This window comes from Amphiura filiformis, chromosome 12, assembly GCF_039555335.1.
Source record: "Amphiura filiformis chromosome 12, Afil_fr2py, whole genome shotgun sequence".
Classification (NCBI taxonomy): domain Eukaryota; kingdom Metazoa; phylum Echinodermata; class Ophiuroidea; order Amphilepidida; family Amphiuridae; genus Amphiura; species Amphiura filiformis.
The window spans coordinates 53,747,092-53,891,270 of record NC_092639.1 but is presented as its reverse complement, the minus strand read 5'-3'; the positions used below and the strand labels follow the sequence as shown (position 1 = coordinate 53,891,270).

The following is a 144,179-nucleotide window of genomic DNA, read 5'->3' as shown; positions in this document are numbered from 1 at the left end:
GTGACGAGGCGCAACATCTACAATGATTTGTTGTCTGCATACCGCAAACATCCGAAGCTGCACTTCTATAATCTTGATAAGCGAATAAAAGGTGAAATCACCGCAGACCTGGGTGGTGACTGTTAGCAAGGAAGTATTTTCAATCTTTTTTTTCTGAAATATTCAAGAAACACTTCATTTGTAATGATATGAGTATAAGACTAGCAGCATCTTGCTCTCTCTATGCTTGAAACAAAAAATTTTATAATGGACAATTTCGGATAAAGGGGCACTGTGCAGTGCATGAATTGAATGTTCTTTTACCTTATTCAAACGGCACTGAAAATGCTAAACTCATAGGCCTAAGAAGCAAAATATTAAAATTGTTTGCCTTGCTCAATCTCATTTTTTTTTTTCAGATTCTGTTGACTATGCCAACCATGCTCTAGTAATGGTAACATTGCCGCTATCACAAGATGGACGGTGGAAAGATTTAAAGGTGAGTATGCTTTAAACAGCTATCACATACAAATTAAGTGAAACTGGAATTCCAGAAATTGATACATTCTAAGAAATTGTTAATAGTAAGGGTTGTCTGAGGTAAAAGATTGTCTGACTTTGTTACAATTGGCCAGACTTGTCCTGAATGCAAGTGTTATAGACCAAATTTAAGGTCGATGATCAGTGAAAAAAAAACCCTGAAAAGCTGATGAACTGGACAACACATCTGCAGCGAGCAGTGTATCATTTACTTCTCTTAGCAGAAGTGCACTACAAGAGAGATACAGAAATCTTGCCAAGGCTAAGAAAACTCTGCAACAGAGAGTGCGTCGCCTAAGAGGACAACTCAAAAAAGCAACAGAAAAAGATGGAATTGATTTGGGAAGCACAACTAGCCTTTGCTTTGAGTCCATCATGGAAGAAGAAAATATAAATGTGGAAGCAATGTATCCGGAAGGCTCCTTTGGGAGGCTGTTTCGGGAGCAGCAGAAAGACGCATCTAAATGGTGGAGCTCTAAAGGACACATGAGCTTATCTTTGTTTTGTGGCTCCATATTTCACCTCATGAAAATATTCTTTCCATTACATTCATACACATTCAATATTTGTATACTATTCAGAAAAAAATGGTACAAAATTGTAAGTATTTGTATTTTTTTCTTCTTAATTCCTTTCACACATATTGCTAACTGGTGCACATATATGGCATCAAGTGGTAGAATACAAAACATACCTTTGACAGATCAAAATACATAAATTCATCATATGTGTCCGGAGCAGAGTCAACCCCAGAAATCTGGTCACAACTCTTCTTCAAATGTCTACAATCTCAGCATGTAAGATATCAATATTTTGGAACACGAGTATAGTATGAACAAAGACATTTGTACAGATATCATCCAGACACTGGCAGAAAAATACATTACAGTAGTGTTAATCTTGGAAGGAGGTAGAAGCCTAAAAGCACACATCAAATGTCATTTCATTTATGATTGAAGTATGCCAAGATTTGGTAAAATAAACTATATATTTATGATTGGGCAATGGTAGCAGTTTACCCCAACCCAATTATTGATAAAGCTAGTTAAATATGGATTTCCGATCATGAAGTTCAACCAGATCCAGAAGGGAATGATCTTCAAAGATTGTGTAAGGCAGAATGTCGTTTGTGCCGTAACATGCCACATGAAATAGAGAAGAGATGATGCAGACGAAGGAGAGAGTAGAGATACATCACAACAACAGTACCTTTTGCCAGACTCTGCTTGGATCATTTGGTATTGGAAATTACCATGCATGTGAATGAAGATCTTTGGGTAGAAGATATTGGACGCTTGAATGCAAGCTATATGCATCAAGCGTACTGCACATTAGTTTATTGGCAACAGGAGGGTAATCCTTTCATGTGCTATATGGGCCATCCGCGATCGATGGCCTGAAGCAAGCGGCATATATAAAGGATTTATAGAGGGATCAGATCCAGGGATAAATTATGGAATCCATCTGATGAACTCAAACAGTAAAGGTGTCTTGAATAGGGACTCGAATAAGGCTCAAGCACAACCACAGATGCTACAAGCAACACAGTAAAGAACACCAGATCCATTCGACGTTGGAAATCCGGCACTCTAGAAAAAATGGTGCCAAGACTTTGATATCTATCAAAAAGCAATAGAACTGAACAAAAAGAACAATTTGCTCGGTATGGAATTCCCAACGAGGTTATTAGATTTTACCTTCTTCACATAGAATGATTCTTTCCAACTAGCGTGTTGGCTAGCCTGTTTTAATCCCAGTTCTTTTAGTAAATGTTTCATTTGTTGTTGGCATTGTGCTCAGCCTTTTTTACTAGCAGGCCATTGCCATGAACATACTTTCCCCGATGCATCCAAGGCATCTTTTCCCTGAAGCGAATAACTTTGTCAAAACACCAATAGTTGTTGCATGGGGACAATTTTTTTTGTTTTGTTTTTCATCCCCCTCTTCTTCTTTCAAATTGATGTGATATTACAATAAATGTATTCATGTTTACTGTACATTTTACCTCCCCATCTACTTTCATGTAGTCCTTTTTTGTATCACATATCTTTTTAAGAATTTCACTTACACAAGTATTTCAGTATGGTTTAACTAAACAGGCTCAATGAAAAAGTCATATTAGTATTCCAATGTATTTTGAAACAAATAACTTGTCACAAAGAATGGCAAGTATTAATGTGTTAGTGTTTCACTATGTTTAAATGTGAGTAAATTCATCTTATAAGAATTCCAAAGTGTGGAATTTATGCTGTTTCCAAATCCTTTAAATAAAAGGCTGTTCAGAAATAATGAGTTCACACGCCACCACCACCATCAACACAGGCAGATGCTTTAATTTCAACTTCAACAGGACAATTCACCGAAATTATATCATGATGAATTTAGACTGACTGGTTGCAACATAAGGGAGAGTTTCCAAAATGTCCTGAAAAGTGTTTGGATTACATGCTGGAGAAAATCCCAGGCCCAGTGTGGGTCGAACCTGAACCCAAAATACACTGGACAGAAATGTGATTGCATTTCAAGTGCAGCTTCCAAATAGACTTTCATGGCAATCAGTCGGATATGTTTCTGTTAAAAAAATCCCTTAAGTGAAGTCTGCATTAGAAAATGATGAAATCGCAAATGATTAGGGTCCTCAATGAGACATAAAGGCAAGGTTACCATTAACTTACTTGGTGACAAGCATGACATGACATCACCTTTAAGAGACTAGATAGGCGGAAGCTTAATACTTTGCAAGTGTATGTGGTTAAAAAGCATGTACCGGTAGGCAATTTGCAGAAGGGTAACATTCACTTTTCAAAGGGCATCAGAGATTGAAAGATTGAAGTGATGAGGGACAACATCTACAATGATTTGTTGTCTGCATACCGCAAACATCCGAAGCTGCACTTCTATAATCTTGATATGTGAATTAAAGGTGAATTCGCTGCAGACCTGGTGGTGTTAGCAAGGAAGTATTTTCAATCTTTTTTTCTGAAATATTCAAAAAACACTTCAGTGGGAGGTGCCAAAATACCTTGTCTACCCTAACTGTTAAAATAGATGTGGTGTTTGAAATTAAATGTGTGTTAGAAATATTAACTTGCGTATTCTGTTATGAAAATTTCATTTGTAGGTGTGATCAGACTCTATCAAAGGGCATTTGAGATACAAAGCTTTTTGGGCCCTGAACGGAAGATTGAAGTGAAGAGAGATAATATATACAAAGACTTACTTTGTAACTGATACATATTACCCTGCCATCAGTATTAAGGTTGGTCTGAACCCTGGAATTATGAAAACTTTCGGGCCTCATAACTGCTAAATTATTAGTCTAAAGAATATAAAAGTATACATTTTTTGGGTGAAGTTGGTCAAAATTCAAAAAAACGGTCCCTAGATATTTTTATCTAGTTTTAAAAATTAATAAAATTTTTTTTTGGCCAAACAATTTTTTTATTACGTTACTTACGAAAAAATTTGGGCCAAAAACCTGTTTTTTGGATTTTCTCCAAAATGAGCATTTTGGCCCAAATTGGACCCTCAGATGAATTCATCAAGTCATTTCCATTCTAAAATGTATACTTTTATATTCTTTAGACTAATAATCTAGCAGTTATGAGGCCCGAAAGTTTTCATAATTCCAGGGTTCAGACCACCCTTAAGAATGCAGAGCGAGGCAGACGATCAGTCGCGTTGTAGATCAAGTGAAAATATATGGTTCAGAACAATATATTCCAAGGCAATGGAAAAATTACTTTCATATGAGACAAGCAATCTGAATTGCACACTATTGGCTTTCCAAGTCGCACTGTCAAGCAAATAAGGGGAAAAATGAATACACATAAAAAAAAACAATATAAGGCGGCACATGATGCCCTGACACGGTCAGGGGCTGGGATGAACATCTTAGATATCTGCCCCAACATTTAGGAGTTGGGGTCGATACATGGCAACAAACCAGACATCAAACCACCCACTGGCACTGTGGGTTAAAGTTATAGGTTTTCCTTGACAAGTACACAGAAGCCATGCATATACTAGCAGCAATGGACTTCATTGGAATGAAGTCACAAGAGGATGCACCAAGCTAAAACTTGAAAGAGAGGGAGGAGTAAGAAGAAGACTATGCAAAGCGTGTCCTTCAGGAGGACAGAAAGTCACCGATAAGTCACCTGCAGAAGATGCATGCAGAGACGGCACATCAGTTGACAGTGTTTTGGATTATACCAGTCAAGTATTGACCATGTGCATGATCGTATATGAGTTCACAGATGCAAGGAAGCTTGGAGATGGTGAGCGAATCATGTGCCTGGTCAAATACATGATGCTATATTAAAGGGCACTGGGCAAACCAAAGTATGCCTACCAGTGCCTTCGTCTACTTACACAGGTGAAGGGTAAGACACTTTCTGACACCAAGAGAGGCTGCTAATGTCACATGGAACAGGTTCAGCAACACAAAGGGAGGCCTTGACCGCAATGTTGAACTTGACCGGGAGTGCGAGCATAGCAACTTGAATTTCAAGAAATTTGCTAGAGGACTTCATGGTCAAGTCAGTCAGGACACAGTAGATCGTATAAGCCAGTCATGTCAATCAACTGCAAGAGCTTTTTATTTTGTTGATAAACAGTCAGCACATCTTTATTCCAGCAAGAACAAACCAGTAGACCAGAGTGATGATGTGAAAAAGTTGATAGATCAACTAATGCATGAGCAGCTATTCAGCTTCCAGAGAGGGAGACACCACAAGTGTTTTTCTGGTTTCACCAATGGCTTTAAGGTAAACCATTTGTACGTATTGATGAACAAATACACATAATGGCCCTACCCCATAGATGTGCCTTTTGGCCCCAAAAGGTGAAGGTCACAGGCCCCAGGGGCCAAAATGTAAAAATACAATTTGAATTTCTTTGATTTGAACTTTGATTTGAATTTCAATTTTGAAATTGTAACCAAAACCAGGACCTACGTATACCAGCTTTATTCTTTTAAAGCAATGAATAATTAATTGAATTCTTCAAAATGTCGCAATATCTTGGTTCCCTATGGATGACTTTTATTCATCTTTTTATCAATTGTAAATAGAGTGCAATCGCCCAGCAAGTTCGAAGACAATATGAAATACATCTCTATTGAGCTTGAACATTGGACTGCTCCAGTAACATTCACTGATAATCTTTCATTAAGTGAAATATGCCAACTAATTTATTTTATGAATAATAATGTGGCGTATGAACAAAGACATTTAAACATATATCATCCAGACACTGGCAGAAAAATACATTACAGTAGTATTGAACTTGGAAGGAAGTAGACGGCTAAAGCACATGTCATTTCATTTATGATTGAAGGTATACCAAGATTGTGACTATATATATATAACTTCTTTGGAATGACATCATGCAAGAGGATACACCAAGCCATAACTTGAAAGAGAGGGAGGAGTCAGAAGAAGACTATGCAAAGTGTGTCCTTCAGAAGTTCATCAACAAATTCCTTATTCCCCCAGATATATCTAGTAAAGAATAACTGCAAGAAATGTTTTGTTTAAGCACATGGGGATGGTATCAAAATCTTGACATATTTGGAGCAAACCGGAGGGGGGGGGGAGGTGAAGAAGACTGCTAAAATGTGCATGTGTGATACATCTTGGTTTTTAAAATTCACTTGGCATCTTTTCTTCTGAAATATCATGAACTTTGGTTGAAATACTCTGTGTCACGGTCTGCAATGCCATACATGTACACTGAATGATGGGAGTCTCTGCTGCCAGTCTTTGCTGTCTGTGTGTCATACACAACTACTGAACTCTTTGCCAGAATTAATTCCATCAGTTCTACCATCATGTGAGTGTCACCTGTGTTGAGTGAAGAGAAGGAGGACAACTTCACACCTATCAGTACAGGAGTATACCATGTATACGTATACGCAGCTCAGGAAACTATCAATGTTCGTTTCGGACCACATGTGCCTCGACTTGTATAATTATAATAAACAATGTTTGGTTCCTCAGCAAAGAAAAAGTGCATTTATCCGATGCTCCAAATTAAAAAAAAATAATGGCATTTACCAGACACAATAATTAAATGTTTATCAGTAAATTTACATGTCTCGTTCAAAACTTTAGGTGTATGATATAAAAAGAGTGGTTTTAGTTGCTGGCTAAGAGAAAAATTAAATTTCTGCTCCAATACTTAAATTCATACAAGATCGTGGACAGCCTTGACCACACGGTGATATTACCTAGAGTTTTGAGCGAATTTTTTCACTTCACAGGATGTTAATTATCCACACGTGTCGGTTAGTATGGTAGAATAGAAAGATTCTTATTTCAAGAATTAAAGTTATGCTGCATGTTTATAGTTTTCATATTTTTCAATGTTAAAGAAATTGTTATGCACGCATAAAAAAGATATGCTGGTGTGACAATTATAACATGACAACATTCATGATCACAGAAGCCCCATGAGTGCAGATATCATACATGTACACTGAATGATGGGAGTCTCTGCTGCCCGTCTTTGCTGTCTGTGTGTCATACACAACTACTGAACTCTTTGCCAGAATTAATTCCATCAGTTCTACCATCATGTGAGTGTCATCTGTGTTGAGTGAAGAGAAGGAGGACAACTTCACACCTATACAGTACAGGAGTATACCATGTATACGCAGCTCGGGAAACTACCAATGTTCGTTTCGGACACATGTGCCTCGACTCGATCGAATAATTCTAATAAACAATGTTTGGTTCCTCAGCAAAGAAAAAGTGCATTTATCCGATGCTCAAAATTAAGAAAAAGAAAATATAATACCACAATACCTATAACACAATACCTAAATTTACATGTCTCGTTCAAAACTTTAGGTGTGTTAGTTGCTGGCTAACAGAAAATTTTAATATCTGCTCCAATACTTAAGTTCATACGAGATCGTGGACAGCCTTGACCACACAGTGATATTACCTAGTTTTAAGCGAATTTTTTCAATTCACAGGATGTTAATTATCCACATGTGTCGGTTTAGAAGAGGAAGATTCTTCTTTCAAGAATTAATGTTACGCTGCATGTGGATAGTTTTCATATTTTTACACATGTGAAAGAAATTGTTATGCACGGATCAAGCATGCTGGCCACCGGGAAAAAAGTTGAATTGTATTGGCCATCAACTCTTTTGTATTTTTTCAATCATTTGAGACTCTGATGATGCGTGCATTCAGTAAAATTTGTGCAGTTACAATGCTACTTCACACTTTTTCTGTTGTCTCTGCACCAATTACCTAGAATAGGTGTCCAGTAACTTAGACACGAAGTGTCAGCTCACTACAACTATAGCGACAGAGAGATAACAGGCACAACAAGAACCTCCACAACAGGCTCTGGCACAACAAGAACCTCCACAACAGTCTCTGGCACAACAAGAACCTCCACAACAGGCTCCGTCACAACAAGAACCTCCACAACAGTCTCTGGCACAATAAGAACCTCCACAACAGGCTCCGCACAACAAGAACCTCCACAACAGTCTCTGGCACAACAAGAACCTCCACAACAGTCTCCGTCACAACAAGAACCTCCACAACAGTCTCTGGCACAACAAGAACCTCCACAACATGTTCCGTCACAACAAGAACCTCCACAACAGTCTCTGGCACAATAAGAACCTCCACAACAGGCTCCCGCACAACAAGAACCTCCACAACAGGCTCCGGCACAACAATAACCTCCACAACAGACTCCGGCACAACAAGAACCTCCACAACAGTCTCCGGCACAACAAGAACCTCCACAACAGTCTCCGGCACAACAAGAACCTCCACAACAGTCTCCGGCACAACAAGAACCTCCACAACAGTCTCCGGCACAACAAGAAACTCCACAACAGTCTCCGGCACAACAAGAACCTCCACAACAGTCTCCGGCACAACAGGCTCCAGCACAACAAGAACCTCCACAACAGTCTCCGGCACAACAAGAACCTCCACAACAGACTCCAGCACAACAAGAACCTCCCATTACCTCTGTACAGGTGATGTTCATATCCGATCTAGACTCCTCGTCCTTGTCTGGCTGTGATGCGTTTAGCATTTTCTTTACTCCATGTATGCTACTTGCAATTATTGCATTCCTACTTCCTCCGTGTTCCGTGTAACTGCATCGATTCGCTGTTATGATTATTTATGTTGTTTGGATTACGTTCAGAAACATCACACCAATGAATGTTTGGGAAGAATCTCCCCTCCTCATAGAAAAACAACTTTGATTTGTTTTTACCAAAAGAAATGTGGTATACGCCTATTTTGCATGCAATCTTGTTTGTGGATCGATCCTTGTTAAAATGTTGTAAAAAATTGTTGACCGTTTCTTATTTCGTTGACATTGTTAATACCCAATCATCAAGGATGTATTCTTCTATATTGTTCCGTTAAACTCTTTTCTCCCTCCAATTCAATTTTTCTGCTGATATTAGATTGGAATTAGTGAGCTGACTGTCTCATTATCATGGGGTTTATGATCAAGGCAATCTTGTTTTGGCAAGTTTATCAGTCTTTTCTGTTTGGCTGAGTTCTTGCTTTGTTGAGTCTTAAAAGATGCAAGTTGTCCAGTCAAATGACATTATCTGATAATCATGGCTTAGAAAATAATAAGAGTGCGGACAGGGCACCGCTTACTATAAGAGGATTGAGAATCTAAATAAAGAAGAGTACCTCCTACATTGTATGCCAGACAGAAGAGGCAAATCCCGTCTGTGGTATGGAAGGACAGCAGTGGTACAATTTCTCTCTACTGTCCACCAGCTGTATGGGCTGCCATCGGACACCTTAACAAGGAAGGTTAAAGAAGTTGGCCAGCTTAGGCATGTGGAGAAGCAAGTCCCTGCACCTCCGCAGGCCTTCAGCTACACTACCAACATGGGTGGCGTTGATCACCATGATCAACTAAGGGCCTACCATACCTGTGCCCAAAAATCTCAACATTGGTGGAATAAAATGCTATTCTTCTTGCGGATATAGCTCGGGTGAATGGCTATATCTGCTTCAAGCAAATCAGAAGCAGCCGCTGGAAGGAAGGGCATCTACCATCACAAAAAATGCTGGGACCAAGGAAAGGAAGTTGAACTATGACAGCGATGACAGTGAGAGTAACATCAGCATCGACTCTTCGGATGATTCCGCATACAGCGATTTGGATGATCTTGATGGTCCTGATGATGACTTAGGGAGGATGAGTCATGCAGATTTTACATTGGATGCGGCTGTTGGGCTTATTGCGGGATTTGCTGAAAGACGTCCACAAAAACAGCAGTTGTATGTATCAAGATATGCATTAGAGGTAAATACATCAACATATACGTAAGAATGCTTTTTGGAATACTTGTCGATTACCAATAGCAGATTCCATGCTATTTATATGGGAATATCTGATGGGTGGCTGAACCGTCAAACAAAATACCTTAATCGCTAAAATTACAGCCACAAGAGAAATGAAAAGTGCTATGAAATTAGAAGGAATAGTGGAAGTTGATGAAAGTGCGTTTGGACAGACCGTGAAATATCACAAGGGCTCTCAGGTTGGATCTGAAACTAAATGGGTTGAAGGCATTATAGAATGTGGAACTGGCTGATTCATATGCTACTTTGTAGAAGACCGAAACTAGGAGACACTCAAGTCCATCATCACCTGTCACGTCAAACCAGGTGCTACGGTATACATTGATGGATGGCGGGGGTACGGCTGTACGGGAGACCATATCATGTAAATAACATTAAGAAATGACACTGCAAAACTGAGACATGACACAGCAAAACTAATAATCGTATGTTACATCAGTACAGTGGTTCCCACACCAGCATCAACAGTTGGCCACCAGAATATTCCATCCAAGTTCTATAGGTCTACAACTTCCATCTCTACAGACTATAACACCATCGTGCTTGTCTCCATTTGTATAATTGTCAACATGTTTATTGCTGCAATAACATTTTACACATGCCTATCGATCTGCTAGAATTGCAGATCAAGGCCAGTCTCATTCATGGTTCCAGTCAACAGATAAAGACTTTGCATAGCAAAAGGGCATTTTGACTGTTGAAGATAGAAAAAAGAGAGTTCACTATTGCAAACACATTCAATGCAACCATCCAAGAAATGTATGGACACAAGTCGTTGCTTTTTATTTAGATGGAGTTAACTTTGTCTATAAGACTAAACCGAATCAACAAAATGCGCCCACGAAAAGGGTGTGGCAAGGGTGTGACGCAAAAAACAAGGATTACAGCACAAAAACAGAAGGAACATGGGCAAACATATTGTGATTGATGGCGGCAAATGCATACGGAAAAGGAGTAATTATTTGCGAGGAATATGAGAAGTTGATTGACACTTACTTTGCGGACTTTGTAAATGGAAACTTTAGAGACATGTTTGGTGCAGCTGATAAAGACGATGCTATATTTCGTTCAGGATGGAGATCCATCGCAAAACTCGGAAATAGCCCTACATGCGATTATGAAAACAAAGGCACAGATCTTCCCAATACCATGTAGAAGTCCAGATTTAAATCCGATAGAAAATAGGTTTCATCTAGTGAGCAAATCATTACAAAAACATCCAAAACTATACAACATGAAAGTTGTGACAAGTTTGTCAAGGGATCAAAGCAAAGCTACCATTCTATAAGGATTCATTCCACAGTCCTCCCCATAATGTGCAATACTAACGCAAGATCAGCAGAATATTGACAATGTAAATATTCTAATATGTATGAAGATATATGTGTTAATTTGTTAGATAATTTGGAATTAGTCCGCTATGACTCTAAACTGAAAATTGAACAATCCAAAATCAGTGAAATAGAAAGAGACGAAAAAATCAACATTTCAAGGTTCTATACCAGGAGTCTAAAAAATAACACCGTACAATTAAGATCAAAATTATTTAATATGCAATATCTTATAATACAAAGCATTGGGAGAGAAATGTCCATAATTGATATGCAAAAGCGATTCATTATATCAAAAAGAATATGTAAAAATAAGGATAGCTTAGATCTCAGCCAAAAAACCCAAACACTCGTTCAGAGGTTGCAAACAGCCGAACAGGAATGTGATGGAGAAGGCGAAGGCAGCCAATTACATGGAAAAGATGGCTACAACCCATGAAAAGGCAAGCTTCATGTTACTATGTCCAGTTGGGTCTACCAACAGACACATGAGTTTGACTGCAGATATATATGAGGAGTATATCCCGCGATTGCAGAAGACAATATTGCAAATGACAGATCCTATCATAATTAGACAACTGCTGTAAATGGAAAAGAGGGTTGCAAGCAATATCCCAATCTTCAATTGGATTCTCCTGAAGAGAATCTACAGGCAATTGAGACGGAGCTGCTGCAGTATGAAGATTACTACAGGCCATTCATGAAGGCTGAGGAGTGGTCAAGTATCAAGCAACAGCTGCAGACTTTAGAAAACGAAGAGATTTTAACCAGGATGTAATAGATCTTTTTATCCTTGCAATAGCGAATTGCACAAAATCAAACATCAATGTTTTATGTTGATGATGAAGGTAATATTGCAGCACACCTTGTTGCTCCAGAGCGAGCAGGCAGCATGGCCATACACTTCACAACCTTGCTGAGTAACTACAAGACCTTCTTGGGTATCAAAGATGAAGAAGAGATCAACTTTGCCACAGCTGGATGCATAGGAGCAGGGGCCGATGGTGCAGCTGTGAATTTTGGAGTGAAGAAGGGTATGATGCAGGGGTGCTGCTAAAGGAACATATGCCCTGGTTGGTAGCAGTCCATTGTGTAGCACACCGCTTGGAATTGGCAATCAAAGATGCCTTCGCCAACTCATACTTTGATGCCTAGGTAGGCCACCAGTCCTACACTGCAGTATTTTATCTTGAGTCTTGACCATTTTTCCTGGTTATACCAATCTCTTATCATAACTAGTTTGTAGTAAGACCAATCTCCAGTTTCAGTGTTTCAATCACAAGAAAAAGAAAAGCAGTGGCACTCTCAGTGAGGTCATTATGATCGCAAACAAGCTTGTAACATTTTTCAACTGCATTAAATGTAATCAGTTTTGTTTTAACTTTCAATGTATTTACAGATTTAACCAGGCTGCTCAGAGTCTATGCGTTCTACTCAAGATCCCAAAAGCGAGTAAAAGCGCATCCCTTTTTTTTGAGGAGCTATAAACTACAGCAGGTCTCAAAATGGAAACATATGAATCATACAAAACAAAGAATCTCTTGAAATATATATTCACATATTACCTAAACTACAATGATACTGAAGAACTTCTGATATATATTCAAAAACCGGACTTATCTTGTGGATAATTTGAAGGAATTTTACTATAATCAGCTACTCGTTAACTGCAGGGAACAACCTCATCGATTTTACTTCCACTTATTCATATGTTGTAATCTTTACAGTTTGAATGTCATCTGATGGAGAATGTTCTAGAGATATACGATAACTGTGCATGGGATATGCTCCGCACAAATAGATGCATTGACCAGTTTCTACATACAGTGGAAACTCATTATAAAGAAGTTGTCAGGGACAGAGAAATTAGTTCTTTATATCCAAATTTCGTTATATCAGGGTTGTAAAAACAATAAATAACAAAAGAATTTTGTATCTTGGTTCTGGAAATATACTTCTTTATAAGAGGGTTTTTCTTGTATCCGATTTCGTTATAATGAGGTTTTACTGTATATACATTTGGTCCACTCCTCACACTTATCAGGAGGAATTAGTCCACTCCCAGACTCCCCCAGCCTAAACCAGCAAAGGCACAGCAAAGTAACAATATCACCAGAAAATCAAGGACATGGCAAAAGCCCCACATGGCACTTTCTACATTCGCCAAAACAATCAATTAACATGCAGTGTCTGGCAAGATTCAAAGACAGTCATGTTCCTCTCATCTGCCCATCAAGCCCACAGAGTTGGGCACACTGTCATCAGAAAAATCAAAGACGATGGCATGACAAGAAGAGAAGAGACAAGAATCTCGGTACCACCTCATACAGTAGAATAAACATAGTACATCATCAGCATCTGTATCAATGCTAATAACTGGTTTGCTGTTGCCATCTTCATTAAAAGTGACGGAGGACATAACGTGGAAGGTCATAACCTTGAACGACCCTGAGGAGACTGATGGCACCTCCGACTCGACGACAGATAAGACTGAGGATTTTGACTCCCTCCTACAGGCATTCCTAGCTTCCCACGGTAATCAGGATTACCTCAAGAAACCCCCCCTCCTATGAGGAGATCAATATGGAAATATATGAATCACACAAAACAAAGAATCTCTTGAATATATATACACATATTACCTGAACTACAATAATACTGAAGAACTTCTGACATATATTCAAAAAGCGTTACTCGGTAAGTGCAGGGAACAACCTCATAGATTTTACTTCCACTTATTCATATGTTGTAATCTTTATAGTTTGAATGTCATCTGATGGAGAATATTCTAGAGATATATGATAACTGTGCATGGGATATGCTCCACACAAACAGATGCATTGACCAGTTTTTACATAGATACATTTGGTCCATCCTCACGCTCATCAGGAGGCATGCATTCATTCAAGAAATTTTGATATTGCAAACACTCATAGCCTATGTGGATGCACTGGATGAAGGCAATAAACAAGCAGCAATGGATGAGATAGCTACAATCATGAAGAGCGACAGACTTTGCAAAAATACTGGCTCAGGTTCTAAACAATAATATCTGGTTAGTCCAACCGCAAAGCTACCATGCTATAAAGGTTCATTCCACAGAAATTATTTTATGTCCTTTGATCCCATATGTGCAATACCAAGATACCACTTTCAAGTCTACCGTCTAATATGGACGAAAAGAGTGACACTGGTGAAGAGGAAAGCATGGAACCTGTGGAACAATGGTCTCTAACTCCCAAACTTGGTGCAATAAAATCTTCATCAGATGGACGACCATGGCCCGGTACCCCAGGTCAACATAAAAAGTGGTAACCATGTGTGTTCTAAATTTCGCGGAAAAGGGGTATTTTGTTGGCTGAAATCGCGGACCGCGAAATCGCAAAAAAAGGGGGTATTCTGAGCATTGTCTCCATGAAATTTAAAAAAAAAGGGTATTTCACAGGTTCGATTCGATCGATGTCTTCAGCCCGAGTCTTCAGCCTCCATCCTCTGGCATTTCATTGATTCCGCCCTCAATCGTCACAGCGAGAGCGTCAGAAGGCAGCTTTTTTACTATTGGCACGGCGGCTTCCCGATATAGTTGTCTAGTGGGTGCTGCACGTATGCTCCTGCACGTTTTGAAGAGAGCTGAATGAGCGACGCGAACATCGATGGTGTCAGATGTAACCGTTTTGGCTGCCGTATACACTTTTCCATGTGGTGAATTGAAAACATTGCGGGAAACATTGGCAGTGATTGGAGCGAATTCTACGACCGACCGAGTGATATTTTTCCTTGGTTTTTAATTCTGTTCAAATTCTGATGCATGTAAGTTTTATTTTGTATCGTTGTTTCTCTTCCCTGTTGCACTTGAAGTTTGGCGTCGCCGGTTCGTTAAATGAAGTAAATAAATCAAAGTAAGCTTACCGGGGCATTTGACATGTGTCAAACTAACAAAGCTGCGAATTTGGAACCTATCATGCAATCCGTGAGTTTTTTTCGAAAATTTCAAGCTCAGTTTTAAAGAAACACTCCACCCACGACACTCGATCAGTCGGGCGATCAGTCATACTCGGTAATGTTCGTTTGGATGTTCATAAAACATGTATAATGAATAAATTAAAGGGGTATTCCATGATCCACAACATCATCCCCCCAACTTATACCAAACTTTTCAAGATTTTGATAATGGGACCCCTACATACATACTGTGTAATTGCCAAAGGAATCTTGTAAATTCATTCCCTTTCCAGAGATATCGGCAAATATATTCGATTTGTATTTTTTTGTCCGGGTTTTTTGTCTGTCGACAGACAGAAAATATACAATCCTATGGCTATGGACCATTGAAAATATACGTTTTGGTCCATATCTCGCCAATGGTAAGTCCCGGTGATAAGTCCGATTTGCGTGAAATTTTGGATTCACGATTCTTTCATGAATATCTTATCTACAGAATGAAGTGATAAAAACATATTGGTAGGAAGAAATTTGGATCATGGAATACCCTTTAATGCCCAAGACAAGAGCCAAGAAAAAATTGAGGACAGCCCCGGGGGTAAAGCTTATTATAAATATATGATTTTTTAAAATGAAAAACCGATGTTGTACGGGAAACGGGAATACAGGATGACAGCCAGTCATTTATTTCAAAAAATATTTATTTATTTATTTATTTATTTATTCAAATAATTGTACTTACAGATTACCTGTTCACCATGTCTGCAGCAGAGTTTTCGGAGTGGGCAACCAAGGCTGGTGTATCCAAAACAACCATAAGTAAACTACAACAAGAGGGATTCAAAACCTCTGTACACAAAACTTCGAGGGATTGTTCCTCTTTGGTTCATTTTCAATTAAAATCAGTATACAGGCATTGTAATTACCCCAGTTAATAACACAGGATCATCTGGGAGTACAACAGACACAAAGTAATGTTCATACTTGCACATTTTGTACTTAATATATTAAAATATTTGGAGTCATTGAAAAGGGGTGTCTGGAAATCTTCTCATTGAAAACCTTGAAAAAGGGGTATTTTTACCCTGATTTTGTCAGTGATTTGGCAAAAAAAGGGGGTAAAATCAATGAAAAATCAGTGAAAAGGGGGGTTTTGAAAAAAGGAAGAACACACATGGTTACCACTTTTTATGTTGACCTGGGGTACCGGGGACCATGGGGTAGATATGTCATAACTAGAAAGGGCTTAAAGGAATCAGAAGATATGCTGATTGCAAAGGTGCCTATAGATGTCATTTCACTAAGTGGTAAGTGCTCATTTTCACTGAATTTAAGGAACAAAATAAGACTAAGAGTGAATTTGAAAATGAAAATGGGAAACCAAGATGCAGACATTGTGGAAAAGAGTGTATCCATATAGAATGTTCAGCCAGGAAAATATGGGAAATTAATCAAAAAAAGTGGGCATAGTTTTGATGCTATAGCAAAACTGAAAACATCCACAGATCATGACCTGTTATACAGTAAGCCAAAAAATTAAGGTACCAGTTATGTTCACCCCTGTATATCCTAAATAAAGACAGATATGTCATAATTGGAACCAACAGCCAATAGCTGCATCTTTTAGCTCGAATTTAAGACCTCATTCGTTGACATTGTTTAAAAAATAAAGACACAACGATCCAAAAACCCAAGGAAGATGCTCATTTAAAAGTTGCAGTTTGCCACATTGCATGCCCTATAGATTTGTACACAAAGCGTTCGCGAACAAGATAACTAGCGCTGTCCCTTCATTGATTAGCACGAAAAACTAGCGTCAAGCTTTCATTGATTAGAACACAAAATGTGGAACTTTTTATTTCGTATCTTCATCAGGTTTTGGACTACAGTTTCTTTAATTCTCAACCAATTTCAACAAATAAGGTCTTAAACCAGAGCTAACGAGTACAGGCATTGGCTGCTTGTTTTAATTTTGACACATTTCTGTTTATTTAGGATATACAGGGGTGAACACGAAGTGGTACCTTAATTTTTTGGCTTACTGTATTTATATTCAAATATAATAATGGTGATCTAAATAACAGTGCAGTATATATTTAAAAAAAAAAAAAGAACTCAAAATAAAAATCGCTATGAGTATGAATGGTAAAAGTGACATATTCATGAGCAATGAATACTGTCACTTCGATGCAAAGGCCGACCGGTGCAAGGGGTACATAACTTTTACATTGAGTGTGTACCATCCTGTCTTACATCACATGGTAAAGCTAGCTAAAATGGAATGTTTGAAAGAAAATACTGAAACAGTCAAATTGTTCTTTCAATTATTCAATGAGGCCATAAAGCAATTCATATGGGTTCATTACAGATGAAGGGGAATTTGAAAGATTAGAATATCTGTGTATGGGCAAGAAGTAAAAATATAATGAAAGGTTGTGAATTTCATTATGAACAAAGTGTAAATAGGCAAGCTGGCCATTTGCAAAGTGAAAAGTCAAAAACATTGTTCAAATCCATTGTACATGACCTCAGATGTGCAGCAACAAGTATTTCATATGATAAAGCCAGAGAGACACATAACGTGGAAGGTCATAACCTTGAACGACCCTGAGGAGACTGATGGCACCTCCGACTCGACGACAGATAAGACTGAGGATTTTGACTCCCTCCTACAGGCATTCCTAGCTTCCCACGGTAAACAGGATTACCTCAAGAAACCGCCCCTCCCTCCTGACTCCACCAGACATCAGCAACACAGTTCAGCATGTGGTGATGTCATCGCAACACAGAAGGATTAAGCCCTTCTCAGGTAAGGCCTTGTGGTGAATAGGACTCTTGAAACCTGGGACCAGCTAGGTGGTAACACAAACCATTCTGGGAGTTGGCATGTCTGAACAGCAACAACGCTCAGTAATTGTCGGCAGTTTGTTACCTCCAGCCCTAGATGTCACCTGTGACCCATGCATCACTACACCTAAGGAGATCATGGATGCACTAAGGAAGGCATACGGCATGGTTAAAGATGGGGACAACCTGTACTCAGAATTCAGGGATACATACCAGAAGGCAGATGAGAAGCCATCTGAGTTCCTGGTCAGACTGAATGCTATCCTTCAAAAGGTCGTCCAGCGAGGTGGTCTCCCCTCAGAAAAACTTAACCGGGCAAGACTAGATCAATTCCTGAGAGGCTGGAGCTCATCTTGGATCTCAACCTGAGGCAATTGAAAGAAACCCCACCCACATACGTGGACTTACTTCAGAGCATCAGGAAAGAGAAGATCAGAGGAGATGAAGGAGGTAAAAGGCGAGAACAACGTGAAGGGCAGACCAAGGCGAGTACACCAAAGCCTGCAAGAATAAATGGGTTTGGGAATCTTGTCTAACATTTTATAGTAACCGAAATGTACACAGCAAACATGAGAGTCCTGCTTGGATACACCTGCAGTGGAATGTTGAATGTGCAGTTTGACAAGTTTTGCAAGTTCAGCAAACTTGGTCAAATTAGTGACTGCAACAAACATAAAATGGTTGACAAGCTGAGGCCTGTTGTAAAGTCACTTGCAGAACAATCCATCATAGATACCAGGACAACAGAAATGGAGATGGCAACAGAAAAGGAATGTCAATTATGACTGATGCAAGGCACAATTGCCGTAAAAATACTGATAAAGTAGGACTTGGCCAATGAAGCCACAAGATTATCAAGTATCAAGCAACAGCTGCAGAAGTTTAGAAAAAGAAGAGATTTTAACCAGGTTGTAATAGTATACAAATATTTTATTGTCTATGAGCGTGATGGTCGAAATATAATCACGAGGTGAAAGATGGATTGTTCCATTCCATGAGCGGAACGGCGAGTGGAATGGAACAATACATCTTTCACCAGTGATTATATTTCACCATATATGAATTTAAGACAGTTAATATTTAAGAAACGGGAAATCACAAGCAGAAAAAAAAAAAAAAGAAGCTAAAAGGGAAATGTAAGAAAGAACACATTTAGAAAATAATGGGAACGGGATTAAATAAATAACATGGAAATGGAAAATCACAAGCTAAGCAGAAGAAACTAAAAAAGAAAATGTAAGAAGAGACAGATTTAGATAAATAAAATGTACCTTTTCAATGATTCTACCTGTTTAGAAATTCTTCCTGTTATAGTGAACACTCCCATTTACTCATCTAGTACTACAATAAAACAAATAACTGTAATGTAGATTAAAATATATTTATCATCCATTTATACAGGGGCCCGACGGCACCATCACCTTTAATGACCTATATCCAGACTGGGATGGTTATTGTACCTCAATGGCCAAAAATGGCGAATGGACCGACCATCTGGTTCTCGTGGCTACGGCTTATATGCTTAAGCGTGATATAAGAGTTTTGACGAGCTCTTTGGGGGCCACGGGACCAGGTTGTTTGTTGGATAAAGGGTGATCAGAGTTTCAGCGCGGGTAAACCAATCACGTTAGGCCATTTGTATGAAATGCACTACCAGAGTTTGAAAACAGCAAGTAAGCATGGCAAGTGAGCTGGATGTGGTTGACATTTGTGATGCGATCAAGCAAAATCAGTCGGAACTCAGAAATATTAAATTTTCAGTTTCTTACAGGATAGTAAAAGCTTTTACAAAGCTGCATTTTATGGAAATATCCACCCCAGTTTTGGACACATGATGTTGAATTTTTTTTAGATGGTGCAACATTTGCGTTCAAAACGAATCCTACTGATACAGCTCGTTCCCCAGGTAGTCGTATTTGGCGAAAGAGATCGCAAGGACTGAAAAGAGGTTGTACAGTAGGAAGGAAGGAACAGGAGGAGTTATGTAAGACTTCTTGTAGCGATTTCACACGGGAAAGGGATTGTTATATATGAACCCTATGAAAAGATGACGGGAGAGTAACTTATTCATATGTTGGAATCTTTACAGTTTGAATGTCATCTGATGGAGAATGTTCTAGAGATATATGATAACTGTGCATGGGATATGCTCCACACAAACAGATGCATTAACCAGTTTCTACATAGATACATTTGATCCACTCCTCACGCTTATCAGTCCCAGAGGCATGCGTCCATTCCAGAAATTACATTATTGGTGGGATTGGAATTAGGCAAGTCACGACTCAACAGCATTGGCACGCCAGTCTCTTTTATAACATGGAAATTTTGTACATGATTTCCAGGCATTGCTGCAGTATGCATGTACATTTCAGCTACATTGATTTGGACTTCTTCACTAAAAAATGTCAGCCTATAAAAATCATCGAACATGAACACCACATACTTGAATTGCAAAATCCTTATATTTTCTATTGTTTGTTTGTCTCTCCAGTCTCACAGTCCCTATCACGCTTATGTGCCATCTACGGGGGTGGGATGATGACCAGATTGGTGACAGATTAAAGAGAAAGACTATCTACAGGAAACTTTACAATACTCTGAGGGTAAGTTAAAATAAAATTTAACAAATAGAAGCAGTAGTAGCAGCAGCATGAGCCATGCATGCATGTTTCCCCCAAATTATAACCTTTTACCCATAAAAACAAACCCAAATGAAGATTTCATTATCAGGGTGGGGGGAGGAGGAATTGTCAAATTTTTATAAACTTGGCACAATTTTGAGCACAGATTTTGGCACAGATTTGAGGATTTGGAATTCCAAATTAATTCCAAATTTACTTCACCACCCCACCACACTCTAGTGCGGTGTAATTTGAATGATTTTACAAGTAAAAAAATGTTGCTATCATCACTAATTTGTTTTCCATCTTTCTTTTATTGCTATTGCAGTCCCAGCTAGGCATTACAGGGACAGTAGTGTTTCCACCGGAGCTTGTAGATATGATCAGGATGAGATTTTCGGCAGACCAATGCCAACATGATGAGCAGCACAGTGAAGCAGTAAGTTTTGTTTTCATCATTTCAATGTGAACATTGAACATGGCATAAAATGGAATTTTGAAATGTAAATTAGTTCGATTCAATCATTGTAGACCTTCTCCATTGTACACTGCAAGCCATGTCGTGCACTGCCAAGAAATTAAAAAAAAAACCTATTCTATGGGTGGACGAACAAAAAATAATTTGTAGAAGCTAAATGATCTAAAATATTCATCAAAGCTTGAAAAAGAACACCCTAGATTCATAGCCACCTAACAGCGGTTTGTAAACTCACATTTTATTGCAAATATGACATCATCAGTCTGGACAGCTATCAGTGCAGGGGGGATCAGATCAGATACAGATACACTCCAATTGCTGGTCATGTAGCCCGGCAAATAATGGATGACATTTTTGGATACATCGAAGGTACAACAAAACATTGTGGAATTGTTGATGCCCACGGAAGTACAAAGTTTGAAATGTTAGTTCTTAATTGCCAGGAAAAGTGGGATGCACTTGAAAAAGAAACAACACAAATTAGAAACCAAAGTTTTTAAACTACTTTGTGCAACACAAGTCCCAGTCATCTTAGAGAAAATGTTGGCTCCTGTTCGCCAGTCACCTGGGTTAGGTTGTCCTCCTAAGCCCTATACACAAAATGCAGTCGAGGCAGTTAACCATGCGTGCAAAGTTCAAGCACAGTTAAAAAAACAGACTGGGCTGCAGTAAATGATGATTTGAAAAACATTACACTCAGTCAAAGAACTGAAAGCACCAAAGCATTATTTGGATCAGGGACATTTGAATTAAGTCCAGCATTTTCGGAACTGACTGTTACACCAAATATTTGGAGAACTACCAACACAAAACAGAAGTTGAAATTGGTGAATGAATTTGGCAAATTTCGAGGTAAAACAGCCGGGCAGGGGAAAAAACAAGCAGTTGGAAAAGGCAACAAAGCTAAGAGCAATTAAGGGGTCCATTCAGGATGCACCAAGAGGTGGGAAAAAGTTTTATCAAACCATATCCCAGAAACAGCCCCTGCTAGAGGCGGAAGAAAGCATGTGCTTGTGAAAACGGGAAAAAACAAGTGGGTGTGTGAATGTGCAACATTCCATCTCTGTGCCCACCTGGTAGCAGCTGCAGTAGATGAAGACAGACTAGACAAGTGCCTTGCTTTTGTTTTGTAGTTTTTATAAATGCTGCATTATTTTCATTATTATGTATTCAGCGCCTAGAGGCCGCTTTGTGTGCAATAGTGTGCTTTTAATAAATTTCTTCTTATTATTATTATTGTTGCACAACACAAGCAACCAAACCTAATGATAACAGGGAAAAAATACCAGGCTGCATGAAGAAAATCAGTATCAAGAAAAAGCCACCAAAGTAGCTACTGTGGTAAAGAAGGAAATTCCTAGAATTGCACTGATGCCAGTTACTATTCACTACTATGCGTAATTAATTTCATTGATACAAATTGCAGAAATAAAGTAGCATCGTACAAGTAAAGTATCAAAAATGGGCAGAAAAAAATTGATCTATCCAGTTATAGTAAATGCTATGAGTAAGATTCCGACTGCATACATTTTACTTCCTCAACTCTATTACTGTGGCCTTTGCGTATCATAGTGTTCTACATCAAAATTGTGATTCATGTCACTCATACCACCATACTTGATGGTGAACCTTGGACTGCCTTGGAGTATTGAGTACCCTCTAATACATGTACCAAATCATACGACAATCTGCAGAGCTCCCCTTTCCAAAGCCTTCTAAAGTAAACCTGAACTTACGGACCATCATGGCATCCATACCAGGAGTCTTCTTTTACCAGATCATCACAGCTAATTTCACATCATCGGGTGCACACTCGTGAAACACCTTATGCCAAAAATCGTATAGATGGAAGTCAAGTGTAAAAATCATTCATGTACATGGTAAGTGAAACTAACATAGTACATGATACTTTTATACAAATATTCTATAGCTTAGTAGGCAAGTCTTTCATTTATTGTCATCTACAGTTTACGTTTGTCATGTGCAAGCTATGGAGCCCATTTTGACGCTATTAATGATCAAACAAGTTTGATCAAGATTTAAGTTTAAGCCTGGGTGTCTTATACAAGGAATAGGGTGTTCAGCAGTCTGTGGTTGTCTTGTTCAAGGAACAGGGTGTTGAGCAGCCTGTGGTTCTCTTGTTCAATGAACAAGGTGTTGAGCAGCCTGTGGTTCTCTTGTTCAAGGAACAGGGTGTTCAGCAGTCTGTGGTTGTCTTATACAAGGAATAGGGTGTTGAGCAGCCTGAAGACATGAACAATGTAGGAAAGCATGATTTTGTCATCGGCATTATGACAGTTCACATGCAAAATATGCTGCAGAAGTTTGGTGAGGTAAAGGTGGTCTGCGTTGATGCAATTCATGGCACAAACAAAACAGTATACATTTCAATTGATAACAGGTGTTGGGAGGAACTGGATATCATCCAATCCTTATGCATCCAATAGAGCTCAGATATTCTAGAAAGTGTGGGTATTATGCTGCCCCACTGATGCTGAATTTTGGATATTGCAAAGGGCCATACTGAAGCTTATTAATACACAAGGCTAATTTTGTTGGCAGTTCTGATTTTTGATGAGTTCAGGGAGAGAATGCCTGTAGCCTGTCAAAGTGCTGTGAAGAGAACTTTTTACCAGCCAGGCCCTTTAAACAACAATTGATTTTTGTTTTGATAATAAAAATATTTTTACTGGATTAGTACCAATGAAATACTGCAAATATTTGTTTTAGTTATAGAAAGAAATTAGTTACATGCAGTGCAAGCGATAACATAGTTATTAAGGCATATAAATGTAGCTGGGTATCAAGTGAATAACACAATTATTCTGTCCATCCCTGGGGTTGGGTATGAGGTTAACAACACCATTTTACTTCCATGGATTGCCCAATCATGACATGTTTTTATAACTACCTCTTCAATGGAACAAATCATCATTACTTTGCCCATTCCTGGGCTTGGGTACCAGGAAAATAACACCATTAATAGAGCTCAATCAAGATATGTGTTTATATTTGTCCATTCCTGGGCTTGGGTACCAGGAAAATAACACCATTAATAGAGCTCAATCAAGATATGTATTTATATTTGTCCATTCCTGGGCTTGGGTACCAGGTAAATAACACCATTAATAGAGCTCAATCAAGATATGTGTTTATATTTGTCCATTCCTGGGCTTGGGTACCAGGTTAATAACACCATTAATAGAGCTCAATCAAGATATGTGTTTATATTTGTCCATTCCTGGGCTTGGGTACCAGGTAAATAACACCATTAATAGAGCTCAATCAAGATATGTATTTATATTTGTCCATTCCTGGGCTTGGGTACCAGGTAAATAACACCATTAATACAGCTCAATCAAGATATGTGTTTATATTTGTCCATTCCTGGGCTTGGGTACCAGGTTAATAACACCATTAATACAGCTCAATCAAGATATGTGTTTATATTTGTCCATTCCTGGGCTTGGGTACCAGGTAAATAACACCATTAATAGAGCCCAATCAAGATATGTGTTTATATTTGTCCATTCCTGGGCTTGGGTACCAGGTTAATAACACCATTAATACAGCTCAATCAAGATATGTGTTTATATTTGTCCATTCCTGGGCTTGGGTACCAGGTAAATAACACCATTAATAGAGCCCAATCAAGATATGTGTTTATATTTGTCCATTCCTGGGCTTGGGTACCAGGTTAATAACACCATTAATACAGCTCAATCAAGATATGTGTTTATATTTGTCCATTCCTGGGCTTGGGTACCAGGTAAATAACACCATTAATAGAGCCCAATCAAGATATTTGTTTATATTTGTCCATTCCTGGGCTTGGGTACCAGGTAAATAACACCATTAATAGAGCTCAATCAAGATATGTGTTTATATTTGTCCATTCCTGGGCTTGGGTACCAGGTAAATAACACCATTAATAGAGCTCAATCAAGATATGTATTTATATTTGTCCATTCCTGGGCTTGTGTACCAGGTAAATAACACCATTAATAGAGCTCAATCAAGATATGTGTTTATATTTGTCCATTCCTGGGCTTGGGTACCAGGTTAATAACACCATTAATAGAGCTCAATCAAGATATGTGTTTATATTTGTCCATTCCTGGGCTTGGGTACCAGGTAAATAACACCATTAATAGAGCTCAATCAAGATATGTGTTTATATTTGTCCATTCCTGGGCTTGGGTACCAGGTAAATAACACCATTAATAGAGCTCAATCAAGATATGTGTTTATATTTGTCCATTCCTGGGCTTGGGTACCAGGTTAATAACACCATTAATAGAGCTCAATCAAGATATGTGTTTATATTTGTCCATTCCTGGGCTTGGGTACCAGGTAAATAACACCATTAATAGAGCTCAATCAAGATATGTGTTTATATTTGTCCATTCCTGGGCTTGGGTACCAGGTAAATAACACCATTAATAGAGCTCAATCAAGATATGTGTTTATATTTGTCCATTCCTGGGCTTGGGTACCAGGTAAATAACACCATTAATAGAGCTCAATCAAGATATGTGTTTATATTTGTCCATTCCTGGGCTTGGGTACCAGGTAAATAACACCATTAATAGAGCTCAATCAAGATATGTGTTTATATTTGTCCATTCCTGGGCTTGGGTACCAGGTAAATAACATCATTAATAGAGCCCTAATAAAAGTTATGTATTTATATTTGTCCATTCCTGGGGTTGGGTACCAGGTTAATAACATCATTAATACAGCCCAATCAAGATATGTATTTATATTTGTCCATTCCTGGGCTTGGGTACCAGGTTAATAACATCATTAATACAGCCCAATCAAGATATGTATTTATATTTGTCCATTCCTGGGCTTGGGTACCAGGTTAATAACATCATTAATACAGCCCAATCAAGATATGTATTTATATTTGTCCATTCCTGGGCTTGGGTACCAGGTTAATAACATCATTAATAGAGCCCAATCAAGATATGTGTTTATATTTGTCCATTCCTGGGGTTGGGTACCAGGTTAATAACATCATTAATACAGCCCAATCAAGATATGTATTTATATTTGTCCATTCCTGGGCTTGGGTACCAGGTTAATAACATCATTAATAGAGCCCAATCAAGATATGTGTTTATATTTGTCCATTCCTGGGCTTGGGTACCAGGTTAATAACATCATTAATAGAGCCCAATCAAGATAGATATGTGTTTATATTTGTCCATTCCTGGGCTTGGGTACCAGGTAAATTACACCATTAATAGAGTCCATGTGTGTTTATATTTGTCCATTCCTGGGCTTGGGTACCAGGTAAATAACACCATTAATAGAGCCCAATCAAGATATGTATTTATATTTGTCCATTCCTGGGCTTGGGTACCAGGTAAATAACACCATTAATACAGCCCAATCAAGATATGTATTTATATTTGTCCATTCCTGGGCTTGGGTACCAGGTTAATAACATCATTAATAGAGCCCAATCAAGATATGTGTTTATATTTGTCCATTTTTGGGCTTGGGTACCAGGTTAATAACATCATTAATAGAGCCCAATCAAGATATGTGTTTATATTTGTCCATTCCTGGGCTTGGGTACCAGGTTAATAACATCATTAATAGAGCCCAATCAAGATAGATATGTGTTTATATTTGTCCATTCCTGGGCTTGGGTACCAGGTAAATTACACCATTAATAGAGTCCATGTGTGTTTATATTTGTCCATTCCTGGGCTTGGGTACCAGGTAAATAACACCATTAATAGAGCCCAATATGTGTTTATATTTGTCCATTCCTGGGCTTGTGTACCAGGTAAATAACACCATTAATAGAGCCCAATCAAGATATGTGTTTATATTTGTCCATTCCTGGGCTTGGGTACCAGGTTAATAACATCATTATTAGAGCCCAATCAAGATATGTGTTTATATTTGTCTATTCCTAGGGTTGGGTACCAGGTAAATAACACCATTAATAGAGCCCAATCAAGATATGTGTTTATATTTGTCCATTCCTGGGCTTGGGTACCAGGTAAATAACACCATTAATACAGCCCAATCAAGATATGTATTTATATTTGTCCATTCCTGGGCTTGGGTACCAGGTTAATAACACCATTAATAGAGCCCAATCAAGATATGTATTTATATTTGTCCATTCCTGGGCTTGGGTACCAGGTTAATAACATCATTATTAGAGCCCAATCAAGATATGTGTTTATATTTGTCCATTCCTGGGCTTGGGTACCAGGTAAATAACACCATTAATAGAGCCCAATCAAGATATGTATTTATATTTGTCCATTCCTGGGCTTGGGTACCAGGTTAATAACATCATTATTAGAGCCCAATCAAGATATGTGTTTATATTTGTCCATTCCTGGGCTTGGGTACCAGGTAAATAACACTATTAATAGAGCCCAATCAAGATATGTGTTTATATTTGTCCATTCCTGGGCTTGGGTACCAGGTTAATAACATCATTAATAGAGCCCAATCAAGATATGTGTTTATATTTGTCCATTCCTGGGCTTGGGTACCAGGTAAATAACACCATTAATAGAGCCCAATCAAGATATGTGTTTATATTTGTCCATTCCTGGGCTTGGGTACCAGGTAAATAACACCATTAATACAGCCCAATCAAGATATGTGTTTATATTTGTCCATTCTTGGGCTTGGGTACCAGGTAAATAACACCATTAATACAGTCCAATCAAGATATGTATTTATATTTGTCCATTCCTGGGCTTGGGTACCAGGTAAATAACGCCATTAATACAGCCCAATCAAGATATGTGTTTATATTTGTCCATTCCTGGGCTTGGGTACCAGGTTAATAACACCATTAATAGAGCCCAATCAAGATACATGTTTATACCAACCTATTCAATGTACCTATATATCATCAATACTCTGTCCATCAGGAGTTAAAAAGTTTACCTTCAACTACTTTTTTGCACGTCTACAGAAAGTACAAGGAACAAGAAGGTAGCATGCAATCAGCCGAATTGCACGCAGAGCTTCAAAGATTCATGGTACATTGATAGGCACTGCAACCAGGTCCACTGGCCATGGTATGTCAACCCACTTGTTTGCAGATATTGCAACGAAGGATTTCAGATGTACGTAACTTTTGAAAAAACAGTACATGTTAAGACGGATAAGCACTTGAAATGCTACCAATATGTGCAACAAGGTGCTGCAGTTACAAAATTTGAAGATGATCGAGAAGATTGGCTACTCCGTAGCCACAACTTAGGATTGAGAAATGCTAGGCAATACAACATGTTGAACAAAATACAGATAAATGCCAAAATCCTGATGGTGCATTAAAGCAGTAGTGGAAGCAATCGTACCAATGAGCGCCTCAACGAGATGGAAAGGAATATGAAGCTCAAGATTGTTGATACAAATCAAGAACATGCCAAGCACATGAGTCAAACTTTAGCTATAGACACTTTCAAAACAAGAAAATATCTGTTTGAGGTGCCTGAACCAACCAATATTGTTGATCCTGTAGTCTTGGACACAGGCGATCAATTTGGAGAAGTATACACTGCTGAATCACTTTTTACAGAACTTTTGTGCATTGTATATTTTGCAGAAAATGCTGGTCAATGACCCAAAAGAACCAAGCAAATATGCCACTGTTTTGGTGTCGCGGAGTGCCTATGGCACTTTGATTATAAAAGCGACAAGGGCGAAGAATAAAAGTGCCAAACTTCTTAATGAGGCTGTGGACCTCATGTGGAGCAAGCAGGAGTTGCCGGAGTCTACGGGCATGGGGATCAGAAAAGAGAAAGAGGTGAATCATAAGCCACTGGAGCCCCATAAAATTGAGGCAGTATTAGGTAGGATACATTGATTTTAAGATCATTATTAATATAATTTATTTCTAGTGAGTCTCACGACCCCTTTGAAAGAGATCCCGACCCCCAAAAGGGTCCGACCCACAGTTTGGGAACCACTGCATTGTTCCTTGTGTTTCATGTTGAATTTGGTATTGACATATGTGTATTTCATCTGCAAGCTGCATAGAGTATCGGCTTTAAAACTCGTCCACCGGTTGAACTACATTCCATTGTCTATGGCTGACCTCCTCTCTGCGGAGCTCCATGCCAGTCAACTCAGCCATAGAAACTAGCTCTAATCAGGCGGAATCAGCTGGCAACGGTGGTTGAGTTTTGAAGCTATCCATTATATTTCTCATTGAATTTGGTAGTGACTTATGTGTATTTCATTTGCAGGCTGCATAGAGAATTTGGGGCGGCTTCAAAATTTGAACGCCAGTTGAACCACATTCCATTCCAAGCATTATGCTCCAAACATCCCAGAATTTCTGCACAATAGACCAAGAGAATTTGTCAACAGAGGAATGGTTAGACTACAGAGCAGTGTCAGTGACTTTGAAGAAGGGGATATCATGGAATTAAGGAAGGAAACATATCAAGTGAAGAGTAAAACTCCTGACAGCCCCATAAGGTTTACAGTCAAATTAGGATCTGATGTGGAGCTGTCTTCATGTGACTGCTATGATTTTTGTATGAAATTTTTACATTTTGATGGACTCTCATAGAATTCCTTGTTACCACTGTACCGAATAAGTGCTTTCATCAACTTAAATGTGTCCAGAGCAACAGTTTTCGTCTAGGACTTATAAAAAGATTACAGACTGACAACCCACCACACGTGTTTATGACTACATCATCAATGGAACAAATCGTCACTCCTTAAATAATACCAGGGCATGGATATGAAGTGAACACCATCTAAGCTTTTGTTTCCAGTTTCTTAGTGTGATATTTTGTATGAACTTTGGTTCATTTAAGCAAATTTTTACTAGATGGAATCTTATGGATTCCTTGTCACCATTGCACCGAGAAAGTGCTTTCATCAACTTAAATGTGTCCAGAGCAACAGTTTGTGTCTAGGACTTATAACAAGATTACAGACTGACAATCCACCACACGTATTTATGACTACATCATCAATGGAACAAATCGTCACTACTTTAATAATACCAGGGCATGGATATGATGTGAACACCATCTTCCCTTTTGTTTCCAGTTTCTTAGTGTGATATTTTGTATGAACTTTGGTTCATTTAAGCAAATTTTTACTAGATGGAATCTTATGGATTCCTTGTCACCATTGCACCGAGAAAGTGCTTTCATCAACTTAGATACATCCAGAGCAACATTTTGCGACTAGGACTTACAAAAAGATTACAGACTGACAACCCGGTAACTACATCATCAATGGAACAAATCGTCACTCTTTAGTTTTGTCTCATTTCATTTAGTTCACAGCTAGAGTGAGATAACCCCCTCTTTTGATCCAGCATCAGATCTTCTGATGATAGCAGTATTATCTATAATGCAAAGGGATGATATTTGACATTGAACAAAATCCATGTCCCAAACCAGTCTTGTTACCCTCTGTTAATTATTTGAAAAAGTAGTAATTTTTCATGCCATAGTTGGTTTTGAGTTTGTTAGACAAAGTAATTACAAAAGATGTATTTGGCCGAAAGCAACACCAGGAAGATCACGAAGAACCAACTTGCATGCTCTAACCCACATGCAGGCAATACTGGAGGAAGCTGCTAAAGCTTTTGCGGGTTGCCTAAATTTCAGCACAATTCATCCAGACAATGGAGAAAAGGGAAACGATAAGTGCATGAGCATATTGTTATGAATTCGGCAGACGGCCAAATCCGGCTTTTGGTAAATTCATGTTACACATGCATTATTTTTGAATTAGAGAACAAGAGGTCAATTTTAACAATTACCGTCGTTGACCGTACTGCGATGCACCGCTAACTAGCCCTGTATACCGCTCTCTTTTGATTAAATATGATGCTGTTATCCTCTGATCTCCGTTCAAAATTGATATGCTGCCCTCCATTATGTACAGCATTGATCCCTTGTTCTTTAATTCAAAAGTAATGCATGCGTAAAATGAATTTAACAAACGTCTAATCCGGATTTGGCAGCCTGCTGAATTCATAACAATATGAAACAGCCGTGCCGAAAGTGACCAGGAAAGGAATAATTGAGGGAAACACAACTCATGTGAATGACAGTAAGCCTATATTTCATTTAACAAGCAAAGTGTAGGCATAATTACTATTTTGGAATTTGCACATGTTCTCTGTCATCATCACAAAATTGAAAACATCTGGCGCAGAATATTAATTCACATACATTATATCGCAGGAAATCTTCCTTTATCAAGTTTTGTCAAATATTCAAATACCATGTAAATAACTCAATTCTGACCTTTCTCAAGTTGACTTTAGAAATTGAGGGGCAAGATCAAAAACTTAATCCTGAGAAGAGTCCACCATGATAAAGACAATCATAAAAATTTCATTAATTTTCATTCTTCATCACAAAGGTTATGGGCAAAGCAAATATGAATACCATTACCATTCAAGCGATCATTGAAGAAAAGTAAGTAAATTTGTGTCACTTGAAAAATTAATTAACCATTCAATCTTGCTTTCCAGACACATGTTCAATATCTTGAACACAGAAGATAAGGTGAACACATATGATGATAATGATGATCACACATTTGCACTCATAGGCCTAGAAGGCGCAACAATCAAAGTAGAACTCAACAAAAACCAAATACTGAGCTGGGAAGGTATGTAAAGAACCCACCATTATTTTGATTTTCAGGATGGAATGGAAGAGAGTGCGCAGGTGCAGCAACTTCCTTGTTATTAAAATGGACTCGCCTTATAGAGACCTTGACACAAATGAAGTTATTGATAGTGAGCAAAAGCCCTATGAGCTGTATGAAGAGTTGATACTAACGGTGACCACAAAACAACAGTGGGTCAGAGACATATGTTGTCTTGTCTGAGCTATGTTTATCCTTTACCCAAAGACAATTACACATGCAAAACTGGTTTGGACCATTTTACTGAAACTTTTTCCAACTTGCATGTGTTGAGATTCAAGACTATGTATGTCCATCAGGTCCTACACCTTCCTAGAACAGTTCGGTTTACTGGCCCACTATTTGCAAACAATTACTTCATTTTTTAGAATTCGTTATATAGTGTGAGGCAAAATGTGGAGGCATACTATTGTGATCAGAAGAGAACTTTTCAACACTTAAACCACCAGAGCCGCTAAAGTTTGACACTACAAATAAAGCGGAAACATCTGTCGCTGCTATCGTGTGGAGTGATGCAAGTTGCGAGTCTGCTAGGACTTCAAACTCAAGTGAGTTATACTCGTACACCATTGCATCTGAAGGAACTTATGTTAACTTAACTCTTGACCCAACATGGCTTCAGGTAATACAGGTCACATTGAGTGGGCCAAGGAAAAGGGTGTTGACCCTGAACTTGCCATTGTAATTATAGGTATTGATAAAGACGCCCTGACTGAAACTATTGAATCAGAGTTGAAAAGTACCGGGCCCGGGAAGGTTTTTGACAGCCCGAACGTGGTGGAGGATGAGAAGACAACGCACGACTCTACCAGTTCAAGGGCAAGGTAAGTTCCTCCACTTGCATGCAACTCTCACTATAACAGGGGGCGCTACTTGGGACATTATTCGTTTGAAAGAGCAACAAGCCGAAGAGGACTTCGCACACCTCCAGGAGAGCATCCCTGGGGTTGTGCACAATCATGACCATCGGCAAGCACCTGACAAAACCGCAGTATCGCTGCCTGCGGATGTTCTCCGGGAAGTCCCCTGTACCCAGTGGTGAACTTCCTTTCGAGACCTGGGTCCAACATGCGGACAAGATGGCACAGAACCCAAGCCTGGCTGATGAAGAAAAACGGTGTACTAGAAGGCCATGCTGGCATCCGGCTCCTCGCTGACCACCCCTAAGCTGATTATACAGCTCAGGAAAGCATTTGGGGTCCTCGTATTCCGAGAAACGTACCAGAAGTCAGGCAAGACCCCATCTGCCTACCTGACCAGGTTGGAGGAGGCCCTAGATAGAACCATTGCAGCTTGCTGCAGACCATGCTCCGGGATTGCTGGAGGGTTGCGGGAAAGAAGTTTACACAGAAGTTACAGGTAAGCATGGGTTGGTTGACTGCCTATGCAGAGGCTGCCACCCTTGAAAAGTGTGGCCAAGATGGTCAGGTAAACCTTCTCAACCCAACGGTAGTTCAGGGTAGAAGCACAGTGGACTTAGTGTATGGTGTCAGGAATCTGTGTAATACAGAGCATCACATTAACCTCAACAATGACACACCCTTCTGCCAGAGGAGTCATAGGATAGCTCCAGCAGACTTTGGGGATGCAAGGAAGCATATCCAGGACCTTTTGGCTAAGGGCATAATTCATGAGTCAGAAAGCCCTTATGCTTCTGCAAATGTCCTGGTCCGCAAGAAGAACAGCCATCTTAGGCTGACAGTTGATTATAGATTGTTGAACTCTACGATTATACGCGACCAATACAATATTACTAAGATTGAGAAACTCTTCATTCTCTAACTGGAATCAGATTTTGGCTACAAAACCATCCGCAATTTCTTTGAGACATCACACGCTAAAGGTGAACAGGAGGACATTGCAAAACACGAGAGCAGATAACGCCATTATACGTGAAGGGGCCCAGTTTAGAAGTGCTAAGGATTTCCATGACTTATAGAAACAAATTTCACCATGCCTGCATCAGTTCTTCTATGTGCACTTAAGAGAAGAGTTTTCTTTCATGTTCCAAAATCTGGGGAGGGGTCAGTGTGCAGAAAAAGAACCTCCTATCAGCCAATTGAGGGGGAGGGATTCGTTCATGGCACAGTGTAATGTCAATGGGTCAATTGAGTAATCTAAAGATTAGGAAACGCTCGTGCTACTGTGATGCATGTCTATACGAGGAGTATGATAGTTGTGAAAATAAAGAATATGTTGATGCATGGGAATTAAAGAAATTAGACCACTGTCAAGTACACATGTTTCTACTAGAGAACAACACACAGAAATGGAAGTATACATTGACATGAATTGTGTAGATTTAGTACAGAAAAACAGTGTTATTGTAATTGCGGCAGATGAGAGCGACACTCGTAATGACTTTTATTTGTTTGCTGTCACCAGCGAATGAGCAGAAGTTCTGCCTTCATATATCTTAGGCTGATGGTTGATTATAGATTGTTGAACTCTAGGACTATACGCGACCAATACAATATTCCTAAGATCGAGGAAACTCTTCATTCTCTAACTGGGGCAGAGTTGTTCTCATGCCTGGACCTCAGATCTGGGTATTACCAGATAGAGATGGAAGAGGACATGCATAAGACTGCCTTCTGGTGCCCCCTGGGGTTCTACGACTTTTAACCAAGTTGCAAAATTGGTGCAGAAAGCAGAGAAACACCATGAGAGAAACCCGGAAATTTTTTTCCGGCCCCATGACTTGCGAGTTGTCATCACTGTCACCATATTTCACCACCAGAATTCCCCAATTGATTACAGTTATCAAGGTTATAAGCATAGGTTAATAAATCTGAACTCAAGAATTTACCATTGGCATTGCACCAGCCTTTACTCACTACCCCATACTAATGTGCAGGTCAATCCTGGTTCAAGTTTAAATTTAAAACCACATGTCAGTGTCCTGTGGTCCCATATGTGTTGTTCACTTGTTTAAATGTCTTCACACGTACATTGTATATATACCAACTGGAATTTAATAAAACCCTGGAATAAAACAACATGGAATCACAGACATTTGCTATAGGAGATGCTTGTGAAGCAGTAGATTCTGAAAAGAGATGGGCAAGAGCTACGGTTAAGGAAGTATTAGATGGGGACACAGTTTGTGTGAGTTTTGATGGCTGGGGAAGCAAGTGGGATAAAGTTTCATCTGATGGAGAAATTTGTCTTAGAACCGTTGGTAAGTAAAATATATTTTTAGTTGCAATAAGATTCTTGTGTTTTTACAATCATTTAAAGTAATTTTGTCAATTTCGATTTCAGCATCAAAACTGATATTCAAACCCTAAATCAGTGGAATTTATGCTTTGCTTCTCTTTGAGAAAACTGAATGAAAATAACACAAAAAACCATGGCTGAAGAAGGGATCACCAGCTCATAAAGCATAGATTTCAGTGGTTCAGGAGAAAAGGTTTCTCCATATATTTCACTACTCTTGCCACTTCAAACACACAGGAAATTTGGAATCATTTCACAATCACATTTTGATGTACGCTCCCGAATACCATTCTTACACCATGACTTGAAACAAAACCAGGAACATATTGGCAGCCATAGACCACAATGAACATGTCGGTCAAAAAGTCCAAAATACTAAGGATGGGGAAGACAAAATTTGCTACATCTTCAATCGCAGGACCAAGTCATGGGTACCACAGAAAGTCAGAGAACCAAAGCAATACACTTACATACCGAAACTTCAAATTACACCATGACTTGCAACAAAACCAGGAACATATTGACAGCCATAGACCACAATGACCATGTCGGTCAGAAAGTCCAAAAGACTAAAGATGGGGAAGACAAAATTTGCTACATCTTCAATCGCAGGACCAAGTCATGGTTACCACAGAAAGTCAGAGAACCAAAGCAATACACTTACATATCGAAACTTCAAATTCAAATCTTGATGCAGCGTTTTTAAAGACACCATAAGACTGAATCAGAAGGTGGCGTGTGAACCCACTGATCCTCGCAACATATATTTCCAAATAGATTTATTGTCGCACAGCACTCAATATATCTGGACCAGCAAATGCCAACAGATGCCCATTCATAGATTCTACCACTGATGAGGAGGAATAATTCCAACCACATCAATTACCAAATTGATATATGGCATGGTGGGAAGAGCCTTGTAAAGCAACTCACCAAGGTAGCAAGTCCTGCTTCTAAATCAAATATTCCTCCACGAAAAAAAAAAACTAAAAAAACAAACCCTGACCCTACTTGATAGGTCCGTCCGCCAGTAGAACAGGTGTTTTTTTTGTCGCCTTAAATTAAATTTATAAATTGCATACTGTTTATTTTGTTCATGCAGTCTGGGTAGTAGTCCAGTTTGAAGATGACAATGTAGTAAGCGTACTTAAAGGTACCAGGGTGATTTTGGAGGATGGGTCAACAGTACAAACCGGGTCACCGGTATGTGGCCAGCAATGCCTGGCCCGTGGGGCCGACTGAAATACATGGCGTGTTGTGTTGCATTTGGTGGTAAGTTTTGGTTCAGTTGTTAAAAAGTGTATAAGTACCATATTAGTTCCATTAACTAGGAAAAAAAAAGGAAATTACACTGCGTGGCCTGCACCGCATCATCACAAATGCCTACATTGGATGTACGGAAAACATTTTTTTGAATCAAGAGAGATAATTGTATTTGTTGAATGCTCAATAGATTATTCAACCTACGCATTTGTCACAAACTTATCAAATAACACTATATAAATTACTATTTATTTTGTTTTTGATAGACAAATCCAGAAAATAAAACTCACGTTTCTTAGCTTTCGATAGCAGGGTATGCCATCTTGATCACAGGTGCTTTCCAGGCTCACTGCATCTCCCATGGGAACAGGTAGTCTCGTTCCTACGATGTGATGTATGCTTAATCAGTGAGTCATATTCGTGGTCAAGAGAATAAGCATACATCATATTGTAGTAACCGACGATGACTGGATGGCTTGTGCCTCAGAAGAAATACAACGGCTCAACGAACCTCTCTACGCTGCCGTCAAGAAGACAGTGGACACCGTACAAGCGCTGGTAGCGACAATGGGCCTAATTGTTCAGATGTCACCTAAAATTAGTTATACAAACTTAAAACACGGTTCTTATCAACCTTTACATAATGCATTAGTGGTGTATGTAAATGAACTGGTATGTCCATAGAATTTGAGAGATACGGTGGAGAGCACGCATTACTAATTGTTTTACATCTGAAATAGTAATTGTTAAAAGAAAGTATTGCAATTTTTACGCAGCCACAGAATCAACAATGACAGCCACAGCCACCACCACAAGAACATCAACATCAATAGCCTCCACAAGTACCAGCACAGCCACAGCAACGAGACAGGCAGCAAGGTCAACAGCAAAATGACCTTAACTTCCAAGTAAGAAACATGCAAATCAGTTTGGGGTTTATTTTCCCATGTCCTTTAACACTTACAGTAGATGCCTGATTGACATAAATGAAATAGTGTATGAGCCTGACCCCATCAGATGGGGTGTTTGGTACAAGTGGTGGGGGAGGGGGAACTGACGATGACTGGATGGCTCATGCCTCAGAAGAAATACAACGGCTCAACGAACCTCTCTACGCTGCCGTCAAGAAGACAGTGGACACCGTACAATCTGGGCAGTTTGAAGATGACAATGTAGTAAGCGTACTTAAAGGTACCAGGGTGATTTTGATTAATTTAGTTGTAATGATGAAAAGCTGCCCAATAAAACTAGATATGTAGATCTATATGATCCAGGGGCCTAATTATAGGTCAAAATGTCACAAATCTGATCTAACCATGCCAAAAAAATTAAAGGAGCCAATTTTGACAATTGAGTTTCTAAGATCATCAACTTGTAGAGTATAAGCAAGTGTGATAAAGCATATTTGGTTGCAAACATACCTGCTTTTACAAGTTTTCTGAGGTATTTTAGTGGACTTTTTGTTACTCAATTTCACAAAATGGACTATTCCATTTGATAATCCATACATCCCCAATGGAAGATGTGACCATAAACAGGAAGTCCTGCTTGGCCAGTTCTTCACAGAAGAACTGGCTTAGGGCTCATATTGAAATACCCTACAACGTTTTCACAGAAAGAAGGCAGGATTCCCTCGCTAAGCGCTGGCGCCTCAGGAAAGCTTGGTCATAAAGCGGATGGATTATATGCATCAGTGATACACCCTGCCCAGGATTTTAACAAAAGAAGGCTAGCACAGGAAAGCTGCAGGATGGCGCACACCTTCCTGTGTAAGGGAATTTCAATATGAGCCCTTACACCTGTTACTTTGATGACAGACAGAACAGAATTTACATGGATACATTTTAACCTTGACTAATTCCCTAAGGAACTTAGACCAAAAGTGGGGCTTCATCTTTAATCTTCCACAGGGAGTGTACATTGGGTGACTACTCGACACCCCCTGTGTGGGAGATTAAGGTCATGCCCACCACAGGGGGTGAATGGATTTCAACTGGAATAGCCAAATGCCACCTTCAGCATGGTTGTATCAGAGCATGCTGCGTATCACATTATGCAGTACTCATACTTAACACATGATACAAGACACCAATTACATTTACCTTACAAGCTTCTATTATTTTGTTAAATTGGACTCTTCAATTTGAAATCCACACTCCCTGTGAAAAACAACACACAATTCCAGTTTATAAATATAAGGTCAATCTGGGCCGGGTGGAATTTGATGTGTGGTTCATGTTAAAATTCAGCTGAATGTGGAAAACATTGAAATCCAGTTGGATTTTACACATCTTTGCCACTATTTTTGGAATTTTGTTTGGAATTTCAAATTCCCCACACATTTTCCTGTTTTTAGATGCAAATTGTTAGATCTGGATTGCCTAAAAGCTGTTCAATTTGGTTGGAATGCCAAAATCTTCCTCGAAGAGAGTATGGTTTTCAAATAAAATTGCCCAATACCACTTTGAAGCCCTTGTCAACCAACTCCCATCTTTTGAACAAGCCTTGGCTGTTTTGATGGTAGATGTACAACATCACAGCACAAGACACCAATGTGGCCAGCCAATTCATTACAAGCTTCCGTTCATCATCGAGTTGGTTGATACACTCACCACCTTTCAAAACTTGGTTAGCATCTACCGAACGATTCATCCGACTTGTGATCTTCCGTTCATCGTCACACTTAGTTGAAACACTCACTCGTCAAATCTTGGTCAGCACCCATGACCTCCCGAATCTTGACCTCCAACTTGCAAGGGATCCTTGGCTATTCTGATAGCAGCCCTCATCACAGAATGCATGTTGCAAGGCGCCAGTGTGGTTGGCTCATCTGACCGATAGACGTCCATTTATCTGCATCTTTGTTGTAACATTCACTCCCTTGTAGTACAAGACGAGCCCCTGCGTCCTGTGAGTAGGACTTGCCTGTAGAAGTAGTCAGCAAAGATTTAAAAGAAAGAAAAAAGATAAGCGATATTAGTCATCTTGAGGGCTCAATGTAACGCTGCCTTATCTCTACTTTTACCATTTTAAGATTCAAGTTGGCTGCACTCATATATTGGAATATTCCATGCCTGTGCTCGCTAAGCGTACTTGAATTCAGCTGACCTGGCAACATCGCTCATCTAACTCTCAAAGTCTCTTTTGTATACACTCGCCTTACTTAGCATCGACCCCCATAGGCAACATGCCAACATTCCACGGTATGGCTGCACTCAAGTTAATATTGTACTGGTGGCTTGTGCCTGATTGGGATGGGGTTGTTTTTCACTGGTCTGTGGCTTTGTTGGGATTGGAGATGTAAATGAGTCTTATAGTTGTCACTTGAGTGGTCTATTTGTTTCTGCGGATACTGGAATCTCATTTTCTCCAAATTTCATCTCAAAAAAGATCATCGACTATGCAAATTTGCTGATTTACACCAGAGCATACACTTTCAAATTGATACCAGCTTATTATATTTTTTAAGTATAGAAACTTCAATGCTTACTGAGCTGCAACATTATAAATGCTTAACCAATCACGGCAGCTGTAAGAAAGGTTGTAGTGCCCATGGGATTAAAGTGGACAAAGGCATCACAACCAAACAAAATTGGCTATTCTAGTTATAATCCATATACCCCCTATGGAAAACATGACCTTAATCTCTCACACAGGGAGTGTGAATTTCAAATGGGGTTACCTGAATGGGTGGCGGCCTTTGAAATTTACACTCCCAAAAGGAATAGATCAATGATCTCCCTTTCCTTCAAAAAGAGCAATACACCTGAGCTATACCTTAGCGTCTCCTACAAAATCACGGACAACAAGCGATAAACGTGCAGCGCAATTCATGCATGTTATTCCTGCTTTCCCATTGGTTGTTCTTTGGGTCGTAAACCACTACAGTGCGTGTGACTATACGAGCGCCCCCGTCCATGTCAGGCTTGGAATATGACTTACCTGAAATAGAATGAGATGAAGAGATGTAGAACATTTAATATTTTGATGCCATGATTATACTGTCAATAATCAATGTTTTTACATAATATTAACAAATGTGGAGGTACTTTGGCCTAGCAGAACAGGTTCTGATGACTCATAGTCAGAGGGTTGCGGGTTCAAGCCCTGGTGGTGTCATTGTAATGTGCTCTTAGACAAGGCACTTGTATAAATGAGTACCGGCTTATGCAGTGGTGAACCGCCACAATAACATTATTCACAGAGGAGTCTGGCCTAATGTAGTTTCTAAAGAGTGATGGGGACTCCGGCATGTAAAATACCGACATGAACTGTTACTTTTAACAAATGTGGACAATAGAATTATGATGCCTTTACTTTCCTTCAGTCAATGACGTAAGTGAAATTCAGAGGTTGCAGCATTAAATCGTGTGTTGAATAAAAGCATTGGCATACAGACACACACATTCAAAGGTGGGGTGTAAAGTGTGCTGAGGCTTGTGGATCAACGTTTAGGGCATTATGCCTGTGCGTAGCGCACTATACATCACTGCGCTTTTTTTTTTTTGTGAGGAGATCCACATGCAAAACAATGAAATGCACATGCTGACGTCACATACTCAAGGAAGGTAATAGACTTTATCATAGCAGCCATTAGTTCATATACATCTGAGACTTTCTTTGAAATGAGGTAAAGAAAAAGTTTTCACATATATGTTTAGAAGAGCTTCAGTCAAATCGGAGCAAGTTACAATTTGACGTGTCACCCCAGTCGGCCAATTACCAGTAGCTCACCTCCAAAGGCATAGATTTTTCCTCCAGCCGATGCCATACCATGGAAAGCTCTAGGTACAACCATGTTGGCAATAGATGTCCACTGGTCAGTCACTGGATCATAGCGTTCAGCTGACCGTTGTCTGGCCATCATGTTGGTACCACCCACTGCATAAATATGACCATCTGGAAAAGAATTTGTGATCCCAAAATGAGCTGTTTGCAGTGCTGCAACCAATGGGGTGGGGTGGGGGTAGGGGTAGGACAGGGGGAAAATGCCACGAGTGCCACTTTAGGAGAGAACAAGTTTTAAAATTGGCAGAAAGAGCAAGTTAATTTTTCAGCAGGTCACTAATGTAAAGCCATTTTTTTTAAATTTTTGCCTCTCAGTTTTTCAAAGCTCATAATTACATTTTTCTTTGCAGATAATCTTTGCAAAAAATTTACTCCTTAGCCCTGAGGGACAAAGACACCTTGCTACTTCAATAAGTGTCCACACAAAACTTGAGGTGCAGATTCAATGATTTGCTATTTAAATTTGCCAACTATGCAAGATGTCAATTCAAAAAAGGATAATTACAATAAAATACAATGTGATTACCGATTACTGCCAGTCCAACCCCTACTCGTGGTATATTCATTGGCCTCTTAGTCAGCCAAGACTCTGCGCCAGGGTCTAGGACATAGGTAGTATCCTTGGCACTGTTTTCCCAGTCATTTCCACCGATGACGTAGAGTTTATCATTAAATACTATTGCACCATGATGAAACCTGCCATATCAAATGAAATGTACATGTATTAGTAATTTATTAGGGGTGTGCCAATATAACCAGAACCCATGTACAGTCCAAATCTCCCTTATCCGGACCAGTTTTATATGGATCTCTCTGTTATCCGGCTGTGTGAAGTTTTCATTTATCTGGCCAATGCTTGGGCCCATCATTGCCAGGTAAAAGATTTTGGACTGTACAAAGATTATGCTTCGAAATTTTTTTAAGTTTGTTCGGCTTATAAGGCAGAAAAAAATAAAAGACTCATAACACTGTGTATTGATATAGAATGGCGTGCACGCTGTTGTGCGCAATGCTTACGCTAGGTGTGTGTTGCATAATGTGTGATGACTAGCGCATGCTTATGTGAATTTACGCAAGCGTGAATTGGGACTTTATTGATGTGTGCAGTTACAAAAGCCAAATAATTTCCGCCTTATAAACCGAACAAACTTTAACAGGATTCAAGTGTAACTGACAATTGTGTGTTACCCTACTGCACTTTTTCCAGATGAGCCACTGGGAGAGTGGATTTGATTTTTTTCTTCCTTTTTTCTTTGGTCCTGAAGAGATTTTGAACATTAGCCCTCTTGCATCAAAGGCAAAGCCCACTGTGCCACACTGCTCCCTTGGACTGAAGTTGGGCTGAATTGGTTAAATTTATTGAAAAAAAAAGTTTTTTTTCACGGTTTTATAAATACCTTGATTCTGGTAGACTAGGCAGTTCCTTGACAACTTTGTTCTTCAAGTCATACCTAAACACCCTCCTACATGGCGCTCCAACTCTCTGGAACAAACTCCCACAAAAGTACAACAACTTATTCTTCTGATCAAAAGCTTTCACGAAACTTTTCAATTCAATCCCAGACTGTTGCCATGACAACCAGGAGGTCAACCCTTGCAGGTCATGTTCTATTTTCCAAATGTTGGTGACCGAGTTATAAGAGCACAGCTCCCACTTCTCACCCTGGTCTTTGTTCTTATTGAGTTTACTCATGAGTAGTTTGCCATTGAGGGTGAGTAATGTTTCGGGTTCAAGGCACTTTGGGAGAGGTCCGCAGTACTGCCAGTCTTTGGTGTACGTGTTGAGTACTTCGATGGATTTGGCTTGTGGAGTTTGGCCGCTGTATGGATGATAAAATGTGTAAAATGTTAATAATGGTCTCAAGTGCATGAAAGAGTTTTGCTACAGGGTGTCACAAAAGTCATGTGCGTCCTGGGATATTGTGCGCTCGGTATGCGATAAATATCAAAGAGGAGTATGCAGGTAATACAGATTTTTATCCAATAGGTGTTTGACCAAATAAGACTACAGAATTCATTTGAATTAGAGGACAAAATAGTATATTTTACTTACCCTGTACGAGACTGTCTGTATCCTCCAATTGCATATATATGATGTGAAAATGACCTTGGTTCCTGAGATGGGTTATTACTATTAAGAAGTTCTGTGATGTCTGTAATAATACATGGAATTAATCATAAAGTAATTCAATAGAAATTGTACAATTAAAATGTCTGAATATTCAATTATCCTGCTCTTAAAGTCATATTGTAACATTTACTGAGGAAGATGCCTCAATATTGTTCATTGTAATGTACTTCATTAAAATAACATGCCCCTGCAAAAATCAAGATCCTAGGTGCTGCAGTTTTGTCAAAATCCGAGAATTTGAATAAAACACAGGAACCGTCATTTAATTATTACGATGGAAATATTAGTCGAACTCGTACGCGATGTTCATAACACAGTAAGTACATCGCATGCGGGACGGTGGTACACACATCAAAGGACCAAGCAGTAGCACGACAGACAGAGTGATAAACATTGCCGAGATTTGAGCTGGTAGTAAATTCTAATTTCTTTGCTTTACCTTGCTTGTTCGGCTCAAAATTAAAAGCAGACATATCTGACAGTAAAAGCTAACATTTTATGGAAAAGAAATACTTATCTATGGAAACGTTACAATATGGCTTTAATAAATAAGTTGGATTTCAAGTGCCCTATGCTAGACATCATCATGATTGTGTTACACTGGTGTAGTATATAATTTATCTGAGTATTGCAACTATTTAATAGAAGTTATACAAGACAAGGCAAGTCAAGTCATCTCAAGACAAGACAATATGTGACATGATTTGGTCCATGAGGGCAAGGGAGCATTTTGAAAATTGAGTTACTATAAATTATTACCTTACACAAACATCAGGCTATCACATACAGTACAAACCCCAAATGAAGGTCTTGCATACTCAAAGTTTTGTGATGTCTATTTTCTTATGTATTTAAAAAAATTTTTACTCCATATTTTTGCCTTATCTCAATTTCATATTTGCCGCTAAAGCAGATCATATTATAATATGCCTACCTTTATTATGCGATAAATCGGTGTCATTTTTCAGTTGAGATAGCACGCTATCAGACACCTGTTGAAGTCTTAATTGCTTGAACACAGAGATAACATCTGCCATCCTCTCTCTAAGGTTGTGTTTATACCACCTGACAACCGCTTGGACAACGTCATCCTCAGTGGCAGTAGCACCTGATACAAGAAAGAGTCAATCAGTCAGTTTCATTAATGATGCAACATGGGTTTGCTTATTCTTTCAAAATTGTCTTTGTAAACTTCCTTGAACATGATGAAGACATTCCCAGTGGCGTGCCCAAAGGGGGGGGGGGGACGCACATGTATTATAGAAATCCGCGACCAAGTAGCAAATTATCGCCAAAATGGTTGGGTCCAAATGGTGATTAAACATAACGAGACTGGTCATACTTATACAATTAAGAGTTTGGCAATGCAAAATGCAAGTTTGGCATGAACAAAAACATGGTAGTTTGGTGGTACACCACCCCAGAAGTCAAACTGGAAGTCAAAATGCTGGGTCAGTTTATACTCAAAACTTGAAGCATATGTTTAGGTGCTGTGCTTCAATGTGAGATACAAAACACTACATTTCACCATCTAGGAAAACATCAAGAGCTCAAAAACACAAGGTCTCATGTCAAATCTTTTTCAAATAGGAGATTTTGGAATCAATATTTTCAGAATAAAATCCTCTTTCCAGTAACGCAAAGCTTCATCTCCTCCATTGTTTTTTATGTTATAAGCAGGATCAAGCTCTCATCATACATATGGTTGTCACAACCCAGCTGAATGACCGCAACATTGATTGCTCCAAGGTGTGTTGGAAAATCTGGTTGACTAAACTCCTCAACAAAAGTTTGGAAAGTTTTTTCAAGCATCTGTATCTCAAATTATTTGTGACATATTCATATTGTGTTGCATATCAATGGATAGCTACAATACTCCCCTTTACAATGACACCCCATTTGAAACAATAACATATTTCATGGCTGAGTACACGCCTTGTGAATGTAGTGGGGTGTCAAACAGAATTTGCCAAATTGACCATTATTCTGTGCTCAAACAACGCCAGTCACTAACCTCAATAGGCAGCCACAATAGTCATGCACCTTCTCCTCATGCTGCTCACCGACATGGTTACACGTTACTGTGGCATGGCATCCCATTCTTCAACAAGGATTCGTTGCAGGTCAACCAATGTGGTAGCATATAGGGCTTCTCTGGCACGCACAGCACGATCAAGTTGGTCTCACAAGTGTTCAATCTGGTTGAGGTCTGGCCTGATGGCAGGCCATTTTGGCTCTACTCCCATATTCTGTAGGTAATCGTCGACTACCGTGGCTCTGTGGGGCGAGCGGTGTCATCTTGGAGGATTGCATTAGCTCCCAGATTGTGAAGATATGGATTGTAGCTTGCTGCACAGAATAATGCTCAATTTGGCAAATTCTGTTTGAGACCCCACTACATTCACAAGGCGTGTACTCAGCCGTGAAAAATGTTATTGTTTCAAATGGGGTGTCATTGTAAAGGGGAGTATTGTAGCTACCCATTGATATGCAACACGATATAAATATGTCACAAATAATTTGAGGTACAGATGCTTGAAAAAACTTTCCAAATTTTTGTTGAGGAGTTTACATTGAATTTAATCTCGCCTCTCATTATAATGGTTAAATACAACCAAATCTTCAAAGATCTTTTTCTGGAAATGGTCAAAATGTATACAAGGCTTTGTGTTTTCTGAGCCCTTGACATGTCAAAGTTCTTACCTAGATTCAGCCCATCCCAGCTCACAATCTTCGCTAGCAATGCAGCATCCAGCTCAACAAACTCCTCTTCTTTCACTACAGAATAGAAACACCTTTTAATCAGATCTTCTGCCTTGTCTTGTAGCTGGGCCAAGCTGAATATCTCCGCAAACTTGTACATTCCTATAAAAAAAGGTAATGCATAATATTGATCAGTTTGGTACTCTGAGTGAAAACCTTACTCACTCAAAACTGGTAATGTACATTCCTATAAAAAAAAAAGGTAATGCATAATATTGATCAGTTTGGTACCCTGAGTGAAAACCTTACTCGCTCAAAACTGGTCAAGAGTGGAATTGTCAAAAATATTTGAGATATTTGAAATAAAAGTATAGCAATGCAATGTGTAAATAAAAAAAGACAATCATGACAATTAACTTCCTTAAACCAACTAGATTTTTGACCTAGATGACCTCTTGAAAATCAAAAGTCAGTATACAATGCTTGTTTTGGCTTAAAAATGTCATTTTTCATTATTTTTATAGTTTGGTTGCTTCAACTACAATTGATGTTCTTGATATTAAAATATACTACAATTTCAGGATAGTTGCAGAAGTCACATGTTGGTCAGTTACCATAGCAACCATGTTTCCCCTGCCATTTTTAGTTGATTATAAGTACGGTAATATAAATTTCAATAAAATCTTTTGTTGTATAGCAAACAAACCATAATTAGGATGACAAAGTGCTTATTTTGAACCAAAAATGGTCATAGGTCAAAACCTTTGGTTTCAGGAAGTTGTCTTGTAGATTTTTTGATGTAGGCCTACACATTATTTACAATGTGTTGGCCAGTAGGCCTATATATTTTATTTCAAATAAAAATCTTTTAAAATTCCACTTTTTAAAATGTATAATTTCCTTTTTTTGGTCAAATTTGAAAAATAATGTATTTCCCCCCAAAATATTGCATTTGATATTTAAAGATGCAATTTTATCAAACGAATATTGAATACGCATGTGAAGTGTATTCTCCACAGCAAGTATGAATACTCGATTTACTTTCAAAGTTATAGCAAATTTAATACTGATATTTTTGGTAAAAAAGGTTTTAAAAAATCACAAAAACTGCATATTCAACAAAAATATCTCATGTCACTTTTCAGAAATGACACCTAACCTGGGTAAAATGATAAGGTCAGAGTGTGTAGACATGTAAAACACAATAAGCAGCTTTGTCCAAAAATGCTGCATGAAAATGTCATTATGGTCCATTGCATTTGACAGTCATGGCAAATTTGACCTGAAGGCGGACACATTCAAATTTCAGGGTAAAAACAACTTTGAGAAAACAGTAGCTTTATAATTATCCAGAAGCATGGGAAAATAAAATGGAAAGTAGTAGACATTGATGAAGTGGCATATTCCTCTCATGTGTGGAAATCTAATTAGTAGGTATTATTAGGGTAAGCTGCACAAAATGCAACTCATGGCCAAATTTGGCCAGCCTGCAAAAAGGAACCTTCATAATTAATATAGATGTTACTTCCTTTAGGGAGTGTTCATTAATACTTTGGTAGGGGGGGCTGGTCTTCCTCAAATTTTTCACTCGAAAACTTTTTTGACCCCCCCTCGATGGACCGCTAAACTTTTTTGACCCCCCTCTTTTGACAGACAAAACTTTTTGACCCCCCCCCCATTATCGTATAACAAACATTTTGTTGTTTCCAGTGGTGTGGTATCTGGGTCACATGTCATTAAGGGAGGCAAATGTCAGGGTGTTTATCTGATTCTACAGGGATAAATGAAATAGAGGATTTATTTGGAGGTTCATAGACACATCAGCATAATTTGGATCCGTGGCTATTAATATGATAGTACAAATGCGCGCAAACCGGGCAAACAAATTGGCCATATTGAAGCTTGAATGGTCAAATATTGTTAAAATTGGAACTAATTTATGCAAAAAGCTAAAATGGTCAAATATGAGATTCGTTTGGTCACGCAAATGTACACAGCTATCAGTTTTGGCCCCCAAAGACCGTGGTGCCTGGGCCTGTGTCCACTCTGTCCTATGTTATGGTAAATCTACCCATGGGCCTATGTGTACAAAATAATTTTGCAATGAGAAATAGTAAACTGAAGTGTGCAGTTTAAATGCAAAAAAAAATCCAATTTATTTGCAATATTTTCTTGATTAGTTGTATTTTGATCAGCTTGGTACATAATCATATTTGTAGCCTACTTTGAAGAGATATAAAATTCTACGATAAAAAGTGCCAGTATTTCTTAGACCAACCCAGATGTTGCATGTTGCTAATCATCTTTAATGTTATGTTAATTAATGGATATGTGTACACTAAGTGCCATCATTTTTTCAAACAAAAGCACTGAAAACCCAAAGTTGCCCATGTTAAAAGTGATATAGAGGGTCTCAATGCGCGCGAAGCGCGCAAAATTTTGGGTTTTGAAGAGGAAAACTTTTTTGGCCCCCCCTTTCCTACCACCTAAAACTTTTTGGTCCCCCCTCTTTTAAGGTCCAAAACTTTTTTGGCCCCCCCTCCCTTTTACCAGCCCCCCCACCAAAGTATTTCTGAACACTCCCTTAGTTCTTTCCATGGTTTGTCAGCCATGCTGGTTTTCCCCTAGGTTTTGTAATATGCAGGCCTATGTCAATATCATATTTTTTAAGTTCATGGAAATATTATGCAGTGGAATCATTATTTAGAATTTTCTAGTATCTGACAGACAAGATTCCTATATTGTTGCCAACCCCAGATGTACACGTCTGCCCAGCTACTTGGTGGCTATCCGCCCAATGAATGTTTCATAAAGAAATAATGACAATTTTAATGACTTGTCCTTCGCATTTAAATAATTTATACACAATATTTATACTTTTACTGGGATCACTGAAAGGACCTTTAAGTTTTTAAACTATATTTTCTTAATGTTGATCTTATTCATGATCTTTTAGAGGAGGGGTTGGTGATTGAAAAGCAGGGCTTCCCATGTAGTAAAATGTATGTGGACCCATTTTGGTGTGGAACCTCTCCTGGACCCAAAGGTTCTGTGACCTGGCTGGGCTAAATCGAACTAAGCAATCATAATTAACCACAATTACCTCATAAAATTCCATTAATTTGATTATTAAATGAAATGACCAAACTCTTAAATAAATCCAAACATCCCTTTAAAACCAAGTTTACCTGAATAACAAAAATTTTCAATTGTTACACTTGTTCCAGTTGAGTTAACTTTTTGCGTTCAAATTCAATGTCACCGATCTAAGCAAACAATCCATCCATGGCACCTATTGTAACCCTTGGCTAACTCTCCAAGCAAGCCACGCTCACGCTATGTGCCAAGATAAATCTAATATCCAATGGCACAGTTCAGTGATCGCCATCCAACCACCATAGCTCAATACTTGACCTCAAGTTGTAAAGTATGAGTTTTTGTTCCCAATAAATTCAGAGGTCCATTTACATGTATACTTGCATATTGTGGTTAATGAACCGTGTCCTTACAGATAGGGCTGTTTGAGATGTCAGGATCTAGTCAACATTGCAGTGGGTGTAACAAATTGGTACAGCCACAAATATTTATGTAGTCTTGATTAAAAATATTGATTTTTGCAAAATTTGTGATATTTTAGAAATTTTTAATATGAACTAGATTTAAAATCCAATATTTTTAAACTGCTGTTATTGTAACATGCGGAACACAGTCCACTCTTTCATGAAGTCAAACTTTTAATACGGGCATGAATTGTAAAACACAGGTAGAACTAAGTAAAAATTTTCACTTCGTAAATAATCAATAGAAATAGTTAGTGAAGATTTTTTACACTTCCCACAATGCATTGCTTCCATTTCAATTTTCTGTACTGATTTGCTGTTCAGTAGCAACATGAGGTGATAGTGACAAAAAGTACCTCAATGAACAAAGCACATCCAGATCTTGCAAAATATATTTATTTCTTGACTATCAACCCATGCTTAGCCAGTCTGTTTTCTCAATGTGAAAACAAAGGGATCTGCACAAATAGGTGTGTCATTTGCTGTAATGAGGCAATGTGTCATGTTGCAAAGGATTCTGGGAAGGGTTGGATATCTTCTCTGAGAAATAGCCTGTGTGCAATCAGCTGTAGCAATTTGAAGGGCAGCAACTTCGCGTGACTATTTTTCATTAACTTTTGTGTCGGCTGCAAAGCAATAAGGGAACCTGTATCGTTCCATACTTGGTCGCCCAGTTCACAAACTGCTACTAAACATGGCAGAAACTCAAGGTTTGAGCATTACAGAGAGAGCTAAACTTTTCTCTAAATCCGGGGAAGCAGGTACAGTAAAAGATGAACCGACTACACCCACTGCAGAAACTAAAAAGTTGAGTATTACCGAGAAAGCTAGACTTTTTTCTAACACAGGGGAAACAGATACAGATAAAGATGACTTGACAGATGCTAAAAGTTTGCACATTACCGAGAAAGGCAGACTTTTCTCCCTGATGCTGGAAAAGAAACTGAGTTGTCCAGTATGCTCTAAGCAAATCAACCCGCAGCACCAACCGCAGAAGTTTCCAGATTGTGATCACATGTGCTGTAATAATTGTTTCCGCGAGTTGAAGAAGAACAACCCTGACGGAGAAGTAAGATGTCCAAAATGTCACAATATCTATACACATTTTGGTCCTAATTACAAAGAATCCAGTAAGACTCCAAAACCTTATCTTCAGGAAGGTGACGAATCAAAGCCACAGTTTTCGTACTTACCGCCTGGAAAGAGACTCAGCAATGATGCTAATGCCTCTGATCTAGACAATACAACAGGAGAAGTGAATACAGAAAAAGGTGACTCAGCTATATCCAGTGACGATGAGACCAGTGGATTAATAACAAAAGTAACAGACAATGAATCTGATCATGCTGATGATTTGTTTCAGTCTGATGAAGATAATAACAATACAACTGCTTCAGATTCACTGACTGGAAACAGGATCAAAGTTACCCATAGTGGTGGCATGAGTAGAAACAGTGTGCAAGTGAAACGTCCACAAACCCTTCCTCTGATGTTAGACAGGCATAGATCGCAATCGGTGCCGCAAGATCATAAACCGAAGCGATCTCCCATGCATGAGAGCCCACGCGGCAGCCCTCTGATGCAAAGACCATGGGACAAGCGAGTACCAAAAGACATACCAAAGAAGCGATCTCCCATGGATGAGAGCCCACGTGGCAGTCCTCTAGTGCAAAGACCACGGGACAAGCGAGTACCAAAAGACAGACCACAATCACACGCTGACAGATCTGAGAACAAGCTGCACAAAATTCATGAGACAGACAAACGCCACAGCTCTAAATCTACCGCTGGATTTCAAAGAACACCGCTCAAAGCCGAAGACAGACACAACCTCAAGCTTGGTCCTCAAGTAATGGGCTTTCAAGGAGGGTCTAAATCAAATACAGATTTGAAAGTGGTACAGTCTCATGGAAGGGCAAAGTCTCCTGGAGTGAGTCCACAAGCAATTGGAATAGGTTTTCAAGGTGCATCTAAACCACATGCCGATTTGAAAGTACCAAACTCAAATGTATGGGCAAAGTCTCCTGTAGGAGGTCCTCGCGTATCTGCTGCAATAGGTTTTCAAGGTGCGTCTAAAACAAATGCCGATTTGAAAGTGCCACACTCAAACGCAAAGGCAAAATCTCCTGTCGGGAAACCTGGGTCTGGCGTAGATATGTCTATACATATTCCACCTGATGACAGCCCTTCATCAGCAACTGCACATTCCTACCAGGTTTCGAAGAAGACTACACCACATAAGCCTACGACACCAAAATCTGAATTGGCTCCATTACGAAATTGCACAACCCCGCTCCACTTGAACTTGGCTCACAAATTTGGTGATTTTCAATGCCTTATGAGCATCGATTCAAGCCAGAAAGATTGGATAGTTGTCAACGATCATGAGAGAGACAGTGTTATAATTTTCCAGAAACAGCGCAATGGTTCGTACAAGAAACACAAGACAGTGAGTCTTAACGCCTCAAATCCATACAAACCTATTGCCGCTGCCGTTACTCACGATGGCAACATCTTAATCGCTAGCGCAAAACTTGCATCGAAGTCTATACTTCATCCGGAAAATACATAAAGACGATCACTAGCATGGCAACGGACCGTGCAGTGTCACCCGAACTACGCAGTGTTTTAGCTCTCAGAGATGGACGCATTCTCGCAGGGGACATTGCTAAGTGTGTAGTAACAGAGCACAGCGCCTCCGGTAAACTTCTTCGGGTTATTAAACTGGGCATTAAGCCTTACCACATGACCTCTATACATGATACGCACATCGCAGCTAGTGATCCCGAACACGGCAGGCTCAGTGTCATTGAGCTCCAATCGATGCAATGTATACTTGTATTGGATATCCCAATGGTAGAGGGAATCTGTTACAACGAACAGACTGGAGGGCTACTAACGGTGAGGAATGCCTATAAGGCAAGTAGAAGTGGAGAGGCACGCGTTCAGCGAGGGACGGGCATAATTGAACAGTACTGCCCAGTTACGGGCAATGTGATAGAAGATTTAGTTGAGGGGTTGCACTACCCTGTTGATATGTGTTTTACTTCTGATGGCATGCTGGCCGTAGCTGATAAGAAAACTGTAGCTCTTTATGATGTCACATGGCATACATGAATTACTGTCAAAATATTGATTTTAAGACGATTTTAATCGAATAAGGTGATGCGATGTTTCAACAAATTAAAAAATATCAATGTTTTTCCACATTGACAACATAAAATGAAGTTGTCAAATTGTCAATGTTCTTGACATGAAAAGTGAATTAAATGGTTCTCTTCCAACACTTCATACTTCTTTGACTGTCAGATAAAGAGGAAAATTACAACCAAATGTGTGAAATCACATACATTGCTAAAGGTGACTGGTACAGGATTGGTATGATTTTACAGCTTTGAAGTAAAGATTTCAAACATGTCACATTGTCTATCTCAAAAAGTCATTTAGTTGACTTTGTGTTCATTGTTTTAGAGGGGACCACAAACATTGTCTATGTATGTTGTCAATGCTTTTACTTTAATGTCAATGGTCAATGTTTTTTGAATATCGCAAAAGCTCAGCAGTTAATTATTTCCACTACAGTTACATTTTCAACAGGTTAGATTGTTTTGGTATGTTACTAGGTGATTTGAAGTTATAGACATAGACAAGTACGAATAATCAAAATTGCATGTTTTTAAATTTTACGCAAGCTAAAAGGGAGCGCACAAAGAATGGAAATTAATCTGTCACATCAATGCCCACTCTCACAGTAACTACTTAAAGGCCCATTCTGTGATTTGCTCATCAGGAGGATCGTAAAAATCATCAAAATTAGGATTTTGGATCCTTTGTAAGTGTCACAGATGTGCTAACATAGCCTGCTTGTTGCTAAGCTAAAAGCTGCACATTAAAGACAACAATAGTCATTTTACACAAATCTCTGATTTTTGCCGTTTTTTCACTGTTTGCCAAATTTTTCATAACAAAATAATACCAAGTGACAATTTGAATGACCTGTCCTCCAATTTAGGCAATTTATAACACAAATCTCTGATTTTTCCCGTTTTTTTGTTGTTTCTTGTTTGGTAAATTTTTTCATTTCAAAAATACCAAGTGACAATTTGAATGACTTGTCCTTCACTTTTAGGCAATTTATAAACAATTTTAATTTCTTACACTTACACTGGGATCACTGAATGGGCCTTTAAATATATTATGCTTCGTTATAGATGGGCTATTCCAGTTGAAATCCATACCCCCTATCAAAGACATGACCTTAATCTTCCACACAGGGAGTGTGAATTTCAAATTGGTTTACTGAATGAGTGACTCCATTTGAAATCTACACTCCCTGTGTGATAGATTAAGGTCATGTCTTCTAAGGGGTGTGTGGATTTCAACTGGAATAGCCCTGTTATTTTCAAAGTATAATTTTAAGTTTAAATATTACGCAAACCAAAAAAGCTAAATAGGCATAGATAGATTCTTGTTTTGGTTATGATCTTTTAAAAGTATTTTTACAAAAATTAAAATTGATTGACCTTGTCTTCCAGAGAGAGGTTCAGGATAAGTTTATTGTTTCGCCTACATTATTTGCACTTTTCAAGTTACATGTAAAAGTACACATGGCATACATAATTTAGTTTGATAGTTTCAAAAAGTATACCTGTGTGTTCACTGAAATTTTTAAGGCACCGTACTGAAATGTTTCAAACTATACAAAATATTTAATACCATGTCTAACAATAATAAGTTTTTTCTTTATAAATTTTATCATGTTTATTGTGTATTTTAAGTTTAACCATGTATTAAAACCAGGAAGTTTACAACCATTTTATTTAAATATCAGATATTGTGGACTACTACCATTCTTTATTGAGCCACCCAACATTCTTGCAGCCTGGTTATAATTGCTTTGTGTAAGGTTACAAGTCTGTATTAGAAAACAGGTCATATTATTTGTGCAGTTTTTTCTTTTAATATAGGCCTAGTTATTTGAACTTAGAAAATATAATTTAATAAAAACCTTTGCTAATGGACTTATTTTGTGAGCCTAGCATTCTCTTTTCATAGCACGTTTATGTGACATGATCAAGGGGAATGAGTCGGATGTTGCTAATAAGTAATATTGTTTTTGAGATATTGGCAAAAACTGTGTTCAATTTTTTTTGTTTTATACTGTTTTCAGCCATCGGTAAATTGCTCATTACTCGGTAACCAGATGTCCGATTTTGATGGGGTTTGCATCAAAATGTAGCATTTGTAAACTGGCAGAAAATGATGTGAAAAACTGAATTGAAAATTGCCGACATATGACTCCTTCCTCTTGATGTCTATATTCATCATGATAAATGTTTATTTCCAAAATTTTGTTCTGTTTTCAGAACATCAAAACAAATTTGACGATATTTTTGATAATCGGCCAAAAATCTTTTTTTTTTACACAAACATTATACAACCGGAGGTTTCCGTTGGTATTAAAATCTATGTTTTTTTGAGAAAAGTGAGGCTATATGTATAACGAAATGCCTCTTTAACCAGGAAGTGCTACTTTAAAAACACAACAACCATTTCAATCGAAAATATGCCCAGATTTAGGCACATGTAAAACTCACAATGACTTTTAACACTTGCATGCATGGATGCATCACATGCATGTACTCCCACCACAAATTAGACAGTGGGTGAAGGTTTACATTCCTTAATCAAAAGAAAGAATTAAAGTACTAAAACATGACAATGTAAAATAAAATGCATATTATTCTCTTGAGGGATCTGTAGAAAACAGGTCATTTTATTTTATGTGACATATAAAACAAATTAGAAATACACAAACATTGTGCAATTCAGACAACTTCTGGATGGATCCAGGAATTTTCAATAGAGCGGCACCCCGCCGCCCTGCAAAAATGGGGGGGGGGGTGCACTAAATCCGCCTCTGTTAAGTGAAGTTTTAATTGGGCTATTCTAGTTGAAATTCATCCCCCTATGGCAGGCATGACCTTAATCTCCAATATAAGGGGTGTATAGATTTGGAGTCACCTGCTTAGCTACTTAGGTAACCCCATTTAAAATCTACAAACTCAGTGGGGGTAGGGCCTATTATTTCAACTGGAATAGCCCAGAAATTACAATATGCAGAAAGTGAAACTTTAGATCCTACATTTAATACTAAATGTCACTTTACAATTAAATTTTGACCTCAAATTTAAGTACCATAAATTTATTTGAGGTCAACAGCCAGCAAAGTCAAAATCAAATTGCAATTTTTTTTCCAGTGTAAAACCAGGGTTCTTGGGTAAAATTGTCTGAAGTAAAGTTCATGATAAAATTTTACTTGATTCCGATTTGATTTTGCGAGTTATGCTTTGTTAATTATGTGTATTACATCTATTTGCTCCGTAGGCCACTCTAATATAATAAAGATAAAAAGGCCAAAAATGGGCTTAAGGTAAAAGAAAGTGCAGAAATTTGGAGAGCAAAAAAGCCTGAATTCAGGTTGAAACCTGACAATTCTCATGCCTGGGCCTATGAAGCCAGGGGTTTCTGATGACACCCGTAAATATTTCAACTTTCAAGTGAAAAGCTGGGGGGGGGGAGACAAGGCTGCACATGTATTATTTACCCAATTTTAAGCAATGATCAATCAATGCTAAATGAATTCCATGGTGTGGCACTGCAATGTCAAGGTCATATTCTGAATTCTGATAAATTACTTTATTTACTTACAACTTTAGGTCAACTTGTAAAACAAGACTTTTTTATTTCTTTTCACAATTTTGAAGTTGCTTTGTAATAATTATTGTGTGTATCCCTAGGGTGGTGAATTATTATGGCTAAAAAAAAGTGGGGGAGGGGTAAGGTTGGGTTAAGAAAGTTAAGGTTTAGGACTTTAGGGTTAGGGTAAGGATTAAGTGAAAAAGTCCCTGTTTAAGATATTGGGTTTATGGACTGAGTGACCCTTCAGACTATTAACTATTAAATTTGTGAAAAAAAGTCAAGAAAATGTTTGATTAAATCAAAATTTCATTACATCAGAGTTGTCACTCAACTGGTCAGTGCTGGTTGTAGGACCAACACACTGACCAACGGGCACTTTTAGGTGGTATTGGATGCATTTTCTAGAAATTAGAAAATGCTTTGAGCATGTTTTAAACAGAATAATTGAGTAGGGTAAAGTACACTGATCAATATGCATTTTGTTTGGAGCAAATCGGACATACGGTTTCCATAATTTTATACATCAATTTATATTTTCTTTGTATCCTATTGTTTTTGTCAATAATCAATGTAGTTAATCAGCTAAAATGACTGCAAAGGCTCATGAATATGTAATTTTAGCCAATATTCTGCTAAAAATCAATGCATAAATGTTCAGGGTTAAGGCTCTGAGTGAGTCCCGGGAATTGAGGAAATTCCCTGCCCGGTACCGAAATTTAAAAAAAAAAAAAAAAAAATTAAATTTTTTTTTTCATGCATTGAATTTGAATGCATTTTGATATCATTAATAGAGTATGACATGAAAACTATGTATCAATTTTCAGATTAAAAACACAAAGCAATGTGCAAAATTCAATTTAAAAAAAAATTTTTTTTAGGTTGACCAAGATCCTAGCATTTAGGTCTAGGTCCAGAGACACTACAAAACCGAAAAAAACTTTGAAAAAAAAAATGTTTTTTTTTTTGGCAATTTGTTTTTGTTGTTGCAATTTGGTACCCGGTACCCGCTCGAAAAAAGTTCGGGTACCGGGGGCGAATTTCCGAAAATGAGAGCCTTATTCAGGGTACTTTTATTTTACATAATTTTGCCCTGAAACTTGGTCAAAGTGTTTCTAATATGTTCTAATGTATTATATAGTGAAGCCACCCTCTAATTTGCATATTTGCATAATTAATGAGCTAATTTGCATAAATGCTAATTAATTATGCAAATTAGGGGCGGCTTCACTATATAATACATTAGAACATATTAGAAACACTTTGACCAAGTTTCAGGGCAAAAGTATGCAAAATAAAAGTACCCTGAATTTATTTATGCATGGATTTTTAGCAAAATATTGGCAAAAATTAAATGAGCTTCTCCAGTCATTTTAGCTCATTAACTTTATTGATTATTGATAAAAACACTAAGATACAAAGAAAATATAAATTGATATATTTTGAAAACCGTATGTCCGATTGACTCCAAACAAAAGGCATATTGATCAGTGTACTTTGCTCTACTCAATTAATCTGTCTAAAACATGATTAGAGAACTTTTATAATGCCTCCATAACCACCTTAAGAGCTTGGATAGCGATGTTTTCACATATTTTTTGTGGGACCTGATACTAGTGAGAACACATCAGACATATCAAATGGCATTTTGAATATGTCCTTCAGATATCAAATAATTTTGTACAATGTACAATGTGTGTGTTGGGGGGGGGGGGGGTTGGAGGGGGATGGGGGTGTTAAAATCAATAAATTTCTAATTTACCTAAACAGTTGGAGACATCCAAATAGTTGGTCAACTCCACCCTGCATAACTCAATCAGGCTGTCTAGTTGTAGCATACAGGCTGTGGATAACACATCTTTCAGATCCTCTTGCCATATCTGTGTCAAATATAAATGATGATTCAAAATTAAGATGGCTGAATTAGAACTAGCAGTGTTGGCAAGCTGTGATGCCCAAATAGCGCAATCTGAACGATGCCTTCTTTTGACTGCCCTATGGGTATATTGAGTATAGAGCACTTGACTCTTGAGTCAGTGCAGTGCTACATACATGTAGGGCCTACTACATCTAGGCTGAATCAGCATTTTCACACGATAGGCGACGCCTAGCCTGAATCCTTCTGGCCTCTAATGACGGGGCCTTTTATTTACCCACAATCCTTCACGTTGCCTTACACAACCCGATGACCGTGCGTAGTTGTTGAAAGACTGAAGGATCCAGTCTAGGCGACGCCTATATTTGTGCATCAAGTTGCATTAATATTTGTTTCATACAGGCAATGAACTTGATTTCCTGATTAGCTCTACACCACAAAATGTATTTCCTCAGTCAAAGCTTCATCATGTTTACATAAGATCCAGAGCGATTTGTGTACACCCAAAATTAATGGAGACATACTTCAGTATGCACCAAAAGAAAAGGCAATACAAAATACAGTTTGCTTAAACACTGTCCAGCATCTCTCATCATGGCACCAATTTCTCAACACTTTTAATTAAGGTACAAAAGATATCAGCAGTACATCATACATGTACAAGCAAGACTTCATACCATCATGACCATGGAAGCCAGGATCTGTGATGGAAGTAAACCAGACATTGCTCTTATTTACTTCCATGGTCATACCTGTACCAATATAGTAAATACCATATCCCTGGTCATACATACCTGAGAGGTAAAGACTATAGCCTACATGCATGCATGTAGACTGGAATTGAATAGGATGAACACATCACAAACAATTATACACAAAACCAGAGCAAGTACCAGAGGCTTTCAAATCTGCACTAAATATACATTCAGGATCACTCCTCCTGAACAACCAGTGAACCAGTAAACAAGTGTGACTAGACCAGCAAAACTATTAATGTTCAGACCCCAATCTGACTTAAATACCTATGCTCCATCATCATGATCATATCAGTCAGAAGTGTTTAGCCCTGATCATGGTGGAACACAGATATTGGAACACATGGCAGAGAGTAGTTATTCTTGAGAGGGCACTCACCTCATTTGCATGGCAAAATTACCCGTCTCCTCTGCAGCCAATTTGGTTTCGCTCCATCGAAATCAAGCTGGTCACGGAGGAGACTACTTTCCTTTGTGTTTGTTCATTTGTGTATGGAGAGCCCTTCTTGGAGTCCGTTTGTACTCAGGCTACGCTCTCAGCTAGAGTCCGGCGCTGCATTGTACTAGAAACACCTTCTCTGTGAACTCGCTAGAGCAAGGAAAATAAAAACTGGTTTCATTACTATCTGTTTTTGAGCTTTTTTGCAGGTCTGCGACCATGGTGTTACCACAACTGTCTTTGCGTCATTAACATGTGCTGAGTCTAGCACAGGTCAACCAAAGTCCCGGATTTTAATAAGACAATAATGATTGACACACACACCAGGAAGTTTCTCATCCAAAAGAATGAGAAAATTTAAATTCTCACCATTTTGGCCGTTTCTCATCAAAATGTCCGTTTTCTCATCCAAAACTTCCTTTAGTGTATTAAGTTAGCTTAGGCCTATTGATCCTAAATTTGCTGGTAGGGTAAAACTCGTTTTAGGGGGTGTTTAAAAAGTTGGCCACACATGCGTATAGGCTTATCATACTTGAGTGCCCCTCCCGGTGAAATTTGAGACTCATTTGGTCACCGTCCTAAGCGTCCTTGCCCTGAGTCGCCCAGGAGTAGGCCCTACCCGGCATTATTAATTATTAGTGGTTAGCCTCCCTAAATACAGTCGCGGATCGTGCTGTCAATTATCGTTACTTGTTTCCATGGATATGACCCCATGTATAAGTAGGCCCCTAGTCTTCATAGAATTCACACAGTCTATGCCATGTCATTTACGGATACAAAGAGGATAATAATGTTGAGGTAGCACACAAAATCTTACACCGTCTTACACAATGTTCCAAGGCAAAGTTCAGTTTAATATTTACTCATCGTAAAAATACAGACGTGTTATTATGTGATGATGTTGTCTGGATGGGTGGACAGTTGTCACACTGTGGAAAAACAACAAACGGGAATCCGCATTCATTTACAAATAGCATTAAATTAGTATCACATAGTGGCCTCCGTGCAGTGGAAAACCTTAATTCTTTCATCAAAAAGAAATGAAAATGACAAAAAAACCGGATCCACCTGTACGCCTATAAAATGGGCACAGAAATTTGTCTCAAATATGAATGAATTTTAAGAAACATACGGGATATGATGAACCAATGACCTGACGCCATGATAGTAGGATCTATTAGTCGTTTTATATACAATGTATATACCGTGTTGTCATAATACCAATATTTGACATACTATATAACGAGTAATATTTAGTATTGTAAATATGCAGTTCATATGCACAAACGAACACTGATCTTTATGATATTCAGGTTGTTGTACATCTCATATAACATGTCATATAGGAGGTCATATGTGTTGACCTTCTCCTATTGTATTTGTTCATCTGTGTATGGAGAGGATTAGCGCCATTAAAACTCCATCAGTATTTGGGCGTAGTTCAGTGAACTCACCAGATTGCTATTCCAAGTACTTTGATAAATACAGATTATATATTAATGGGTCGAGGCGATTGCATTGAAAAACTAATAAATTATTCATAACAGTTACGTAATCAATCGATAGTGCGGACACTTTTCATTTACAAACCACCAAAATTCGTAATCTTTTAGCGTTGGAAAAGAAACCACGTGAATAGAGTGTCATCCCCCTGCACATGGAACCAGGCAAAGATGCATGCAAATGTGGTTTGACCTACCCTGACACCTGTTGTGAATATCTGGCACACACCACTTTGTGCATAGGTATAGGCCTACACACAATCACAAATTGGGGGGGAGTCATTAGTCTACTATCAGTTCATTTCTTTATTGGAAATAGATCACATTTTGTTCCCATTTTCTCAATTGTTATGTCAATTCCAGGATCTGTGGTATGAGTCAAGAAAAATCTAAAACCAACATTCACATGCAACATGCAAGCAGGGGGATGACACTCTATTCACGTGGTTTCTTTTCCAACGCTAAAAGATTACGAATTTTGGTGGTTTGTAAATGAAAAGTGTCCGCACTATCGATTGATTACGTAACTGTTATGAATAATTTATTAGTTTTTCAATGCAATCGCCTCGACCCATTAATACATAATCTGTATTTATCAAAGTACTTGGAATAGCAATCTGGTGAGTTCACTGAACTACGCCCAAATACTGATGGAGTTTTAATGGCGCTAATCCTCTACATACACAGATGAACAAATACAATAGGAGAAGGTCAACACATATGACCTCCTATATGACATGTTATATGAGATGTACAACAACCTGAATATCATAAAGATCAGTGTTCGTTTGTGCATATGAACTGCATATTTACAATACTAAATATTACTCGTTATATATTATGTCAAATATTGGTATTATGACAACACGGTATATACATTGTATATAAAACGACTAATAGATCCTACTATCATGGCGCCAGGTCATTGGTTCATCATATCCCGTATGTTTCTTAAAATTCATTCATATTTGAGACAAATTTCTGTGCCCATTTTATAGGCGTACAGGTGGATCCGGTTTTTTTTGTCATTTTCATTTCTTTTTGATGAAAGAATTAAGGTTTTCCACTGCACGGAGGCCACTATGTGATACTAATATAATGCTATTTGTAAATGAATGCGGATTCCCGGTTGTTGTTTTTCCACAGTGTGACAACTGTCCACCCATCCAGACAACATCATCACATATTAAATAAAACGTCTGTATTTTTACGATGAGTAAATATTAAACTGAACTTTGCCTTGGAACATTGTGTAAGACGGTGTAAGATTTTGTGGGCGCCCAAACATTATTATCCTCTTTGTATCCGTAAATGACATGGCATAGACTGTGTGAATTCTATGAAGACTAGGGGCCTACTTATACATGGGGTCATATCCATGGACACAAGTAACGATAATTGACAACACGATACGCGACTGTACCACTAATAATTAATAATGCCGGGTAGGGCCTACTCCTGGGCGACTCGTGTGGGCAAGGACGCTTAGGACGGTGACCAAATGATTCTCAAATTTCACCGGGGAGAGGCACTCAAGTATGATAATGTAGGCCTATACGCATGTGTGGCCAACTTTTTTAAACACCCCCCTAAAACGAGTTTTACCCTACCAGCAAATTTAGGATCAATAGGCCTAAGCTAACTTAATACACTAAAGGAAGTTTTGGATGAGAAAACGGACATTTTGATGAGAAACGGCCAAAATGGTGAGAATTTAAATTTTCTCATTCTTTTGGATGAGAAACTTCCTGGTGTGTGTGTCAATCATTATTGTCTTATTAAAATCCGGGACTTTGGTTGACCTGTGCTAGACTCCAGCACATGTTAATGACGCGAAGACAGTTGTGGTGACACTATTGTCGCAGACCTGCAAAAAAGCTCAAAACAGATAGTAATGAAACCAGTTTTTATTTTCCTTGCTCTAGCGAGTTCACAGAGAAGGTGTTTCTAGTACAATGCAGCGCCAGACTCTAGCTGAGAGCGTAGCCTGAGTCCAAACGGACTCCAAGAAGGGCTCTCCATACACAAATGAACAAACACAAAGGAAAGTAGTCTCCTCCGTGACCAGCTTGATTTCGATGGAGCGAAACCAAATTGGCTGCAGAGGAGACGGGTAATTTTGCCATGCAAATGAGGTGAGTGCCCTCTCAAGAATAACTACTCTCTGATGCAAGGATCATCCCCCAAACAATGCCCAAATTCTAGAATTGCATGGAATCCAAATGTGTCCTTGAGGAGTATTAGTATGATTAGGGTAATGGATTCATACAAACTCTGAAGCTGTGTTCAGACATGGAATATTTAACTCGGGTATGGGTGTATCAAGTAAAGTGCCCAGTCGGGATAAGTTCATGATAAACAGTGTTCGAATTTAGGAAAAATAAATGGTTGTCCCACGGACAACCATAACAATTTCTGGTTGTCCGTCTAAGTTTTTGGTTGTCCGTAGGCCTACAAATGTTACTTTTGGCTAGATTTATGGTTGTCCGGTGGACAACCGAACCAGTATTTTTGGTTGTTCGGCGACTTTTTTAGTTGTCCCGGGCAACCAGACAACCAAAATTTCGAACGCTGATGATAAAGGTTGAAGTCGAGTTTGTGCCCATCTGGACAGGAGTCGGGCAGATTTACTGATTAACCTCTGAAAAAAGTTAGAGGTATAATTAAAATCCTTAACCCCACTGGAGCAGTTGAGGTAGATGTCCATGTGAAGCGCACCAGGGATGATCGCACCCGAGGTAAAGAGTTGAGGTAAACATGACCTTTTTGCCAGTTTGTCCTCACTACGATTTAACCATTGTGTTTGTTCAGTACTTGTTCTAAAAACTAGATGACGGCATAAAATGTGTTTTTTCTTTGCCGATATGAGTGAAGGTTGTACAAGTTCCAAACAGGGGGAGGGGAAGGGGCTAGGCAATACTTTGGTGGGGCTGGACAAAATGCAGGGGGGTCAAAAAAGTTATAGATCTTCAAAAGGGGGGGGGCAAAAAGTTTTAACTAATTGGCAGCATTGATGCAAAATTGTTCACACTCCACACACATTACATTATAAATTATTACAGTGAGTAGCATTCCATACCCTTACATGTACCTGGGACCCACACCCTGTTCTGTTGTGATGTGATGTTGGTAAATGACAATAGGCCGAATATAGGCCTAAGTGTCGAAAATCCATGGAACCTTTAAAATAAGCGTGGGTGGGAGGCAAAAAAGTTTTGCATGTCTATGAAGGGGGGGGTCAAAAAGTTTCAGGTTCTCTCGAGGGGATCAAAAAGTTTTGACTCTGAAAATTTCCAGCGCCCAGGCCCCCCGCCAAAGTATTTAGAGAAAATATTTGTGGTATTTTATCTCAAAAAAATTCTCAAGTTGTAAAAAATTGAACTCGAGAGTAATAATTCAGGTCTGAACATGCCTATTATTTGGTAAATTAAATAGGCACTGGTTTTTCACATCTGGTCTAGATGAGTTATGAGTGCTGCCTTGAGTATGTTTACAAAGAGCGGTGGATCAAGGGACAAGCCTCAAAATTTCCTTTTATTAGGGAGTGTTCAGAAATACTTTGGAGGGGGGAACTGGAAAATATTGTTTTCATGCTAAAATATTTTTAGCCCCCTCTTCGTGAACCAACATTTTTTTGGTAATATTTTGACCCCCCCCCCCATTACAGGTGTGTAGCGACCAATTTTTGATTGGTGGGATCACCAAAGTATGAAAGGTAGAAAACACATATTATGGACGCAAAGCGGGCATCCCCGAGAGATTGGGCGACGCAGGGGGGTGTCTGATTGGAAAATTTTTGAAAATCAAGGTCCGATTGAAGCTATTTGGTTGATCATTTTACACGATTTGTGTACACAATTTCATTCGAAAAAGTTTGAAAAATGGACAATTTTTCCCAAGAAGACAATCCCACACTAATCGTGCTAAAGGACATCATTGACAAGATCCTATACCTATCTGCTGCTCGGGGCAGCCTGACCTCGCGCCTCGGTAGCTACAAGCCTACAGGTCGGTAATCCTGTGCGAGGCATGCAAGGGGTCCCAGGTTCGAATCTTGGGGGTACCAAGTGACTTCTTTCTTCATCTTCTCTCCTTTTTTGTTTCTTCTTTCCCTTCCGATAGCAAAAAACCACGGTAGGGTTGGGGTTAATTAACATGTTTTTCCTAGATTTAGGCCTCCTTAAGGGGGTACTATACCCCTGGCCAAATTTGTGCCTATTTTTGCATTTTTCTCAAAAAGTATAGCGCATTGGTGACAAGTAAAAACTGCACTGAAAATTCAGCAACTCAAGGCAAGTAGTTATTGATTTATTGATCAAATAGTGGTTTTCCCTTACTTTTGACTGCTGAAATAAAATTTTAGCAGTAGTTGTAGTCCTTGCCCCTATAATACACATCTTACTTGTCATCAATACGCTATAATTTTTGAGAAAAATGCAAAAATAGGCACAAAATAGGTGCAGTACCCCCTTAACCCTAACCCACTACATGTAAGTCTCACTAAAGCTCACTATTAAAACCACTCTGCGTGCATGCATTCCATGTGAATTGATGACGCAATCAGCCTAAGTCATATATACCCAGGGAATTGCTGCCTGGGGCAGCCTAACCTCAGTAGCTACCGGTCGGTGATCGTGTGCGTGGCATGCAAGGGGTCCGAGTTCGAATCTAGGGGGTACCAAGTGACTTCTTTCTTCATCTTCTCTCCTTTTTCGTTTCTTCTTTCTCTTCCGATAGCAAAAAAAACACAGGTAGGGGTTAAAGCGAATAAGGGTGTCTTTTTTGACACCATCATCATCATCATCATCATCATCAGCCCATGTCATCCCACAGCTGGGTAAAAAAGCCTCTCCCAAATTCTGCCAATTTCTCCTGTCTCCTGCAATCCCTGTCCAGGCTGTTGTTCCCAGGTAGCTGACCAGCTCGTCTCTCCATCTAGCTCGAGGTCTTCCTCTTTTCCTTACTCCATACAACGGTTGCCACTCTGTTGTGAGCTGACTCCATCTTTCATCTGTTATCCTACTCAGATGTCCAGCCACCTCCATTTAATTCTTTTTACTGTTGTTAACACATCCTTTACTCTTGTTTGTTCCCTAATCCAGCTGTTCTTTTTCCGGTCTCTCCTTGTATACGCCAGCATCATCCTTTCCATACTTCGTTGTGTAGTCTGAAGTTTCCTTTCCATATCTTTGTTTAATGTCCAAGTTTCACTTCCATATGTTATGGCAGGTAAGATGCATTGATTGAAAAGTTTCCTTTTCAGACAATTTGGCATGTGTTTGTCTGTTAGTATACATGTATCTTTGTGTCTGCTGAAAGCTGCCCATCCTGCTTGCGTTTTTCTCTTTATTTCATGCGGCTGATTCCCATCTGTCCAAATCTCTTGTCCTAGGTAAGTGTATTTGGATACATGTTCCAGTGTTTCATTTCCAATTTTGATTTCCTTATTATCTGCATACATGTTGAACATGACCTTTGTTTTTGACATGTTCATTTTTAGCCCCACTTTCCTACTCTCATTGCTCAAATCAGTTAACATTTCTTCCAATTCGGCTGCATCTCCAGATATGATTACAATGTCATCTGCAAACCTTAGATGGTTTAATTTCTTTCCATTTACATTGATGCCTTTATCAGCCCAGTTCAATCTTTTGAAGATTTCTTCTAGGGTTGCTACAAACAGCTTGGGTGACATGGTATCTCCCTGACGAACTCTCCTTCTGATGAAAATTGGTTCACTGTCCTTATGAAGTGTTAGTGTAGCTGTGGCATTGGTATATATTTCCTGTATGGTCTTTATGTAGATTTTGTTTATGCCTTGGTTTTTGAGTGCTTGGATGACTGCATTTGTTTCCACCGAATCAAAAGCTTTTTCATAATCCACAAAAGCAAGGCATAAGGGCAGCTGGTATTCCCTAGACTTTTGAACAAGTTGATTCACTGCCTGTAAGTGGTCAATTGTAGAGAAATTGCTCCTGAATCCAGCTTGTTCTGCAGGTTGATTTTCGTCCAGTTGAGTGGTCAATCTGTTTGTGATCACTTTGGTAAAGAGTTTATATGTGTGTAGAGAAGGCTAATTGGCGGTAGTTTTAAGATCTTTTGTATCGCCTTTTTTGTGCAGGATAATAACATTAGCGCTCTTCCAACTTGATGGTATGGTGTTGGTTCTTAGACATTTCGTAAAGAGTTTTGCCAATGCTTGGATGACTGTGTCTCCTCCACACTTAAGCATTTCTGCCACGATATCATCTGGCCCTGGAGATTTTCCATTATTCATTTAATTCAAAGCTGCTTCCACCTCATCTGCTCTCACATCAAGGATATCTTCCTCTTCATGTTCTGGGACCAGATTTACATCAGGTACTGGGGTTTTGCTGTCATATAAGTCTTGGTAAAATTCTTCTGCTCTTTTGATTATTCTATCTCTGTCATTGATGATGGTACCATCTTCTTCCTTCATTTGAATGATTTGATTTTTCCCTATGACTAAGCTTCTTTTGGCCTTTTTTACACTGTTATCCTGTTATTTTCTATTTCTCTTCTGACGTGCTCTGTATTGAAATTGCGAATGTCAGTTTTCATCTTCTTTCTTGCTGATTTGCATAGTTCTCTATATTCTGGTGTATTGTGTTTTTCTTGCGCTGCCATGTCCCTCCTTCTGCTTAGTAGATCTTTGGTTTCTTGACTAAGCTTGTCTGTATTCCCTTTTCTTTTGGAACCAGCCACCTCATGTGCCTTTGTAGCTACTGCATCACTAATGTCTTCGTACATGTTTTCAACACTTTCTTCTACTTCCAATCCTTCAAATCTGTTTTTCAGTTCCACTTCGAAGATGTATTTCTCCTCCTGTAATTTGTTTAAATCAATTACCTTTTTCTTGGTAATGAGTTTCCTCCTTTCTTTACGGATATTGAAGGTTGCTATACATCTAACCAATCTGTGATCGCTTCCTGTCGAAAATTTGTTGAGTACTGAGATATCTAGCAAAGTTTGTTGCCTGTCACACAGAATATAGTCGATTTCATTCTTGTGAAGACCATTTGGGCTTTTCCAGGTCCACTTGCGGCTTTCTTTCTTTTTGAAGAAAGTATTTCCTATTTTTAGTTTATTTGCCTCTGCGAAATCCACTAAAAGATCCCCTCGTTCATTTCTCTTCTTGTATCCAAAGTTTCCAACTGATGTTTCTTTTTCATCATCTTTTTTCCCAACTTGAGCGTTAAAGTCTCCCAAAACAATTTTAAAGTGTGTCTTTTCCTCTTCAATGAGTTTGTATACTTCCTCATATAACTCAATCACTTCTTCCTCATCATGGTTGGTTGACACCATGTGTCCATGTTGACACCATGTGTCCGTGCTAATTCAAAGGGTAATTTTAATCCAATCACATTCTTACCCCTGCAATCGTCATAATAAGATAATACTGCCCTAATAATGTAGGCGATAATTATGAGAAAAATATCAGAGATTGACTAAAAAATATGCTAAAATAATATCTACAGTAAGCCAAAAAATTAAGGTACCAGTTATGTTCAGCTCCTGTATATCCTAAACAAAGACAGATATGTCATAATTGGAACCAGTAGCTAATAGCTGCATCTTTTAGCTCGCATTTAAGACCTCATTCGTTGAAATTGTTCAAGAAATAAAGACACAGCGATCCCAAAACCCAAGGAAGATACCAATTTAAAAGTTGCAGGTCGCTGCATTAAATGCCCTATTGATTTGTACACAAAGCATTCGTGAACAAGAGAACTAGCGCTGCGCTACCATTGATTGGCACGTTAAAACTGGCGTCCTGCTTTCAGATTTTTTTTGATTAGTACACAAAAGTGCAACTTTTGATTTCGTTTCTTCATTAGGTTTTAGATCACTGTTTCTTTAATTCTCAACCAATTTCAACAAGTAAGGTCTTAAATTAGAGATAAAGAGTACGTGTATTGGCTGCTTGTTTTAATTTTGACATATTTGTCTTTATTTAGGATATACATGGGTGAACACAACTGGTACCTTAATTTTTTGGCTTACTGTATAATAGGATGGTGTTTTTTTTCTTAAAAATTGATCATGCATCCTTATTAAGTGTTGGATTTTAATCCACTTTTAACTTTGTCCTTATTTTAAGGGTATGGTTAACAAACGATTATCCTTGTTAAGGGTCATTTTGTTAATAAGGGTGCTTTTCTGAAGTGCATTCACACACATGCTTACATGTACAACAATAAAAATAGTCCCAAACAGAAATGTTTGGTAGACTCATAACCGGTGCGATCTTACCTTTCCGATGTTGATTAAGATACTTCTTGCATCGATCCCGAGATGCGGAAAACCAATAGTCATTTTGTCCCACATAAATGAATAAATAACAAAACCCCCGATCCCCGGTGGACTCACCCAAAAGGTGACGTCACACCATATGATCGCCCCTTATCCGACTTGGGATCCCCTACCGGACCAAACTTGTAGGGGTGGCGGGTCGGGATAATCAACATCGGAAAGGTAAGATCGCACGGTTATGAGTCTACCAAACATTTCTGTTTGGGACTAGACTCAGTACACCGGTCGATCTTACCGCTTCGATGTTGATTAAGATACTTCTTGCATCAACATCTGAAAGATCGATCTAGCAAGTAACCGACGGATGGAGGTACAAGATTGGTCAGCATCTGATCAGGGATCGGGAGCGGTAACGATGGTTTTCGCGAGGTCAGAAAATATTTTCCCCAACGGTCGGGAAACAAAAAGACCACGCGATCACAGACATAAACCTCCTTACTTAATAAGTTTGGTGGTTAAGAATAGCGACACTGGTTCTTACCATGCTGAGTATTCTGTATAGTCTGAAAACCTGGTACCCGTACACCACCGTATTATGATCGCCGAACAATGTCCCGGTAAACCTCCCGCCCGTCTCTGATTACTAACGTAAACGGAAGTATCGTATAGAGAAGGGCGAAGGTGGCTTCCGGGACACCGCCTGCTAGATCTCCTCAAGGGACAACCGAACGGTATACCCAAGATGATGAGATAGCTCGTGTCGAGTGGGTCGTGGGACGCGAAACCTTCGCGATCCCCCGGACCCCACCAACACCTGGACCAGCCATTGCGACAGCGGCTGGACCGAAAGGCTCTGTAAGGGTGATGAATGCGGTCGTGAGTCCTCGCAAGGCTTGTGTTCGGAAGAAATAGTGCTGCAGCGCCTTATCGGACACCCCAGCCTATCTTTGGCTTCAGCCGAACCTTGCCCAACCCTGGGGATTGGAGAGGGACGAATGTCGGTATGCACCGCGCCGTCAGTAGTCACGAGAACAGAGCGCCGAAACAGTGTCGCTCCAGTGTTTGTGAACACGGAAGCTAACCTCGAGACCGTGTGCAACTCAGCACCGCCGTCCGAAGCCAACGCCAAACCGGAAAGCCATCTTGAGAGTTACGTATTTAAGCGCCGCTTTTGACGGAAGGTCAAAAGGGTGACCCTTAAAGTAATCTAAGACTGTGTTGGGATCCCTTAGGAGGATCACTTTCCTTTTGGTAGACACTCGTTGAACATACCGTCGAGGCGTAGACTAATAAGGTAACCATCGGCTATGATAGTCGACCGTCTCGAAACCTCGGTGAATGGAGAGGACAGCTGACTTATAGCTGGCCCCAGTGGCCCGCTGAAGTCTTGCTTGGAACTTTTCTGTCAGAAACTCCGGAACTAGCAGCACAGAGGTTTCTAGCGGGAGAGCTATTTGTCTCATTGCACCAAGCGTAGTATGGAGCCAGACTCTGGCTATACGCACGGAGGGTAGACTTCCGTCAGCCCCGGCGATGAGAAAAACAGCTTCTGATGAAAAGTATCCCTCCGCTGCGTGTTCCCTGGTAAGGGCCATGCAGCTAACTGCAGGTGCTCTAGTGATAGACTGGTACCTCCGCTCCGGGCATCCGGAGTAGATCTGGTACTGGGAGTGCCAGCGGCCTTGCCGCTAGCAGAATGACAATGCAGTCTTCCCACCCGATCTTGGCCACCACCCTCATGAGTAGTGAGATCGGAGGGACTGCAAAAGCTGTCATCCCTCCCCAGTCTATGGACAGAGCGCCCACGGTGAATGCTTGGGGTCCGCGACCCTTGAGCAGTACACCGGCAGTGGATGATTGCGATGAGATGCGAACAGATCTTTCGAGGGGTGGTACATCCCCTTGAAGATCGTCTGAGCGACCTGCGGAGCAAGGGACCATTCTGCTGGTCCCGACACCCTTCCTCGTGACAGATTGTGCGCGAGGATGCTGGTGACGCCCGCTATGTGTATCGCTCTCATCGTAATCTGCCTGAACTTGCACCACCCTATCAGGTGTCGTGCATGCAGGCTCAATCGTGGTGGCCCGGAGTCCCCTTGTCTGTTGGGGTAGGCTACCACGGTTGTGTTATCCGTCAGGACAACGGTATGTGATTCCACGATCACCTCCTCGTAAGCGAGGGAGGTTGATGTGAAACTCTGTCTCTATGGGCCCCATAGGCCCGAGACGGAGTCTCCGTGGATGTGGACCCCCCAGCCCCGTTGTGACGCTATGGTCGTCACTACGTGACATACCGGGGTGCAGGAAACCTGACACCCTGGGTCAAATTGGGCTGATGGGTCCACCACCAGAGTTCCTCTCGCGCGATCTCCGACAACGGAACCGCGAGGGATATTGGTGACGACTGGGCCTGCAAGCAGGCTAGAAGGTGTAGTTGGGTAAGCCTAACGAGAAACGGCAGTACAGTACGAGGTCTACCATACTGGCCATTAGGCCTACCACCTTCATCCATGCCACAGCGGGTTTTGCCCGAGACTCGGCCACGAGTCAGGCACACCGCACCATGTTCATCACCCGCCGGGTGAGAGCACCATGCGAACCCCTCCGTGAGGGTGATCTGGGCCCCTACAAATAGTGGTGTTCTGCGTCGGGACCACGCTGGACTTTTTTGAGCTGATCAAAAAATCCAGGGTCCCGCACCCTACGGACTATCAACCCCATGAGACCCGTAGTCTTCAGTGGAGTGCGTCCGTATATGAGCCAAACGTCCAGGTAGCAACCGATGTTGACACCCCTGTGCTTCAGGTACGCTGCCACCGCTCTGACCAAGAGTGTTAAACACCCTGGGAGAGATGGACAGGCCGGATGGCCGGTATCAAAACTGGTAATTTTGATCCTGTACCTAGAAGCGCAGATGCCTCCGATCTTGAGAGGCGATTGGCATATGCAGATAGGCGTCCGAGAGATCTAGCGATGCTGTTCCCATGCCCCTGATGGGGCAGGCTAGCACCGAGGCGAGAGTCCCCATTCTGAACCTCTTGGGCCTGAAGAACGTGTTCAACAGCCTGCGGTTCCGGATGGGGCTCCCGTCGCCGGTCTCCTTGGAGCCAATGGCTCCAAGATCACCCGTAGAACGGGGGTAGACCGGGACAATCGCCCGCTTCGTGAGAAGCTGTGTGATCCCTGTCAGTAGTGCCCGACGCTGGGGGCCGTCTGACGGCAGCACTACTGTGGACCTCTGAAATGTGCAGACGAATGTGGGGAGACTGGGTTGCCAGTCTGTAACCCCCACTCACCACTGACCATACCCAGGCGCCAAAGAGATGGTTTCCCACCTCTGGGTGAAAGCCATAAGCGGTCGTCCACTGGGAGATCCCCTGTGGAAAAACCGCTGAGCCCCCAGGAATGCTCTGCCTAGCTTCCCTTGGAAGAGCGCTTGCTCTTCTTCGGGCTTGCCAGTTGTTCCTGTGCTACCCTTGCGCCTCCCAGAAATGGGTGCTGCAGAGGTAGTGGGCTCGGGTACTGTTGGTGGTGCACGGCCTGCTGAAGTCGGAGCTCCTACCCATGGTAAGGGCAGTTTCCGACCTCTTCAGAGTGCTCCGTTGGTAGCTTCTTTGCACGGTCCTCCACCGTAGCGCAGAAGCATCCAAAGAGAAAAAGGACCCTGCCTTTCCATCGCGTTGAGCGATTGGAGTGGCAGGCCCCTCCCCGGCGCTGAGTGGACACCCTATGGGCTAGGCCCATGGAGCTCTCGTTGAGGCTAGCTGTTAGCACCGCTAATAGGCTCACCTCATGGAAGAGCTCAGATGTTGTCTGAGCGTGATACGCTTGACGACATCTGGGTCCCTCTCGGATCCCCTCAGGTAGGTCCGTGGTCCTCCGCGTTACACGCAGAGGAAGCGTGCAAGCACTTGTGGCGCCATAGCTCTACTGAGCTCGACAGCCCCACGATATCTACCCGTGAGGTTTGCCGGGAATGAGAGTGCAGGCGCCCCCTGTGAGGAAGCAGCAGCTGAGCATCCTACTGAAAGGATCCCTGGTCCTCCTCCATGGACTCCCCCTTAGGGGTGTCCGGAGGAAGATCAGTGTTGTTGCTCCTCGCTGGGCAGCGGGGAAGGAGATTGTAGTGATGTCACTACCGGACTCAGCTTCCGACTCCTTTCCTCGCCCACAGTATCCGTGATCATGCTCCGATGATGACGGTAACTGAGGACGGGCATCTGAAAGCGGGTAAGAAGGCATAACCACTGTGTGGCTCGCCGACTACCTGCCAGCAGAAGAGGGAGTACTCCCGCAAGACCCTGAGGTATCCGCCATGGCACCACTGGGTCCGCAAGATGCTCTCGCAGCCGCCGCCCTAGCGCTTAGCAGCACGGGCCTACCCTGATCAAGATCTGGGTTAGCCCCATGCCGGCTGGCCTGGTCAACAGCTGATGTTGGTACTGCGTGGCCATCGCTAGGCGACACTTGCCACGGTGCTAGGCCGTGGAAGAAACACCCTGCGGCGGGTACCACGGGCAGCCGGCAGCTGACCCTGAAAGGATCCGCCACCAGGGTAACCCCATGGTACTGTAGTACCAGCACCGCCTCCCCCCCCCTTGTTGCCACAGAGACTGTGGCGACTAAGGCGGGTGCTGCGGTACCGGTGCGGTATCAGCGTGGGTACCCGTGAGGGTTCCCAACTGTGGACCGCTGTACCCTCGCCACACCGCGCTCCCTGTTTGGGGGATCAAGCTGTGTGCTGGCGTGGTACCGCGCGCGGTACTAGCATGGGTACCCGTGAGGGTTCCCGGTTGTGTACCGCTGCATGCGTGGTTCCAGCGTAGGTGCCCGTGAGGGCTCCCGGCTGTGTACCACTGTACCCATGCCTCACCTGCGTTCCCCGCAAGGGGATCAAGCCGCGTGTATGGGTACCCGCTATACCGGCTGTCCCTTGGCTAGAGGGAGCTTGCCTAGTACCACGGGTAGCTGAGCGTGCAGATACCCCGATCAATCACCTCGCCACCTGAATAGGCAGCGCCAATCAATGGAGCTATGCCCTGTTGATTTGACAGTGATCGATCAAGAGAGGGTAATTGACCCATTGACGGTAATGGATCACCCACGCTCCGCTGGCTCTCGAGGACATAAGTGGGTTGTTGATCAGCTAGGCTGTTCAAGCTACTTACTGTACCCTCTAGAGCTTCGCCCAAGGTCACGGGGTGTGGCGGACCACTGACGGCAGCTATGGGCGGGGCATAGCGGCTACCACTCTAGTGCATCTCGTCTTTGTAGCTGCCGCCGAATGCACCTGGGTCGCTGTCCCGTGAGAGACTGCGAGCCCAACCCCTGAATAATCGCCAGCCAGTCCCTGTGGACAGCCAGCAGCTATTCTAGGGCCCAGGGTATCACTCGGCGGTCCCGCCATGGAACGCTGCCGTGTGACAACCCCAGTTGGTTCTGCTAAGACTACACCCACAGCGTTAGCTAGCGGTATCGTCTCTGTTGAACCCATGCATGCTAGGGTTCAACCCAGGCAAGCCCGGGTACCTTGCATGCTGCCCGTCGCTGGCTACTACTGTGGCTGTTTGAGCCCGTAGATATGCCTGCAACAGACGGGTGTCCTCCTGCTAAAAACCCGTGAGGATTTTCGCTAGAGGACTGGTATCCTCCTGCTACAAAACCCGCTAGGGTTTTCGCTGGTGGTTACCGCTCTGCTGCCTGCTACTTTGCTCCGACGTATAGTCAGTGCTTTCGCTGGCTGCTGAGCCTTTGGACGCGCTTAGCAGTCCCCGAAGGAACCGCTTGCTTGTCCGGGGACCGGAGCCCCTTAAGCAGACCTGCCATGACCCATAGGGGCTGTCACAGCAGAATCTACCGTGATCGACTGGTATCCTCCTGCTGCAAAACCCGCTAGGGTTTTCGCTGGTGGTTACCGCTCTGCTGCCTGCTACTTTGCTCCGACGATAGTCAGTGCTTTCGCTGGCTGCTGAGCCTTTGGACGCGCTTAGCAGTCCCGAAGGAACCGCTTGCTTGTCCGGGGACCGGAGCCCCTTAAGCAGACCTGCCATGACCCATAGGGGCTGTCACAGCAGAATCCACCGATCGACCTTACCAGTGCCCTTGGTAGATTTCTTCTTCGTCTTATGGCGATGACGGAGCCTATCCCAATCGTCAAGCTGGAACTCGGAGAGTCCTAAGCAAAAAAAGACATCTAGAAGATCGTGAGCACTCCTGTGGGTGAAACAGAGCGGTGTGGGTCCCGCTCCGTCACCAGGGAAGGGCAAGCCCGACAGGGCCGAGGCGAAGCGAGGAGAAAAGGGAGGGGGGCACTACCCCCCAACACGCCGACTCAAGCCCAGTAAGCAAACCTGAGCACGGAGGCTGGTCGCTAACGTGAGTGGTAAAGTAACGACTCGCTAACTTTATTACTAACCTGTCAGACGGGTCCCTACCAATCCCCACCGTATGAATATCTGAGTAACTCGTCTTTATTGGACGGTAATGAAGACATAACGATAGAGTAATCACCCTAACATAGCAACAATAACCTACCGTACATGAAATACAATGTGTATGTACAAACATCTATTGTAACTTACAGGCTGCAATGGTTGTTTTACGTGGGAAACAAAATGAATGGCGCCAACGAATGCCATTTTGAATTGCTCGTGTGTCCCGTGATACAAACGGAGGCACGATATGTAGCTAAGTTTTGGATCGCTTTTTGTCACTTTTTCGCCAGAAAATGCCGTCAAAACTATCCTCAGCCGAACAATACCGGTTTGGTTTTACCTAAGGTGTGAAACTACAACCGTATATCTCGCCTTGGTTGAGAAATTGATACACAGTGCTATGAACCATCGATATGCACGTCTGTGTCAGTCACAGACCAAGCACGATAAGTGACGATCATATGGTGTGACGTCACCTTTTGGGTGAGTCCACCGGGGATCGGGTTTTTTGTTATTTATTCATTTATGTGGGACAAAATGACTATTGGTTTTTTCTTATTTTGGGATCGATGTAAGGAGTATCTTAATCAACATCGGAAACGGTAAGATCGACCGGTGTACTGAGTCTAGATGTTTTATATATGAGTGCCCCTCCACAGAATTTTTCTTTACAACAAATTAAATTCATTAATACTATTAGTAATTACTATACAATACATGAATAGTTTTAACAATGAGATTGGGAAAATCTGCTTACCAGAAATGCTCCTGTATACATGAATTCAATGGCTGCAGAAAGGGCTGTATGGGTTGTATTATGCATCTCCACTTCCTTGGTGCGACTTTCCATCATTCCAAGTGTAAACATTGCACGGAAATATTCACTGTGTACGGCCAGTACCGCTCTATGCGCATGTATGCGTTTGCCTTCAATAACAAGAGTCACATCACAAAGCGAGTTCTCAACATCATCATCCTTTCTCTGTTCGTTCAGTCCTACCAAGGTCTTATACCCTAAGTCACGTTTTGTGTTGTAGGGAATTTGGAATTTTTGTTGACATGGTTCAGACGTGGTTAGTTTGAGGAAGGTGCCGTGCTGTGCCCCCTGGGCTGCGCTGGTTGGCTTGACAAGAATTAGGTGAGCCTTTTCGTGTTCCTCCATGGTGACATTAATTAACATTGGTTACAAATCTGAAAATGGTTTTATCTGAAAATTATAAAATGAAGAAAAAGTCAGACATTCCGACTGGATACTGTTTGTATTCTCTTTGTGCCTCTGGCAGTAGCTTCTATTTTTGTAGCTTTTTTGGTACAATAGGCACCCATAAATCTTTGTGTGTGACTGTGTGCATGTAGGGTAGGTGACTAGAGGGGGTAGGCCTAAGTGATGAAGGTGGGATAGGGTAAGAATAAGGTAGGGTGTGGTAGGAGTAGCATGATAAGGGTAGGGCAAAGGTGACCAGACAGAACTGGCCCCCTGGATAGTGAACCAAAAATATCAAATTCAAAGCACTGAGTGCTTATTGAACACATCAAACACATTTGAATTGTTATTGGACCTTGGCCTTGGCGGTTGGAAATGTCCCCTGGTTCCAGTTAAATCAGGTGCATTTTTTGTAAAAGTAGTCCCTGGTCCATAATACTCCTTATTTTCAGAAGCTATAAAGCATCAAGATGATTGGTCAACCTAAAAAACACATTGCCAACCTAGTGAGGTGACTGTTGAGCAATGAAAACAACACATTGCATTGGAAGCAATGCATTGTTTTTGAAGGCAACATATTGCCAAATGCTCTCTTCCTATTGGCTGATTTAACAATGCAATGCTTATCGAAAGCAACGCATTGCTGCAATCTGTAATTGGCCCAATGGCTTGCTATAGGACCGAGTTGTGAATAGGAGTGAGGTTGGATAAGGATAAGAGGTTTGGTGGGATGCAGGTAGGGGTGGGGTAGGTGGAGAGTATTAGGAGGTAATTAACGGTGGGAGGGCAAGGTAAGAATTTGGGTATAGAAAGTGACGTGATTGGGTAAGGAGTAGGGAGGGAATGGGTAGGGTAAGGGCAAGGTGTCAAGTGGGGCAAGGTTGGGGACGGGTGGAGCGAGGTTGGGATGGGTGGGGTAAGGTTGTAGAGTGTGTTGGGGTAGGGGTAGCACTACTTTCGGGCTCTGTTGCTAAATAGTATACTATCCAGAGAGGTTGCGTCACGCGCTCGATTGAACGTCTCGCGCTACGCGCTCGCTAAGTCCGTGAGGGCCACAGACTGCGGCTAGGGTAGGGGTTGGTATGGTGAGATAAGGAGTTACAATTTAAGGCAAGTGGTTTATTGCTGTTATGGGTACTGGTAAGTACCGGAGGAAAACTCAACTGTGGCCTCAATGCGTTTTTGTGTGCAATTGCGGTTTTTTTTTCAAAAAAGTTTGTTTTGTTTTGTTTTGACAAGGGTGAAAAGTGGGAGATCAATCATAGATCACAATTGCTTGTTATCTTAGGTTTTTTTTCAAAGCTGGATAAAGTTTTATATTATATACTAATTACAGTTGCTTCTATTGAACAGGCAGGGACACATTGAATTAGCATACATTGCTAGCTGTTTAATAGAGAAACATAAGTGATTACAATGTGTAACTTAATCCAGCTTCGATAAAAAGAATTGTTAACTTTAAAAAAATTTTACTTCTCAGTATTTTTCTGGTTCCAAGACTAAGTAAAAAGTAATTTAGTTTTTTTGGCTTCCAAAATCGCTAAACTACCTCCTGTACTTAGGTACCCGTATCTATTGTATTGTAAATGCTGGTGATATTAGTAGTTTGAAGGGAAGTGTAGGGTGTGGTGTGGTGGGAGGGAAGATGTTGGGTAGGAGTGGGGTAATGGTGACATTGGGGATAGGTGAGATAACGGAATATGTTGGGTGTAGGAGTAGGGTAAAGGAGGGGTACAGTATGCAGAGACAGAAGTATGTGGTGAAAGGTATAGGTACCATGGGGTAGGATGTGATGACGGAAGTGGGTAGACGTGGGGCCAGGTATATAGTATGAGAATAGAGGTAGGGTAGAGGATGGATAAAATGGAGTAAGGGTAGGGGTGAGGTTGGGATGGGTGGGGTAAGGGTTTAGGAGTGTGTTGGGATACCGGTAAGGTACTAGAAGTATGATGGGGTAAGGGGTTGGGCAGGGCATAGATAGGGTTAGTTCCAGTAACTGTAACTCAGTAATCTGTATTTAACATTATGACATAATCTGATTACTGAGTTACAGATCGGTCTATTGATATCTTTTCCACAAATAAGAAACAAATAAGAAACATCACAAGAAATAATGATGTTGAGCAGTATTTCTCTGGTAATGGTGCGGGCTCAGACGATTTAAACCATAGCGAGGTATGGGCGACCAATCACAAGGCAGATCCATTTAAAGATGCATTACATCATGGACAATTTTAGTTAGGAACTCTCCATAGAGTCCCGTGCTAAAAATCTTAACCGCAAGGCAATGTCAGTAGTCCACTTGGGAAGCTAACAAACAGAGGGAGTAGGGTGACTGATCAGATGTGAAAATCTATCAATTGTGCACACATTAATTAAATCAGAGTTTTAAGCTTAAATACAATATCCAGAGTATGCACAATGGGCAAGTGGACTACGGGGTAGTCTACTTGTGATGTTTCTACACTGTGTAGAGAGGGTTTACAACATCTCTGAGGTAAAACTGACAAATACAAGGTATATTTCTTGATGCTTGAAGTTTGGATTTCTTAAACGTACAGTGCATCCCTATGTACCGCTGCAAGACTTCAGGTCCATAGATGTCATTATGTTTATGATAAAGACAGAAGTCTTGCTGGCAGGACTAAGATAGGGTAGGGATTTAAGTGCATGGTCAGGAGGTAAGCACTGGCATGATTGGAGGGTTGGGAAGGTAGGGTGGGGATTGTGGTAGTGGTTGACTAGATCAAAAAGTTTTACCTACATGAGACAAAAAAATCATTTACTGATGGTTAAACTAAGCAGTCACATACAAAGAATTTGGATTAAGACCACCCAGAATCAGAATCAGAATGTTTTATTACTGAACATACATTGTAGGTATGAGAGGGAAACCTCAGTAAACACATTTGCTAGTCAGCCAAAATGGCCTAAACCGGCAATACATATTTACATAGAAATTTAAAAGAACCGCTAGCTCAAGGAAACCTACATAAATATGTTGTCTATACTTCACTGGACCCAAATATATGATTTTTTTTTGTGATTAGACACTCGCACATGGAATTTTAGAGGGATTTTGATAGCAGTTCCATTAAAAAAAGCTGCTATCATCATGATGAGACTATAATATAGAAACACCCCCGACCCGAAATGCTGTTTTGGGGAATTTTGCTAGCAGAATCTTTTTGATGAAAGTCAATCTTTGACAAGATGTAACTTTGCTACGGAAAGTGCTATGACAAAAAGGTTTCCAGTTTTGGCTTTCTTTACTCACGGGCTTTAATTTTATATATAAAATGATGCAGTTTGATGGCAAATTTGAATTCACCTGGCATACCTATACATTGTACAGTGTGGTCAAAACATACAATGTTATGAATATTATATTACAAAAACAAAACTACAAGGCTAAGCGAGGGAGGCCGGCACTTTTTGCCTTTTTTAGCGAACCTTATCAAACAGTCTTTAAATCAGCTCAGTAGCTTGAAGTATAGTGAAGTTATGCTCAATTAAAGTTGTGTGCGTACAGGTTTTGTGTCTGTCGCCGCGACCAACTGGAATGTGTGCAACAAAGTCCCTATTATGTTGAATACAGTCTCAAACTTTATTTGAAATCTAATAAAATTTGGAAAGGGAGTTAAAAAAGACAACTAGTATTGTAATCATATTGACAATTATTGAATAAAAAAGTAACAACATATGATTACATAGTATGAAGTGCAGTTGTGTGTGTTTTATTTTTTTCTCAAGTCACCCCAACATTCGGGCCTATGCGGCAAAAAAAGCAAACATTTTTATAACAAGTTTAGAACAGAGATTCTTAAAATACTGGAGTTGATTAAAAGTAGTAACATAAATAATATCAATTCATTGAAGTGGGTTTTTTCTCATATTTCTCTGAAGCCCTCATGCAAAATGTTTTGTCTTTAGTTTATGAAGCTCATCTGACACTGCACTACTCAACTTATGAATTGAAAAAAAATACAAAGGAAGTGAAAAAAAATTAAAAAATATTACACAGATTCTTTACGTATCATAGAAATGACAAAAAAAAAGTAGTAACAAAAATAATATCGCTTGTATTAAAGGAGTATTTCATGATCCTAGCGTCCTCTATAATTTGTCATTTTTCATTAGATATCCACGAAAAAAACCTATTCCCAAAATTTCAGTTGATTCCGATTTTGCGTTCGCGAGTTATGCATGATTAGGCTAATGAAAGTCAATTCCCAGTTTCCCGTTACATAATTTTTCATGACTGTGTAGGTGACCATTTCATTATTCATTATTCATTATTTTATACCATTTCATTATTGCATCTGTTACAGGCATAAACCAATAACTGCCCATGTATATACATGTGATAAATCACAGTTTGTAGTTTACAGAATAGTGAAGGTGATTGTACAACTATTATCAAAAGTTTCACAATATTTTTTCGGGATGAGATCAGAGCAGATCAAAAAGTGCGGGACAGAAAATTGAGTAGGTATTCATTACTAATTCATTATTAGCCATATGGTCCCATTTTTTAAGCTCGGTACCCAAAAAAGGTGGAGCTGTTACATTTCTATCTCATCATATGTCTTTAGATGTGTGTAATTTTGTAATCCTCTATCTGACAGACTTGATTGTGGGCTTATTTTAAAGGTTAGTTAATAGGCTTCAAATATCAAAAAAAAAAAATTGGTGAATTGTTTTAATTAATTACAACAGTTCGTTAAGCATTATTAGTCAGGGGTGGAGCACGGGCAGGAGGAGGATGGGCAGGAGGAGGAGGAGGAGGAAAAGGAAGCGGATTTAGGCTGCATATTAGATTCAATAAGTTACATAATGTGGTATAATCATCAATGTAAAGCCACTCTATAAGATGACTTGAGTGCCAAATGATCAGAGCACATTTTTGGAAGATTTATTTTAATAATCAGTAATTAAAAAGTGGTAATACTAATAAGTAACAAACTTGGCCGGATTTAATAGGCTTACATACATGTGCATTTTCATAAAATGTGTCTACTCTGCAAGTAAGTCATCAACTGAAACAGTTTGTATTCAAAGCATGCAGAGTAAGTTTGTGATTGTTTTGGCATCACATACATGTAGATGGCTTTGGACTCAAGTTTACAGTTTAATTTTAACACATCAATCAATATACAGGGTGGCCAAAACAAGTGTTTTGCCATAAGTGCAACATTTGAACATGTATGTTTATTTAATTTTATGCCACCCTGTAACTTCATACCACTATATACTAGTGTGCAAGGCAAAAATATGTTGGTAAAATAACATGAATATTAATAATAACTGCATTATTAATAATAACTGCATTAGTCATTGCAGTATAATTATGGAGATTTAGAAATTTAACGTTTGAGCCACCCTGTATGTATAATTAGTATGAAACATGTGTAATTAGGTGATGCTTGTTTGGCAATGATACATAGATGTCAAATTATGTTAAATATTTAGTCAAAATTTAACTCTTTCTAGCTAATTTTAAACATCAATAACAAAAACACACAAAAAAACCCATATTTTTGACCACCCTGTATGCATGACCGAATATTGATAAACGAAATTAATTTTGGTATGTGTTGGTGGGTATTGGGCTAAGCTACATCATGAACACATTCATGTATCATGTAAGTGCTTGATGATATGTACTGTAGAGGGAAATTAGTAGACCATAACTTTCACTGACTTTTAGTTTGTTACACCCTGTATATTGTTTAGGCCACCCTGTATATTTGATGTAACATATTATTTTTACAATCCTTATACAATAACCTTTCAGAATATGTATACTTTTATATACTTCAGATGTAAACTTTCTTAGCTATATTGGTTCAACTGTAAAAGGAGCTAAATTTCTTGAAAATACACATGTAACACAATTGGATCCCAGGTTAAAAAACATGGCCATATACCATGCTCCTACTACAAAGAAAATCCCTGAAAATCAACAGAAAGAGATTTATGATGTATTTAAAAACACAATTATTTATTTGTATATTAAAAAGTTTGTTAGAAATCAACATTTATGCAAAATAATGAAATATTTGGCCAGCAATTTGTTTTGAGCGGAGTAGGGTAACGGGAAACTTTGAATCGACTTTCATTATCCTTATGTGTATAACACTGCTCCATAGACAATGCGTTGTAATTTCGTTCTGGTTCACCAGAACGAAATTCAAATTTCACGATATCTTTGCTAAACGAATTAATCTGCAAGAAATATTTTGTACATAAACATTATGTAGCCAGAGGTTTCCAGTGATATAAAAATCTCAACTTTTTTTGAGAAAAGTGGGGGATGAGGCTATCACGAAATGCCCTTTTAATTTAAAAATAAACAAAGTTAAAATCAGAGAAGATGTAATAAAGAGGAGGGTCAACAGAATTATATCCTTGAGATAATCCCGTAGGTAATCCTGTCGCATCTATTCATAGACCTTTATTCTCAAGTAGTTAAACATCCACTTGAAATATCCTACATGTATGATGTTATGTGTGTGACCGCCCATGGTTGACCGATTTTCACTTCAGAATTGGAAATATATCCAATATTTCTTTAGAGAATTTGTTGAAAAGTATGAAACGCGCATTTTAAGGACCTGCTTGGATGGAATACCGTGTGGATAATACAAGAAAGAAATCGAGTGCTGAAAATTTCCCCCCAAATCCGCCCTTTTTTGTAAATATATAAATTTCTAAAGAAGAAATTTTTAGGATTTTTTAGAGAGGTGATGATTGTTGATCATTTCTATTTAAATATTATTTTATGCATTTTCCTGTCATTTCCTGCTAATCCAATAAAGATATTCTGATAATTGAAAACACTCTCTATCATAAACATTGGCTGAAAGTGGCAACAAGCAGCAAAAATTATAATTTGCCATGGAACTTCAGTCATATTTTATCTGAAATCTGACAAGATGACAGATCTGCATGCATGGTCATGATGGTGTGCATGGCATGACATGCACACACTGACCTATCCCTAGTAAAAGCAGTTAGCTGCAACTTGTGTATCACACCCATCCCGGGCTCAAACCCCATTGTGGTATTCTATTGTAAAGCAGCTAAATAGGGTGATTCATCATTTACTTTGAATGAGCGGTCTCACACATATTTTGTTTGAGGATAGCTTGATTTGATTTGATTTGTTCGGGTTTTGACAACCCTGGATAACCCAAGAAAGCCTCTATTGAAGCTTATTTCCATTGGGGTCCATTTGAACACCGGGACGGGTTGGGAACAGTCAGGGGTTAACACCCTACTCTTTTCGAAACTGGCTGCGAGATACATGTACAGGTATGGCTCTCTGTACACGGGACCGACGGCTTAACGTCCCCTCCGAAGGACGGAGTACTTTCATGATTCATTTACCCAATTCTAAATGAACCATGGGGAGAGCGGAAGTCTGAATTTAATCTACAGAAGTTGCCAATTAATTTCAGACTGTTTTTTCCAAGTCAATATCCCAGCAAATCGCTACCGCCGGGAATCGAACCCGGGACCTCATGCACTAAAGGCAAGTACCCTAACCATTGCGCCACGCTCTCCCTCGCCACGATCAACCTCCTCTTTTAGTTTATTACATCTTCTCTGGTTAAAATAGACCATGATGCTGCATGCTCAGCCTCATGATGATGCTGTTGATCACGAACCTTTTTAAATTTACTTACAGTTACACAAGTTATAGCAAAGCTGATTTGCATGTTAAAAGAAATATGCAACGCTTCATAACTGTGCTAAATCTGGCATCATTCTTGCATCCACTTTCCCACTGCAACTTCGTCATGCGTGGCTTCAAGTCCCATGCATGGTAATCAATCAATCATCAGCTGTGATTTGTTGACGTTCATCCATGGTCATGCCTAATTTGTTCAATGCATTTTGAATATACTACAGAATTATGGAAAACGAAATACAGTGCTACTTCTTTGCAGCTGTATTACCTATTAGAAACTTATCAAATTAATTGATATTTATATCACCTTCTGTAAATTTAGTATAATTTAGAGAAATATTATACAAACTAATTATAGAAGTACTGCAGTCTAAATGACCCAGGTGCCAAAGGTCACCACGGGGTCACAAAACCGGGCACCAAAATTACAGCAAATTATCCGGTTCCTGTTGACTTTTAAAGAACTGTCATATCATGACACACGTACATTTGTCATTTACTGTATGTCTGAGTAGGTAACTAAGAAATAGATCTTTCCAGATCCTGTAAAGTTTTCATTTTTCTTGTATTCGTGAAGTTAAAAATCAGGGACGAAAATGGGTCGAAAAGTGACTGTGGCTGTGTGTTCAATCAATCAATGGGCAATGGATTTTGATGGAAACTGCAAGAGGATCCTGAAAAGTAAGTATTTGTGCAAGTTTTATTGTAAGTCTATATTTTCTTTTGTTTTGTCATTGGGGCACACCGTCATCATCCCTATATCTTTGTGTTAAAAATTGCCGTGATAGTACGATGAATCCTCACGTTTTTCAACAACTACGCATGGTGATTTTATTCGAGATAGGCCGTGCAACTCAGGCTAAGCTAGGCACCGGAGTTTCGCGCGATCGCGCAAAAAGTGCAAAAAATCACGATTTTGGGGGTCCATCGCGATTTTGGTGGTCCATCGTGAATTTTGAGAATTTTGCCAAACACACTACTTTTCAATGTAAATTCACCAATAATAACCTTTTTCAGGGTTCGTAGCGGTCATTAAATTCCTTAAAAGTCAGTGAATTTGAAGCAAGGTCATTAAAGTCATTAAAAGTCATTAAATTTTGTAGAAAAGTAAAAAAGTCATTAAAAGTCTTTGAAATATATTTGTATTAAGGAAAAAATAAAAAATACGATGTATTTTAATAATTATTTAATTTAATTTATGATTACATACCTGCCAACCGTTCCGCTTTTGGCGGAACTGTTACACTTTTTAAACCTCAAAGTCGGTAAAAAGCGGAACGTTCCGCTTTTCCCGAGAAAAAAGAAATATTAATGATGATTCTTTCTAGACACATATATTTCCAATTTTAAAATGAAAATTCCTTAGAACCCTGACTGGATGACTAGGCTAGATAATGGTACTCATTTAACATGCATGTGGTCACCTTTTCATGCCCAAAAGACTCCCAAAATTGATGCATTTTGGTCGATTATCGGACCTGCATGTTATCAGGTTTTGCGTTCAAAAACTCATCTCTTTTTCCTCAATGAATATTACCTTAGTAAGAAGTATGTAATGTGTATTAATGAACGATGACGTTTGAGATGATGCTGGACTGATGTATTGTAGGCCTATATGTATACTCTAATATCAAGTCATGTTTAAGTCTAAATTAAATTGAAGCAAACTTGGGTCAAAGGTTTGATATGAACCTTTTAGCTGTATCCTTTGGCTTTGTGTGGCCGTCAGTCGGGGTGGACTTGGGGTGGGGGTGGGGAGGTTGGGTGGGGGTGGGTAAGTGTGTGTATGTAGGCCTATTTCCCTTGGGATAGGCCTACTATTTTAGTCCCAATTTGTAGTGACATCACTCTGTATGTTTAACATACGGAATTTTACAAATTACTTTTATCATACAATGTATTCTTCATGCACATTAGTACCCCCCATGTGGGCCCCCTCCCACATACCCGAAGGTGGGGGGGTGTCAAAATTTGATGAATCATTGTTTTTATATTGCGCATTATATATATCAATTTCAGTCATGTAGGCCATGTTATTAGGCAAAAAAAAAACTTTGAAGAATGTCTCTCATGTACAAAAGTATAGGAAACTGAAAACTTTAAAACATGTTTTCTGGAAGAAGGAAGCACTTTTTATTAAAAGTGTAAAACAAGCCAGGAGCTTTGAAATACACATAAGTACCCCCTCCCCATGTGGACCCCCTCCCACATACCTGAAGGAGGGGGTGGGGGCAAAAATTTAATGAATCATCGTTTTTATATTTCCGCATTATATATATCAATTTCGGTCATGTAGGCCATGTTATACAGGCAAAAAAAAACTTTGAAGAATGTCTCTCATGTACAATAGTATAGGAAACTGAAAATTTAAACCCCTTTTTAAGGATGAAGGAAGCATTTTTTCAAAAAAGTCTAAAACAGGTCAAAAATGGTGTCAAAACCCTCTGGCTTCGGGGGGGGGGGCTTCATCCACTCGACCCCCACCGGGGCTTTGCCCCTGAACCCCCGCTGTTATATGCTCGGTCGCACAAGTGCTCCCGCGCAATATGTGTTCCACTTTTGGGGTTTCTGGGGTTGGCAGGTATGTGATTATTATGTATTACTTTATACTTTCCCGTTAGATAAATTAGAACAGTAGATTAGTTGAGTAACCCTTCCGAATTCAGCAGCTGAACCTGCAGGCTGTAGTATCAATGTATATTTGTATAGGTTAAAACTAACTGGTACTTATATTAAGAGGTACAAACATAACTGGTACTTATATTAAGATGTACAAACAATATAGTACAGGAGCAGCAACCTCAAAAAAATGACTTCGTTCATCCCCCACTACATACAAGGTTTGACACCATAGGTAGTTAGTATGGACCCTCTAGATCACTGCTAGGTAGGTAGTGGACTCAAATTGTGGTATCACTTTTTTTTTACAGGTCATTTTATGTATGGACGTATAATCGCATAAAATCACAAAAAATAGGACAAAATTAAGGGGTAGGGGAGATATAAACTCCAAGAACTCAACTTTTACTTGTGATTTTGAATTCATTTTGGTATCAATATGTAGCTAAATGATTTTCCTAACTTTCTAGTATTATTTTTAAACAAAAACAGGTTTCATTTGAGCATATTTGGAAGTATAAAGTCCATAAATGAGTGGTAATCTGATTTTTTAAAACCATATGTGTAAAATTTGACATTGGCCTCAAATCTCACAACTATACCACTTTATATTTTCAAAATTGATTCAGTTTCCATTTTTAATTTTTTAATTTAAATTTTAATGTTTTATTTTGTTTTTAATGTTAAGCATATCAAGGGAAACATTATTGTAACAGTTCCAATCATTATAATATGTATGAGTTCGTTGGGGTGTCTGTGGGACGAGGTGTGTGGGGGGTGCTGGGGGTGTACATAGGGTATGTGTGGGGTGAGGGGATGAATGTGTGTGTACATGTCTTAATATGTCACTTCACTGCACCAACTTCCATTTACAAAATCCGTTAAGTTTCCATTGATGTGAATATTTATGTGTAGGACGTGAGTAACCACTGGGAAAAAGACAAAAATGTTTTAAAAACCAAAAACCCAACAAAAACTGATGTTGATTTCCCTCGTATATCAGCATAACATAGAAAAATATTAAGGGTAGGGGAAAATAAATCATCAGAACTCAATATTTTACTCATGATATTGACTTCATCTTGGTATTAATTCTATTCAATTCAATTCAATATGTATATCTAATTGATTGTTCTAACTTTTTTGTATTATTTTAAAGCAAAGCGACCATTAGTTGTCAGGTAGATACACAGAAACTGTGAGAAAAGGGTATGTTTTCTGTGTCTAACAGCGTAAATATGACAATATTAAGGGGTAGGGGAAATATAAACTGCCATAACTCAACTTTTACTCTTGAAAATGAACTCATCTTGGTATCAAAATGTATCTAAGTGATTGTTCTAACTTTCTAGTATCATTTTAAAGCAAAGCAACCATTAGTTGTCAGACAGATATACAGAAACAGTGAGGAAAAGGTAACTTTTCTATGTCTAACAGCGTGAAGATGACAATATTACGGGGTAGGGGAAATGTAAACTGTCATAACTCAACTTTTACTCATGAAATTGAATTCATCTTGGTATCAAAATATATCCAAGTTATTGGTCTAGCTTTCTAGTATAACTTTTAAGCAAAGCAACCATTATTTGTCAGGCAGATATACAGAAACTGTGAGGAAAAGGTAAATTTTCTATGTCTAACAGCGTAAAATGACAATATGGTAGGGTAGGGGAAATATGTAACTGCCATAACGCAACTTTTACTCATGAAAATGAATTCATCTTGGTATCAAAATGTATCTAAGTGATTGTTCTAACTTTCTTGTATTATTTTAAAGCAAAGCAACAATTATTTGTCAAGTAGATACACAGTATTTGTGAGGAAAAGGTAACTATTCTATGTCTAACAGCATAAATAAATATGACAATATTAAGGGGTAGGGGAAATGTAAACTGCCACAACTCAACTTTTACTCATGAAAATGAATTCATCTTGGTATCAAAATGTATTTAAGGGATGGGGTAATTTATTTTTAAATTGAGGAGAAATGGGAGGATTTTGACATGTTTGCTGTGATTGTTTGCCTAGCAATATTGATCACAAGTACACAATTGATGGTGCATATCAAGGACCAAACTCTATAGACCACTTGACATCACTGTTTATCAACAAAGGCGAGGGACTCGTCTATCGATATGCTCGAACGAGCCGCTACACTGTTCAATGGCTTTCCTGTACTATATGAAATGTGGCGGGCGATTTAAATGCACATGCCCTTAGCAGACTACGCTGCGCACGCACACTGCAGGGCAAAGAACAATGGAAATAGCCATAATGCGCGCGCATACTGCCGGGCAATGACGTCACATGCCAAGTGGTCTATAGTTTTATATTTGAGCATGATCACTTCTGTAAGGTCATGGGAAATTATGTAAATCGGCTTTTATATTTGATGTTGCATATCGGCTCACACACTTTTTTTTTTGTACCCAGTATTTCACAAAGTCCCTGTACTCTGATGACCCTATGACTTTTTGCTGGTATGTTGAACACTTTAAACAAATAATTATAGTACTTACCTCCTACTTTAGGAACGTGCATATGCCTTAATGTATGTCGACCATGTCAACAACCCAGTGTAGTTTTACATGGTTGGAAAAGTCTATTTCCTTTCGCTATTTTGCCAATCAAAATTCATAAATTGTCCAACTTTTTTGACAAAAAAGAGTTCTGCAACCATTCCGGCAGCAAGGAAACACAAATTTATGTGTATTCAGTGCGTCCTTTTCGTTTAAATAGTTCAGTTTATTGTCAAGTTGTGCTTCTATACACCATATTTACGGAATTGATGATACGAGCTGATACAGAATTTTTGAACCCAAATTCCTTGAAATATACATTACCTTTTCAACTTCTCGCCACAAAATTGGATTCATAAGAAGGTCAAATACAAGCCTTCCACTATGGCTGCTATCATCATCTCGATTGGTATCTTGTGTTAGTATTATTCCATATTTTGCTGGTAGAAGTTCAATGAAACACTCCATAATTCACAACTCCTGTCACTTGTGTTATAAACTTGATGTGTTTACTATATTGTCGCCCGGGTCCGAGACTAATCGCAGGGACCAGTCTATTAGCGATTCTATACACTTTTCAATAGCCTTATTGTGATGTGCGGGAGGTTTAAAAGCCGAGCCATGAACAAAATATAATGCGAGCACCCGGGGGGCATCAACTTTAGAAGTGACGGTATGTGTCTGTCAATATATGCCCCTCTTTTGAAGTCGACTATACCCGATGACCATGCACCTTCAGTTTTCAAAATATTATACCCAATGACCCCTTTTTCATTTTGATTGTACATAATGACCCCATTTTTTTTAAATAAAAAAACCCCCAACGTTTTGTACTGATATGCCCCTACTTCGCGACGCTTGTATGCACATACCCATCAATTCTAAAGTTGAGTGCCCAGGCGGATCATACTGCGGGCCAATGAACAATGAGATAGCGGCTTTTCTGATATCGATTTGAGGAACTGTTGAAGTATAAATATGCCAACGAGTAGGAGGAGCACAAAACAACAGCTAAAAATCATATTCCAGCAGCATGTAATTTTTTTTGAGTTTCTTAATGACGAGTTATTATATGGTAGAATAGGAGTTAGAGCAGAGTGAGGTATTTGGGATATGGGAATATGTTTGAAGTCGACATGGTCGATGGCGTGTGGATTTGTGGATGTGGGTGCTACGCGGTTTGTGGGGTGTGGGGGTGTGTGTGTATTAAGGGTTGCGGGGTGAGGAGTTAGAAGTGAGAGGTAGGATTCAGAGAGTCATGGGTTAAGGTTTGGGGTTATAGGGCTAGGTTTAGGATTAAAGCTTAGGTTATAAGTTAGTGAAGTTTAGGGTATAGAACAAAATTACTGGGTTTTGGACTAATGACCTCAAGAATATCGGCGTGTAACCCATAACTTACTGACACTGTCTTGAATATTAATTAAGTTTTATCCTAATTGTGAACAAAAAGGAAGACCTTCATATATTCGACGTTAAAACCCCTGAACTAAGCTTCGTAGAACTATGACAATTGTCTTTTTAAAATTCTTAGCGATGAGAGGAACAATTTGAGATTACAACATTACAACATGATAGGATCATTTTTAGTATTGGCCCCATTATGACCTTCAACCCCTCGTGGGAAACTTAATTGCTTTTAAAATAATGCCAGAAAATGAGAACAATCTAATAGCTACATATTGATACCAAAATGGAATTCATTTTTGTCAGTGAAACCTGTGTTTTTGTGATTTGTATGTTCCCTTACCCCTTAATATTGTCATATTTTACGCTGTTAGACATTGAATATTAAAATTTTCATACATTTTATGTCTATCTACCAGACAACTAATGACTTAATTGCTTTTAAAATAATACTAGAAAGTTAGAACTTTCAAATAGCTACATATTGATACCTAAATGAATTCATTTTCATCAGTAAAACTTGAGTTTTGGTGATTTGTATGTCCCCTACCCCTTAATATTGTCATATTTTACGCTGTTAGACATGGAATATCAACATTTTTTCTCATATTGTATGTTTAACTACCTGAGAACTAATGGTTTAATTGCTTTCAAAATAATGCCTGAAAATGAGAACAATCAAATAGCTACATATTGAAACCAAAATGGAATTCATTTTTGTCAGTGAAACCTGTGTTTTGGTGATTTGTATGTCCCTTACCCCTTAATATTGTCATATTTTACGCTGTTAGACATTGAATATTAACATTTTCATACATTTTATGTCTATCTACCGGGCAACTAATGGCTTAATTGCTTTTAAAATAATACTAGGAACTATCAAATAGCTACATATTGATACCAAAATGAATTCATTTTGATCAGTAAAATTTGAGTTTTGGTGATTTGTATGTCCCCTACCCCTTAATATTGTCATATTTTACGCTGTTAGACATGGAATATCAACATTTTTCTCATATTGTATGTTTAACTACCTGACAACTAATGGTTTAATTACTTTTAAAATAATGCCAGAAAATGAGAACAATCAAATAGCTACATATTGATACCAAAATGCAAAATGGAATTCATTTTCATCCGTAAAACTTGTTTTTGGTGATTTGTATGTCCCCTACCCCTTAATATTGTCATATTTTACGCTGTTAGACATGGAATATTAACATGTTCATATATTTTATGTCTATCTACCTCACAACTAATGGTTTAATTGCTTTTAAATAATACTAGAAAGTTAGAACTATCAATTAATTACATATTGTTACCAAAATGAATTCATTTTCATCAGTAAAACTTGAGTTTTGGTGATTTGAATGTCCCCTACACCTTAATATTGTCATATTTTACGGTACTACACATGAAAAATTGAAATTTTTTAGCATTTTATGTCTTTACAGCTAACAATTAATGGTTATTTTGCTTTAAAAGATTACAACAACCAAATAACTATATATTAATGCCAAAATGAATGAATTATAATGAATAAATGTCGAAGTTACGTTGGTTTGTACGCCCCCTAACCTTTAATATTGTCAAATTTTACGCTGTTACACATTGGAAAATTAACATTTTTATCATATTTTATGTATATCTTATGGTTTTTCTGTTAAAAATAATACTGGAAAGTTAGAGCAATCAATTAGCTACATGTTGATACCAAAATTAATTCATTATTATGAGTAAAGGTTGAGTTATGGTGGTTTTTATTTCCCCTACCCTTAATAATGCCATATTTGACATGGTTATATATAGAAAAGTAACATTTTCTCACATTTTATGGCTATCTACCTGACAATTAATGTTTGCTTTGCTTTAAAATAATACTAACACGTTTGAACAATCAATTAGCTACATATTAATTCCAAAATGAATTCATTATCATGAGTTGAAGTTGAGTTATGATGGTTTATATTTCCCTACCCCTTAATATTGTTACACACGCTGCTACATGTGGAAAAGTAACTATTTTTTTACATTTTCAGTCTATTTTCCTGACAAACAGCGGTTGATCTCACCCACACATGTAAATATTCAATATAATACATGAATGGCAACTTACCAAACAAATTTTGTTAATATAACTTATATAGTTCAGCCGAGTGACATATTAAGACATGTAAAACACCCCAACCCTGAACCCTATACACACCCGCACCCACCCCCACATACCCACACACACCTACCCTAAACCCACACGACACAAACCAACATGCAAGCAAACATGCACATACATAAATATTTGAACCAGAACATCAAAGTTTGCCTAGATATGCTTGATATTAAAAACAAAATTAAAAAATGGAAACTTAATTAATTTTGAAAATAGAAATTGGCACAATAGTAAAATTTGAAGCCAATGTCACAAAAACATCCACCCTACGCATTGTTGTGAAAAATCTGATTTTTCACTAGTGTATGGACTGGCCACTTCAAATCATGATCAAATGAAACCTAGGTTTGCTTTCAAATAATACTAGGCAGTTAGAACAATCAATTAGCTACATATTCATACCAAAATAAATTCATTTAATGAGTAAAAGTTGAGTTCTTGGAGTTTATATTTCCCCTACCCCTTAATTTTGTCATATTTTTGGTGATTTTATGCGATTATACGTCCATACATAAAATTACATGTAAAAAAAAAGTGATACCACAATTTGAGTCCACTACCTACCTAGCAGTTATCTAGAGGGTCCATACTAACTACCTATGGTGTCAAACCTTGTATGTAGTGGGGGATGAACCAAGTCCTTATTTAGGCCCCCTGTGGGATCTTGCTCCTGGACTAATACTGTTCAACACATCCGAGGTATGAGATTTAATAAAAAGTCATTGAAAAGTGTATTTGAAAGTCATTAAAAGTCATTGATTTCACTGTGGTCTTGACACTATGAACCCTGCTTTTTACAACATAACACTAACAGGCTTCCCGTTAGTGTGCGTCATTGCGTCCAGATAATAAAAGCCCCAAAATTTTGACCCACCTGCTGAGAATTGAAGTAAATTCTGCAATATTTGTAAATGCAACGTCAGGAAATCGTGGACTTTTTGCATGCTTTCCGAACGATCGCTGGCCTGATGGTGGGGAAGTCCCGATTGATTTGTTTATAACCAAGCACGTGCGGTTAATGTGTAATTTAATTATTTATCACAACCTGACAATATTCAATTTTTAATATTTTAAGTTTATTTTCTCATAAATAATCTAGGTTTCCTTTAGTATTATTGTTACGATGAATAAAAGAAATTTTAAAGACAAAATCCAAATGATAACTCCTTTTTCATATTATTTGTGGTAGCTAGTGTTTTAGTTTTTGTATCATCAACTACACGTTAATTTAAAAAAAGAAAGCGGAAGTGAAAATCTGAACTAAAATTGCTCAAGATTGACAGACTTTGCTCATGTTTTTGCACCTGTTTTTGACCACGTTTGGACCAAAACTGACACAGAAATGAGAAAAATTATCATAGCGAACGGAGATGGAATATCCCGGCGAAAATGCACTTTTTTTTTTTTAACAATCAACATTTGATGAGGTGTAGACCCGGAAGTACGTGTGTATCGTCATAATCGTGAATTTAAATACTGGAAAACGCATTTTCGCGCTTTTTGACTTGAATTTTCGCTCCGGTTAGGCTAAGCATACAATTTGAGATTTTGAGCGCCTGCCACACTGTTTCTATTCTATGTTTTACGATTTTCGCATGATCAATATATGGCTGGCCGTAACCGCCTAACGTGGAGCTGCTACTGGCGTAGCTTAGTTTTTCGCAGCATGGAGCTAAATTGACCAATCATGTTAGATCTTTTCATTACGCGGAGCCAGTGGATGCATCCTCGTCCAGAGAGAGAAAACTCTTGCCAAAATTAATGTTTACTATGGGGATTTTAAATGAATCGATTGTAAATAAACCACGACCAGTTGTACAGGATCAATACCATTGTTTGATTAGTGTATAGTCAATGTTACCTTGCATGCATGTGTAATGTGTGTGGCGTGTTTGTTTGTTTGTTTGTCTACTGTGTCAGGCCAGGATCACTGACACCCACGGTACTGATACTATCACGGTGATCATATTGTTGAATGTTGTTGACTTAAAAATAATCATGATGCAGTCATGTCTACAGTAGAACTCACCACGACCTTTGAAGGACTTAAACCATAATTTAAAAGCTATTAAACCAAGATAACACTCAATGAAAACGGCTCAACTATGTTACATCAGATCTTCTCTGGTTTAAATACACACTGCACTTGTGTCTGTTTTACCTGTGCAATGAGCAATGAGCTGGTATTATAGTTTCAGTTGGGTGAACGATTATAAAGCTTAACGCAAAGGTAACAATACTGTGGGCTTTTGTTTACTATTTAAATGAGACAATAGTCTGCTTATTGTTAACCAGCGTTCTTGAAAATGAGAAGCTTAATGACTTAACACGGTTTAGAAATAATTTCTTCATATTTTTTGGTACAAAAGTACCAATATTTCCAAACACCTAAATTAGCTAAAAATTTAGGACATGTTACAAAACTATATTTTCTAGAATTTCAGAGAATACTTTAAATATTGGCAGGTTATTTTTTACACAGTAGTGACGTCAACTAGGCAATGGCCTATACTTCTAACATACACTATTTGTAGATGTCACGCGTCAATGGTGAGCGCACTGAGTATTGTGTATAGGAAAACGGACAGTAACTACAGTATGTATGGCCTACTACTAGTATATAAAGTAAATCCGAACTGGTTTGCAGTTTGCTGAAGGTCGAATTCGCATGAGGGACACCGCTAAGTTATACAAATTAGCTCCGGCGATACACTGCAGATCGCAGAACTGTGTGCATAGTTTACCACCACTCTGCCTAGCTATATAGTTATGTACAATACTGTATGAGTTTCTTATGAGTGCATGTCCATCTTAATAATAAGTCAGTTCGTACTTTTCATAAGCTACTTTTTGAATCATAACTTTCGTGACCGAGGATATCTTGCAACCACGTGACGCTTCGTCTGGCAAATTCTTAATGAATAAATTCGCTTCACGTAATGAGTAAGTCGTACTTAATTAGTCAGTTTTACCTCCGAGTAATGAAAAACTCTAACATGATCATGATTGGTCAATTTGGCTCCACGGAGCAAAAAGTCAGCTACGCAGTAGCAGCTCCACGTTATGGCGGTTGCGCCTACCATATCAGTATCCCATATGATATTTCTATTGCAAGAAAATTTTATTTGTTGTCAGGTTTTATCTTAAATACACTAACTGGAAATTAAATACACTACATGTAATTAGTGAGGACCGGTATTTTGCTGTGGATATGTTTAACTGCGATTTGCGGGTAAAAAATTTGAAATCCTGAGTAAAAATTTTGATCATATTCAACTCTTTGAGAAAAAATTTATATAAAAGAATGCATGTAAAATCCAGCTGCAATACAATGTACATTATTGACACACTATCACTCTCTTTATCTACGGCAATAATAGAATATCGATTTCAATCGAATTGAATACGATGCTCAGTTTTGAGTTTGTAGTTGACTACTAAGCGACCTAAGCGATCGATTGCTAGCCAATCAGATAGAACTCCTTTTCTTATGCTCGTGAAATACCAGTCGCCGTCGCTTCGCTCACCAACGGAGTATTAAATTTATATTTATTGAATAGGAAGTCGACACTGTGTGGGGCCTACTGTTAAAAATTATTTATAAATAATAAACTTTTAAATCTAATCTGAAAACCTATTTGTTTCCAAGACTAGTTTTTTATTTTCAATTTCAATTAATAAAGTTTAAGTTGTACATTTTACTGTAGCCTAAGATGTAGTGTGTGTAAGTTGTACTTTTAAGGTCATTGTAAAGCGCTTTGTTCATACTTATGCTAAGGCGCTATATAAATTCCGTTTATTGTATTGTATTGTATTGTAATAAAATATTATCAGATTTTACAGTTAAAAGTTACCGTAACTCATTTACTTTCACTTTCAGTTTCACCATCATAGGTATGCCAGGCAAACCTTAATTAACACATTTGCTAGTCAACCAAATTCACCTAGAACACAATATTTTACATAGAAATTTAAAAGAACAGGCTGGTAGAGGAAACCTACATAAATATGTTTTCTATACTTCACTTAACCCAAATATATGATTTTTTATGGTGATAAGACAATCGCACATGTAATTTTAGAGGGATTTTGATAGCAGTTCCATTAAAAAAAGCTGCTATCATCATGAGACTAAGATCTAGAAACACTACCGAAATGCTGTTTTGGGGAATTTTGCTAGCAGAATCTTTTTGATGAAAGTCAATCTTTGACAAGATGTAACTTTGCTACGGAAAGTGCTACATTTTTTTTGTATAGATGACAAAAAGGTTTTCAGTTTTGGCTTTCTTTACTCAAGGGCTTTAATTTATAAAATGATGCAGTTTGATGGCAAATTTGAATTCACCTGGCATACCTACATCATGTCATGACTTTGCAGAAAAATCTTGACAATGTTTTATTTTAGATCACACAAAATAATAGCTGGTTAAAATTACTATAAAAAAGTTCCTTGATGCCTTTATCATAAATGCAATTTAGGCCTACAGCTTAAAATGTGTGTGTAAAAAAATTTAAAAAAAAAGATTGCCGATATCGACCGACATGCCCAATTTTTTTTTGATGTTATGCCAATCAAACAATTTTTTTAGGCCTAAATGAGAACATTTGCATTTAATACCATTTTGGTAAAAATTAATGTGAAATTATATGACCCATTCCATGTCAACTCCAGGGATGTGCACATAGCACCTCTTCAATTTTTTCTTTTTCTGTGTGGTGGTAGATATTGATGAGAAAGTAAAATCCTGAAAATTTGAGCTTCATACTCCATTTCGTTTTCCTGTGGCATCAATTTGAAATTTAGGGGGTCAGCATAAAAAATTTATCGCATAGCCTTGAAACACGCGTTGGAGGCCATAAATGTATAAAGGAACCCCTACAACTTTGAAAAGTATGTATCCTGAGGTACCTTTTTGTGTACAATTCAAATCTGGCATCAGAAAACTTCTAACTCTTTTACTTTAAAAGATATACATGTAGGGCCCTCAAAATGCAACTTCGTCCATCCAGGACCAATTTCGGGGGGTCAAAACTCCAAAAGTAAAAATAATTTTATTGTCCATTTTTTTGCCAGTCAGAGCCCTTTGGTAGGACATTACTCTTATCCAATATTGAGCCTTTTAGAATACTTATAGCTGAGATATTATCCATGCAAAACCCCAATAGTACATTTTTTGTACATTTGTGACCCCCCTGAAAACCAATGTCAGACCATTTGCACCACCATGACCTTCAGGTATGTTGAAGATATGTTATTGGACAACATTTCTGAGAGATATTGGCTTGGGGTCTTGATGGCTTCATGACATCAGTTAGGTTTGCCTTCTCCATAGAGTTGTACATAAAGTCATTATATATGCGAAATCAAAAATGTGTACAACTCTATGGAGAAGGCAAACCTAACTGATGCCAATATCTCTCAGAAATGTTGTCCAATAACATATCTTCAACATACCTGAAGGTCATGGTGGTGCAAATTGTCTGACATTGGTTTTCAGGGGGGTCAAAATGTACAAAAAATGTACTATTGGGGTTTTGCATGGATAATATCTCAGCTATAAGTATTCTAAAAGGCTCAATATTGGATAAGAGTAATGTCCTACCAAAGGGCTCTGACTGGCAAAAAAATGGACAGTAAAATTATTTTACTTTTGGAGTTTTGACCCTCGAATAGTCTTGATGGATGAAAGTTAGATGTTTTGAGGGCCCTATATCTTTTTAGATATAGGGCCCTCAAAATGCAACTTCGTCCATCCAGACTTTAAAAAGTAAAAGAGTTAGAAGTTTTCTGATGCCAGATTTGAATTGTACACAAAAAGGTACCTCAGGATACATACTTTTCAAAGTTGTAGGGGGTTCCCTTTATATATACATTTATAGCCCTCCAAACGTCGTCTTTCGCGTTGCGACACATTTTTTACGCTGACCCCCCTAAATTTCAAATTGATGCCACAGGAAAACTAAATGGAGTATGAAGCTCAAATTTTCAGGATTTTACTTTCTCATCAATATCTACCACCACACAGAAAAAGAAAAAAAATTGAAGAGGTGCTGCGGTGCACATCCCTGGAGTTGACATGGAATGGGTCATATGTAGAATGGAAATCAGTGTGTGATTTTTGCAAATTTATACCTTGCATTATTTTTTGTTCTAATGCAATGAATGTTTCAAGTTGTAACTTCAGGCTGAGGGCACTGCACCTATATGCTCTACGTTTAGCAGTGTCCTCATCCATCATCTTGCTCATTAAAGTTTTTCATAAATTTATAAAATGCTTTTTTCATTGTATTGCTTAAAGATGGGTTTACCTGTGATCCACAGCCTCATCTCCCCCTCCCCCACTTTTTTTCTATAAAAATGGAGATGTTGTCATCAGAAGAAAGATCATATTTTTCTCATAATCCCAGCGAAATTTTAAGCCCAAAATATAATTTACTTAGATGTTTATGAACGAAAAAGTGATAGCCTCATCCCCAAATGTGGTATACCACACATACCGTTCTATATGGGCTGTTGCTGAAACATGTTTTTACTTTTAATATCAAAACCACTTGTTCAATTTACCTCAAAACTTGGGTAGTGGATTATTTTTGTACATCCTCAATGTGAGGTATAAAATACAAAATGAAAAAAAAATCTGATCACTTACTTTTAAGATGGTGAATTTCTAGAAAATGTGAGTGTATTTTTCTGAGAAAATTGCTCATTTCTCAAATTCTTTGCCACTTTAAATTTCCACTCATCTGATAATCATGAAGAAAGTGATGTTTCACTTGTTGTCAACAAGTTATTTTGACCTTGTTTTTGATTTTTTACCCCATGATTTCCCTCATTTATTCCTCCAATCCAATACATTTAAAACCCTGATTTCAAAGTTTTGGTAACTGTTTAACCCTGATATTCATAAACTAGAATTTAGTCCTTAGATAGCTTGCGTGATTTTTTTAGGCCGTCCATAAGACGTGTTGATGGTTTTCCCACCCGTTTACTTTTGACTTTGGCCGTCCAAAACATGGGTGGACGGATCGCTGGCTAACACCTTGGCTTGCGAGGAAAGCAAAGGAAAACTTGTTATCTTTTAAAATAAAATGTTTTTGTACTAGGTAATGCTGAAAACATAATTTGCTGTGTACACAATGTATGGCACATTTTGTGGTCATAAAGAGTTAACAAAATGCTACGTACGTCGTAGACCTAGCTAATTGCCTTGTATGTACCGTTCATATTTTGATAATTAATTGAAATACCAATTACATAATAGTTTTTAGGTACCGGTACCATACCGTGATAACAAATATTATACATAAAAGAAACCTCCATAAATTACTTTTAAAATAACATTTTTACATACATGCCCACTTTGAACCGGTTTGTAAACAAGCTGAACTGGTTAATGGAGCCTATTATGACATCACAGGATGACTCATTCGGATTTCCCCAAAACCTGATAGCATGTTGGAGCGTATACTACCCGGGTACTACTACTCAGATATTTTACTATTCCTAATCACATGTTTACTTGGTTTTTTTGTTGTGTTTGTGTTTTAGCAACATTTCTGTGCATTATTCTGAAATATTAACATTATACTCATCAAATATTACATAATCTTGACTTTGATAAAGTTGCCTGTACAGTGTTACAGGGTTATTGTGATCTAGGCCTATAATATTCAATTACTGTACACATAGTTCCAGTTTAAAGCCATAATGTACGATCTTATAAAATGAAATTGGTTAATTTTTTTCAAACCTGATTTTTTTGTGCATATTTGTAATGTTTACACATGTCCCAACTTGCACCTAAATGGAATCGGCTAAATTTGTTGTCTTTGTAGGTCAACAGAGCAAAGTTTGACATATTATCATGATAATATGTCCTCCCATAGAACTGCATGTTTTATGGCCAAAATAACCAGTGGGGTTTCTTTCACTTTACCTCGTTATTTCAACTTAAAGTGAACATCAACCCTTCCCGTCAGTTATTACTAATATTATTTCAACATTTTGAATAAGGAATAACAAAATTAAAAAGTACAACACTTCAGTACGGTACCTCAAAGATTGATGAGTCATACTGCGAAGTCCGAATAAATAAACTTGTACAGACATTGTCCAATGAATGAATGAATGATTCAATCAATCTCAATCAATCAATAAATAAATACGCTTCAACACACATTCTCATCAAACAACTAATTATCTTTTGTACTAAGGCCTATAGTCTGATTAATTAGCATAATTATGATGTCATTTCATTATAATGCTAATCATACACAAACCCAGCCATCACAGCCACCACTCTCCCCGAGAAGGACGTCTCATACTACTCACTGGAATATTTATGAATTACATGTATAGACAAAACCATACACAAAACTCAATCTCAAGAACATGTTAAAAGCAACAGCACTTGCAAAGTATTGTTTATGATGCGTTTCACATGAGTCACACACAGTGAGTCAGGTTGCCTAATATCATGACAGGAGATACAAAATTTAGAGCAACATGTAACATCAAGGTTTTGATGAGGAAGCTGCAATTGCAAAATGGTGAATACAGGAAGGTGCTTCAATCATTTCAATGCTTGTCAAATTGAATGCTTGTCAAACTTTACAACGTCGTATACATTGTACATTACGTAGAACTAATAACAAAAACACTTTTGGGATAACACAGGTAAAATGTCTTGTGTCTGTGATGCATCTTGTTCTGTTTTTGATGTGGTTCATCATGAGAAAAGCTACCAGTTTTTAAAATTGTACAATGTAAAGTTTCCAAATGGCATCTTTGTATATGCGTGCATGTAGGCCCACTGAGTACATGTATATTTGAACAAACCAAGTTCAGTGTATGTTTATCAATTTATTTTTTGGAAAAACTACCGTATTTGATATTCATTCAAAGTCAGGCTTCAAGAATTCATAATTTTATGGGGTTATTTTATCATTTTTCTTAAGAAAAATCCCCCATCGTTCATTGAGTGTTGCTCATTTTATGTAAGCTATAATATCTAGGCAAAATAAGGGTAAACCCCTCCCTCATAGCCCCAGTATTTTGAGCCCTGTTTTATAAAGTATGTGAATGCACTGAACATAATTTGGAACAACTGGATCTTACAAATTATAAAAGTAAAACTATATATTTTTAGGGGATGGTCATATGGATGTGTAAAATTATCAGAGCTCTTGTTTAAATCCACCTTCACATGCACGATTTACTCCTCATTGAATGAGTTTCAAACCATTACATAAACACATTATCAAATAGCGTGTTTATACTGAGCACCTCGCATTACCGCGAATACACCTTCACCCGCATTTCAATCCTCTCGCATTCACTGGGTCGTTTCTACTGCGCTGTTAATGCAGGGTAACAATTCACTACCCACATATTTAGTGGGGAAGGCGGAAGTCCAGCAAATAGTTTATGTGACCTTTCAAGGTCAGATTTTGAATGCTCACACTGTATTATAATAGGCTAACTTCCGTGTCACCCGCAAAATCGTCACCCGTATTGTTTCTACTGCTAACGTTATCACAGATAACCACTATTAACCACCTCAATAGGTGGTTGACGGATTCACTCGCATTACCGCGCATTAACCTTCACCCGATCTGTTTCTGCTGGGGCCGTTACCGCGTATTCCTCGCATCACCCCGAATTCACTCGAATTAACCCGCAACCGTCTGCTCAGTAGAAACACGCTATTAGTCTTACAACAAACTTATTGGGCTAATAATTTACAACAAACTTATTGGGCCAATAATTTTAATGATATGAGAAAAGTTCTATTTAAATTCTACAAGTAAATGAAAGGGTTTGTGTTTCATGAACTTGCTCTGAATCATGTCATGTGTCTGAGGGTACTGTTACAGGAAGGTAAGGTGTTTTGAATTATCCTGTATTCTTACAAAATACCACCAATTATTAACCAATATCCTGCTGTCGTGTTTTCCTGTCTGTTACAGGTATAGAGATTGCCAAGGCCAAAGGAGCCAAATACAGACTGGGACCAGAACTGGAAATTACGTAAGTTGCTTACTGGAACTTATAAACATGATGTAATCAGAGAAAGAAAACATGCATTTTTTATTATAATCTTTTCAATTTATGAAAAGTTCATTGGCAGGTTATGATAAGCTTTTAGTTTTAAGGGTTCTTTGTGATTTGAAACAAGCAAGCACATACCACCCCCACTCATACATACATGTACCCACCCATCCACCCCACCCCTATTAACCCTTCCCACTCCCCCCCCCCCTCCCACATACATCTCAGACCAACACCAAATGAAAATTATTGGCAATTGACTAATTTGACAGTTTTGGATGATTTCTTTGGAAATATACCGATTTCAAATACCTAAAATTTCAATATATGTTAATGACAAAAACATGAGCTTTCACCTGATACAAAATTCTGCATTTCGATGTGGTAAAGTGAAGGATGGGACTGTCAATTGGTCACCCACCTTTAATTTTAGCATTTATAATGTGGTGTGATCAAGCAAAGTCAGTCTGAAGTCAGACATATTCAATTTTCAGTTTCTTATCTAAGATTGTAAACAGTATAATTTGCAAAGCACATTTTGCAGAAAACCCCATTGAATTTGGATAACCAGTTCAAATGATGTGAGCAGTTATTTAAAAGAGTTTTCAAAATAATAGGAAACAAAAGGAAATACTTCCTTTGTTTGGCTATATCTCAAAATCAATATTTTTGACTTCCCACTGATGTTGCTTAATTATATCATATAGTAGGCCTACATGTACTTATGAAATCTATGTATTTCTTTCTTTTTTTGATATCTACTTTTCAGTGGTTATGGATGTAATGACCATTTTCATGAATCGGATACTTGTCTTCATTCCTTCCAAGTATTAGCAGAGCTACTCAAGTCTCCTGTGTGTGAAGATATCATGTGTGATGTCGGAATGTGAGTTATTGTTGCAATATCAAACAATATTACTTTTATTCATTAGGCCAATAAAAAAAGAATGTATGTCTCAGACACCCGCGCGCATTGCTATGTGAAATCCAATTTAGCGCTTAGCGCTACGCGTTGGCCGTATTTTTTTTTTCCCAAGTGTTAATTTAAAAAAATATTTTTCAGTATCGTATAGCGATCCAATTTTGTATTTTTTTGCAGCTTGGTTGTTGTTTTGTGCACACATTTCGCCATGATTGTAAAACAGACAAACAAAACTATTCATTGTGTATGTCGATTGTAAGCCCTAGTTAATTCCTTGTAAAATATAGGATTTAATTTGAATAAAATTTGGTATTGGCTACTTATGATTAATATTTTTATTTGAATTGAAGAGTTTAAGAATGAGAATAAAGGTATTGTTTTAGCTTCTGTCGTGCATCTATCGTCTCATATAACACGGGGGACATCAATTTCCTCGCCTTGTTGTTTTACTTAAAATAATGATATCTCCCGTGTTAAATGAGACAATAGATGCACGACAGCGGCTAAAACAATACATTGTACCTTTATAATCTGACAAAAAAAACATTTTAAAAACATATGAAATTCATAACTTTGCAACCAAGTATGACAGAAATATTGGGGCTTCAACTTCGCAGGCTGGACTAAACTTGAAGTGAATCAGGGAAAGTATTTTAAACCATCCCTTCTACATAATTTATAAATACCATAGATGTTTTGCAGTCTGTAGTTTTGTGTGAAGTCTTTAAAATATTGAACATAATAATCATTTTGTATTGTCTTCTATATTTCTGTACATATTTGTAGGCCTGTGATGCACAAGAACGTACGCTACAATTGTAGAGTTATTTTTCTGAACAAGTAAGTGCAAGTATACAATGTAGATGATTAGCATCAATTGCTTTAAGGTACTGTATAGCAGGAAATTTTCGTGGCGTTTAATTTTTGCCCTTTTCACGGTCGAACAGGCAGCCGCAAATTTATAATCCTACAAAAATATTTAATACTTAATGAACTTGAATATATTTGGAAACGCGACTTAAACACCCACTTAACTGTCCTGAATTGATAAAATTGCAAAAAAATTAACCCAGCAAAAATGTCCTAATATTCAGTATTGTAAAAATCTAAAACACATGAGCATGATAATAATAATAAGAAATATATATTATACAAGACATGATACAAAACAAAATGCAATAATGTGTAGGGCTGTTCTCACAAAGCTGTTGTCAATAATATTGTTGACAAACAAAATTCTTCATTGTCGACAAGCATGGACCAATTGTCGACAAAATATTGGGCTAAAAACTAGTCATTAAAATATTAAACATAAGCTTAAAATAAACTTAACGTCACCAGTATTTACCATGACTGCATCAGTCTTCTGTTTTTAATTGTAAATGTTGCAGATTATCTTTCCATTACAATCCCAATATTCTGATGCTGTGTATAAATTATGGGGTATATGGTAATACAGCTGTATTTTAATGTAAATAAACGATGCATAACATGGTCTCTGAACTTAATATTTTTACTTTATATTGATATCGACAAGTAGTCGACGGTGGATCCTGAGATTTGATGATTGACGAGCTCAAATTGTTTAGCTCAAATTATATTACACAAGCATTACAGACCAATGGCATTTAAAATTCACCCAAACACATTGAATTAAAATTAATACAAAGTTTGGGAGGAAACTTGTTCCATGCAAATGAAAATCTATAAATGAAACTTTTGTTTGATCATTAGTAGCAGAAGACACATTTTTAGGAATTCATTTTCTTATAGTACCCCATAACTTCATTGAATCATCTACATGTATATTATTGTTGATAGCATCATTGCAATAGTTCTTCTTCAATGTCTTATTCAGTTGATTTACTTCATTTCTTAATATTTCTAGCTATCATACAATCATAGAATTATTGGATTTAATCACTTGTAAGCCACTCAGGAAGAGGAAGTGATCCCTTTATCCTCTTTTTTTTTTTACAGGCCAATGCAAATTGCAAGCTTGATCAAACATATCTTGTTTAGGCATTGTCCACATCATTGCACATAAATATCTTATCCAAAGTAGTTTTTTAACTGCATCTATAATAGATTTGTGCCCATTGAAGTTTTTTCAACATCTACAATGTAGATTTAATGATCTTAGGAGGAATCTTTACTTTTTTATTTTTATGAAAGGTATATACATGTAAGAAAGTGCTGTGAACACCAAATGAATCCATCTGTTACTATCACCATAAAAAACAAACAAGATTTTAACTTCATCTTTCATTTTCCCATTAAACAATCGAATCGATTTACAAGTACATGACTGTGTTGTAGTTAATAAGTGCACATATGTGACCATCCTTCACAACTGAGCCCGGATGTCGCCAGTGCCACTATTGAGATATGCTCCATCGAACTTAACAATAAACAATAGGAAACAAAGGATTTATTGACTGTTTTATTGATTTTTCACTACTTCAATGTCAAGTACTATAGACATGATATACATCATTTTAAAGCTAATTTCAAGCAGAATATTTTGGTTGAATATCTCAAAAATGATGATTGGCGACTTCAGGGCTCAGTTTTGCTGGATGGTCACATATGTTATTTGGAGGGCATTGTGAAATATCTAAACATTTTGCCTTTAGAACCGAGAAATATCCCAAGTTCCGAGGTCCAAAGCAAAATGCCTGACATATTACCGATGCAACCTCATTCATATCCGTCACTTTCATCTCTTCACTTTACAAAATAACACAATTTTAAAGATGAAGTTACAAATGATATCTCTTTTCTCTACTTGAATACAGGAAAATCTTGTTAATCAAACCCAAAGTGGACATGGCAAACCATGGTATATACCGTGAGCTACGTTGGTTCCAAGGCTGGGGCAAACCAAAAATTGTTGAAGATTATTTCCTGCCAAGAATGATTGCTGATATTACTGGACAGGTATGGGCTATTACAAGAGTACTACCTGCTGATTGGTTACAAAAAAATAAAACAAAAAAACAACATTTTCATTTATTGAGCCAATCAACAGCATGTTAAGAATGGTAGTACTAGGACTGATGAGAATTGTGCTTAAATGTCTAGAAGCTGTATATTAATTGGTTACTCAGATGATTATGTAATTAACCAATCAGGGCCACTATAAAGTCAGTTGTGCCTTCAGAGTTAAAAAGCAAATGGACTATTCCAGTTGAAATACATACACCCCCTATGGAAGACACAACCTTCATCTCCCACACATGGGGTATTAATTTCAAACAGAGTTACCTGAATGGGTGATTCCATTTGAAATCTATACCCCTTGTGTGGGAGATTAAGGTCATGTCTTCCAGAGGGGGTGTATGGATTTCAACTGGAATAGCCCACTGAATCCAGTCTCTGCTGAGTCTGTTCTGTCCTGGGTAAATCTTGATGAGGGCATGAGTAAATCCTGGGTGTTTGTAAACACTCAGTAAACCAAATTTCCTAATTCTTCAGAGTTATGTGCTTTACTTCGTGTGACGAGCGTATATATGGGCATGAACGCTGATGATAAATGATAAACAATGACATTAATCGGCTGACCAAGAGTCATGACAACAAGACATTTGACCATTGGTCATTGAACAAGAAGAAGAGCAGAGATTTTGTCTTTTTCCACATGCTCGATGATCACTATAGTTTGAATAGGCGGGAAATGAGTACTATTAATTGACCCGTCTGGTCTTGAATTTGTGTACACATTAAATAAATTAGACAAAGTATACATTTTGTAGAACTTGAATTAGTAATTTGTAATGATTCTGGTGAGATGTCGCAAGACTTAGGCCAAAAAAAAAATTGTTGTGTTGCCCTCCCAAGCCTAAAAACTGGTAGTACAGCCGGCCTTTTTTTTTTTTTTTTTTTTTTGCCAACTCAACCATTTGATGCCTACTATTTCACAGTAACATGAGTGAAGAGAGGCATATGCATAATATTGGCTGTATTTTCTACCCAATGTTGAATATTTTATTGAAGTAAATATTAATATTAAGACCCTTCACAATTAATTCTTAGTTTACTATTTAAATATTTAAAAAAAGGCATAAGGTAACTTAATTATTAGTTATTTATTACTTATTATTTTCTTCATTTTGAAACAAGTGGTCACAGCCCAATATCAATATCCTGCATGGTACATTTTGGCACTGCAGATCATATTGCAATTATGGTTGATTTTATACATTGATAATAATATGTGTTATTTGTTTGTTCAGGATTCATGATCAAAGTAAGAAAGTAGCAAATTAATGTTACAAAAATGTCATTTAACAGAGAAAATGACAGATAAAAATCAAATAATTAAACACTGTGCATTCTCAATTTTTGATGCGGGCGGGAAATAGGAAACTCAAAATCAATTGTGAAGGGCCTAACATCCATGTTGTTGGGATTCAATGAGCAAGTCCTACTATCCAATTAAAGTGCTGGCTTGGGGCACAATCTTTTTAGTGAACGTCAGGGATCCGGGAATAGGCTTGGGGGTACATGTATGATTTAAAAAAAATCATTTGTTAAAAAAATTATAAAAAATAAAAATTTTTTTTTTTTTTTTTTTGGATTTTTGGATTTTTATTTATTTTTATTTTTTGAAAAAAAAGAAAAAAAAAGAAAGATTTTCGCGATTTTGACCCGGCCGCGGAGGGCAACACAACATATTTTTTTGGGGCCTTATTCTCAAAACAAAATAATTTGATAGTAATCTGCGATGTTATAAGGCCCACCGATTACAAGGTGATCAAAGTATAGCATATACTCGCTCTGTGAAAATTAGGAAATTTATTTTTGCTGGACAAACATATAAGAGATACACTTTCCTGGCTTGTGTGATTAAACCATCGAGATACCAGAGCCACTATGCAAATGAAGCTGTCAATTGCAGTTTATTATTAAGCCTGTTATATGATGGACTTGATGGCACTTTCCTTGGGTGTGTACGCTGTTTGGAATATCAACATTTTGGTCTCCTTTAACTACTGAAGCTATATCTCAAGACTTCGTTATTCTTTTACACAGACCACAGTACCAATTGGTGATGGTGTACTTTCAACCAGGGATACATGTATAGGAGCAGAGACTTGTGAGAGTCTATGGACTGCAAACAGGTACAAGTGATATCAACAAATAGATTGATTTGTTTTCAAATCCAGTACATAAAATCTAAAAATCAGACAGCTGTAATATACTCTTAACTCGGACACTCGAGAAACAAACCAAAATGTCAAATCACTCGAATCAGTTATATATTTTTGTATTTTTTGTAAATCCACATGGTAAAATGTGGTTGTGCTCCACATTTGGAACACTACTATATAAAAAATGTTTCTAAAAGTTTATAAACTGACTTTCAGCACAACAAATTAAACTAACCTTGAATTGCCCTTGGATTGGACTTGCCCTTTTGGTGACCATTGGCAACTTCTGGTCTAAAATGTTTGTTTGATATATAAAACTTTGTTTATGTTATGTTATTTGCAGAAAAAATGATATCCTTCACATCCTAAAATTATCACTAACAAACATTATTCCTAATCCTAATTTCTAACCTCTGAACATATGTGACGTGTCATGTCAAAAGGAGACACTTTTGGGCAGGTTATCAATTTTGAGTTTTTTACATATCTTAAACATAGAGATATTTTGCTCCACAACGTCGTTTTCCCCAATGAAATCGGACATTCCTAAGCTAAGATATTGAGTTCCTAAGTTATGGTATGATAAAATTGCGAATTGAGATATCGTCCTTTACAAATATTATTGACAATGTTGAGAGTAGGAATTACCTTGCAAAATTTCTCAAAAAATACAAGATGCCAGTTATATTCCAGTCTGAAACTATCAAACAATATTTTTAACATTAATAACATTACAAATTCGCAACAAACCCAAATTGTGAAAAAATCACCCCGGGCAGATTTTTGGCTATTTCTCCATTTATGATCATGCCCAAAAGTGTCTCCTTTTGACATGACACGTCACATATATCCTTCCATTGTTCTTGTAGCCCACACATTGCAATGGCCCTTGATGGTGTGGAGATATTCACAAACGGAAGTGGCAGTCACCATGAGCTGCGTAAATGCCACACGGTGTCTGACCTAGTGAAGTCAGCAACCATGAAGGTAGATTGTAAAGAGGTATAATGAGGATCACGGTGAGATCAGTTCAATCCAGATTGCAAACAAACTATGGCGACAACAGAGCTAGCTGGCATGGCTTCTTTAACCAGAGTTTTAAAATCACTGTCAGAATTCTTTTAACTTGCTGCTGGTAAAGCTGGAAGAGTGATACTGATTGGATAGATTGGGTCAGGTCATGATATACTGGTCTCTGATTGGATAGACCAGATCAGGATAGTGGTCTCTGATTGGTTAGATTGGATCAGCTCATGACATACTGGTCTCTGATAGGTTAGATTTGATCAGGTTGTGACATACTAATCTCTTATTGGCTGTAATCTTGGGTACGACAGCAGGTGTGAAAGATTGTGACAGCAATTTTAGCTACTACTTGACAGAATTTTTGAATATACACAATTACACTAATATTGCGCAGTTTAATTCTCACAGATGCTAATTTGCCACATTATACTGGGCCTTAGCCCTAAGTTGATTTTGTTGATTTCATATTATCCTCATTATACTCACTTTGTTAATACATGTACTTTTTTGTTTTTATGATTGTTTTGTGTTTGTTTTCATTTCATTTGATACTTTATTCTGCATCAGAACACTTAGCTTGATTAAACCAATAACAGTAACAAATCAAGCAGCTATAGACGAATCCACCGAGCCAAGTGATGGTCAGAATTCAGTCAGCCATTATTGGGTCCCGTCTGCACTGTACTGGTGTTACTGCCCAATTGGGTAGATTAAATCCGCTTAAAAATCAATGTTGAATTGTATTGTGTTGTAAACTTTCATCATTCTAGATCTTTTGTCTATGTGTAACAAAGGTGATGGAATGCAGTTTAATATCCCCGCCAAGGCCACATCGTTTCACATTTTAGGTAGATAGACCTAAGACGGGACCCGGCTATGGCTGCCATTGAGGTGTAGGAATGTGTGAAATTGGATTTGTCTATAATAATATGCACTTTATATTCTGTAAGAATCTCATTCTGAACCAATAGAGGATGACCAACTTAAGAATATAGGACTGATGACTGATTCTACCATACCCTGTCCCAATTTGATTCCTCATCTTAATCTTTATCAATACCAATATCCCCTGCATCTTATAATCTTTTTACTAATTATTCTAATCCATATCCTAAGACAAACCATAATCATATCACACGGAAAAACAGTGGCATGATCGACATAATCATATCCTTGTCCTAACACCATGAGGTGGTTACAGAATTAGAATTTGGGAAAAATCCGGAGAGACATTCCTGCAACAATTTGGCATAATTGCAGGAATGCTAATTAAAAGGAAGAAAAATCGCTGTGATTTATACTGCACTATATGCAGAGGCATAAACCCACAAGCCTCAGCACACTTTACAGGTATCCGCTTACCACTCTGGCCCAAGACACACAACACCATAAACCATTAAACAAGGGATTTGCAAAGAAGCACACACCATATATACATACCACAATAAAGCATTGCAGTCTGGAGCTCCCCAGGTTCCCTTAAGGGGGTACTACACCCTTCAATAAATTTGTGACTATTTTTGCACTTTTCTCAAAAACTAATAACACACTGGTAACAAAATTTATATATATTATAGGGGCAAGGAATCCAATTATTACACTGGAATTTCAGTGACCTAAGACAAGCGGTTTGTTATTTATGATAAGAAATGAGGTACCGCTAGGATGTACCTCATTTCCTATCATATATACTGAACCGCTTGTCTTGAGTCACTGAAATTTCAGTGTAGTAATTAGATTCCTTGCCCCAATAATATACGTACAATGTAACTTTTGTTGCCAGTGTGTTTTTAGTTTTTGAGAAAAATACAAAAATAGTCACAAATTTACCACAGTGGTGGAAGAACCCCCTTAAGCTCAACTTGGGCATGGTTAGAAGACAAGATGAGATAATGTTGTTTGTTTTATTTCTGTTTATACTAGTGTGGTGGTATTTACTTGTATTCAAACATGAGAGGATGTGATGGGGAGAGAGTGTACTATGGTGTACATTCACTTATAGCTGTCAATGGAGATGTAGTGGTTGCCAGTGAGCAGTTTAGCCTCACAGAAATAGTAAGTGTAGAAAAATATCAAATAGAGAGATGCTATGCCTTGGCTGTGCATGTGCTGTATGGTATATGGAAAGACTTTGATATGTGACCTGCCACAAGGAAATGAGTATAAAGTCACAAGTTGGTAGTTTTGAGACAGCCAGGTTAACTGAGTTGATAGCTTTGTTTCACGCGCACCTGTTCAAGCAAGAAGTATGTCTGTATGTCCTTTGTGAATGGGGGTACAATGGGCCAGTCACAAAGGAAACATCATCATCATCATCATCAGTCGGCTGCGGAGCAGGCGGCTACAAGCGTTCTCCAACTAATGCGATCTTGGGCAAGCGAAACAATTTTGTTTGGCTGCAGCATCCCTTCAGTATCTCCCAGGAGGTGCTGGACATGCTGTAAGTACAGTGTGCTTGTCCGTCCCGGTTTCCTCTTCCCATGTGGTGGAATATAAAGCGCATATTCTTTCACAGGCTCGCCATCCAAGACGCAGTATATGGCCGAGAAAAAACAAAGACCACCAACCTAATAGCCAGGGCATTTCGAAACTACCAACTTGTGACTTTCTGTGTATTTTGTGGTGGCAGGTCACATATGTGACACTATCTGATCCAATTAGACCAAAGTCAGAAATTTTGAAAATTTAGTTATTACCATATATTAACTTGCTTCACACATATGAAGTACCTCTGGCCTGGCTGTTTGGGTATTTGTTTTCTATAATTTATTCATTCAATATTCCTTGATTATTCCAAAATTCAGTTTCAAATAACATCAAAGCATTTAATCAAACAAATCATAGATTGTGTCCAAATATAGAGCTATCATATTGTTAGATTTTACATTCCATATAATGATTCTGTTATTTAGAATGCATTAGGCCAGGGTCCGCAAATAGCGGGCGCTGCATGCGGCACTTGTGGCGCTGCCGTGAGCTTCCTGAGTGGTGGCGCCGCTTAGATTTTAAAAAATACATCAAATCAAACCCTTTGATCAAACTTCATCCATCAGGAATATCTCCAATATAATTTATTCTACAATTCAACATTAAACAATGCGATTCCAATGTTATCTTTGTAAAGACAGGCTAAAATAGTACAAAATATTGCACCAAATGGCGTCATTTGCACCTCAAATTAAAAAAAAATTGATAGCTTCAAAGGGGGACACCCCTATGTCTCCCTGGGCGCAAAAGCATGAGTGGCGCTTTGCAGTTTTCTTTTATTTCATGTGGCGCTTCAACAAATCTATTTGAGGAAGCCATTAGGCCCCCAAAAAAGGTTTGTCTCAAAGCTCAGGCTACGCTTTGTAAAATCGTCAGATTTCAAAAAAAAAGAAATGCAGAATTTTTTTTATTACAAAATTTTTTTTTTTTTTTTTTAGTTTTTCCAGAAAAATTCAGATATTTTTCTCCAAATACCATGAAAAGTCGGGAAAAAAAAAAAAAAAAAATCGCATTTCGCATTTGTTTTCAAACCACTCGTGAGCTTTGAGACAAACCTTTTTTTTTTACCAAATTATACATCTCATGTTTAAGTCTTTGTATTTTCATTTGTAGGAGGTTCTCACAGCAACTTTGGACCTTGAAGATGTTAGATCGTACAGAGCACAGACAAGCAGTACCTCACTACAGGTAAGATGCTGCTGAATAACTATTGCAAGTAGATCAATTTGGAAAATTAAATGAAATTAAACATTTGATTAGGTCCACTGTATGATGATGCCCTGAAGTATGTTTGAAATATGCCTGTGCAGTAATTAATTTGGATGATGGCTAGATATTACCATGCTCTTCTAGCTAGCTTCACATGATAGTTTCTTGGGAAAAGGGAGAGAAAAGTGTTCTAATATATGTGGTACAAAAAAGAGTCAGATGTGGAAGAAAACATGGGTGTTTTCACTTTGCTACATGTTAAATTCACGTTAAATTACACATCATAGTCTAAATTGAATGTTTTTTTGTAAGTAAGTTGTTTTGCCTACTTGTATATGTATTTTGCTTGCTGTGTTAATAAAGATTGATTGAACAACCTTTTACAATATTACTAAAAACAATAGAAAACACCCAATGCATACTTGTTGTGGCTGATTTTCAAAATCAGAATTCTTGATACCAAACTGAATATCTTTTACTTTGAAGATAAATTTGATCTGTACCTCCAAGTCTGGAAATAGTCAGTTCATACATACTTTTTATAAACATAATGGCTGGCATCAGATATTGGTCAAGAGCTTGTCCCAAACATCACTAATGATATGACAAACTTGGCTTGGAAAAAAAGTAGATAAATCAGGATTTCACATGTATGTCTGTGTGTGGTAAATAGCTCTTTGAAAAGAAAAAAAAAATAATCGCTTTGTCATTAACATAAAATGATTAATGTCCATAATTAGCTGTTTATCCATAGAGTACATTCAATAAATGCACAACTTCATAATGTTATACCACAGGCTTCAAGATCAACACCATTCCCCAGAGTGCGCGTGAACTTTGCCCTGTCAGATCCAGGAGACACATCCATACCAACAGTGGAACCATTTGCGGTCAAGCTACACACACCAGAGGAAGAGATAGCAATGGGACCAGCCTGCTGGCTGTGGGACTACTTACGTAGGAGTGGACAGGTACTGATATTCTATTTGATGATTTATTTACTATAGAAATTACCAAGGTGCACAGAATCACTATAATAAACATCTACCAAAAAGTAATTACTCCCCTTAAGGTTGGTCTGAACCCTGGAATTATGAAAACTTTCGGGCCTCATAACTTCTAAATTATTAGTCTAAAGAATATAAAAGTATACATTTTTATACTGGAAATGACTTGATGAATTCATCTGTGAGGTCCAATTTGGGCCAAAATGCTCATTTTGAGAAAATCCCAAAAAACGGGTTTTTGGCCCAAATTTTTTGCAGTAACGTAACAAAAAATTTGTTTGGCCAAAAAATTTTTTAAATTAATTTTTAAAAACTAGATAAAAATATCTAGGGACCTTTTTTTCATTTTTTTGAATTTTGACCAACTTCACCAAAAATATTTGAAATTTGGGCGAAAATCAGGCTTTTTTATGATTTTTTTGAAAATTTTGCATTTTTTGACCATTTTTGGTGCAAATTTCTCAACGTTGGTCAAAATTCAAAAGAATAAAAAACGGTCCCTAGATATTTTTATCTAGTTTTTAAAATTAATAAAAAAATTTTTTGGCCAAACAATTTTTTTTGTTACGCTGTAACTAAAAATTTGGGCCAAAAACCTGTTTTTGGGATTTTCTCCAAAATGAGCATTTTGGCCCAAATTGACCTCACAGATGAATTCAGCAAGTCATTTCCAATCTAAAAATGTATACTTTTATATTCTTTAGACTAATAATAGGGATGCCCACTCTCAATACAGTTTCCACTAGAACGATTTTTCATTTACTGTGTGCGTGCACTCACACACGTATTGTCTATGGAGAAACTGATCGATACAAGAAATCCCAGGCCTGTTAAATGGCGTACATACTTGTTTTGATCCAAATGTAGGCCTATATCAAGGTGTTTCAAGAAATTCCCGATTCCACCAGAAAACATTAACCAAACTTTTTCCTGTTTGGTCAGTAAATAGAGAGGACCTTCCTGCATGAAGAGATCAACTTTTTTAATGAAAAATTTAATGAGATGAGAACTACAACAGGTTGAAGTGACACCATTCCGTGCATCATGTGTTCAAACGCAATTATCTCCGAATTTGGAGTGAATCAGACAAGCAAACTTACATACTCATAAAATTTAACTATTTATGAAGACAAAATGTGTAGGATGTTAAGAAATTTAAGAATGTTTAAGCCTCACTGCTGCCCATCTCAAATCATGCACTTCCCGTGCACTTCTCACTACCATGTCCATTTCATAGGGAGTATAAAACCGGGGACCATCATGGCTTCCATGCACACACAGTGTATTGCTCAATGTAGTAAAGATAACCTTTGAGTTGGAGCAAATTTCTCAAAATTGGTAGTGATTAATGTTACCAAACTTATGCCATGATGAAATATAATAATTTTTGAAGATAAAATGTGCTGACCTTTAAAGATTGAACAATGTTTAAGACTACCGCTTTCCATTTGAAATAATGCACTTATTGTTCATCTCCTTTATGGAGATATTTTCCATGGCGGCCATCTATGATCATGCTTGAGGTTTCACCAAACAAACCATGGGTTTTGAGGTCTTATATTTTTGTTGTATGTCAACAAAATCGATTAAATTTTCAGGATGATCTTATTTTCATGTTGTTATAAGCAAATATAATGTTCCAGATAAGATAGTTAATAAATACATTAAGAAAAAGTACCTTAAAGTTGCACTTTCTGTTAGTATTCCTTTTTGGACTTTAACTTTTTAACATGTTCTAGCAGCCCTATATAAAACCGTGACACTCGAAAAGGCCATATCTCTGGAATGAAACGTCCGATTAAGATTATTTAAACGCCAAAATGTTTCTTTCATCAATTCCCATCCAATAAGTTAGGTCTGAATCAATTTAAAAATACTTCAATTTTTAGTGGACATGCCTACTAATAATTTAGCAGTTATGAAGCCCGAAAGTTTCCATATTTCCAGGGTTAAGACCACCCTTAAATAATGGCCCTTATTCCTAAACGGTTGAGCAAATGGGATATGCAGTCAGAAGAGAATTTATTTCTGCGCATTATGACACCTCAATTGTTGCAATGGTTCCAATATTGATGTCGCAGCGTACACTTAAGGGGGTACTACACCCCTGCCAAATTTTGTGCCTATTTTTGCATTTTTTCTCAAAAATTATAGCGCATTGGGGACAAGTAAGATATGTATATTATAGGGGCAAGGACTACAACCACTGCACTGGAAATTTGATTTCAGCACAGGCAATAGTTGTGGAGTTACAGTCAAAAATGAGGGAAAACCAATATTTGATCAATAAATCAATAACTACTTGCTTTGAGTTGCTGAATTATCAGTACAGTAGTTGTAGTCCTTGCCCCTATAATATACACATCTTACTTGTCACCAATGTGCTATAATTTTTGAGAAAAATACAAAAATAGGCACAAAATTGGCCAGGGGTGTAGTACCCCCTTAAATGAAAGTAACCCAAGATTTGAAAGTTGCAACAAAATTCTATTGCCTTGTATTTAGTATCCATGGAAGAAAATGTTTTCGGTGCTCATTGGGTGAATTTGGAGGAGGTCAAAGCAAGTTCAATGTTTTCTGTGACCAAGAAGGTCACAAGAAATGGAAGACCAAGGGTTACATCTGTTGTTTTAACACCTCCCAATTCAGTAAATTTTTAATCTAACTTTACCACTGAAAGGGCAACTTTCAATTGTTTGTATTTGAATGAACTGAAACTGAACCAAATTCAAATGGGGCAGAGTTCCAGAGAAGTTCCAGAAAGATACAGTTTAGCCAAAATGAAAAAAGAAAACAAAACAAAATTCCTCCTTCAGTTGATGTGGAGGAACCACCCAACTCTAATTTTCTAAAAACAAGTAAGAATAAAATTGTGAAAAGTGTTGTATTTGCTGATATCTTGTATGTACTTGATGTAAACTATACTTAATTAGAGTTGTCTGCTTAAGCCACCCTTATTAGTATGTACCAAAATGCACAATGTAGGGGAGCTCTAGCTCACCCAATAGAACTGTCATTTTTGAAAATGTCTCATTTGTTATATTCATTTTTGTTCTATATATGTCATGTATACAAAAAACCGCTACCTTTCCTCAAGCCATTAGTGACAACAGCTCTCATAGCACTCAAACTTCAGTAAGTGAATATTTTCTACCAAGCCAGCACAGGAGATGGTGGGGTGCTTAGTAACAAATAACATGCCAATACACTTCTTCGCAAATGCACTGCTTTGTAACCAAGGTTGTGATCACACCGGTACCTCTGAATTTGGTTTATATTTCACAAAATTAGGCTATTGTCAAGATTTAATTAACGGATTCTAAGACGGCTTATTCTGTAAAGCCCATTTTAGATGGAGCGTTTACCGCACGCGGTACAGGTGGTTGACTACTGCAAGTAAAATAAGTTCCATGTAAATAGCACTACTGCTTGGGTTAGCAAGATTTTCCGCCTCTGTTTAGAGACATGCTCTAAATAGAAGCGGTATATAATTCCCCAAATGGGACCAGTGGCTGGGCCAATAAAATGCTAGAAAACAGGTCAATTCACCACTACATACCAAAGATAAAGGATCAGCTAACTTAACAAAATGAAAGTATTCAAAAGTAGAGTAGGCCTACATAAAAACAGTTTAAGAGAGGTAAAAAATGAACCAACAACAATGAATGCTAAATCTGCAATGCAGAAAACGCAGGCAAATATATAGGCCTATAAAAAACATTTTGGAACATTAAGAATTTCTGCATTAACATCTATGATATGACCAATATAATAAATGTGACATGAAAGCTCTGAATGTCCTCTTTAGAAACATGTGTAAAACACATTTTTGGCCAGGATCGACATGTGACTCATTCCCCTTGATCATGTCACAAATATGGAATAATATTTGTTTAAGGGCAACATAAAACTGCAAGGCCTATTTAACCTAGACCTTAAGGTAAATAATTTCAGGTAGGTCAACTTCATAATCAGTACACAGTATTTAATCATTTTCTACATTAACATAACAAAAGATAATTTGGATGGGTGTCCCTTGATCAACTTTAACGCTTGGGTTTTACTGCTCCGTGTAAAACAGACTTAACACAGCACTCATCTAGACCAGATGTGAAAATCAGTACGTATTTTAACTCTCCATGTAAAGGTACCTTAATGTATAATCCCTGGTTTGATACTAGGCCCTGAAGGCTTTGGTTGAAGGTAATACCCTGAATTGGCCCAGTTTTGTTGTAGTGTGTTTTCATATGACGTCGACCTTTATACAACCTGACATTTAATTGTTATTATATGTTGACCAAAACCAAAATGTGTTTGTAACATGATTATAATGTTTTAAGAACATTTTTGTGTTTGCTGGGTAACTTGTGGTGATTAATATGGTTATGTTTAAAGCAATCAATGTTTTCAATGCCTTATTGATTCACAGCAAATAACGTATATTAGAATTACACATATATATATATAAATAGGGTGTGAGTGAGTCCCGGGAATTCGAGTCCCGCCCGATAATCCTATTACCCGGGCAGGAAATTCCCTGCCCGGTACCCGAAATTCAACAAAAAAAAAAAAAAAAAAAATGAATTTTGCACATTGTTTTGTAATTTTAATATGAAAATTGATACATAGTTTTCATGTCATACTCTATTAATGATATCAAAATGCATTCAAATTCAATTTTCATATTAAAATTACAAAACAATGTGCAAAATTCATTTTTTTAATTTTTTTTAGGTCAACCATGATCCTAGCATTTAGGTCTAGGTCCAGAGACACTACAAAACCGAAAAAAAAAACTTTGAAAAAAAAAATTAAAAAAAAAAAAAAATGAATTACCCGAAAATCACACCCCTACTAATAACATAAATAGTAATAGAATAGAATAGATATTACAAAATGTACATCCAAGAATTCAACAGCAAGTTAGAAACATTTTCTTTCTACAATAAAAGATACCCTTATTAAGATGGCAACTACGTACACATCCTTTTGTTAGGGAAACCATACCTATTTTTACCCCATCACTAAGATGGAAGGTGGTAGGAATTAATAGAAATACAGTGGGTGCTTGGACCAAAATCTGTGAAACCATTGCGATCCAGTTATATGCTATAAGATGGGCCACATTTTGTTACCAAAGACATCAAGGGGACTTCAACAGCATTTCCTTGTGTTGACATCTTAACCCCCTGAGCACTACCTGCTGATCTAACATTGCCTCTGATTGGTCAATTACATGATATCTGCATTTTAATTACCAATCAGAATGGAGCTTTGCATATAATCCACCCCAATTTTATTTGAATGGTGAAATTATTCTAACAATGTTGCTGATTGGTCCAATTAATAATGAAACTTCGGCAGGTAGTTCTCATGGGGTTAAAAAGTGTCACAAAATGTGGACCAGTGTAACATTCATACTTTTGAAAACATTATTAACATGTGGTGTGTCAATTTCAGAATTGAGTTGGACGAGGGCCCATAGAGTTTCAAATGACCCTAATGTTTGGCTTGTGTAGTTAGTTACAATGGTATTTACTCAATTTAAATCATAGGAGGGTCTAATTTATTTATCTTTATTTTTCTGCTTCAGTCTGGCTACTTTATTGCTCTGAGTGGAGGCATAGACAGTTCAGCTACAGCCTGTATAGTGGCTTCCATGTGTCATTTGGTGTGTGATTCAGTAAAAAAAGGAGGTAAGTGTATGACAGGCTTATGAGTGTGAGTGTTTGTTAGACCCACCAAATAATGAGTTTATGACAGGCTTATATGAGTGTGAGTGTCTGTTGGACCCACCCATACTATGGAATGTGGGCATGTTGCCTATGGGGATCAACGCACGCTAAGTTAGGTCCTGCGTGAGCAAACTCAAAAATAGCGCAAATAACATGAGTGTACACAAAAGAAACTTTGCATGTAAGATGAGCGATGTCGCCAAGTCTGAACGCTGTAACGGCTTCAGCTGATTTCAAGTACACTTAGAGAGCACAGGCATAGAATATTCCAATCTGTATGTATCTATAGACCCACCAAATAATGAAGACCTAAATGTATCAGCAATGGGGGACCGTCCTTGTTACTGACTACCTGCAATGGAACTTTCAGGAGGACTATACTAAAAACATTGATCATGCACAAACCATTTGAAACATATTCAAACAATCATGTTTTGAATGTATTTTCGACCACACAGTGGAAACTGCATTTAATATGCCGCGTCAAGTCGGAGCAGCGTGGTATGTGATTGGTGTGAACAATCAGACCAGGCCACACTCGCATCAAACACGCTAGTTACCAGTGTGTGATTGGTTATGGCGTAAAGTATACATTGGTCTTTAATATATACTCTTTATTTCCTTCTTTGTATTAGATGACCAAGTGATACAAGATGTTCGTCGGATCACTGGGGACTCGAACTACACACCGACTGACCCTAGGGAACTAGCCAGTCATCTGTTGGTCACCTGCTACATGGGAACGGTCAATTCATCTGTTGAGACTTACACTAGAGCCCAGAACCTTGCAGAACAGATTGGAAGGTTGGTAATGGGCTATTCCAGTTGAATAACACACTACCCCTGTGGAAGATTGTGGAAATATCTTCCACAAGGGGAGAATGTTTTTCAAATGTAATAGGTCAGGGTTAATCATTTTGAAACCTCCCACTCCCCCTTAATCATAGTTAAAGACTCAGAAGATTACTGGACTGGTGATCTGCCAATGAATTATTCCTCGCTGAGTGCAGGGAGTTAAAAAAAAGTGCCTCTGAATTGCAAAAATGGCTGTTCCATTTAAAATCAAACCCCCTTTGATGGAGATTTTGGAGTTCCAACCAAAATCCAAGTTTGAATTATCATCTACAGTGGAAAAGGTGTAGAAGATTTTTAAATTCCAAACAAAATTGTATAATTTTGGGCAAGATTCAAGTGGATTTTAGCAAACAAAAATAATTTTTATGCTGTAGGTTTTGTTGCATTGTGATAATGTATTTAGAAATAACGATAAATAATCTAACAAAATGTTACCTTGTAATTTGTATGTTGACAGTTACCATGAGGCTATTACTATAGATTCTGTTGTCAATGCTGCTGTGGGTGTGTTTGCTAAAGCCACTGGCAAAGCACCAAGGTTTCGTGTTGAAGGTGGGAGCTCCAGAGAAAATCTAGCTCTACAAAATATACAGGTTAGTGGGGCAAATTATGTTGAAGCACAATCTTGGAGAAATTCTGAAGACTCAAGCAGAAAACAGTCAAAGATGATTATTGTGAAAAAGGTGGGGTATGGCAATATTCAGTAAAAAGGTTGCATAGAAAAAAGGGTGGAGCAAAAATAAAAAGGTGGTGGTCTGACCTCCGTACTACACATGACAGTGACTACATGATGGTAAGGAGTGACTTCAGGGTTCAGTGTGTGGATCTTATGTTGTACTAAATATAAATATATTTCAATGGAAATATTACAGATTTTGGTCAATGTCTGTATTATTTTGTCTGTATAATACACAGCTTTCAATTTAACCACTAGCAGGCTATATTAGAACATCTTTGATATTAACAGATCTGGTGCAAATATCTGCATTTTTATGATTTTTATGATCTTCTAAATGAGCAAATTGCTGAATGGGCAAATCTCCAAATGCCTGGAATAGTTTTAATATCCTATATTGTGGTAATAATAATCTTTCCTTTGTGTTTCAGGCTCGTTCACGTATGGTACTTGGTTACATGTTTGCACAGCTTAGCCTATGGTCAGTTGGTAAACCAGGTGGTCTTCTTGTGCTAGGGTCAGCCAATGTAGATGAAAGGTAACCAATCATAGAAGATGTCTTACGGTCTTATCCTTCCCAGAATACTTTGCAACATGATGCATCACCTCATTATAAAGGACATTCTTATTAGTTTGTACAGGTCCCCTTTGTTTTCCTGTTGAGAATGGGTTAAACAGAGTCGAAAGTCATGAAATAAACATGTTTTGCAAAATCTGGTTTTGCTCTCTTCATTGAGATACTTGTTTTCACTATCGACCCATGTTGCAAATCAGTGCAGTAAATTGAAATGGAAGAAATGCATTGTGGGAAGTGTAAGATATCTCCTCTGGTAAACAATATACTTGGGATTGCACATTACAATCTTGGGAAAGATTGCATGAACAAAAAGTTAAAGATAATTTGTTGACATGACTTTTAATTTCAGTATGACTTTGGTAATTTTATGGCAAGTTGTTTTGAACCATTTGACCTTTCATGGTCCTTCTGAAACACATCATTGTTTGAAGCTTAACTTTGCAGATATATTTTGAGAAAAGTAACAAGGTTTATAGTTGCAAGAGTGCAGAGTGGTTGCCCTGCACAGCACACAAGTCCTGTATTCAGCTCATGTGCAAATAAGGGCTAGAATCCACAACCAAGCTCTGCGAATGCCAACTACTCTGCACTCCACATCCCACCTCTTAACTAAACCATGTTTGTTTAATTATCAGCTTGTGTAGATCTTGCTGCTTAAAATGTTAATTAAAACTGGGCACATATTGAGATGCAAAGCCTATCAAAATAGTTGCAATAATAATGGCGTATACATTGTGCCTGATTTATTCATTGCCTATAATAACAGTTCCATCATTTTTATACTCCCCCATCCAGCCTTCGTGGATACCTTACCAAGTACGACTGTTCAGCAGCAGACATCAATCCTATCGGTGGTATCAGTAAAACAGATCTGAGAAGTTTCATAGGCTATGCCATGGAGACATTCAACCTGCCTGCACTACAGGGCATTATGGATGCACCGCCTACGGCAGAGCTAGAGCCACTTGCTGATGGCAAGATTGCACAGACTGATGAGGTTTGTAGATAAATGTTACCCTTGTAGTTCAAGGGAGACAAGGATTCAGGATTCCCACCGATTCTAGAAAAGTAAAAATCATGGAATTGCCAAAAAATCTACAAAAATGATAGATAAAAGTCACGCAGCAATTGCAGAGAAGGCTCAAAAGTCTTGGAAAAGTCATGCATTTTGATTGTTATCATGGACATTATCAGAAGTAAAGTCAAATGTTATGGGGAAGTCATGGAATTCTTTATGAAAAAGAAAAGGAGAAAATAATAAACATTTTGGCAAAAATTAGTGTAAAAGGGAGAGTCAGGAAAACAGGTTTATCTGTATAATTATGGAAGCATGGTTGGCTTGATGAGAGGTAGTTGGGGCCACTTTTGAGCCAAAGCTCACTACCATTAGCAAGATGCTGTGAACTACCAAATTGCAACAGTTTAAAAAAGTTGCTAACCTTAACCGATTAACTGTACTTTATTTACAGGTTGATATGGGGATGACTTACAAAGAGCTGTCAACATTTGGGAGACTCAGAAAGATCGCAATGTGTGGACCATATAGTATGTTTTGTAAATTAGTACATCAATGGAAAGATAATTGTACACCATCACAGGTAAGGTCATAGGTCATAACTGTGATGGACAAGCAAAGAGCATTCAGCTTAAAAAAATAAATGTACATTGCTGCATATAAAACACTGATATAAATATCTGTTTTTGCTGTTTCCCTCATTCAGCTTTATTTACTCATGTTGGGTCACAAAAAACAAGAGAATTTTGAAATGCAACAATCTATCAAGTGGTGGATCAGAATTTTAGTTATTCTACCTTTGAACAACTTAGCTCAATAAGTTGGTACTTGCCTCTTGCTAATAAAACTTTCATACTCTGCTTGCTAGCAGTTTTGAGATATTTCTAAAATATCAAGAGCTATTTTAAGAACCACTGAACCAATACTAGGCTTGTTTGTACTCATTTTAACACATTTTCATGCTGATTCCAAATATGTGACTCCTCGCCACAACTGAGCCCGGATGTCGCCAGTGCCACTATTGAGATATGCTCCATCGAACTTAACAATAAACAATAGGAAAGAAAGGATTTATTGACTGTTTTATTGATTTTCACTACTTAAATGTCAAGTACTATAGACATGATATACATCATTTTAAAGCTAATTTCAAGCAGAATATTTTGGTTGAATATCTCAAAAATGATGATTGGCGACATCCGGGCTCAGTTGTGGCGAGGAGTCAAATATGGTCATGACAATGCACAAAAAAACATGACATTGTCGTCTGCAGTCGACACCCACATGGAGAGAGTTAAATATTTGACTTCTATTTTGACATAGGTTGCAGAGAAAGTGAAGCATTTCTTCCGTATGTACTCCATTAATCGTCATAAGATGACCACACTAACACCATCATACCATGCTGAAGCCTACAGCCCTGATGATAACAGGTTTGATCTCAGGCAGTTTCTCTACAATCCTAGATGGACTTGGCAATTCAGGACTATAGATGACCAGGTATGTATCTATCTATCAATGCTATCAGTCAGTCACTCAGTCGCTTACTTACTCAATCACATATGTGACACGATCTGGTCCATGGGGGCCAAAGGCGGCAAATTTGAAATTGAGATATTGGCAAAATCATGGAGTAAAAAAACAATAAAATACAAAAGAAAATACACGTCATAAAACATCATAACTTTAGAACCAAGTATGTTAGACCTTTGGTGTTTTCAGTATATGATAGCCTATTATTACTAGAAAGAAATAATTATAGTAACTCAATTTTCAAAAATGGCTCCTTTGGCCCCCATGGAGCAGATCGTGTCACATATTCACTCACTCGGTTGGGCACCCATTCAGTAAGTATTGTTAAGATATATAAAAAATGTGAGTAGTTTCTTGAATATGTTAATGATTTTAGCACTTTTTGATCTTAGCTGGTAAAGAATTTGAGTGATGCCATTGTCAAATTTTTGGCTATACATGCAAATCTCATCTCAAATGAAAGTTTAGTCATCCTGCATTCATATTCAGCAATTAATTTGATCTAATTATGTTTGCAAAATCCCTCTCTGAGATTGTAAATTTTCCTATGCACCTTGTATACCAACTTGATTGTCACCTTGTTGGATTCCTTGGAACATAAGCTTTCAGAAAATGTATAACTTTGTTGATGTGAGATGTACAGTTTCAGAAATTCATTAATTTGAAGAAGAAAAGGACAAATCATCAAAATTGTTGCTTGTGACACAAATGTGCCCCACCATACGATGCATGACTAAGTCAATAAATTGGATAATCATCAACCAACAATGACAATGCTTTGATTTCTCATCAATGCTCTTTTGTTAACCAAAGAAAAAGGAAGGGCAGATGCTTCACAGACAAATTTAAGAGAAATTATTTTGTTAATTCTCTTGTATAATTATTTTCCACAAATCATTCATTTTTGTAAAACAGGTGAAGAAATTAGAGGATCAACCAACTACCCCAGTAACTACGCAATCACTTCTAGAAAAAGACTCTGCTGTATTCAACCATTCCAAATCTTCCAACAAATCAAAGCAAGCGCCATCAACCGTAAGCAAACCACCTGATGAAGAAGTGCCTAGTCCCAGAAGCCCACAGAGGGCGTCTCGCAAACGTAGCGCAGGGGATTCTGCACTTGATGGGAATTCAAAGAGAAGAAGAGATAGTTCCGATGGACTGAACACTAATAGTAATAACGGAAATGGACATTCTCATGCCGCCGGGGAGTCACCATTAAAACGGTTTGGTCAGTGGATCAAGGATAAAGTCTCAAGTCCTTGAAAAAGTTGTGGTGTACAAAGCAGTGCATGTGCATTGTTAAAAATGCAACTGTAGTACACTCCATGGTTGAGAATGAGGTGTGTCAAATGGGAGACACCCATAGTATAGTGCAATAGACTAAAAAAGATGTTTTGGTCATTAGGATCAGAATCACATAGTTTCACGCCTGGTCCAATGTTTTCATAATATTATGGTCTTTTATACCTTAACATTGATGTCTAGCTATCACTTAAACAAATATGATTCCACGTTTTGAGTTAAATTGCTCCAGTGGTTTAAATATTAGAAGTGAAAAGACATAATACAATAGACTGGTTTGCGGTCCTTTGTGATTAACAATTCACCCCAGCTATGCCCTTTGATAAAACACAACACATCCCCAGTCACCTCTCTACCCAGAGAAATGTAGACTACTTACTTTGGATTATGACTTCATCCAATCTGAGATAAATGTTAATAAAGTAAATGTCTGTGGGTGATAAATCTTAACCAATAACAGATAGGTAAGCATGAATATTTATCTTGTTTGTGATTTCTTATGAATAATTAATGCATTAACCAATGCACATGCAGCCATGGGGCGTACCTTGCAGGTGGACTGGGTGGATGGAGTCCAGGGGCCCAAGGGTTCAGGGGTCAGAGCAAAGACAAATAGGGATAGGGCTGATAAAGGAGATGTTAAGGGTCCCATACTGCTCCTTATCCATTTGGGCCCCTGCATGCAGCCCATATCGAGGGTTGACAAACAGAAGGCTTTAACTCATGAAGGATTCCTTGTGAGTTAAGGCCTTCTGTTTGTCAACCCTCGATATGATCCAGCTGGGAGTTGGGCAACACTTGAGTCTGCATTCCTTGGGTACAGTCAAATAAGTTTCACAACATATGCATGTATAGTAGATGCATTATTAATGAGGCATCATCATAGCCAGTGCATTGTATCTGGACGTCAGTAGACCCTTTTTTCTTGAGGCAAAACAGAATATGTATGTTAAAATAACAGTGTTTATAGATTATGAATGGTGAATTGTAATGTTTTGAAAGTTACCTTGAAGTGGTGTTAACAACATTCCTTGTACCGTAAGTGTAAACGTAAACTTTTTGATACATTGATTATCATTTGTTTTGAAAGTTGCCCTTCATATTGGAATCATATGTATATTTTTGTACAAGGAACATATCACATGTTGTGTTATGGCAATGTGAGATTGGTATTTTATATCACACCTGTTTGATCTCATCAAATAATGCGACATAATTTTGATGCAAAAGTGTGAAGTGATCAAGTGACACCTCTGATGTAAAGTGAATTGTTTTATTTCCAAATATGTATACATGTTCTTTGTAATCCAACATATACCCATAACTTACTTACAATTAATCTGTTACTGTAACACCAAGATAGCTAACCATCGCAAGTAATGTTATTAGTGAAGTGCAAGTCAGAAATCAAGTCATTTTTATATTGTGTATCTTTTGTGATTTTGTGCCAAATTAAAAGAAGCAAATATATTTTGAAATTGCAATGATAATTATCATCACCAAAGGTTTCAAAAATATAAAAATTAATTGCTAATATTTTCTTTTATAATGGTTCCATGTTACCTTGTGCCTTTATTTGTTACCAAATATTTTTACATAACATGTGTGACATTAATATCTAGTGTGTACCTTGTGAAATTATATAATCAAGGTGTTAAATGTAAGGTTAGATTAGGTTATAAATCTTTGCAACTGGACTTACTGTTTTTGTTGACTACAGTATCACGTCATATCTCTGACGCTTCATCAGGCTTAGTGATGTGAATTGGCTCTGTGTTATTGACCTGTGACGTCAGGGTGGTAGGTGTGACGTCACACTGGAGTCGCCGAGGAATTTTCCTGATGGTTGGTTCGTAGCTGTGAGACAAGTTGTGGCGTAGTCCCCCTCCGCGATTCAAAGTTGGTTCCTCCCTGCGAACATATATTGCTTCCTTTACCCCTCTTTCGAACCACCTCTGTTCTTTGTCGAGCACAATAAGGTCTTTATCCTCAAAAGTATGCTTGGCTGCTTTGAGGTGCGTATAAACGGACGAATCGTTTAACCCTGTTGAGCTGGGGCGACGGTGTTGGTACATCCGTTTATGGAGCGGTTGTTTAGTCTCTCCTGTGTAATAGTCATCACAGTCTGTATCCTGGCAATTGATGGCATAAACGATGTTACTTTGTTTGCGCTGAGGAATCTTGTCCTTAAGGTGGAATAACTTCTGTCTCAGTGTGTTACACAGTTTTAGTGAGACAGGGATCTGGTGTTGTCCAAAAATCCTCTTTAATTTCTCAGAGACATCTGAGACGTACGGTATGGGGATGCCAAAATTACGAGTGCTCGTAGAGGTCAATAACACAAAGCCAATTCACATCACTAGGCCTGATGAAGCGTCAAGTCCAGTTGCAAAGATTTATAACCTAATCTAACTTTATTCAACTACCTGGATGAATCAGAATATTCATAGATATGTTAAATGTAAGCTTATCATTTACATAATTGTGGTATCTATCATATCAACTTTTTAGAGCACAGGCTAACTACATTAGCTGCTTGGATACACAAATGATAACCACCTTTGTTTGACCTTTTGTGCACAAGGCAGCCAATACAGTTAGCATTTGTGTGCTCTAAGCAATCAATATATATATTTTTAATTATTTTTACATGGATATAGTCTTACCAACAATATTTTGAATATAAACCCAGAAAACAAAGGATAGCGGGTCTTACTATTTCCCAACCTTTTGCTATTTGTTTCCCAAGATGGCTGCCAAATCAAAAGTATCCACCTGACTGATTTTGAAACACTCTTAAACATTGAACAAATTTTAATCTTTCCCCAGAGTAGGCCAGTGCACAGTGCGGCCGGATTCGATCCGGCGACCTTCATATTACTAGCATGACGCTCTAACCAACTGAGCTATAGAGGCACATTGGAGAAGAGCGGAAGATATAAATCTATAGGTATTAGGTTCGAATGATGTTCGTCGCATTCCTAGCGGAAGGCATCAGAATTGCATATTTACTCTTACACATTACTCAAAGTTTCAAACTGCACTACATTAGCGTTCATCACCACAACTTGCATGCAAAATTCAAACAAGCACCACTTGATGTTCGTGTGACGCAATGGCAAAATAAGTCGGGGTTGCTCTCCATGAGTGACACACAAATATGAAGTCTGGATGCTCTAGTCTAAACACTTTGTTTGTAACAGATGGATTAGTGACATTTTTTTCCATGTAGTTTACTTGTAAAGTTTCAGAAAAAGTTTTATTCACCATTTTGTGAACAAAGCTGTGATGTATAAGAATCTATGTCCAATTTACATTAACCACTTGGCAAACTATATGAGAGTCAGGGGTACATATGCTGTTTGTTGTTTCTCAGCTACACTGATGAATCTTCAAGGTGTAGATTTGGCAACTCCTTGAAGAATATGTTTCAAATTATCATAAATTTCGGAGCAACTTTATTTAATATCATTGCTATTATTCCCAAACATAATCCTAACACTAAACCTAACCTTTTAACCCCCTGGACACTGCTGGTCATCACACAGCATTTCTGATTGATTGATAAATTGAAATTCTCATTTCAGTTGCCAATTATGACAAAGCTTTTAACTATTTATGGTCAAACTTGCATTTGCAGATGATCTTATTAATACCCTCCTTGATTGGTTCAAAATTGGACACAATATTCATTTTAACCAATCTTTTTGGGTGACAACAGTTATAATTAACTTAAGCCATTCAGGTAACCCCATTTGAAATTTACACTCCCTATATGTGGAAGATTGAAGTCATACATGTACCTTCCATAGGGGGTGTATGTATTTCAAATGGATTAGCCCAAATCTTACCCTAACCCTAATCACTATCTATTACCCTAACTTTGACCCTAATCTTAATCCTAAGTGCTGCCGAAAGTGTTAAAAAAGTTAGAGATTGTAGCCTGTGATTATCTTGTGACATGTAATTAAGAATTGGTGTATTATAATAATATTGATGGGATTATATGCAAGCTGCCCGTATAACTTTTGTTATTGAAAGTGTGTGATATTGGCCCTTGTATTGGTCATGTTATCAGACACAAACATTATGTTGTGCAATTTTTTGTCTATTCCTACGATATCATATCGCTGGAATTAGAACATTATACCAGCAAAGACACTGCCTATAGTTTTCTTTGACAAAAATGGTTTTATGTATATTTTGTGATTTATCATAGTGTATTTTATTTCAAAAATAAATTTGAAATATTTTGTTGTTTGACATGAATATGTATGAAGGTTGCTGTATTCAATAAAGGATATGTGATAGGATCAAGGGAAATGAGTGATATTTGAACCTTAGCCCACAGGCCAGGGTCCTTAAACTGTGGATGGACGGCACACCCAGCCAGGTGCTGTTTTCCTAGTAGGGCTTAGTGTAGGTCTTCCGGTTACCCTAACAACCAAAAAAAATCTTGTTCTTTGTTTGTATCATCTTGTTTTATGATTCCATTTTGATACAGTCTTTGTCCATTTGATAGTGGGCATTTCTTTTTTATATATAAATTTCATTTCAAAGTAACTGACTATCTTTTTGCTACGGGCTGCTTTTTATCTTTTGATGGTGACATCAGGCCCCAAATTCTCATCAAACAAATATGTTGATTTTGAATTATTAGCATAAAAGGTGCTCACATTCTTCGTGTTTGTTTTCTGATAAATTGCATGTAAGTTGGCAACCAGTTTGCACCAAAAGGGCTGTTAAGGGGGTACTATACACCCCTGGCCAATTTTGAACCTATTTTTTCATTTTTTTCAAAAATTATAGCGCATTGGTGACAAGTAAGATATATATATTATAGGGCAAGGACTACAACTACTGTACTGAAAATTCAGCAACTCAAGGCAAGTAGTTACTGATTTATTGATCAAATATTGGTTTTCCCTCATTTTTGACTGTAACTCCACAACTGTTGTCTGTGTTGAAATAAAATTTCCAGTGCAGTGGTTGTAGTTCTTGCCCCTATAACATACATATCTTACTTGTTACCAATGCGCTATAATTTTTGAGAAAAATGCAAAAATAAGCTCAAAATTGGGCAGGGGTGTTGTACCCCCTTAACTGATGTAAAAAACTTAAAATTGAATATTTTCAACATTCGACTCATTTCTCTTGATTGTGTCATATATTTGAATAATATCGTTATGAATTCGGCAGACGGCCGAATCCAGATTCAGCTTTTGGTAAATTCATTTTTTACGATGCATTACTTTTGAATTTGAGAATAAGGGATCAATGCTGTACATAATAGAGGGCAGCATATCAATTTTTTAATGGAGATCAGATGATAACAGCATAGCAAGTATTCAAAAGAGGGCGGCATACAGGGTTAGCTAACGGTGACTCGCAGTACGGTCAAAGACGATAACCGTTAAAAAATCGATATGATGCCCTCTATAGGTAAAGCACTGATCCCTTGTTCTCTAATTCAAAAGTAATGCATGCCTAAAATGGATTTACCAAAAGCCGATCGGCCGTCTGCCGAATTCATAACGATATGTAATTGTAAGAGTTATGTATAACTAGATTTTAAAATATTATTCAAAATGTTATTCAAATATATATCACAATAACTGACCCATGACATTGTGTATTCAGAGTTTGATTTTCTAAGTGTGGGGTTTTTTTATTGACTGTTATGGGGGATCAACCATGTAATTTAAGAGTATCAAAGAATGATGTGTAATAATCTTGGTAAAATAAAAAGTACAAAATTTAATCAAATACTGGAACGTTTAGTCCGATACCGTCGGACATATCAAGCAACTGATTCAGGTTATTTGCTCATGTGAGATGGCGATCAAATCCTTTTAGTGGCTTGTCCCATGTGTGAGAGATTTGAAAGCGTACATAGTCCTCTCCTGTTCAGCGTGACCTATCAACCTGAATCAGTCACCTGATGATGTGTGATGGAGTTAAACAAAACATTGTGTTACAAAATGTAAGTTTGAGTATTTGATTTAATTTTGTACTTTTGATGTGTAATAATATCATTATGAATTCGGCAGACGGCCGAATCCGGATTCGGCTTTTGGTAAATTCATTTTACGCATGCATTACTTTTGAATTTGAGAATAAGGGATCAATGCTATACATAATAGAGGGCAGCATAGCAATTTTTAACGGAGATCAGATGATAACAGCATAGTAAGTATTCAAAAGAGGGCGGCATACAGGGTTAGCTAACGGTGACTCATAGTACGGTCAAAGACGATAACCGTTAAAAAATCGATATGCTGCCCTCTATAGGTAAAGCATTGATCCCTTGTTCTCGAATTCAAAAGTAATGCATGCCAAAATGAATTTACCAAAAGCCGAATCCGGATTCGGCCGTCTGCCGAATTCATAACGATAAGTAATTATAAGAGTTATGTATAACTAGATTTTTAAATATTATTCAAAATGTTATTCAAATATATATCACAATAACTGACCCATGACATTGTGTATTCAGAGTTTGATTTTCTAAGTGTGGGTTTTTTTTATTGACTGTTATGTGGGATCAACCATGTAATCTAAGAGTATCAAAGAATGATGTGTAATAATCTTGGTAAAATAAAAAGTACAAAATTTAATCAAATACTGGAACGTTTAGTCCGATACCGTCGGACATATCAAGCAACTGATTCAGGTTATTTGCTCATGTGAGATGGCGATCAAATCCTTTTAGTGGCTTGTCCCATGTGTGAGAGATTTGAAAGCGTACATAGTCCTCTCCTGTTCAGCGTGACCTATCAACCTGAATCAGTCACCTGATGATGTGTGATGGAGTCAAACAAAACATTGTGTTACAAAATGTAAGTTTGAGTATTTAATTTTGTACTTTTGATGTGTAATAATATGTAAGATAGGGAATTGATTTGATATTTAGTTTCTGGGTTAAGCATTTAAAATTGGACAAAGCTAGCATATGCTAATCAGCTATGTTATGCATATATACTAATCAATATATTATGCAAATTTATCATATGTGTCTCTTATTTCCTCTGATTGGTTGCCATTCAGACAAACATGCTCTGATTGGTTGCCATTCAGGCAACTAAGGCTCTGATTGGTTGTCATCCAGACAACTAGTGCTCTGATTGGTTGCCATTCAGACAACTAATGCTCTGATTGGTTGTCATCATGCGATTGGGGGGGCTTTGGGCGCCAGCCCCCGGGTCAAAGCAGGGGCGGCAAAATCGAAGGGCAGCGGGAAGAAGAAGAAGGCGGCAAAAAGAGGGGCGGAAGAAGAAGAAGGCGGCAAAACGAATTAGTAAAGAAAAAAGGGCTGAAAATGTGAAAAAATTGTTCTTTTCAATCAAATGTGTTGCTTTTTGGGGTGTAGCGCTATAAACCCCTTTTTTTTTGTTTTTGTTTTTTTTGTTTTTTTTTTTTTTGCTCTTCAATTTTTCAAACGACCGAAAAAAATTTGGGGCAACCTTTTCGGGCTGTTGAGGAAGGGGCGGCAAAATTGGATTTTCTTCAGCCCCGGGGAAGGGGCGGCCACGGTACGCCACTGGTCATGCAGATAACAAGTGCTCTGGTTGATTGCCATTCAGACAACTAATGCTCTGATTGGTTACCATCGAGACAACTAATGCTCTGATTGGTTGTCATGTAGACAACTAGTGCTCTGGTTGATTGCCATTCAGACAACTAATGCTCTGATTGGTTACCATCGAGACAACTAATGCTCTGATTGGTTGTCATCCAGACAACTAGTGCTCTGGTTGATTGCAATTCAGACAACTAATGCTCTGATTGGTTGTCATCCAGACAACAAGTGCTCTGGATGATTGCAATTCAGACAACTAATGCTCTGATTGGTTGCCATTCAGACAACTAATGCTCTGATTGGTTGTCATCCAGACAACAAGTGCTCTGGTTGATTGCAATTCAGACAACTAATGCTCTGATTGGTTACCATCAAGACAACTAATGCTCTGATTGGTTGTCATGCAGACAACTAGTGCTCTGGTTGATTGCCATTCAGACAACTAATGCTCTGATTGGTTATCATGCAGACAACTAGTGCTCTGGTTGATTGCCATTCAGACAACTAATGCTCTGATTGGTTACCATCGAGACAACTAATGCTCTGATTGGTTGTCATGCAGACAACTAGTGCTCTGGTTGATTGCCATTCAGACAACTAATGCTCTGATTGGTTGTCATCCAGAGGATGATTAAGTACATCCCTTAATCCATTGCAAAAGAGTTATCGGCAGGGTTTCAACTGTCACAGTAGCTTGCAAATTGTGTATGTATTTATAGAATTTTTCAACTTGAATTCTATGGGCTCCCCACTTTTTGAAAAATTTATTATGTTTTTTCTTTTTAGCATAATTGCAAATGTTAGTGCATATTTGTATTTTGGCCCCCCCATATTTTAATGGCCGCACCACATTTTTCAACCTTACTTCAGCCCTGGATCTGTACTGTCTACTCATAGATATAGAAGATACTTAAAACTACACTATTATGAAGAAATTCATTTTCTGAACTTGGCCGTTAGCTCAACATCTAGTTGGCTGCATAGTTTACCCAGTGGGCTTTTGGAAGTATCTGCTGATTGTCATCTCATATTTGAGGGCCCAAATGACTTCTGTAAGGGAGTAACTGTATGTCTCCTTGTGAATATCAACTCTCCTTGTTTGTGGTGATCATGAAGTATTCATAAGCAACTTGGGGTCTTTATTATTATTATTTTTTAATTCTCTTTATGAGTTGATTTGTCATTTGCTTTTATCCCTTTCATATTTTTGAAAATCCATATATTTTGGTTGGTTTGATTTCACTACTTTTACTATATACAATTTATTCCTTTAGTTTTATATCAAACTATTATGAATTTGGAGAACCTAAACAGTTATATTGATGTTTGGATGAGTTACACATGAGTTAGTGTATGGGTTTTCCCTATTAATAAGTAGGATTTCTTTTAAAGGCATTTCATAAGGACATGTGACTATGGACCATTTGCACGGTCATCTCAAAACAAGGCCATACCCGCAAAGTGAACATGTTGTGTGTGTGTACGCATTTCAAACAAATGTGTTAATTACAGAATGCTCTTTGCAAACGCCGCCTTATGCCACATTGCTAGAGAAATACAGAAAACAAAAATGCACTGTTTGCGCATGCATTTGCAGGGAGAACCTTGTTTTGATAGCATGATGTTGTGCAAAGTGTCAGTTATTCTCTTCTAGATAAACTTTGACTACTGTCTATATTAATGAAGCTGTAGATGTTTCTGCTATAATAAAATTTCTTAGTAATTTTAAACCATAACTTGTGTGTGCAGTAATTGGTTCGTTCATTCATATATTCTTGAATTATGCAGGGACTGCCTTTTGAGGAGAGTGAGAGCAATCACTCTCTATGCTCTCCTTAAATTTGATTTAAAGTGATTTTTAGCTCTCCTTAGTTGACCATTCTCTCCTTACATTCTATTGTAAATGCTATAAACAGCTCTCCTTGAAGGCTCTAGAAGAATGCACTCCTGCATATTCCAAAAGACAGTCGCTGATTATGCCTAACAGATATGGACATTGCAAATTAAACATATCACCATGATCACAGTCACAGGTTATTCACAGAAATTGCTTTCATAATTCACAAGTTGGCTGTATATTTCCCGACATATCTGACATATCACCTGTCCGATAACCCAGGGCAATAATCAATCTGTCTGGCAACCAGAATTTCAGATGACCCTACACCATCCGGCAGGCTTTTGAAATGAGGGTAAAACTTTTTAAAACTTCAAATGATATAGAGTATTATTTACTTCCCCGACCACTGTAAATTTAAAGGTTAGATTATTTCAGCCCATAATATTGAAGTCCCTATAAAAGTTGATATAAACTCCTCAACAATAGTTTGGAAATTATCATGAAAGTTCATCTGTGTTGGTAATCAAATAAATGAAGAATTGAACTTTTGTTCACAACACATAAAGTTGCTCACCTGAAATTTTCGGTTGCTAAGACTACCCCCGTCCTTTGAATAAGGACGGGGGCGCTACAACTTAGCAAGAGTCTACGATCCAGTTCTGACGTCACAAGTCAGGAGTCGTCAAATCGGCCAACGAACTGGATCAGTCTGCTGAAGAAGGTTGTAGTCTTAACAACCGAAAATTTCAGGTGAGCAACTTTATGTGTTGTGAACAAAAGTTCAATTCTTCATTTAATAGTTTGGAAAGTTATTCAAGCATCTGTTGCATATCAATAGATAGCTACAATACTCCTCTTTACAATGACACCCAATTTGAAACAATAACATTTTTCACAGCTGAGTACACGCCTTGTGAATGTAGTGGGGTCTCAAACAGAATTTGCCAAATTAACCATTATTCTGTGCTCAAAAAACGCTAGCCACTAACCTCAATAGCAGGTGGAAAAACCACAGGCAGCCACAATAGTCACCTCATGCTGCTCACCGACCTGGTTACACGTTACTGTGGGATGGCATTCCATTCTTCAAAAAGGATTCGTCGGAGGTCATTCAATGTGGTTGCATATGGGCTTCTCTGGCACGCACAGCACTATCAAGCTGGTCCCAAAAGTGTTCAATCGGGTTGAGGTCTGGCCCCCGGGTCTGGCCTGATGGCAGACCAGTTTGTCTCTACTCCCATATTCTGTAGGTAGTCGTTGACTACCGTGGCTATGAGTGGGGTCATCTTGGAAGATTGCATTAGGTCTCAGATTGTGAAGATATGGGATTGCAGCTTGCTGCACAGAATAATGGTCAATTTGGCAAATTCTTTTCGAGACCCCACTACATTCACAAGGCGTGTACTCAGCCGTGAAGAATGTACCAAAGATTAGTACTGTTCAGGTTTTACTGCATAGGGTCTTTTGCACAGAAATACTGGGCATCTTCATTTTATTGAATAATAAAAAATGGTAAATAACTATTGACACACAAACCACACATATATTATGAGAAAGAACTTTTGATTCATAAAGTTTGTTTTCCTTACAAATAAAAGCACACATGAAACATGTATCTTCATGCAGCCATATTTAATATAAACACAATCTTACATCTTTCCATAAAATACAATGGGATATCCCAGTTGAAATCCATACACCCCCAATGGATGACATGACCTAAATCTCCCACACAGGGGGTGTAGATTTCAAATGGAGTCACCCATTCAGGTAACCCATTTGAAATTCACACTCCCTCTGTGGGAGATTATTTTCATGTCATGGGTGTATGTATTTCAGGTGGAACAGCCCAATACAATAGAAAATGTAAACTCTTCCTTTTACAAAACAAAACTGGAAACTGGCCCCCTATGTCAAAACATATTGTAAAAAAAGAGATGCATACATAATATTATTCATGTACTGTTTTCCAATGGAATCAAAGAGCCTTGACAAAGTCGATCAAATTGTTTACTTTGGTGCTTAACAGTGTACTGAAGTGCTTAACAGTGCGCTCTAATAAAACAGGCTGTTGCAGTTGAAATCCATAAACCCCCTATAGAAGACATGACCTTAATCTCACACACAGGGGGTGTAGATTTTAAATGGAGCCACCCATTCAGGTAACCCCATTTGAAATTCACACTCCCTGTGTGGAAGATTAAAGTCATGTCAGGTGGTATGTGGATTTCAACTTGAATAATCCAATGCAACAAAACTGAAATGTACCCATTAGACATAACAATTACACAACAATTTGTATGGTAGAAACTACTTGGTTACTCTAGGTTGGTAAACTTAATGGACTTGAATCATTTCCTACAGAAGCCCATATCAGAGGGCTGTGCTTTCAATACTCGAGCAAGTTATCAGCATTCAAATAATTGCTAACATTTCAGTGTTCAAACCCATCTCGTAAATTTAGCTCATAGAATCAAATTACTGCGTATGGCACTTATACTCATGCAATGCATGATATTTATCCAGGCTAATGCAAGTCTGCTTACTACATGAACAGGTTTGTTCAAGTAAAATCAATTTCATGCAATACTTGACCGAGCTACATGTATACTGTAAACGTTCGCCTAATGGCATATGGGCTCCCTTGACATAACTGGAATTTTAGACACAAACTAAAAGTACCCTCCCATTAAAATCCCACCAGCAAATAAGGGCACATACCCATAATTCTTGTTGGGATTCTTTCGAGGAGGGAACTCCCTATTTGTACATGAAATTTACCCCAAGGCAAAGGAGCCCAGTGCGCCATTAGGCAAATGTTCACGGTAATGTAGCTCCATAATGCAACTGAAACACATCAGCTTGGTCAGTACTGTATAGCAAATGTTTTGTCTTTTATATTGTTTTGCCATTTCTCCAATTCTGAACTTCCCATGGATACACTAAACAAAGATATTATAAAGTTGATACATGTATAAACATTTTTGTTTGGTATATGGGTAGGCAGACATCTTAAAAATTGTGGGCGATGCTACAATTAAAGATTGCTGACAGCGACAATGGGTGAAGCATCGATGGATGAGCGAAAGATCAAACTATTTTGCTTCTATTGCCTAGCCCTCATCCATGAAGGAAGTAGGTGTAAACCCTCTTGAGGTTTCCATCCAGTGTTAAAACACACTCAAATACACCAACAAATGAAGTCTAATAGTGGGATCATATTGGCAAGAACAAAATCTTTACAAAAATATCTGGCAGACAATCTTGTATCATTCCATATCAGCTGCTTGATTAACCAATACAGATAACAAGCATAACATGTCCTGCTATCCTGAATAAAGAAATCGATGATTTACGGAATTTGTTTAGAAAGTAATTTTTTTCTGAGTCATGGTTTAGCAGTGACATAGCTTGGGACACCAACACAGCTTTTTATCCATCATATCGGCGTAGTGTTTACAATTGAATAAAGATGCTGTGATTGTGTTGTAAGCTACGTGTATGTCGCTGCTAAACCAAGGCACTGAACAAGTTCACTTTTGAAGCAAATGTCAAAATGATAGAGTTGGATATCAGCCTACATACTGTGATTTACAAATCAAGCAAATCTACTCAAATACACCTGCTTTGAACCCAACCAACAAAGCTATTTTGATCACCAAGAATTCGTACACAGAACATCAAAATCAAACAAGAAAGACAGACACAGATTGATGGACCAGCCAGCAATTGATGAATGAAATTCTAGTTGCCTTGATGTTTAGTGAACAGTCATACCTTTGCATGGTTGTCTTCAGTTATCACAACTGTAACAACTTCTTGACAGAATGAATATACCATCTTGATAAGACTTTTCAGTAAGTAGGTACAGTATTTCTTCTAATCCCATAAAAATTGTGTCACTTGTCAGATATTTTTAGCCTGAATTCAGGCTTTTTAAAAGTACCATTTATTTCCAGCTCATTTGAGTCTTCTTACCCCAAATTTATATGCTATTTCAGGGTTTTTTCACCAGTTTCAAGCTTTTAGAGCAGTATTAAGTGGCAGCAGTGATCGCATGAGTGTAATACGGTGAACAGATGATCACTGTGTCTGTTAACTTGATACAGGATTTGATGTGATACTGTAGCCACTTGCTGAAATGCAAGACTCAGGAGATTTATTAATTTCTTTGTCCAATATCTGTAACCATCTCTGCTATAACTATTTGGATATAGATAAATTGCTAACAAAACACTGACATATTATTTTTGAAATTCCACAGGCCAAAGGCAAGCAATGTATATTTCAACAAATTGTCACTTTTGTGTGAAACAATTTCAAATCCATTATGAATATTTCATGACAGACTTTGGTAATTGTATTGGTATTCACCGATACTGGTTACAATCTGCAGCTGCTCCATCATGGTGTCATGGTTTTTACATAATGTCAAATACTATAATGAGTATAACTGTCCCAATACAAGCTGTGTATTTTGATTGCTCCAGGCACCAGTCGTGCACAGGGACAATAGTAACAATAAGAACTTTGCATTGCAAAATTTTCCCCTCACTTGGCTATTCCAGTTGAATTCCATACACCCTCTGTGGAAGACATGACCCTAACCTTTCACACAGGGAGTGTGAATTTCAAATGAGGTTACCTGAATGGGTGGCTCTATTTGAAATCTACACCCCCTGTGTGGGAGATTAAGGTCAGGTCTTCCATAGCAGGTGTATGGATTTCAAATGGAATAGCCCAGTGGGGGTAAGGAATTGACAATCGGCAGAAAAACATAACCATATGGATGAAATGAAACAAAAATACATATTGACGAGTTAAGCAAGGAATATATCGATTACAAGACCTTTGGTATTCAACTTAAAATACAGATGTCAAAGGCCACAGGGCATCTTTTCATGATGCTGAGCACATTTTTTTGCAGACTCTGCGATAATTTATCTAGTGATTGGTTAGAAAAGATAATACTCTGCGCAGACTGTCCTGCCTTACCCCTACCCTTAATTGGCAGCATAGTACACAACTTGAGTACTACTGTATAAGTGGTAATTTTCGCGAGGGTTTTATTTTCGCGAATTTTGCGATTAGAGCTCCAACCTCGAAAATAACACCTCGCGAATGTATGCAATAATGTATTACAAGTATAGGGAAGGACTGGGCAATCGCGAAAATAACATTCGCGAAAATGTGTCTCTCACTCCAAATCGCGAAAATAACTGTACGCGAAAATTACCACTTATACAGTACTGTACTGTCTACAGGGAAATGCTGTATCAATGCTAATTTCTAAACATGATAGAGATAACATAGTATTAAGCTGTTCCAGTTGAAAAATATACACCCTCTATGAAAGACATGACCTTAATCTTCCACACAGGGGATGTAGACCTCAAATGGCGTCACCATCAAAGTAAACCCCAATTCAGTGTGTGGAAGAGTAAGGTTATATCTTCTATACGAATTGCATGGTTTTCAACTGGAATAGTCCATTACCACAGCAGCTGAAAGGAGTATCCCATCATGCATTGCAGTCTATCTGCTTGCTCCATAGCAAATGTATACAAAAATATAAACAAGAGCCGCTTAGATATTGAGAGCTATGGATAGTTTCACAATACTTTAGGGGTCATATTTTTTCAAACAAAAGTCTAAGCTTCCCTGATTTAAGCCAGTAATTGAAAGTTGAAGTGAGGGATGTTGTGTACATTTTCTATGGCACATTCAGTTATACTGCAAAGCATAATGGGATACTCCCTTCAGCTGCTGTGGTCCATTACCGTAATTAGTTTTGCACCATGAAGCACACACACATACAAAATAAATATAAAATAGCTAAGTGACCCTCTTTGACCCCATTTGATGATTTCAGATTGTACCTTTTTAAGTAATACTGACTACACAGACCTTAATCCTAAAGCCGAGATTCTGCTGCACCACACCCAGTAGATGATAGCATACCATACTACTATTATACACCAAGCCTTAGTGATTTTACCCTAAATACATCACGCTGATGTGCTCATCGCATACTTTAGAGTAAAGTTCAGCGTTCGCAGTGACGATGTTCACATCGATGAGTGCAAATTGGCAAAGGCTTTTAGGATATACTGAACAGGTGGTTTAATCTCTCTAATACGGCAACAGGCGGCATCTCTTTCTGAATTTCTAACACAGTACTTCCTTAAAATGGGTTTTTTTAGTTAAAATCCATACGCATTTTAATCGCCCACACAGGGGTGTGTAAATTGCAGATGGAGCCACCCATTCAGGTAACCCCATTTGAAATGCACACTCCATGTGTGGAAGATTAAGGTCATGTCTTTCACAAAAGTGTATGGATTTCAACCGGAATAGCCTAATACCACATTTGGATAATTTTACTGTACTTTCACTTTGATACTGAAACAGAATTTTGTGACCAACAAAATTAGGGCTACAGCATTATCTTGCTTTCCATCCTCAGGTTGTAATTAAGAGATATCTTCAAAACCTGGCAAAACCAGCGACTGAGCCTGGATTCTTTTGTGCGTAACAATAGAAACCAGGCCCAATCACCAGTTCTGCCAGGGGACTGGCAGTTGACTAGAAATTGGGTTTTGAAGCCATTCCTAAGCTATCTGTATAGACTGTGACATAGTAGTAGTAAGATGGCACAACTGGCCTGTCCCCTATCCACGCTTCATCCTGGTTTATATTCTAACAACGGATTTACACCTTTGAATGCTCTTGAAATCTTTATAACTCCACTCTGTCATGTAATAATGGGCTGCAACAGATGCTGTTAAGGGTATACATGCCAGCTTGCCCTGTTGAGTCAAAACAAAACTTACGAAAATAATACGTCGTTGGGCAGGATAAAGCTATGTGTTTGTGGCCCCTGAACATGTTTAAAACAAAACTGCCAACAAGTTACATAAGGGGTTTTGCTTTATACATGTTCAGAGGCCAATGACACATAGATCTGCCAGAAATGTGCCTGACCTATAAATCACAGTACACAAGGACTTCAAGTGTTTTACTAACTGTGAAAATCCATAAAAAAACATATGTTAGTGATATCAGGAAGTATCATGTAAGAAACTAAAAAGATACCCCATCATTTGAAAATGGTTTGAGCTTGGAAGATGCTCTCTAGACAAATATGTGTGAACAATAGGGAAGTCATCCAGCTTGAATACGATGCCCTCCGTAACATGAGGGAGACAAAAAAATAAAAGTTGTATGGGAAAAAAAACAAGACAGTTCATATGATCAGTGAGCAATCACTGGATTTGTTGACACGTTATGGTGAAATGATGCTGGGAGGTGAGGCGCTCTTCAAGTTTGTCGTGAGTCGAGGTGGAATTCCTTAGCGACCTTACACCACCGATGACAGTCAAAGTAGTAGTAGACCCCTCGTTCGTACGTACTGGTTTTGACCTGCGGCTCCATGCCTGGACCTCTTGTGATCCAAACTCTCTCATCTTTGTGATACCTCCAGTCCCTGTTGTATCTGTTCAAGAGTCAGAATATAATGAAAATCAATTCTAAATGATTCTTTTTATGTGCGTGTCTCAAATTTTGATCTGATTTTTCAGATCACAATAAGCCAAACAAATTAATTACAAGCCGATATCACTATGAATGATAAATCCACTGTATGGGATTATTGCACATTTTGTCAAGGGGGTTAATAGGTAGCAAACAGTACTTACAATTCTGCAGCCGCCGCTAACTGTAACACATCTCCCCCATGCGTGTAGTAGAGATAGAATAGCAGATCTTCACCATATCTACTTAGTTTGATGGGCGCTAATTGTTTCTCCCTAATGTGCAGGTTAGTTAAGTATTCTACCGGTACATGGAAGTCTATATCTTGTGGTCTGCTGGGTGAATCTGCCCACGGTGATTGGAAAGTACCATAAAGGTTTCTGAAAGGATTAAGTAAAAAACAAAAAATCAGCATCTCAAACAAAGTTTCCCTAGAATTTCTTTTTTTTAATTGCATGAATTTTTACAATACTAATGAAGCATCCATTTGCGAAACTTTCTACAGATGGTAAGGTTATTAAAACAATCACGGGTCTTTTTCAAATACTCAAAACCTAAGGGGCTTACAGGTGACATTAGAAGCTTTGAGTTTTCAAAGATTCAGTAGGTTTGTGCATGAAATT

General features: G+C 38.3%; 3 protein-coding genes and 1 long non-coding RNA gene across 5 annotated transcripts in view; 2 read left to right on the top strand and 2 right to left on the bottom strand.

Moving 5' to 3' along the window:
* Positions 1–38,238: 38,238 nt before the first annotated feature.
* Positions 38,239–84,485, bottom strand: LOC140165425 (kelch-like protein 32). Of its 2 annotated transcripts, XM_072188729.1 has the most exons (11): positions 84,346–84,485; positions 76,202–76,651; positions 57,927–58,044; positions 45,906–46,067; positions 44,137–44,310; positions 43,125–43,224; positions 42,469–42,891; positions 41,598–41,767; positions 41,018–41,182; positions 40,061–40,225; positions 39,101–39,208 (listed from the first exon to the last, which is right to left on the bottom strand). In XM_072188729.1, exons 2-10 carry the CDS (start codon positions 76,622–76,624, stop codon positions 40,080–40,082), a joined length of 1,881 nt encoding a protein of 626 aa, XP_072044830.1. In that variant the 5' UTR covers positions 76,625–76,651; positions 84,346–84,485; the 3' UTR covers positions 39,101–39,208; positions 40,061–40,079. The 2 variants fall into 2 exon arrangements, with proteins under 2 accessions (XP_072044831.1, XP_072044830.1); XM_072188730.1 differs by lacking the exon at positions 40,061–40,225 and having other exon boundaries at positions 38,239–39,208.
* A 265-nt stretch (positions 84,486–84,750) lies between these two features.
* Positions 84,751–127,264, top strand: LOC140166414 (glutamine-dependent NAD(+) synthetase-like). The gene is made up of 18 exons (XM_072189870.1): positions 84,751–85,025; positions 103,023–103,083; positions 103,874–103,990; positions 104,813–104,866; positions 106,825–106,966; positions 109,061–109,149; positions 110,049–110,166; positions 112,129–112,260; positions 113,806–113,880; positions 114,699–114,872; positions 120,502–120,604; positions 121,279–121,447; positions 121,956–122,091; positions 122,606–122,712; positions 123,547–123,748; positions 124,221–124,349; positions 125,090–125,266; positions 126,215–127,264. Exons 1-18 carry the CDS (start codon positions 84,941–84,943, stop codon positions 126,563–126,565), a joined length of 2,421 nt encoding a protein of 806 aa, XP_072045971.1. The 5' UTR covers positions 84,751–84,940; the 3' UTR covers positions 126,566–127,264.
* Positions 127,265–127,379: 115 nt separating this feature from the next.
* Positions 127,380–129,819, top strand: LOC140166413 (uncharacterized). Its single transcript, XR_011860855.1, has 2 exons — positions 127,380–128,269; positions 129,071–129,819. It is a non-coding gene; the product is annotated as an uncharacterized lncRNA (long non-coding RNA).
* Positions 129,820–137,640: 7,821 nt separating this feature from the next.
* The window catches only part of LOC140166412 (CCR4-NOT transcription complex subunit 2-like), a 26,481-nt gene continuing 19,942 nt past the window's right edge, over positions 137,641–144,179 (bottom strand). The window contains exons 13-14 of the mRNA XM_072189869.1: positions 143,721–143,936; positions 137,641–143,518 (exon numbers count right to left, since the gene is read on the bottom strand). Of these exons, the coding sequence (XP_072045970.1) occupies positions 143,344–143,518; positions 143,721–143,936 (391 nt within the window). The 3' untranslated portion in view covers positions 137,641–143,343. The remainder of the gene's footprint in view (positions 143,519–143,720; positions 143,937–144,179) is intronic.

Coding starts and splice junctions, on each gene's coding strand:
- LOC140166414 (XM_072189870.1), top strand. CDS start 84,941: ATGGGTCGAAAAGTGACTGTGGCTGTGTGTTCAATCAATCAATGGGCA. Junction 106,967..109,060: donor TTGCTGATATTACTGGACAG/GTATGGGCTATT, acceptor TCTTTTACACAG/ACCACAGTACCAATTGGTGA. Junction 113,881..114,698: donor CAAGCAGTACCTCACTACAG/GTAAGATGCTGC, acceptor GTTATACCACAG/GCTTCAAGATCAACACCATT.
- LOC140165425 (XM_072188729.1), bottom strand. CDS start 76,624: ATGTTAATTAATGTCACCATGGAGGAACACGAAAAGGCTCACCTAATT. Junction 58,045..76,201: donor TGTATACAGGAGCATTTCTG/GTAAGCAGATTT, acceptor TATTTGACACAG/ATATGGCAAGAGGATCTGAA. Junction 41,768..42,468: donor CCTAGTCTACCAGAATCAAG/GTATTTATAAAA, acceptor TTGATATGGCAG/GTTTCATCATGGTGCAATAG.